The sequence below is a fragment of the Haliotis rubra genome, unplaced genomic scaffold, assembly GCF_003918875.1.
Source record: "Haliotis rubra isolate DU_JTF1 unplaced genomic scaffold, ASM391887v1 Scf42, whole genome shotgun sequence".
NCBI lineage: Eukaryota > Metazoa > Mollusca > Gastropoda > Lepetellida > Haliotidae > Haliotis > Haliotis rubra.
Genome location: NW_025767102.1, coordinates 3249676 through 3393854, shown reverse-complemented (window position 1 = coordinate 3393854; position 144179 = coordinate 3249676). Strand labels below are relative to the sequence as shown.

Here is a 144179-nt window from a genome sequence, read left to right as displayed (position 1 = left end):
GAAAGCAGCTGGAATTCTTTATTCACCATTAATTTAAAAGGAAAATTAAAGCACATTGGAAGTAATAGTTATCTCCCCAATGCAGCATTATATAAATCCCTAGCACTGTCGTGGTTGTCCTGAGAAACAACTATACTGAGGTGAGGTGAGGTGAAATTCGATTTAACGTCGTGCTTGAGAATATTTCGCTCAAATGACGACGTGCATGCGCGTGTGTGTGTATGTGCGGCTGCTTGTACTAGCCCAGTACTTAAGCTGGTTTTATAGTGCTAGCCCACTGAGATACCATGCCGCAGTGAAGCATGAATACCCCACTCAGACACTTTATACTGACTCCGAGCCGACCAGTCTTTGTTGTACCCATTAATGCCGAGCGCCAGGCAGGGACCAACAAGTACCATATTTTAACGTCTTTTGGTATGACGCGGTCGGGGATCGAACCCGCGACCTTCCGCTCTCCGGGCGGACGCTCTAACCACTACACCACGGAAGCGGTCACTATACTGACGTAATTAAAAAAGAGTACACACCTGTTATGTTTGGGGACTTTAATCACTTTTCAAACACAACGTAAATATTTTGAAAAGCGTTTTGCAAGTCACAATCTTTGTGTACATCATGGATCGGTTAGTAAGGCTCGGTGGCTTGGCTGGCAATGTGCCCGGATGGGAGAAGGTGTTCACAATATCGACCACAGGTTTACCTTACCAGTCTCAATTTCCAACATTCTGAAAATTATCTATCATGAACATTGCTGTAACATGAAACGATAAATAATGAAAAGTAATAAAACCATGTTTACCAAGCCAGAGTAGTTTCCCCTGACGGCTGATGCTAGTGTTTACTATTTACCGCAACGTGTTTGCGCCTTTCAGTGATTTCAAAGGCAACAATAATTACTGTCCGTATAACCACTTCAATCAGCTCAGTGAGGGTGAGGAGGCTAGCACCGAGGAAGAACCCCATCTGTCCTCCTAGCTTGCCTGAAATACAACAAAAGTTTGTTGGTTTTTGACAGATAATCTTGTGTTGTTTGTTGTTTATCGGCGGTCTGTAAACAATCAAGTCGGGACCAGACAATCCAGTGACCAACAGCATGAGCATCGATCTGCGCAATTGGGATACGATGACATGTGTCAACCAAGTCAGCGAGCCTGACCACCCGATCCCGTTAGTCGCCTCTTAGGACAAGCATGGGTTGCTGAAGATCTTCACGGGTATAATAGATACATACTCTGAATAATAGTGACAGGCAAGGTTTATGTAACCACACACGCACACGCACATGTAGACTGCTCCACGTCGACCCTCCCTTCAAGCATCATTTCAATAGGGAGAGTTATCGCCCCTCGCAACAAAAAGGTCGCCCATTCATATATAAATTCGTCACTGGAAAAGTTATATATTACCAATGTCGCTTTTAAGTACACCGAGGGGCGGCGGGGTAGCCTTATGGTTAAAGCGTTCGCGCGTCACGCCGAAGACCCGGGTTCGATTCACCACCTGGGTACAATGTGTGAAGCCCATTTTCTAGTGTCCCCCGCCGTAATATTGCTGGAATATTGCTAAAAGCGGCGTAAAACTAAACTCACTCATTCACTTTAAGTACACCGAAACATTGCTTTTAAGCCACGTTATAATCGGGACATACCGAATATGTCGCTGGGTGTTATTTCCGGCACGTGCTCCACGTGGTACTGGATCATTCCGTCAAACATCACCCTCACTTCTACGTAGTCATCTCTGAAATATATCACACGTACTTGAATGAATGCTGTTACACACCGCACTTCATCTAACAGCCTTGTCGAGACATCTAAATTACGAACTGACTTAACGCAGAAATTCCATTTTTGGAGGTTAAACACAAAAATCATTTTATTCATCCATTACAAATAAATAGAATTATTTTTGACTATTAAAGCTAAAAACGCCATACAACAATCCAAATTCCGGGGCATCGTTCACAGCAAGAACGCATCCCGAGGCGCCGCCCACGATAATATCTGCAAGTCAACAAACCGTACTCAACTTGTGTTTTTTTCGGTTTAGGGGACCATGCAGGCAAAACCATTGCTTCCTTAGGTTTGTGGGGCGCTGGGGTATCCTAGTGGCTAGTGCATTCGCCCGTCACGCAGAAGACCCGGGTTCGATTTCAATAGTGGATACAATGTGTGAAGACCACTTCTGGTGTCCCCCGCCGTGAAATTGCTGGAATATTGCTAAAAGCGGCGTAGAAATATACTCACTCACTCACTCTTTGGGTTTGTCATTCAATACCAGCAAAAATGGTGAACATCCGAGACTGGCATCATTTGAGGTTTCATCCCACAAAGTTACTGCCAAGCCGTCATATAACTGAAATACTGTTAAAAGCGGCGTAAGTTTCAACCGTACTCACTCACTCAGTCTGCGAGAGTAAAGTTCAATAACCTGATTTGTTGGTAGGATTCAGCATGACCGTTCCTGAGCAAGGACTCCGATATCATGTGACTGGGAAAGGCGGCGAGAGAGGTTCTCAAGTCATACTTGACAAAATGACAGGGCTGAGGACACTGGCACGCTGACCCGTTCTGAGGTACGCCAGTTTCAACGTCTTAACTGGGAACACGATGCAAGGAAAATATAACTTGGGTCCGGGGTCCGGATCCACAAAGCGTTCTTAATAATACGACCTATCGTAACACTATACTTTATCATAGGCTTACGAATGGCATAGAGCTAAGAACGTTTTAGGGATCGGGCCCCGATCCACAAAACATTCGTAACCCTATGATAAACTTAAGAGTTACGACAGGTCGTAACGTTACGAACGCCTAGTGGATCGAGACCCTGGACAATGGGCTTATTGTCGTGTCGTAACTGTAGATTATTCTATGCCAAAATAGCCTCAGATTTGGTACATGTAGTTTAAGACGTAACACTATAAGAGGTATGCTTGAACGGGTATACAGGGATTGCGCCTATTTCGTACAGAAAAGAGGTAATATTCGTGACACACTCGTGTTATTCCGGGACAAGCCGAACACCGACTCGAGCCACTCTGGAACATAAGTCCGTTTGCTGCAAAATCGTACCGATGACATGGCAAAAAATATACATTCAAAAGCAACACATCGTCTTGAATGTCACGAACAAAACAAAACCGTCACTATAATTTCAGACATTGGCATGAAGAAGAGGGAAAATTGTTTAACAAACGATCATGCAAATTTTGGCGTTTTAGTTACTCTTGTAACAAAGGGTATTATGCAACGTATGTAGAACAGTCCATCATTTGCACGTGAAAATCACACGTGTCTTCCCAACCGTCTACTGCCTTCTCTGCAATAAAACCTGTCAAAAGAAATGCCGACAATATTGATAAGTTGAGACCGAAGCTTCATATTGGAAAAATCATGCAACGGTCCGTCAAATTGTTATTTCAGTCGATTATTGACAGTGACAATGAAAATATTTCCGACTAGAATTTATGAGACTATCCCTGTGTTTGGCGATACCGTTGAGATGTTTTGTTTCTTTGCCCAGTTGTTACAACTATTCCCTTGAAATGAATGAATAAATGAATGAATGAATGAATGAATGAATAACAGCGTGTGTCTTAATTTATTTTCGAGTTTGGTCTTCTCATGGCCTCGGGGGTGGCGGGGTAGCCTACTGGTTAAGGCGTTCACTCCTCACGCCGAAGACCCGGTTCGATTCCCCACATGGGTACAATGTGTGGGCGCTCATTTCTTGTGTCCTCCGCCGTAATATTGCTGGAATATTGCTAAAACCATACTCTCTCACTCACTCTCATGGCCTTATTCATAATCCACCCCAAATAATGTAATGAGACTCATACTCAGTTTGATTACATGTAATAATGTAGTGAGACATGCAAGGCTTTAAAATTATGGACCTACCGGTTTCATGCCAAAAGCAGTAGTGAGCTTCCTCTCTTGAACAGATTCTCAACGTTAACTGGATCTGAGAAACCATGATGAGTTACTAAAACAATATGCCAGGCTGGCTTCCTATACCGTTTGATCCAGTGAGTGAGTAGATGAGATAGGGGCAGGGTGGTGGCGGAGAGCAACATAACAGCTGATTTACATAGATTTATAGAATAACCAAGTGATCAAGAGAAGGGAATCTGGATAGTTTTATAGAATAAATCTAAGTGATGAAGAGAAGGAATCTGGATAGTTTTATAGAATAACTAAGTGATGAAGAGAAGGGAATCTGGACAGTTTTATAGAATAACCAGAAGTGATGAAGAGAAGGGAATCTGGATAGTTTTATAGAATAACTAAGTGATGAAGAGAAGGAATCTGGATAGTTTTATAGAGAATAACTAAAGTGATGAAGGGAATCCGAGGACAGTTTATAGAATAACTAAGTGATGAAGAGAGGAATCTGGATAGAATAATAGAATAACTGAAGTGATGAAAGGGAATCCGGATAGTTTTATAGAATAACTAGAGTGATCAAGAGAAGGGAAACCTGGATAGCTCTTTATAGAATAACCAAGTGATCAAAGAGAGGGAATCTGGATAGTTTTTATAGAATAACTAAATACGATCAAGAGAAGGAAATGAAGTATAGTTGATCTTTATAGTGTTACATGTTCATGATGTTCAAGGTGATGAAGTATAGTTGATCTACATAGTGTTACAGGTTCAAGATGTTCAAAGTGATGAAGTATGTTGATTGATCTATATAGTGTTACATAGTGTTCATGATGTTCAAGGTGATGAAGTATAGTTGATCTACATAGTGTTCTACAGGTTCATGATGTTCAAGGTGATGAAGTATAGTTGATCTACATTGTGTTACATGTTCATGATGTCCAAAGTGATGAAGTGTAGTTGATCTACATAGTGTTACATGTTCATGATGTCCAAAGTGATGAAGTAGAGTTGATCTACATAGTGCTACAGGTTGTGATGAAGTGGTTGATCAAGATGTTCAAGGTGATGAAGTAGAGTTGATCTATATAGTGTTACAAGTTCATGATGTTCAAGGTGATGAAGTATAGTTGATCTATATAGTGTTACAGGTTCATGATGTTCAAGGTGATGAAGTATAGTTGATCTATATAGTGTTACAGGTTCATGATGATTTCAAGGTGATGAAGTATAGTTGATCTATATAGTGTTACATGTTCAAGATGTACAAGGTGATGAAGTATAGTTGATCTATATAGTGTTACAGGTTCATGATGTTCAAGGTGATGAAGTATAGTTGATCTATATAGTGTTACAGGTTCAAGATGTTTAAGTGGTGATGAAGTATAGTTGATCTATATAGTGTTACAGGTTCATGATGTTCAAAGGTGATGAAGTATAGTTGATCTACATAGTGTTACAGGTCCATGATGGTCAAGGTCATGAAGTATAGTTGATCTACATAGTGTTACAGGTTCATGATGTTCAAGGTGATGAAGTATAGTTGATCTATATAGTGTTACAGGTTCATGATGTTCAAGGTGATGAAGTAGAGTTGATCTATATAATGTTACAGGTTCAAGATGTTCAAGGTGATGAAGTATAGTTGATCTATATAGTGTTACAGGTTCATGATGTACAAGGTGATGAAGTATAGTTGATCTATATAGTGTTGCAGGTTCATGATGTTCAAGGTGATGAAGTATAGTTGATCTATATAGTGTTACACGTCCATGATGTTCAAGGTGATGAAGTATAGTTGATCTATATGGTGTTGCAGGTTCATGATGTTCAAGGTGATGAAGTATAGTTGATCTATATAGTGTTGCAGGTTCATGATGTACAAGGTGATGAAGTATAGTTGATCTACATAGTGTTACAGGTTCAAGATGGTCAAGGTGATGAAGTATAGTTGATCTACATAGTGTTACACGTTCAAGATGGTCATGGTCATGAAGTATAGTTGATCTACATAGTGTTACAGGTTCATGATGTACAAGGTGATGAAGTATAGTTGATCTATATAGTGTTGCAGGTTCATGATGTTCAAGGTGCTGAAGTATAGTTGATCTATATAGTGTTGCAGGTTCATGATGTACAAGGTGATGAAGTATAGTTGATCTATATAGTGTTGCAGGTTCATGATGTACAAGGTGATGAAGTATAGTTGATCTATATAGTGTTACAGGTTCATGATGTTCAAGGTGATGAAGTATAGTTGATCTATATAGTGTTGCAGGTTCATGATGTACAAAGGTGATGAAGTATAGTTGATCTACATAGTGTTACAGGTTCAAGATGGTCAAGGTGATGAAGTATAGTTGATCTACATAGTGTTACACGTTCAAGATGGTCATGGTCATGAAGTATAGTTGATCTACATTGTGTTACAGGTTCATGATGTACAAGGTGATGAAGTATAGTTGATCTATATAGTGTTGCAGGTTCATGATGTTCAAGGTGCTGAAGTATAGTTGATCTATATAGTGTTGCAGGTTCATGATGTACAAGGTGATGAAGTATAGTTGATCTATATAGTGTTACAGGTTCATGATGTTCAAGGTGATGAAGTATAGTTGATCTATATAGTGTTGCAGGTTCATGATGTACATGGTGATGAAGTATAGTTGATCTATATAGTGTTGCAGGTTCATGATGTACAAGGTGATGAAGTGTAGTTGATCTATATAGTGTTACAGGTTCATGATGTTCAAGGTGATGAAGTATAGTTGATCTATATAGTGTTACAGGTTCATGATGTTCAAGGTGATGAAGTATAGTTGATCTATATAGTGTTACAGGTTCATGATGTTCAAGGTGATGAAGTATAGTTGATCTATATAGTGTTACAGGTTCAAGATGTACAAGGTGATGAAGTATAGTTGATCTATATAGTGTTACAGGTTCATGATGTTCAAGGTGATGAAGTATAGTTGATCTATATAGTGTTACAGGTTCAAGATGTTCAGGGTGATGAAGTATAGTTGATCTATATAGTGTTACAGGTTGAAGATGTTCAAGGTGATGAAGTAGAGTTGATCTATATATTGTTACATGTTCAAGATGTTCAAGGTGATGAAGTATAGTTGATCTACATAGTGTTACAGGTTCATGATGTACAAGGTGATGAAGTATAGTTGATCTATATAGTGTTACAGGTTCAAGATGGTCAAGGTGATGAAGTATAGTTGATCTACATAGTGTTACAGGTTCAAGATGGTCAAGGTCATGAAGTATAGTTGATCTATATAGTGTTACATGTTCTTTATGGTCAAGGTGATGAAGTATAGTTGATCTACATAGTGTTACAGGTTCATGATGTTCAAGGTGATGAAGTATAGTTGATCTATATAGTGTTGCAGGTTCAAGATGTTCAAGGTGATGAAGTATAGTTGATCTATATAGTGTTACATGTTCAAGATGTACAAGGTGATGAAGTATAGTTGATCTATATAGTGTTACAGGTTCATGATGTTCAAGGTGATGAAGTATAGTTGATCTATATAGTGTTACAGGTTCAAGATGTTCAAGGTGATGAAGTATAGTTGATCTATATAGTGTTACATGTTCATGATGTTCAAGGTGATGAAGTATAGTTGATCTACATAGTGTTACAGGTTCAAGATGTTCAAAGTGATGAAGTATAGTTGATCTATATAGTGTTACATGTTCATGATGTTCAAGGTGATGAAGTATAGTTGATCTACATAGTGTTACAGGTTCATGATGTTCAAGGTGATGAAGTATAGTTGATCTACATTGTGTTACATGTTCATGATGTCCAAAGTGATGAAGTGTAGTTGATCTACATAGTGTTACATGTTCATGATGTCCAAAGTGATGAAGTAGAGTTGATCTACATAGTGTTACAGGTTGAAGATGTTCAAGGTGATGAAGTAGAGTTGATCTATATAGTGTTACAAGTTCATGATGTTCAAGGTGATGAAGTATAGTTGATCTATATAGTGTTACAGGTTCATGATGTTCAAGGTGATGAAGTATAGTTGATCTATATAGTGTTACAGGTTCATGATGTTCAAGGTGATGAAGTATAGTTGATCTATATAGTGTTACATGTTCAAGATGTACAAGGTGATGAAGTATAGTTGATCTATATAGTGTTACAGGTTCATGATGTTCAAGGTGATGAAGTATAGTTGATCTATATAGTGTTACAGGTTCAAGATGTTCAAGGTGATGAAGTATAGTTGATCTATATAGTGTTACAGGTTCATGATGTTCAAGGTGATGAAGTATAGTTGATCTACATAGTGTTACAGGTTCATGATGGTCAAGGTCATGAAGTATAGTTGATCTACATAGTGTTACAGGTTCATGATGTTCAAGGTGATGAAGTATAGTTGATCTATATAGTGTTACAGGTTCATGATGTTCAAGGTGATGAAGTAGAGTTGATCTATATAATGTTACAGGTTCAAGATGTTCAAGGTGATGAAGTATAGTTGATCTATATAGTGTTACAGGTTCATGATGTTCAAGGTGATGAAGTATAGTTGATCTATATAGTGTTGCAGGTTCATGATGTACAAGGTGATGAAGTATAGTTGATCTATATAGTGTTGCAGGTTCAAGATGTTCAAGGTGATGAAGTATAGTTGATCTATATAGTGTTACACGTCCATGATGTTCAAGGTGATGAAGTATAGTTGATCTATATGGTGTTGCAGGTTCATGATGTACAAGGTGATGAAGTATAGTTGATCTATATAGTGTTGCAGGTTCATGATGTTCAAGGTGATGAAGTATAGTTGATCTATATAGTGTTGCAGGTTCATGATGTACAAGGTGATGAAGTATAGTTGATCTACATAGTGTTACAGGTTCAAGATGGTCAAGGTGATGAAGTATAGTTGATCTATATAGTGTTACAGGTTCATGATGTACAAGGTGATAAAGTATACTTGATCTATATAGTGTTACATGTTCATGATGTTCAAGGTGATGAAGTATAGTTGATCTATATAGTGTTGCAGGTTCATGATGGTCAAGGTGATGAAGTATAGTTGATCTATATAGTGTTACAGGTTCATGATGTACAAGGTGATGAAGTATAGTTGATCTATATAGTGTTACAGGTTGAAGATGTTCAAGGTGATGAAGTAGAGTTGATCTATATAGTGTTACAGGTTCATGATGTTCAAGGTGATGAAGTATAGTTGATCTATATAGTGTTACAGGTTCATGATGTTCAAGGTGATGAAGTATAGTTGATCTATATAGTGTTGCAGGTTCATGATGTACAAGGTGATGAAGTATAGTTGATCTATATAGTGTTACAGGTTCATGATGTTCAAGGTGATGAAGTATAGTTGATCTATATAGTGTTACAGGTTCATGATGTTCAAGGTGATGAAGTATAGTTGATCTACATAGTGTTACAGGTTCATGATGGTCAAGGTGATGAAGTATAGTTGATCTACATAGTGTTACAGGTTCATGATGTTCAAGGTGATGAAGTATAGTTGATCTATATAGTGTTACAGGTTCATGATGTACAAGGTGATGAAGTATAGTTGATCTATATAGTGTTACATGTTCATGATGTTCAAGGTGATGAAGTATAGTTGATCTATATAGTGTTGCAGGTTCATGATGTTCAAGGTGATGAAGTATAGTTGATCTATATAGTGTTACAGGTTCATGATGTACAAGGTGATGAAGTATAGTTGATCTATATAGTGTTACAGGTTGAAGATGTTCAAGGTGATGAAGTAGAGTTGATCTATATAGTGTTACAGGTTCATGATGTTCAAGGTGATGAAGTATAGTTGATCTATATAGTGTTACAGGTTCATGATGTTCAAGGTGATGAAGTATAGTTGATCTATATAGTGTTGCAGGTTCATGATGTACAAGGTGATGAAGTATAGTTGATCTATATAGTGTTGCATGTTCAAGATGTTCAAGGTGATGAAGTATAGGTGATCTATATAGTGTTACAGGTCCATGATGTTCAAGGTGATGAAGTATAGTTGATCTATATAGTGTTGCAGGTTCATGATGTACAAGGTGATGAACTATAGTAGATCTATATAGTGTTGCAGGTTCATGATGTTCAAGGTGATGAAGTATAGTTGATCTATATAGTGTTGCAGGTTCATGATGTACAAGGTGATGAAGTATAGTTGATCTACATAGTGTTACAGGTTCAAGATGGTCAAGGTGATGAAGTATAGTTGATCTACTTAGTGTTACAGGTTCAAGATGGTCATGGTCATGAAGTATAGTTGATCTATATAGTGTTACATGTTCATGATGTCCAAAGTGATGAAGTGTAGTTGATCTACATAGTGTTACATGTTCATGATGTCCAAAGTGATGAAGTGTAGTTGATCTACATAGTGTTACATGTTCATGATGTCCAAAGTGATGAAGTAGAGTTGATCTGCATCGTGTTACAGGTTCAAGATGGTCAAGGTCATGAAGTATAGTTGATCTACATTGTGTTACACGTTCAAGATGGTCATGGTCATGAAGTATAGTTGATCTACATAGTGTTACATGTTCATGATGTCCAAAGTGATGAAGTAAAGTTGATCTACATAGTGTTACAGGTTGAAGATGTTCAAGGTGATGAAGTAGAGTTGATCTATATAGTGTTACAGGTTCATGATGTTCAAGGTGATGAAGTATAGTTGATCTATATAGTGTTACAGGTTCATGATGTTCAAGGTGATGAAGTATAGTTGATGTATATAGTGTTGCAGGTTCATGATGTACAAGGTGATGAAGTATAGTTGATCTATATAGTGTTGCAGGTTCAAGATGTTCAAGGTGATGAAGTATAGTTGATCTATATAGTGTTACAGGTCCATGATGTTCAAGGTGATGAAGTATAGTTGATCTATATAGTGTTGCAGGTTCATGATGTACAAGGTGATGAAGTATAGTTGATCTATATAGTGTTGCAGGTTCATGATGTACAAGGTGATGAAGTAGAGTTGATCTATATAGTGTTACAGGTTCATGATGTTCAAGGTGATGAAGTATAGTTGATCTATATAGTGTTACAGGTTCATGATGTTCAAGGTGATGAAGTATAGTTGATCTATATAGTGTTGCAGGTTCATGATGTACAAGGTGATGAAGTATAGTTGATCTATATAGTGTTGCATGTTCAAGATGTTCAAGGTGATGAAGTATAGGTGATCTATATAGTGTTACAGGTCCATGATGTTCAAGGTGATGAAGTATAGTTGATCTATATAGTGTTGCAGGTTCATGATGTACAAGGTGATGAACTATAGTTGATCTATATAGTGTTGCAGGTTCATGATGTTCAAGGTGATGAAGTATAGTTGATCTATATAGTGTTGCAGGTTCATGATGTACAAGGTGATGAAGTATAGTTGATCTACATAGTGTTACAGGTTCAAGATGGTCAAGGTGATGAAGTATAGTTGATCTACTTAGTGTTACAGGTTCAAGATGGTCATGGTCATGAAGTATAGTTGATCTATATAGTGTTACATGTTCATGATGTCCAAAGTGATGAAGTGTAGTTGATCTACATAGTGTTACATGTTCATGATGTCCAAAGTGATGAAGTGTAGTTGATCTACATAGTGTTACATGTTCATGATGTCCAAAGTGATGAAGTAGAGTTGATCTGCATCGTGTTACAGGTTCAAGATGGTCAAGGTCATGAAGTATAGTTGATCTACATTGTGTTACATGTTCATGATGTCCAAAGTGATGAAGTGTAGTTGATCTACATAGTGTTACATGTTCATGATGTCCAAAGTGATGAAGTAAAGTTGATCTACATAGTGTTACAGGTTGAAGATGTTCAAGGTGATGAAGTATAGTTGATCTACATAGTGTTACAGGTCCATGATGTTCAAGGTGATGAAGTATAGTTGATCTATATAGTGTTGCAGGTTCATGATGTACAAGGTGATGAAGTATAGTTGATCTATATAGTGTTACATGTTCAAGATGTTCAAGGTGATGAAGTTAGTTGATCTATATAGTGTTACAGGTTCATGATGTTCAAGGTGATGAAGTATAGTTGATCTATATAGTGTTACATGTTCATGATGTTCAAGGTGATGAAGTATAGTTGATCTACATAGTGTTACAGGTTCATGATGTTCAAGGTGATGAAGTATAGTTGATCTATATAATGTTACAGGTTGAAGATGTTCAAGGTGATGAAGTATAGTTGATCTATATAGTGTTGCAGGTTCATGATGTTCAAGGTGATGAAGTATAGTTGATCTATATAGTGTTGCAGGTTCATGATGTACAAGGTGATGAAGTATAGTTGATCTACATAGTGTTACAGGTTCAAGATGGTCATGGTCATGAAGTATAGTTGATCTATATAGTGTTACAGGTTCATGATGTTCTAGGTGATGAAGTATAGTTGATCTACATAGTGTTGCAGGTTCATGATGTACAAGGTGATGAAGTATAGTTGATCTACATAGTGTTACAGGTTCAAGATGGTCAAGGTGATGAAGTATAGTTGATCTACATAGTGTTACAGGTTCAAGATGGTCAAGGTCATGAAGTATAGTTGATCTACATAGTGTTACAGGTTCAAGATGGTCATGGTCATGAAGTATAGTTGATCTATATAGTGTTACAGGTTCATGATGTTCAAGGTGATGAAGTATAGTTGATCTATATAGTGTTACAGGTTCATGATGTACAAGGTGATGAAGTATAGTTGATCTACATAGTGTAACAGGTTCATGATGTTCAAAGTGATGAAGTTTATTTGATCTATATAGTGTTACAGGTTGAAGATGTTCAAGGTGATGAAGTATAGTTGATCTATATGGTGTTGCAGGTTCATGATGTACAAGGTGATGAAGTATAGTTGATCTATATAGTGTTGCAGGTTCATGATGTACAAGGTCATGAAGTATAGTTGATCTATATAGTGTTACAGGTTCATGATGTACAAGGTGATGAAGTATAGTTGATCTATATAGTGTTACAGGTTCAAGATGTTCAAGGTGATGAAGTATAGTTGATCTATATAGTGTTGCAGGTTCATGATGTACAAGGTGATGAAGTATAGTTGATCTATATAGTGTTACATGTTCAAGATGTTCAAGGTGATGAAGTTAGTTGATCTATATAGTGTTACAGGTTCATGATGTTCAAGGTGATGAAGTATAGTTGATCTATATAGTGTTACATGTTCATGATGTTCAAGGTGATGAAGTATAGTTGATCTACATAGTGTTACAGGTTCAAGATGTTCAAGGTGATGAAGTATAGTTGATCTATATAGTGTTACAGGTTCATGATGTTCAAGGTGATGAAGTATAGTTGATCTATATAATGTTACATGTTCATGATGTTCAAGGTGATGAAGTATAGTTGATCTATATAGTGTTACAGGTTCATGATGTTCAAGGTGATGAAGTATAGTTGATCTATATAGTGTTACAGGTTCATGATGTACAAGGTGATGAAGTATAGTTGATCTACATAGTGTTACAGGTTCATGATGTTCAAGGTGATGAAGTATAGTTGATCTATATAATGTTACAGGTTGAAGATGTTCAAGGTGATGAAGTATAGTTGATCTATATAGTGTTGCAGGTTCATGATGTACAAGGTGATGAAGTATAGTTGATCTATATAGTGTTGCAGGTTCATGATGTACAAGGTCATGAAGTATAGTTGATCTATATAGTGTTGCAGGTTCATGATGTACAAGGTGATGAAGTATAGTTGATCTATATAGTGTTGCAGGTTCATGATGTACAAGGTGATGAAGTATAGTTGATCTATATAGTGTTACATGTTCAAGATGTTCAAGGTGATGAAGTATAGTTGATCTATATAGTGTTACATGTTCATGATGTTCAAGGTGATGAAGTATAGTTGATCTACATAGTGTTACAGGTTCAAGATGTTCAAAGTGATGAAGTATAGTTGATCTATATAGTGTTACATGTTCATGATGTTCAAGGTGATGAAGTATAGTTGATCTACATAGTGTTACAGGTTCATGATGTTCAAGGTGATGAAGTATAGATGATCTACATTGTGTTACATGTTCATGATGTCCAAAGTGATGAAGTGTAGTTGATCTACATAGTGTTACATGTTCATGATGTCCAAATTGATGAAGTAGAGTTGATCTACATAGTGTTACAGGTTGAAGATGTTCAAGGTGATGAAGTAGAGTTGATCTATATAGTGTTACAGGTTCATGATGTTCAAGGTGATGAAGTATAGTTGATCTATATAGTGTTACAGGTTCATGATGTTCAAGGTGATGAAGTATAGTTGATCTACATAGTGTTACATGTTCATGATGTACAAGGTGATGAAGTATAGTTGATCTATATAGTGTTACAGGTTCATGATGTTCAAGGTGATGAAGTATAGTTGATCTATATAGTGTTACAGGTTCAAGATGTTCAAGGTGATGAAGTATAGTTGATCTATATAGTGTTACAGGTTCATGATGTTCAAGGTGATGAAGTATAGTTGATCTTCATAGTGTTACAGGTTCATGATGGTCAAGGTCATGAAGTATAGTTGATCTACATAGTGTTACAGGTTCATGATGTTCAAGGTGATGAAGTATAGTTGATCTATATAGTGTTACAGGTTCATGATGTTCAAGGTGAAGTAGAGTTGATCTATATAGTGTTACAGGTTCAAGATGTTCAAGGTGATGAAGTATAGTTGATCTATATAGTGTTGCAGGTTCATGATGTTCAAGGTGATGAAGTATAGTTGATCTATATAGTGTTGCAGGTTCATGATGTACAAGGTGATGAAGTATAGTTGATCTATATAGTGTTGCAGGTTCAAGATGTTCAAGGTGATGAAGTATAGTTGATCTATATAGTGTTACAGGTCCATGATGTTCAAGGTGATGAAGTATAGTTGATCTATATGGTGTTGCAGGTTCATGATGTACAAGGTGATGAAGTATAGTTGATCTATATAGTGTTGCAGGTTCATGATGTTCAAGGTGATGAAGTATAGTTGATCTATATAGTGTTGCAGGTTCATGATGTACAAGGTGATGAAGTATAGTTGATCTACATAGTGTTACAGGTTCAAGATGGTCAAGGTGATCAAGTATAGTTGATCTACATAGTGTTACAGGTTCAAGATGGTCATGGTCATGAAGTATAGTTGATCTATATAGTGTTACAGGTTCATGATGTACAAGGTGATGAAGTATAGTTGATCTACATAGTGTTACAGGTTCATGATGTACAAGGTGATGAAGTATAGTTGATCTACATAGTGTTACAGGTTCATGATGTACAAGGTGATGAAGTATAGTTGATCTACATAGTGTTACAGGTTCAAGATGTTCAAGGTGATGAAGTATAGTTGATCTATATAGTGTTGCAGGTTCATGATGTACAAGGTGATGAAGTATAGTTGATCTATATAGTGTTACAGGTTCATGATGTACAAGGTGATGAAGTATAGTTGATCTATATAGTGTTACAGGTTCATGATGTTCAAGGTGATGAAGTATAGTTGATCTATATAGTGTTGCAGGTTCATGATGTACAAGGTGATGAAGTATAGTTGATCTATATAGTGTTACAGGTTCATGATGTTCAAGGTGATGAAGTATAGTTGATCTATATAGTGTTGAAGGTTCATGATGTACAAGGTGATGAAGTATAGTTGATCTATATAGTGTTGCAGGTTCATGATGTACAAGGTGATGAAGTATAGTTGATCTATATAGTGTTACAGGTTCATGATGTTCAAGGTGATGAAGTATAGTTGATCTACATAGTGTTACAGGTTCATGATGGTCAAGGTCATGAAGTATAGTTGATCTACATAGTGTTACAGGTTCATGATGTTCAAGGTGATGAAGTATAGTTGATCTATATAGTGTTACAGGTTCATGATGTTCAAGGTGATGAAGTAGAGTTGATCTATATAGTGTTACAGGTTCAAGATGTTCAAGGTGATGAAGTATAGTTGATCTATATAGTGTTGCAGGTTCATGATGTTCAAGGTGATGAAGTATAGTTGATCTATATAGTGTTGCAGGTTCATGATGTACAAGGTGATGAGGTATAGTTGATCTATATAGTGTTGCAGGTTCATGATGTTCAAGGTGATGAAGTATAGTTGATCTATATAGTGTTACAGGTCCATGATGTTCAAGGTGATGAAGTATAGTTGATCTATATGGTGTTGCAGGTTCATGATGTACAAGGTGATGAAGTATAGTTGATCTATATAGTGTTGCAGGTTCATGATGTTCAAGGTGATGAAGTATAGTTGATCTATATAGTGTTGCAGGTTCATGATGTACAAGGTGATGAAGTATAGTTGATCTACATAGTGTTACAGGTTCAAGATGGTCAAGGTGATCAAGTATAGTTGATCTACATAGTGTTACAGGTTCAAGATGGTCATGGTCATGAAGTATAGTTGATCTATATAGTGTTACAGGTTCATGATGTTCAAGGTGATGAAGTATAGTTGATCTACATAGTGTTACAGGTTCATGATGTACAAGGTGATGAAGTATAGTTGATCTACATAGTGTAACAGGTTCATGATGTACAAGGTGATGAAGTATAGTTGATCTACATAGTGTTACAGGTTCAAGATGTTCAAGGTGATGAAGTATAGTTGATCTTTATAGTGTTGCAGGTTCATGATGTACAAGGTGATGAAGTATAGTTGATCTATATAGTGTTGCAGGTTCATGATGTTCAAGGTGATGAAGTATAGTTGATCTATATAGTGTTGCAGGTTCATGATGTTCAAGGTGATGAAGTATAGTTGATCTATATAGTGTTACAGGTTCATGGTGTTCAAGGTGATGAAGTATAGTTGATCTATATAGTGTTACAGGTTCATGATGTACTAGGTGATGAAGTATAGTTGATCTATATAGTGTTACAGGTTCATGATGTTCAAGGTGATGAAGTATAGTTGATCTATATAGTGTTACAGGTTCATGATGTACAAGGTGATGAAGTATAGTTGATCTATATAGTGTTACAGGTTCATGATGTTCAAGGTGATGAAGTATAGTTGATCTATATAGTGTTGCAGGTTCATGATGTTCAAGGTGATGAAGTATAGTTGATCTATATAGTGTTGCAGGTTCATGATGTACAAGGTGATGAAGTATAGTTGATCTATATAGTGTTACAGGTTCATGATGGTCAAGGTCATGAAGTATAGTTGATCTATATAGTGTTGCAGGTTCATGATGTTCAAGGTGATGAAGTATAGTTGATCGATATAGTGTTGCAGGTTCATGATGTACAAGGTGATGAAGTATAGTTGATCTATATAGTGTTACAGGTTCAAGATGGTCAAGGTCATGAAGTATAGTTGATCTACATAGTGTTACAGGTTCATGATGTTCAAGGTGATGAAGTATAGTTGATCTATATAGTGTTGCAGGTTCATGATGTTCAAGGTGATGAAGTATAGTTGATCTATATAGTGTTACAGGTTCATGGTGTTCAAGGTGATGAAGTATAGTTGATCTATATAGTGTTACAGGTTCATGATGTACTAGGTGATGAAGTATAGTTGATCTATATAGTGTTACAGGTTCATGATGTTCAAGGTGATGAAGTATAGTTGATCTATATAGTGTTACAGGTTCATGATGTACAAGGTGATGAAGTATAGTTGATCTATATAGTGTTACAGGTTCATGATGTTCAAGGTGATGAAGTATAGTTGATCTTTATAGTGTTGCAGGTTCATGATGTTCAAGGTGATGAAGTATAGTTGATCTATATAGTGTTGCAGGTTCATGATGTACAAGGTGATGAAGTATAGTTGATCTATATAGTGTTACAGGTTCATGATGTTCAAGGTCATGAAGTATAGTTGATCTATATAGTGTTGCAGGTTCATGATGTTCAAGGTGATGAAGTATAGTTGATCGATATAGTGTTGCAGGTTCATGATGTACAAGGTGATGAAGTATAGTTGATCTATATAGTGTTACAGGTTAATGATGTTCAAGGTGATGAAGTATAGTTGATCTATATAGTGTTGCAGGTTCATGATGTTCAAGGTGATGAAGTATAGTTGATCTATATAGTGTTACAGGTTCATGATGTACAAGGTGATGAAGTATAGTTGATCTATATAGTGTTACAGGTTCATGATGTTCAAGGTGATGAAGTATAGTTGATCTATATAGTGTTACAGGTTGAAGATGTTCAAGGTGATGAAGTATAGTTGATCTACATAGTGTTACAGGTTCATGATGTTCAAGGTGATGAAGTATAGTTGATCTATATAGTGTTACAGGTTCAAGATGGTCAAGGTCATGAAGTATAGTTGATCTACATAGTGTTACAGGTTCATGATGTTCAAGGTGATGAAGTATAGTTGATCTATATAGTGTTACAGGTTGAAGATGTTCAAGGTGATGAAGTATAGTTGATCTACATAGTGTTACAGGTTCATGATGTTCAAGGTGATGAAGTATAGTTGATCTACATAGTGTTACAGGTTCAAGATGGTCAACGTCATGAAGTATAGTTGATCTACATAGTGTTACAGGTTCAAGATGTACAAGGTGATGAAGTATAGTTGATCTACATAGTGTTACAGGTTCAAGATGTACAAGGTGATGAAGTATAGTTGATCTATATAGTGTTACAGGTTCATGATGTTCAAGGTGATGAAGTATAGTTGATCTACATAGTGTTACAGGTTCAAGATGTACAAGGTGACGAAGTATAGTTGATCTACATAGTGTTAGAGGTTCAAGATGTACAAGGTGATGAAGTATAGTTGATCTATATAGTGTTACAGGTTCATGATGTTCAAGGTGATGAAGTATAGTTGATCTATATAGTGTAACATGTTCAAGATGTACAAGGTGATGAAGTATAGTTGATCTATATAGTGTTACAGGTTCAAGATGTTCAAGGTCATGAAGGGAAACTGGGTGGTTTTAAAGATTCACGAAGTGCTGAAGTAAGGTGAACTTCATAGTTTTAGGTTAACTAAGTTATGAAATACAGGTGAGCCCACTACTGCTGACAACTCACGCGGGACGCTAGAGTCTGGCTGACACTTGCAGACGTGAACAGCCTGCAGGAAGATGCACTCCTCCACGCACGACCACCACGTGTACTTCCGGTGCCATCGCAGTTTCTTGAAGGCCAAGATGTCGTGGTCGTCCAAGCAGCTCTCCTCGCCAAACGACTTGTAAGGCTTGGGCAGGAACTTGTACTGGAATGCGAAGAAAACCCGACTACAGTCCGTTTGATTTCATTTGAGACCGATGAATTGCGCACTAACACAAAATCTAATAAATGCAACAAAACCATATTTTGCACAGTCTCATGAAATCGACAGACTAACTCTGTATCATGATTTGTCTCATAATTTTGGACCCCCGAATGCAAAAGTTGTTTAACAAGCGATCACTACTTTGTTGTGTAACCGCTATTTCTTACGATGGGAGGTCACTTGCTGGTGGAACAGCCAGGTAATTAACCAGCGTTTGTAGTGAAATTTCAATTCTACACGTGCAACTCTCACACCTGGCTGTTCTACCTAGCAAGTGACCAAACCCCCACCCCACCCCACCCCAACCCACCCCCACGCCCTGTCTCTCCACGAAGAATACATCATCGCCCTGTCTCTCCACGAAGAATACATCAACGCCCTGTCTCTCCACGAAGAATACATCAACGCCCTGTCTGTCCACGAAGAATACATCAACGCCCTGTCTCTCCACGAAGAATACACCAACGCCCTGCATCAACACAAATAATACATCATCGCCCTGTCTCTCCACGAAGAATACATCAACGCCCTGTCTCTCCACGAAGAATACATCAACGCCCTGTCTGTCCACGAAGAATACATCAACGCCCTGTCTCTCCACGAAGAATACATCAACGCCCTGTCTGTCCACGAAGAATACATCAACGCCCTGTCTCTCCACGAAGAATACATCAACGCCCTGTCTCTCCACGAAGAATACACCAACGCCCTGCATCAACACAAATAATACGTCATCGCCCTGTCTCTCCACGAAGAATACACCAACGCCCTGCATCAACACAAATAATACATCATCGCCCTGTCTCTCCACGAAGAATACATCAACGCCCTGTCTCTCCACGAAGAATACATCAACGCCCTGTCTCTCCACGAAGAATACATCAACGCCCTACCTCTCCACGAAAAATACGTCAACGCCCTGCATCAACACAAATAATACATCATCGCCCTGTCTCTCCACGAAGAATGCATCAACGCCCTTTCTCTCCACGAAGAATACATCAATGCCCTTTCTCTCCACGAAGAATACATCAACATGAACCCCTACCTCTCCACGAAAAATACATCAACACCCTGTCTCTCCACGAAAAATACGTCAACGTCCTGCATCAACACAAAGAATACATCAACGCCCTGTCTCTCCACATCAACTCCCTAATTTATTACATCAACGACCTACATATATATCTCGAATACATCAGCGCCTCTATATGTACTCAACATTACCTGCGTGGGGGTCAGACTGATGGTAGTAGACATCCCAGGGGCCACGACTACAGACTGTGATTGGCTGGAGAGTTTGTCGTTCGGGTCATGGAACATCACCTGTGGAGAGAGAAGAGTCTAGACTTCGCATGGGACATCCATGGTCTCCTTTGTCTCCTGTGTATAGGTGTGTTACTGTGGGGTTAGGTATAGCGGTTTAGATTGGGATTAGGGTGCAGGAAGCCTCCAGTTGGGTTGAGGAGTGGGTATGGGGAAAGTGTTTCAGGTGGGTCTGATGTCGGAATGAAGCCCAAAGTGATGCAAAACTTCTACGTTAACCAATTTGGTGAAACGACGGATATGGTGCTGGGAAACCTACAAACACGTTCACTAGTTTTGGATTCGAACCCACGGGCATGCATATGTTTCAGCCACGATACGGCGATACAGCACCGCAAATTTGTCACCATGCAGTGCCACCATAGAATACCGCGGCGTTATAACCAAAAATAACACGAAATAAAACTTACTCCAAAATAGAATAAAAACTAAGCAGTGGACGTACATTAATTCCTGCTGCTGTGTCTCTTGCGACATACCGCCCCTGGTCAATATTCAAGAACACGTATAAGTTCTCGCCTTGTCCAAGAGTTATCTCCCTTTCAGTGTCGCCATCTTTTATACCGTTAAACACAAAACATGGACCCGACAAGTAATTCTCAGACAGTTCAAACTCAGCTGCAATGTCAATTTCACGAGCGCGGATGTAGGCTTTTAAGATAAAATCTTCCTTCTTTATGCCCGGATTATACGGAGCGTTGACTGCAGCCTTCTCGAAGGCCTCTGAATATCCCATGCCAGAAGCATTGTTGAACAACTTGTAAATTAATGAAGTTATCATGGCGTCCTTCTCAGCGTCCGTGGCGTTGGCCTGAGTGTCGAAGTTCTTACTGCAGACGCTTATCGCTGGCAGCTTCAAGTGCGTCAGTTTTTCCATGTGCGTCCGCGTCTTAAACGGGTGTTCGAAATACGAAGCGTAGAGATTCATTGCGAAGGATACCAGGGTAGCAGCCGAAATCGCCATCATGACTATCCAAATTATTCTGAAACATAGACGATGATGATATTATAAGCAGTACCTATTCAGTGATTGATTATTTGATTGACTGATGATTGTTGCAAATGAATGCCTTTAGCTGAGAAAATTTATTGCAGGTATACATTATGCGAGCAGGTTGGGCATAGGTGGTGATTATTGTTATATGTATATTTTCGTACCTGGCGATGTGTGTACATGATACTAATTAGTACTTGTCTAATGAGTGCCAACAAAAGTTCGACCACACTTTAAACATGACCAACACAGACATCATATCAAAGAAGTCAAATTAATCATGATAATTCATGAACGTTTCTTTTTTTCACCATGAAATGTTCTGAAATACTTCCAGTAAATTGCTTGGATCTCAACGGAAACAACAATGGTCTTTTTGTTTACTATGTTAAAGTATGGGAGTTACGATCACCTTAGCACTAACATAGCTTCATGTAACAGATCCCCAACTGGATTAATTACAGGTCGTTACATTGCGGCGTAAACAAAACAAAGACTAAGAGGTTCCGTAGCTCACTTAATAGTTCCTTGTTTCCGTGAACAGCATTTGTTCACAATGTTACATGTGAGTGAGTGAGTTTAGTTTAACGCCGCATTCAGCAATATTCCAGCTATATGGCGGCGGTCTGTAAATAATCGAGTCTGGACCAGGCAATCCAGTGATCAACAGCATGAGCATCTATCTACGCAAATGGGATACGATGACATTATTTATTATTGATTGCTTCTATAAACAAATAGACTTGCTTCATTTAGATCTTTTGCAAGCAAGAATGGACTGGGTTGAATGGAATATGGGTCAGAGTCTGTGAGACAGACTTCAGTAATTATATTTTTAATGTAAAAAGGGAGATTTTGATTAAACTCGGACAAGTGCCACGATTACCCTTGGAGTGAGTGAGTGAGTGAGTGAGTTTAGTTTTACACCGCACTCGGCAATATTCTACCTATATGGCGGCGGTCCGTGAATAATCGAGTCTGGATCAGACAATCCAGTGATCAACAGCATGAGCATCAATCTACGCAACTGGGAACCGATGACATGTGTCAACCAGGTCAGCGAGCCTGACCACCCGATCCCGTTAGTCACCTCTTACGACAAGAATGGGTTACTCAAGGCTCATTCTAACCCGGACCTTCACGGTTGATACATGTAGATATGCCTGTGTAATGATTTAGACAGACATACAATTTCACCATGTACACACTGGTGAACATACACAACCGGAATAACGTGGGCAAGTTGTGCATTGGGGTCATCTCAAGTGCCATATGTTACCTCGGTCAGTATTGAGAGGAATCCATATTGAAAATATATTTATTTGTAGGCTATCAGATTGCGCAACAAGTGGCAAGCTTAGTCTTCATATATAAATGTCCTCAATCTGTGGGAATGAATGCAAAACTGGATGACCAAATTGACCTGCGGACAATAACCGTCCACGTGAACATTCGTCCTTGACCGTTAGTCTGCGTGACGTAAAAGATGGTAGTTGTTCTTCCCACGCCTGGCGCTCGGGATAAAGAGGATGAAACAATACCTTTCGGCTCGGTTAAACGTGTCCTGGCTGTATAAAACCTGCATTACTCCGAACGTATACAGTGAGTGAGTTTAGTTTTACGCCGCACCCAGCAATATTCAAGCTTTATTGCGGCGATCTGTAAATAATGGAGTCCGGACCAGACAATCCAGTGATTAACAGCATGAGCATCGATCTACGCAATTGGGAAGCATGGGTTACTGAAGATCAATTCTAACCCGGATCTTCACGGGTTCCGACCGTATACAAGCAGTCACTCATCCATGTGCATGCACGTTGCTATTTAAGTGTAAAATCATTAATTCGACTTTTAAGCCCTTTTCATCTTTATAGATCTGAAAGACGACAGTCACCTTTCATTATCAACAGGGTTTGTTTATGAATTTGATTTGTCCTTTCCAACCCTCTCTTCAACCAGGGGCGGAAGGGTAGCCTAGATGTTAAAGCGTTCGCCCGTCACGCCGAAGATCCGGGTTCGATTCCCCACATGGGTACAATGTGTGAAGTCCATTTCTGGTGTTCCCCGCCGTGACATTGTTGAAATAGTGCTAAAAGCGGCGTAAAACCATAATCACTGACTCATAACAGCTGGAACATAAATCTCGACACAATTATATAACTTGGTGTGGCGTCATTGAGGTACATTTTGATGTAGAGTTCACCTAATTAACTCTCTCACACTTTTCAACCAGAACAGCTCCATCCACCAACGTCCGTCCGAACCCTACGTTTTGGCTCGACCAACATACCAGTCTACCTGTCCTCTGTTCTTTAACCAGTCTTCTTACCTTAGCAATCGTTTCTGTGCATTGTAGACAGACTTACAACCATGAAGGGTCGTGTTATTAAAGAAATCACTCCAGATTTTAGTCACTTTCGTCTTCCAGTCCAAATCCTCTTTAACTCGAGACAACATAGCTGATGAGTGACGTCCTGCCTGTCTGCCTTCCACTGACTACACTATCACTAGAAATGATGTCATACAGCGGTACCTCGTGAATACCTCATTAACGTGATGGTTCATAACGGTGTTGACGTTCCACTCCACACCTGAAAGCTGTTTTGATTTGAAACATGTACATCCTTATCTTGTCACTCTAACCAACGTCACTGGTCGTGCGTTTTATAGTTCTGATAAGTTGATGGGGCCTGTGTTCTTTGTGTTGCTAGCTATGGCGACAGTAACTTCCTAATTTCAGGTTTGTTGGTTGGTTGTTGTTTAACGCCGCACTCAGCAATATTCCTTCCACATGACGGCGATCTGTAAATAATAGAGTCTGGACCAGACAATCCAGTGATCACCAGCATGAGCATCTATCTACGCAATTGTGATACGATGACATGTGTCATACAATTGCAAGTCAGCGAGCCTGACCACCCGATCCTGTTAGTCGCCTCTTAGGATACGCATGGTTTACTGAAGACCAATTCTAATCTGGATCTTCACGGGTTTCCTAATTTGAGGTAAGTACAGATATAATACTTCACCATTTCATTAAAGTTCTGTACTGTGTAAGGAAACAATAGTCATGTGTAAACTAAAGAATGCCATTCACAAATAAACACGTATTATATGTGATGTTGGGAAATTGACGTGTGTGATTGGTTTGAACGCTTAAGACTGCAGTACCCTGCCTTTGATTTGCGGTAGCAACACGCCCTTAGTCTCCACAACGTCTTCACCAAAGGGGGCGATCGGGTAGCCTAATGGTTAAAGCGTTGGCTCGTCACGCCGAAGACCCGGGTTCGAATCCCCACATGGGCACAATGTGTGAAGCCCATTTCTGGTGTCCCCCGCCGTGATGTTGCTGGAATATTGCTAGAAGCGGCGTAAAAGCAAACTCAGTCAGTCAGTCAGTCAGTCAGTTCCACGTCATTTCAGGCAAGTAGTATTACCCTTCTGTGACAGAGAAACAGAGAAATTGTTACTTTACGCCAAACAAAGCAGACCGGCATGACCAACTACCATGCTCTTTAGTAGGCTGGGGATTGAGTGAGTGGGGTTTTACGCCGCTTTTAGCAATATTCCAGCAATATCACGGCGGGGGACACAGAAATGGGTTTCACACATTGTACGCGGGGGTTGGAGAATACCCTGTACTTAACAATAGCTGCTGTACACCATAGTTTTATGAACAACTTTTCCCAGTGATGGGTAAAAAAATTCCAAACAGCAGATAATATTCGTTACAGGGTATTTATTGTACCGTATTGACATTTACGAAACTATTCCCGATTTTGAGTTATTTTGCAGTTCATGGTTCTCATTTGGCGTCAGACACTGCAGTCTAGTTACGCATACCAGTAGCCAAGTCCTACCCATGTTATAAAGGAGTAACTTTAGGTCCTGATGCCGAGGTATATACTTGTATGTAACTTAGTTTGTTACAAGACGAATTAATTAACTCGTCCCGGGTGTGACGAGTGTATATGAATTGCTTTCGGAAATAAAATTGAATTACCCATAAAGAGCTTAGTAATTTTCATGAAATCAGCTACATGGTTAACTCAGAATTTCGTGAAAATGCTACGTTCAAACAGCGTAGATATGTAATACCAATAATTCCAGTTCCAGACTGCAGTAAAATGGCAATCACCATGGAAACGGACATGGTTAAGACATCCAGAATACGGTCTGTGTTGTTGGTGGCAAAATGGCCGCCGTGATGTTGCTGGAATATTGCTAAAAGCGGCGTAAAACCAAACTCAGTCAGTCAGACAGTCAGTTGGTGGCAAAATGAGTGACCAACCTTGGAGGCTGATTTGAAACCTGTCAGTTTAACTGGGTAGCTACACGTATCAGAACATGTCGCCATTAGTCTGGTAATGGCGGTCAGTAACTAGATGTTTGACACGATACCCCGTGTGTGCACTACACTCATACACACGCTCGTTGTAGGACAACCACCAATGAGATACCAAACACTCCTCTATATATGTTTTACGGAAATTACGGATTATCTGAATAGTCTATGGACACTGGGAATTGCGGAATATCTGTCTAGAGGCAGGAGCGTAGCAAGCCAGTTTTTTTCGTGCAAGCCCTATAGGTTGATTCACATATAATCAAGACTGTAACAAAACATTCACATACGTGTCGATGGAAAACAATCATGACTGAAAGAGTGAGTGAGTATGGTTTTACGCCGCTTTCAGCAATATTCCAGCAATATCACGGCGGGGGACACCAGAAGGGGGCTTCACACATTGTGCCCTTTTGGGGATTCGAACCCGGGACTTCGGCATGACGAGCGGACGCTTTAACCACCAGGCTACCCCACCGCCCCTCATGACTGAAAGAAAGACACCTTTTAAATTTACGATGTGAAGAATAACATGTTTACTGTACATGGTGACTGTATTGGTAATGCTTTGTTATCAACATGATTTATAGAGGGATATAGAGGGATTGCCATTTTTTAAATTGTTCTGATAAGGTGTTTGTAGGTAGTTTTGGCAAGAATAGAAAAAATGTTTAAGAAAAAATCATGTGTAAGCCCGGGCTTATTTTCACAATGGTAGCTACGAAACATGAGAGGGAAATGATTTTGTTTTTTCTTTGCCATAGCCAAATCTGGATTTCCTCATCTCAGCTGGAGACATCAGAGTAAGTAAAGTAATCCCTCATCCGCGGTCTGCAATGTATGTCAGCTGAAAGGTGAGGTGAGGTGAAATTGGGTTTAACGTCGTGTATGAGAATATTTCACTCATATGACGACGTGCATGCGTGTGTATGTGTATGTGCGGCTGCTTGTACTAGCCCAGACTTAAGCTGGTTTTATAGTGCTAGCCCATTGAGATACCATGCCGCAGTGAAGCATGAATACCCCACTCAGACACATTATACTGACTCCGAGCCGACCAGTCCTTGTTGTACCCATTAATGCCGAGCGCCAGACAGGGACCAACAAGTACCATATTTAAACAACTTTTGGTATAACGCGGTCGGGGATCGAACCCGCGACCTTCCGCTCTCCAGGCGGACGCTCTAACCACTACACCACGGAGGCGGTCCCTCTGCTGAAAGAGCCAACTGAATGAGGAGAAATAGTTACAATTTCTGGTGTATATTATACAATCAGTGTCATGGTAAGCTTCAGTCCATCTCAAAGAGAACTGGGAAGATCGGGTTGGAACAGACCTTCAGCAACCCATGCTTGTCATAAGAGCCTCAGGCACGCTGACTTGGTTGACATATGTCATCGTATCCCAGTTGCATAGATGTTGATGTTCATCACTGGATTGTCTGGTCCAGACTCGATTATTCACAGACTGCTGCCATATAGCTGGAATATTGCTGAGTACCTCGTTAAACAACAAACAAAACAATCTCAAACAGGTCAAATTCTCTTCAGAATGTGTTGACTTCATTAACCTGCAGCAGGCAAATGAACAGGTTCTCTTAGTATTACAAAGTCTTAAAAGGTGAGCTTCTGACCCTAGGTTCTGTTGACTAGATGTCATTCATGTACCTTTGGTTTGAATCCCAGATTCACACTCACAATGTCTGTTGGTAGTTTATCTGTAGTCATGCCTTTCATCGACCTGGTACTCAACAGAAACTTTACTAGGGGCGTGGGGTAGACTTGTGGTTACAACGTTTGCTCGTCATGCCAATGGCCTGGGTTTGATTTCTTACATGGGCAGGGAGTCTTTTTGGTGTCCCCCAGCATGGAATATTGGTACAAGTGGCATAAAACAATACTCACTCAAGGAGGCCTCACTCTTGGCTCTCCTCCCACAAGCTTGGGGGTGGTGGGGTAGCCTAATGGTTAAAGTGTTCGCTTGTCATGCTGAAGACTCAGGTTCGATTCCCGACATGGGAACAATATGTGAAGCCCATTTATGGTGTCCCCCACCGTGATATTGCTGAAACAGTGCCAAAAGCGGCATGAAACCATGATCACCCACTCCCAAAGCTTAAACCCTCCTGATGAATAAATATACTCATGCTATGATTCAAGAGAGAACAAATAAGATGATAAAGTTTTTTTATTGCTGTAAATCTATTTGACATTCTGAGAAATTAAATGATACACCTCATCCTTTCTATAGCTAGTACTGTTAAATGATATGTAATTAGCATAATGATAGCGGTTAGTACTCAACATAACTCTGCCCAATAATTCAATACATGGAAATCAGAGATGCATGTTTAAAAACATTTTCCAACAAACTGACTCATAGAATGACAACTCCAAGCCTTCACACCAACCACAGGCACAAAGAGTCAACATGTGTCTTTCCTATTCATAACTATTAAGCATAAAACCAGTGTCATTTGTTTTAAAAAACATTTCAAATCTATATTTGATAAATAATCACATGTGCTTGTAAGGTTAAAACACACTTTATGCATATTTGATCTTAAAATAATGATAAATGTTTATAATCAGCTTAAAATAAATATATTACATCATAAGATAACAAGCAATATTCAATATAGTTGTCTGTATAATGCAGGTCAAAGTTTAACTTAATCCAACAGTACTAGCCTCTTCATGAAATCAAACATATTTTTTTTATCTATAAGCAAAGATAGAGAGAAGGAAAAGGGTGTGGAAGAGGAATAAAATATGTAAATGAATCTGTTGAAAGTCATCAGATATGCATTGATCATCTTTCCGACCTCTAAGACATATTCATGATAATATGCATTAATCAACAAACTATAGGGGATATATCAACATAAGTAAAAGAGCTGGGAATGTTGCTACAGAAAATGACAAAATCTGTACAGGTATCAACAAGATATTTTAAATGTTTGTTCAAATACAATATTTTGACTTCCATGTTCAATTTCTTTCAGTAATAAAATGTCTATGAAAAGTGTCCAAAGCTAAAAAATCAACAGAATCACTTTGTGGACATTTCCTGTAAACACATGAAAACATGGCCCTGAATAAATAAACAATTTACATGAAGTTAACAAAATTATGCAAACTTTTGAACAGGCTGGATCATAAAATTCATTATTTTTTCATAAAGAGCAATATTAGATTGTGTTCTGTGTTCTGAAAATGTGAGGTAGCTCCAAACCTTTGAATATGCATGCATCCATGCATTAATGCACATTTTTCCAGGTATGCAGTGATTATCGCTCAAGTGCTTCCTTAAGAGACAAAGTAACATTAGAAGTAGTTGTATTGAACTTTGAAAACACCAGTATCTGAAATCAATTTTGATGAAACAACTCCATTATACTGCTAGTCATACGAACATATTGTTAAAAATAATTCCAAATATATGATAAAAAAATAATCTGAACTAATTTTGCACATTCAAATCATAAATAAATCATATAAAACATTTTCAAACAACACTAATAATAAATTCTGAAATGGAAGAACTCCATCCAACTCAGCACAGAGCACGTTAAGCACACATGTCAACTCTGAAGTAAATAAAGGGAGGTAACTGCAAAACAACACGGCCGGTGTTTTTGATCAAGGAAAGAATAACAGTAACTCACTTTCCCGTAAAAACAGCCCGGAGCCTAGACTCAGACCTATCACATTAGCAAAAGCTTCCAAATGAATAATTTCATAATCTGTACAATATTTACAAATACAGATCCAAGCCATTCTGAATGAAACTACAACTAAAGCTGCTAAGCATTTGATTCACTGCTATGACCCAAGGCCTCAGTTTAAAGTGATTCAAAACTACGATTTTACCATTTTGTTTTGAAATTCTCCCAAATATATTTTAAACATCTTTCATATTTCTGTTTCTAACACATAATAGTATTTCTCTCAGATTCTTAGGCCCTTCACCTTTGGTGAGACTCCAGTCTTCCAGACTTCAGATATCCAAAATTAGTTGTGTGGAAAATATTCTTTTCCAAAATCAAGGTTCTGTTTCATTGAACTGACACAGTGTGTAGCTATTTGTTAGAGCTGTCTCCTCCCACTAGCGAGAAGCGGGTGATTCTGAATTAAAAAGTGTACAAAATTGTTCAACATTAGTAAATCATTTACATCTAATCTCACGAATGTAAATTGAAAACACTATTAAAAACAGTTGTGTGGAAAATATTCTTTTTTTCCAAATTCAAGTAGGTTCTGATTTATGATTACAACTGATAACCTATACCTAATAACTATAATGTGAATCTAAATATGTCAACTTGTTCGTCCACACCTTTTTTACAAAAAAATGTATCACAATTTTTAATTTGTTTTACAAAAACAAATCATGTCAAGATACACTATATTCACTAATACCAGTGCTGGAAAAGTTCAAGAAAGTGAAAGTTCAAAGATAATCACAGCAGTATTAATGTGAGATAAACACACCTGGACCGACACGGTTGTATATTCAATAGACAAAGTGGAATGGAGGCCCATGCATACGGTCTTTATCACACAGCTGTTCCCCTTTTGGGCAGTTCACATAGGCAGTATACTGGAACACTCACAACTAAAGGCTTGCAGTATGTACAGTCAGAGTCGTGAACCCTTATCAGTAAGTATCTTTTGATCATTTTTAATGCACAATTTTACAGCAAATCTACCAAGAAATCCATATTAATGTGAGAAAAGGACTAGGTCAATAGAACAAATTTCCCAATATTTTCAGAAAAAAAACTTAATGACAAACAAGAACTGGAGGTTTCACAAAAAAGGTTTTTGTCATTGATCTATTGTGAAGAATAGGCTGGCAGGTACACTCTCTAGTTTTATCAGTAGCAACAAAGGAGATCAAAAATTCATTTTCATGTTCCCTTTGAGTCCCTTCTACTAAGTATAAAAACATCTTTACATCCTATTAAGCATGTGTATTATACCCACTACCTTCATTTCCTTTCCTTTCACACATTCAACATTAAATCTGAAAGTGATCTGGCTTCACACATTAGCACCGCATCCACCAAACACAAGCTCAAGGGAGATAACTCTTAGAACAAGGGGAGGTAACTATGACTTCCCTAAGGTGAATTCACTGGTGTCTTGAAGATTAGTCTCTATATCACACCACCATCTTAATATCGGGTCAAACTGTGTCTGTCAGTTTCCAGTACACTGCAAGACAAGAGTATATACACTACAGTACGTGTACACCTATAATACTGTAAATACACGAAGGTGTACTCACTATCAAGGATATAATGCTCTATGCCTGGTTCTACATAAGGCAGATCTGCATATATCATGCTAACATCACATAGTGAATGACTGGTTCTCACCCATAACATTTGACACATCAATCCCACTTACATTTCTTTATCAAACTTGCCTAAGTTTCATTCAAAGTTTGCCAAGGCAGTTTAGAGAGCTTAGTTAAATCATTAAACACACTGTGATATTACATACACTGCAATTTGGCTGTTTACTTCAATGGCAAGTTACATGAAACCTCAGTGTGACCAATCAGAACAGAGTATTTTAAGAAATTAAAAATGTTTAATATCAAAAGGATGTAGATAGATTAACTAAGAAAACTAAAAAATTCAAAAGACTATATACTTTGATTATCAGCTGTATCGGTTTTTCTGTATTTGAACTTAAGAAGCCATGATTTATTAAAACCCACAAAATCACATAAAAACATAGTTGATGGACACAGCTGATAAGATAAATGCATCAAAGATCCCTTAAGACATAAAACATTGTATGATTCTCTCCAGTTCAAAGACTCAAAGTGCTCTTAAAACATACAGATTGACACGTCCGAGTGATATGCTCATTTTACGATGAGGTCAGTTTCGTGAAACTTAGATAAGATAAATGTGAATGTGTCCTTCTATGAATATGATGTTTTATAAATATCCACCACCTGTCTAAGATGTTACATTCCATGAGTGAGTGAGTGAGTGCTTTTAGCAATAGTCCAGCAATATCACGGGGGCACACCAGAAATGGGTGTCACACATTGTACCCATGTGGGGAATCGGACCCGGGTCTTCAGCATGACGAGCGAACGCTTTATCCACTGGGCTACCCCACTGCCCCTCCACTCCATGAAAAGCTCTAATATGTAAGTGAGTGACATTGGGTTTGATGCCATATCAGACAATATTTCAGCCATAATACAGGGTGTGAGCTTGGAATAAATACATGACGCCTTTACCTGGATACAGAACAAACCATTTAGTGATGCTGGTCTTCAATTTTGAATGTTAAATTACATTCAATGTAACGCTTATCTGGGTTCAAACCCATGTGAACCAACCCAAAATATTAATAGGGTGTGTTAAATCCTGGAATGGGCTTTTACCAATGAGTGAGTGAGTGAATTTAGTTTTCATGCCATTTTTAGCAATATTCCAGCAATATCACGGCAGGGGACTGCAGAAATTTACTTTACACATTGTACCTATGAGGGAATCGAACCCAGGTCTTTTGCATGACAAGCAAACGCTTTAACCACTAGGCCACCCAACCGCCCCTTTTACCAATGAGATAATATTCTTCTTGAAGACATCCAAATAACAAAGTATTAATATTCTTAATAAATCCACTACCTCCATGTTCGACTGAATATCTATTTGTAAGCATAAGATGCCAATATTCAAGAGAGAGCCAATCCATATTTACAAAATTATTTACAAAATGCATAATCACCCAACCTGACTTTCTACACTAGGCCCCAAACATGTATACAGCTAATAATGTAAATGCTTATCAAACACAAGGGGGCAGTAAAAGGTTCAAATGATGATTGACAGGTTTACATATACATTGGCAGCGAAACAAACATCCAATATTACTGTTTCTCCACACATATTTGGCAGATTAAAGAACCAGATTATAGGTAAATTAGGGTCATATAACACCCCATTCATTCCAAATATCCAATAATCAGACATACATGCATTTTTACAATAAAACAAATAGAACATCTATAGAACATCCTTTCCATGCCTTCATTCATTCTCTTCTAAACCACATCTATAATTCTAAAAGCCCTGAATACACACATTGCTTGGAAACATTAGCAGGTTGAAATAAATCTACTTGCATAACAGAAATCCTGTCAGAAAATGGATGAAAATGAAGCTATATATATATAATTTAAAATATTTGAAATTCAAACTGGTTGATATAAAACTGACACAACCTATTGTTTATCGATGTCTCTCACCTGAATAAAGATAATAAAACTGGACGACAGTTCAATAGGTACATTGCCGCACAATACCCTATGAATATCAATGTTTGTGATGGACAGACTGATATGAACATGCGTACATAGCATGTTGATTTCATGCATGACTAGTACTATGAGCTGCACTAAATGTCTCCTTAATGTATTATTACACGTGCCAACTAACATGTACCATATCCTCTCCACTATGTGCATTCTCTTTGGATTTAGCATTAGGGAGCATCCATTTGAATTGTAGGGGTTGGTGGAATTTTTAAAGAAATTTTTAAATTATGATCAACAAACTAATTATTTACTGAGCATCATCAAACAATCTATTTTCAAAACCAACACAGAATTTTGGACATTATGTATTTTCCACAAATTGTAATAATCTTTATTATTTATTTTATTTTAAGAAAATTTAATTATCCAAAATATATTTGATAATTATTAAAAACCTTTTTTCATTAAAAAGCATTCATTGGCAAAGAATACATTTCTCAATAGTATATTCCATTGTCATTTCTGAGGAAAGTTATCAACAACTTCATATTTGTTTACTTTCTTGCCAAGTAAATACATTGTATATATAAATAACATATTAATACAATAGGCATGGCTTTTATATTGTAAAAGGGGAATCAGGCTTTAAGGGAGGAAGCTTGTATAAATTACTGATTTCTTCAAAGATGAAATGTTCAGTGCTTAAAATTTCACTTAAACAATCTACATATCACACACAATCCTTATCACTTGACTGAAACAATCTTAGCAATCCAAACCTTCGAAACTGAAGAACAATCCAAATGTAAAATATCAATCAGGTTGATACAATATTTGAATGGTAAAGGTGAGAGGACTACAAACATACAGTATAGACAAAATGTAGACATCTTAAAATTTGACACTCAAATATAAGCTCACTAAAACTGCATAGAAAGCAGGATACATCTGCACAAATATCTCAAGATATTTACAATAAAAGCATATTTACAACACATTAATATTTACAATAAGATATAGATTTAAAACATTTTGGGTTAGAAGCATGTCTCACTTTTGCTGAGGGAAATTGTTTCATTGAAATCAAATTATTTGACTTCAGTGGTTTCTGCTGTGGGTTAATTAAATGCAAGGATCATACTATGCTATACTGTTAGGAGTATTTTTACAAGATAACTGTTTTGGGCCCATTTGCACAAAGGTATTGCTGCATGACTGTCAATTACTTTACAACTGCCATAAAAAAGTTTGGTCTAGCAATATGATTGGCCCTTGCAGAAATCCATCTTTGCCGTAAGGTGATCGTAACTACCATGCTTACGCTTAGCTTACAATAATCGTAACACTAATATCGCTTTGTGCAAGATGCCTGAAGCAAATTGTATGTTAACTATAAAATGTAATTCTAATTAAACTATTTTTAGGTCTGAAAATAAACGTAACTACCATGCTTACGCTTAGCTTACAATAATCGTAACACTAATATCGCTTTGTGCAAGATGCCTGAAGCAAATTGTATGTTAACTATAAAATGTAATTCTAATTAAACTATTTTTAGGTCTGAAAATAAACCATATGATCTTTTTCCCACTGACATCAGCTGATACGTTTCCTCCGTTCCAAATAACCTTGTGAGTTCATAAATTACTCTCACAGGCTTCCTCTATGATTTCCCATAAAAAGTGTTAAGATTACAACACCATTACATCTGACAACACTCCACAATTCTCATTCATTCCACACACTTCACACAGTTCAGCCATGTTTTGGCAGATTCTGGAAGGAATTACATCGGAAATATTCTGTAGGATGTCACACGTAATAATGTATCGACCCTGTCACAATTTTGGTTTATTCTCTTCACAGGTGCACAGATAGCATTGGCACTTTGATGTTGGCAAAGTCTGTACAATCATAAACTCGTGATGAGGTTTACATTCTCTTCACCATAATTTCATGAAAGACATTTTGGCAAACCCAGGATCCTTCCTCATGTTCCAGTATTTGCCATTGAATTCGTACAGCTCCTTTCCACTCTCATCTTTTTTGCTGTCAACAAAAAATATTTGGTGTTACTAAAATGACACATCTGCTGTTTTCTTGCTGTGAACAGTTAACAAGTTGAAAGCAGTGAATAAGATTAAGCTCCTTTAGCCATATTCCCAGAAAATGACGGAAATGGGCATCACCCATTGTACCCACATGGGGAATTAAACCTGGGTCTTTGGCATGGCTTAACCACTTGGCTACCCCATCCAGTGATCGAGTGATCGAGTGAGTGAGTGAGTGAGTGAGTGAGTGAGTGAGTGAGTGAGTGAGTGAGTGAGTGAGTGAGTGAGTGAGTGAGTGAGTGAGTGAGTGAGTGAGTGAGTGAGTGAGTGAGTGAGTGAGTATGGTTTTACGCCACTTTTAGCAATATTCCAGCAATATCACGGAGGGGGACACCAGAAATGAGCTTCACACATAGTGCCCATGTGGGGAATCGAAACGCCTTAACCACTAAGCTACCCCACCGCCCAGTAGTAGTGAGGTGAGGTGAAATGGGGTTTAACATCATATTTGAGAATATTTCGCTCATATGATGACGTGCAGGGGTGTGTACGTGTGGCTGCTTGTACAAGCCAAGAATTAAGCTGGTTTTATAGTGCGAGCTTACTGAGATACCATGCCGCAGTTAAGCATGAATACCCCACTCAGACACATTATACTGACTCTGAGCCGACCAGTCCTTGTTGTACCCATTAATGCCAAGCGCCAGGCAGGGACCAACAAGTACCATGTTTTAACATCTTTTGGCTCTCCAGGCAGACACTCTAACCACAGTAGTAGTAGTAGTAGTAGTAGTAGTAGTAGTAGTAGTAGTAGTAGTAGTAAAAATTATGTAAAGTATAGGTGTATAGGTATAATGTATAAGTTTGTCAGATGAACCATTTAATACATAGTCTAAGGGAGTAGGCTAAGACATATATTTGTGACAGCTTATTGCAAGGGGCAACAATTCATTATTTTTCTGAATGTCCAACCAAAACATGAATTCATCTGGGAAATGGTAAATGGTAACACAAAAAACATAAGGCCCTCTTCAGTTCTGGTTTGAGAGGAAATTTCCTCGATTCTTCAAATAGCTGTGTCCACAATGGTAACAGAATGAGGATGACCTCTCACCTGAACCACTGACACGTGACATCTGCTTCTTTCTTCCGACGTTCTCGCTGGTTCTGCTCCAGGCGATGTTTATCTGCCTCCGCCTCCTGCACCTTGCCTTCTTCCAACAGTCTGAGGACAGAAAACCACAATTGTGAAGTTTCACATTTCCTGCTGACACTCACAAACACTCTCAAAGTTCTATGACATGGCCAAACTATCTTTACTTCAACTAGAGTCTGATGACGTGGTGCCCTTATAGATACCTTACAGACTGCTTGCAGACATTTTGACAAACAAGAAAGAGTTGTCTCCCTTGAGTACATCAAGCTCCTCACAGTGACAACCATTTGCAGAGCTCCTTGCCCACCCCACCCCCACCCCCTGCCCAACCGTTATGCTTACAAACAAGTTGGAATCAAGTACTCTTTCCTCAGCTAAATTATTTTGTTTGTTTGTCTCCGATCTGTATGTCTGTTTCTTTTTAACTATGTTGTAATTAGCTTAGTGAAATATTTAGCCTGTAGTATGTTTTTTCAGTCTCCTACAATGACATTCCAAAAGAAATACGCAACAATATCAATATCATGATATTTGGAGTGTAGATATTTGGTCTTTGGAGTTTCAAGATTCTTGAGATGGTTGCTTGCTCATGAATGGCATGGTTCTACCAGGAATCTAAGGAAGGTGTCATATGCTAGGAAGGAGCTGGTGACTACTTGCACCTACCGCTGATCTCGACGGAACCTGCTGTCTGTGGGTGGCAGGAAGCGTGCCTGTTCTTCGTCCAGCTCATTCAGTTCAATGGCAAATCTTGAAAAGCCATAGTAAAGCTCATAGTCCTCAGGCATGGCCCCTGGAACAACATCAGTTACAGGTTTCAAAATAATACAGAAATATTCACATGTAGCACAAATACCTAACAAATGCTGAAAGCATACAATCACTTCCTGTCCAAGGCCTGGTGTATATTCATTTCACATTATCAGCTCCTTAATTGATGTATTTATTTTCTGATTATCTTATACAAATAGTTTTATGATTTGTAATGTTATACATAGCTGCTTTAGGAATGTAAGACTGGAGATGTATACATGATGCAAAACAAACTTCCCTTGGGATAAAATAAGAAATTATCTTGTCTTATCTTATTTTATCTTATCTTATATGCATTGATATACAGATATGTTATTGACATAAATGGCTGACATCTCAAACTCAATCGTTTTGAAGAATGCTTAAGGCAATACTTAGTTGTAACACTCTGTGAATACATCTAAAAGAGTCAGTAAAATATGCGAGTCATATTCCCAAGTGCTAAGATGAATGCTCCATATGTCAGTATTTACAGACCACTGTCATCAAGCAGGGCTACTGCCGAGTTCTGGGTTAGAAAACACACTAACTCAGTCAGGAGTAACAACCTTGTCAGGTTGGGTCACAACCAGTGGTTAATAGCATGAGCATCAATCTTCTTCAGTGGGGTATGTTGACACAGGTCATGTATTGCAATGGCATGATTTTCATTTTACTTGGCCCTTCCGATGAGATACACAGGAATACTGTGTTCAGGATCGTCAAAGAACGACCTGATGCAGTTTGCTCACCTGGCCTCCATATACACCTGGCTGACGATGCATGGCCGCAGAAGAAAGCCTCATTCCACTTGCCAAACAGATTATGCACCACATTCCCCTCAGGGTTCAGAATGCTCCCATACACCTCGTACTTGTTGGACGACCAGTGGCTGGCCTGCAACAGAGATATTCAGGATAAATTGTGATTGAGTTTGGTTAAATGAAGTGAACCTCGTAAAGGTGAGTTTACAGGTGATGATTGTGACACTTACCTTAGTGAATGTAAGTTTACAGGTGATGATTGTGACACCTACCTTGGTGAATGTAAGTTTACAGGTGATGATTGTGACACTTACCTTAGTGAATGTAAGTTTACAGGTGATGATTGTGACACTTACCTTGGTGAATGTAAGTTTACAGGTGAAGATTGTGACACCTACCTTGGTGAATGTAAGTTTACAGGTGATGATTGTGACACTTAACTTGGTGAATGTAAGTTTACAAGTGAAGATTGTGACACCTACCTTGGTGAATGTAAGTATACATGTAATGAGTGAATGTGTTTACATGTAATGATTGTGACACTTACCTTGGTGAATGTAAGTATACATGTAATGATTGTGACACTTACCTTGGTGAATGTAAGTTTACAGGTGATGCCACCATTGGTGATGGTCATCTCTCCATACTGGTCCACCCAGCGCTGACCGACCAGCAGGTTGTGACACTTACCAGCAGGTTGTGGACACACGTGGTCACCTTGTTCCATTTGTAGTGGTCTCCATACCTGCAACAAGGTCAAGGTCAGTTGTTTTGATCTCATGAAACTAAGGCAGAGCCAAAAAAAATCAAATGTAAACAATCAAAAATGGATTAGATAAAAAGATACTACTTTCATCATAACAACTATTAACATGATATAATTCCTAAACAGTAATTGCTTAAATGCACTGTATTCCCTTAACAAAATGCCCAAGCATAAAGCTCTTTCAGACACTCGATATCCATAGTGTTTAATCACAAATAAAGAATCTATTAGGGCATCATGTAAAGACAAGTTTGAGTCTGTCACCTACTTTGGAAGATAAACATTGACATATCCGATAGGTTGTATCTCCATGGACTTGCCCCAGAATTTGGTTTTGATCCGAACATCTGAAATAAATAATTGTTGTGTTTATTTTTTATGTCTATAAACAACTGTGGGAGGCAAATGCATGATGAATTGTTGACTGATGTTGACTGATGATCCATAAAGTTTGTTCTATATTGATGTGATACACGTTTTGACAAGTGTCTTCCCAACATGGGGGCAGTGGAGAAGCCTTGAGTAGCCATCTACCCATGTGCCTCACACTCTCCTGCTATAGGCAACATTTGAATTTACAGGGGAAATCCAAAGTGTTATTTTGGGGAGGGATGGGAGGCTGACCCTCATGAGTCAGGATAAGTGGTTTAAGACTCCTATGGGAACTTCATAAAAGGAGCACTGAACTGATAAAACTTATCAGCTGCCATATAAAAAGGTTATTACTTCATGTACTTATTATGATAAAAGTATATATAACATTAATACAATGCTTAAGACTAATAGACTTAAGCTTGTTAATATCTTAGTATAAAACTCCTTGAGTTTGTTAGCTAAAATACTTTAAGATATAACATGGTACTAAGCTTAAGATGTGATTAAACTTAAGCTAATTATGTAATAGAAGCTCTTTTAGAGTTTGTTGGTTAATATACTCTTATATGATATAGATATAATGCTGAGCTTAAGATATGAATAAGCATATATATAATGTAAAAACTCTGTAGGGATTTGTTAGCTAATATATTTTATATATGTAGGATAGTACTGTGCTTTAACATAATTAGCTAAGCTACATAATAATAGCCAAACTCTGTGGAGTTAGGTATGAGTACTGAGCTTAAGATACTGCATTAACTTAAAGTACATATATATAGCAAAACTCTGTGAGGGTTTGTTAGCAAGATATAATTATTAACTTAAGCATTGTGGTTTAAGACCCTGGTTAGATTCCCCACATGGGTACAATGTGTGAAGCCCTTTTCTGGTGTCCCCATCATGATATTGCTGGAATACTACTAAAATTGGCGTAAAACTAAACTCACTCACTCTTCCCTACATGGACACATGTATGGAATTATAAGCACTGTACTGCAAGTAATGTGTGCAAAATGGACAACAAACAAATACATGTACTCTGTAATCTGTCAATGGTTTATTGTTAGCATGCCTGACAACACTATAATAATTTCATTAGGACATTTGTAGAGAAGCATTTGCATGAATTTCGGCAGAATACGAGGAGGTGAGACAGGGTTCTTCACAAGGATGAAGCAGGGATGAAGATGTAACAATAATTTATTGGGGTGTAAATATTTTACTGGCCCAATTAGGAAATTCTTACTAATGAGTGACAAGAAGAAGCTGCTCAACGTACCTTGCCAGAAGGTGAAGTTCCGGGAGTCACAGTAGCAGGCTGATATAGGGGGATGATGGCTGACCTGTATACAACAAAACAACCTTACAGCACACAGTTTCAATATGTCTATTATATGAACATGGAATAATTTGTTTCTAGCTAATGTCAGTGACTCAGTGTTGGTCTAACTCAAATTGTTAACAATCAGAAACATTGGTAAGGTCTCATCAGATTCTGTCTGGGGGGGGGCGGTGGGGTAGCCAGTGTTGGCTCATCACGCCGAAGACCCGGGTTCGATTCCCCACAGGGGTACAATGTGTGAAGCCCATTTCTGGTGTCCCCCACCATGATGTTGCTAAGAGCCCCAACTAAACTCACTCACTCATCACACAGCACACCCCTTTCCAGTCTGCGCACACCCTCTTTCACCCCTTGGTCCAGCCTCTGACCCCTCAGGGTGATCCTCGACTGACAGCTCACCTGTTCAGCTATAAACCTCCATCCTCGGTCCTCCCTGATGCACTCGTAGGTCTCTCCTAGGAGGGGGTTGAAGGGCTTGTGACCTGCGCGGTAGTACGAGCTGGCATAGCAGGACACTGCAAACGCTGCCACGTAGATCTGGAATAAAGGAAAGTGGAGCATGAACATCCAGGGGGCACTGGAGGAATGGTTGGCTCTTGGAGCTGCTTTAGTAGACACTAAAAGATGTTCACAGGTCACGAGGGGGGCATGGGCTGATGTACTCTCGATGTTTGTTTGAACATAAAGAAACATCAAGGGTACATCAACCCATGGGCCCGAGGGATCAGTGAACAACGTATTTATCATACCGAACACCTCAATGGTAATTTTGAACTGTCTGAAGTACGGGTATCGGATCATAGAATGGAGTACCAGACGACAAGAAGAACAAATTTAGAGTTATCTCCCTATCATCGATTTGCATTCGCAAAACATCGGTAATTTCCGTACATCATACGTGATTCAATGTTATTCGAGATAAAGAATTACTACGACGAAGTACCAAATGAGTTCGCCATTCCCAGCGGGGTACATAGAAAATGTTACTCGCTTGTAAGCGGGGTACATTGAAAATAATAGAAGAGCGTTCAGCCAATCAGAAAACAACATTTATGTGTGAGGCAAGATAAAATATAATGGGACTCACCATCCGTTCATACGGGTCGTCGTACTCCACAACCTTGTCCAGCAGCTCGGAGTATTCCAGCTCCTCACACAGACGCTGAAACACACAAACCGGCGGACTAAAACACACAAACACACATCAGCAAAGTAACCAACACATCACACATAGACTCGTAAGTACATGTACTTAGTGAGAGCACTTGCTCATTGGTTGATTTCAGTAATTACATCATACAAAGTATTCCATATGACCTATCTGTGTTAAATAATCACCTGGTTTAATCTAATCAATACCATTTTAGAAATAACCAGCCCATCCAAGTGCGGAACCCAGGGACCATGATAACTCAGAAGGGTTCAGGAATGGTTTAGGAAGGGAGATACTATTAGTATCCCAACTGGTTATGGATATATATGACAGTGAGGAGAACTGTTGAAAGTCAAAAGATTTTAGCAAATGATGACAGGATTTCTGGCACTGATGCAAGAATTTGAAATTCATCATCATCATCATCAATCATCACCATCAATCATCATCATCATCATCATCATCATCATCATCATCATCATCATCATCTGTGTAGGTGTCTGACCTGCAGAGAACTGAGTGGCTCGTTGAGAGTGACAGGCATGGAGATCTTGGTGAGGTCTTTCCCGATGTTCTTGTACAGAAGGTTCCACAGGCTGATGTCCCCCGTGTCTGGTTTGGGGACTGGTAGCTTAGATCTGCGTCCCGTGGGGAACATTGACGGAAGCACCTCCTCAGCAGCTGCAGCAGAAGACATTAATACAAGAAACTGAGAAATTCTAAAACTTTGCTACAAATGAAGTGATAATACCAAATTCTGAAATCTCGATGATTTTACAATTTATCAGATATGAGGCAGTAGCCATAATCATAATGAAAAGAAAGTTATACAAATATATGAAAATAATAATGTAAGCAGGGAGGATGAGGTAAATGTTGTTTGATGCTTGCATAGGGATATTCACATCATGGTGATGGCTGAAATACCTGAGTTCAGATGAGGCAAACCTTTAGCCTTCCGCCAAATTACGGAACACAAATTAGCCAAACATTAGCTACAGACGACCAACTGTACCCCAGAACTCGAATAAGGATCATTATTGGAATATAAATATGGGAGCCCCTGATATATGTGTGATAAATACTAAGATACTATTTTCCTTACTGCTCGTAATAGGTGTTCCATCTGTCTCCCCTTCCTCTGAAACCTCACTCGACACTTCTTCTTCGTCTTCTGATTGCTGCAAATACATATATAAGTGTGAAATCATTTGTTTTTTTCCACAAGAATTTGTCTATCGGTATTCATTCAATGTTTCGTATATCAGTGGATTATCATTCAAAATCCACTGGAATAAACGTACTGCGTTTCAGTCAGAGTATTACATGTGTGGTGCTATGGCCTGAAGACAGACAAGCCAGCAGTAGTACAGCTATCACACATTGCAGCCACAGATCCTCATACAAGTAGCTCTTGCTACAATCATAGCATGGTAGTATGATGATGATATGACTCAGAAGCCTATTATGTATGCAAGCAAAGGAACAGATCCCACTCACTTCCAAGTCATTTCGATGACTTGTATTATTCTATAATGAATAAACCGTAAGCGATTCCACAGCACTATATGGCCATACATACCAACAAACTGCTGTTACCTGTTGCACTGATAATAAATTCACCAGGTATAATGAAACATTATTGCACTGAAAAATGCTACTGATTTGTACTGTTGTCAACAGTTATATTGGGCTGATGCTCAAATAAGTGTTCTGTAAAGTTATTACAGTTGCCCCATTTATTAATAAAAATAACTACAATTATTGTGCACACTTGTGACTGAATGAGTTCAGTTTAAAGTAACATCGGCTGTATTTCAGTCATTTTGTGATGCACACTTTGAGTAAATAAGCTATACTTACTTACAGAATGTACAAATGGTTTTTACATTCATACGTCTATAAATGGAAGTCAATATACATTATACATGATTAAATAATCTAATGCCTTCTAATGTATTCCATATTTTTTAATTCTAATATTATTAATAGTTATGTGATTTGATGAGACTTCAGTTGGCCTGCAGTATGTACCTCTGATGATGAGTCACTGAGAGTCTCAATTATTTCTTCAGCGTCATAGTACTCGGACATTGGAGAAACTGTCCACAGACAGGGACTGGCCCAGCTGGTGAGGGGGAGTGTCCTGGAACAAGGGGGGCAAGTTGTAGCATAGGATTACATACAACACACAAAGAACATGGAAAAGGGAAATTTTGTTCAAATCTATTCTATTGAACAGATAGAAAGCCTTGTTTAACAAATCAATGACATTTTGGTTACAGAACAGTGGAAACAGACACACCAAGGTGAAGGTCATCTAATACAGAACAGAAGTTGGATATTACCCTGTCTAGGTGTGGGGAGGGAAGCGGCGATGTTGTGGTTTGTGGAAAATCAGTCAGATTTGCTTCGTTGTGTATACGAAGAAGCTTTCCTCGTAACTCAGCATTTTGGCGGTGAGCCTGTCAGGGTGAAGGTCGCACATTAACAGGGGAGATCACTCACTAAAGCCCATTGCATAGACATACAGTGCAAATTTGACACACAAAGTTTGAGGAAAGAACAGAATGTCTACAAAGAAGCAGAATGTAAGATCACAATGTCAGGAGAACACATAAACTTGGTACACTGAAACACCATTGTCAGATTTAAGGATAATAATCATAATTTAAGCAATAGGAAAACTTATGAATGATGCAAAAAAATCCAGATCTGGCACAAGTAGTGTCAGAAAGAATTCTCGATTATATAAACATGTTCTCTAACAGCCACAAGTTTGAGGAAACATTAACATTTGATATTTCAGAGGCCCCAAAATGGCCTTATGACACTTTGTCCTCTGAAGTGTTGACAGATTCTGTGATTTTTTAAAATGTGTGCAGAAAATTTTCAATCAGGATTGTGTTCATATTGTGTTCAATGATTGTGTTGTGTTCAATTGAAGGTTTGTCTTAACACAAATATCAGCCAAAATGCTAACGCAGCTTACAATCATATTCCATCACTGGCTCAGAGCTGAGCACAGGTTAGAAGCTACTCTATACAAGTTATCTTCAAGGTACAACAAAGTAGAGTGGGGGTGCTAAATGTCTTACCTCTGCTATCGACTGTTTCAGAGTAGTGATGGTGTTGGAGGACTGGCTGGCGGAACTGGAATCTTTCTCCACGGTCTGCTTCAGTCTCTCCCTCTCGGTGCTCATCATGTGGAGCAGACATTTCAGCTGTTTGTGGACTGAAGGAGAAAACAGGCCATCTTGACTTAAAGGTCAAGGTCACAAACCACAAAGGGAGATCACTCTCAACAGAAAACTAGACAAGATGCTGAGTCGTTGATCTTAACCATCCTTTTAAATATGGTTATAAAATCAACAACAAATTACAATCATATTATATAATCTTAAAGCTTGTGAATACAACTGACATTATGACTGATGCTGACAGAACTAAATCTTCATGATAAGACTACATCTCTTTTCTCTTTGAGTGGAAGAAGCCAGTGGGTTAAGTGTTTGCTCATCTTGCCAAGGTCCCAGGTTTGAATCCCTGCACGTATGTAATGTGTGAAGCCTTTCTTGTGTCCCTTGTCACAAAAGTGGCATAAGACAATATTCTCTCACCTACTCTTAATTTTTGCAATACTTTCCAGTGATTTTATCATATTAGTGACTCTCAACTCTGTTCCCCCAAGCTTGTGCATATCATGTTTGATTAACATTTTAGTGACTCTCAACTCTGTTCCCACAAGCTTGTGCATACCAAGTTTGATTAACATTTTAGTGTGTCTCTGTCCCCAAAGCTTGTGCATACCAAGATTAACATTTTAGTGACTCTTAACTCTGTCCCCCAATGCATACCAAGTTTGATTAACATTTTAGTGACTCTTAACTCTGTCCCCCAAGCTCATACCAAGTTTGATTAACATTTTAGTGTTCCAAAGCCAAGCTTGTGCATACCAAGTTTGATTAACATTTTAGTGACTCTTAACTCTGTCCCCCAAAGCTTGTGCATACCAAGTTTGATTAACATTTTAGTGACTCTTAACTCTGTCCCCCAAGCTTGTGCATACCAAGTTTGATTAACATTTTAGTGACTCTTAACTCTGTCCCCCAAAGCTTGTGCACACCAAGTTTGATGAACGATTAGTCAACAATAGAAGAGTTCTGCAATGGAAATAAAGTCAACCCTTAATATAGACTTCTTTTGTATTGCCCTGTGAAACTTGTAACCGCCAGTTATCAATGTCGTCCATGGTTTTATCAGTATAACTGGCATGCCAGCCTCATATTTTCAGTGAAATGTTCCTTTCAAAATAAGAATGATCTTTTTCACCTGAAATACATGTTTCCTGAAAACAAGCTTTACTTGGCCTCACCTTGTTCTGCTTTTGAGATAAAGTTCTCCCGTAGTTTGATTTCCTGGATACGCTCCTCGTGGGTTGAAGACAGGATGTTATCAGGGAGACTCAGGGGGCGTGCCCCAAAGTGGTTCAGCAGGTTAGGGTTGGATGCACTTGAATGGAGGCGTTCAGGCGGGACATTTAATAAAGTTGGTGTGTTCTGTAAACGACCCAAAGATCGTATTTAACATTGTTTTGACTAAGAAATTATAATTTTTCATTCTTAAAGATTAAATATAACTTATAGATAAAGGTCTAACAGTAAATACAAAAGCACAGAATATTTGCTTGATAATAAAAGGCATTGTGAAATAGATAAAAGCTTTATAGATTTGATCGTAACTATAGATATTATTAATAATAGATATGCAAAAGGCTGAATATAGATACTGTAGTATGCATAAATGAAATAATTTTTGGAAAGAATATATCAGGATAATAAGGTATTTGAAACCACGATTTCACTGAAATAAAAAAATTCAAATCAAAAGATATCTAATGAAAATACCTGAAAGAAAACAGGACAAAGTAAACAAATTTTCAAAATCACTTTGATCATTTTCAGGAGATATTTACATTATAACACCTTACCCATTTTGTTTTAATTTTGGTAACAACTATTTAAAAACTAAGCAAGGAAAATAAACACAACATTAAAACCATAGCCAATAGCACACTCATTAGCCAAATATACCACTGTAAAAGACTTACGGGGTCCATTAAAATGGTTGGACTACCGATTTTTCTATCTTTTTTCTTAGAGCTGCGAATACCAAGACTTCTTCTGGATTTCTTTTTCTCACTAGATTCAAGTTCGGAGAACTATAGACAACAAAGCAAAAGAAAACGGATATATGCTGTGTTAGTAGTGGTGGGTGTTCCAGTGAATTAATTCCTCCTGTTGAAAAGGTCTGGGAGATGTTATTCACTATAAGAAAACGTGTGCGGGATAACACATGTCATGACAAAATGCATGCATGATATTTTAATGATTTTCAGTTATTATTATTATTTCAAATACCATCAACCACTGGAACTAATTCACAATTTGAAGGTCACAATGGAATAATCAAGACCAATTCAAGTCAAATGCAATTTTAATTTTGTGATTTTTAAAAAAGTGAAGTGTCTGAAATAATTGCATGTGACTTGAACATCTCAGCATACAGCATACATGCAAGTGATCACATCACATTTGTGCAATAAAATCACCAATAAATAGTCACTGACCAATGTGATGGCGTAATATCAACAATTGTGAGTGAGTGAGTTTGGTTTTACTCCGCTTTTAGCTATATTCCAGCAACATCACGGCGGGGGACACCAGAAATGGGCTTCACACATTGTACCCAAGTGGGGAATCGAACCCGGGTCTTCGGGTGACGAGCCAACGCTTCACCCACTAGGCTACCCCACCGCCCCCAACAATTGTGATGCAATAATAAGTAACCTTAGAGAATGTACGTTTCCATAACGATGGTCAGATAACCAGTTTCTACCCATGATTCATACAAAAAGTTCAGTCCATATTGAACTTAAACTTTTGTAGGTTATCAATTTCGGCCATTTTTGTGTTTAATATTTGAGATTGTCTTAAGTCATGTCAATTTATAATGCTTGAGAAGACAATACACTTGACATAGCAAGGACCATAATTTGGAAAATCTTGGATTCAAACCACAACCAGAAAATACTGGCACAGCAAGAAACAAAACTGTGTACAAAGTGCTGTAACACCTTAGAGTGAGTGAATATATTTTGACACAGAGGACACAAGAAAAAGGCTTCACACTTTGTAGCCATCTGGAGAATCGAACTGGGTCTTTGGCATGACAAGCAAATGCTTTAACTACAAGGCTACCCCACCACCCCGTGACACCTCACACAACTTGGCCATCCTACAACTTACTATCAACCCACACCATTTCTGACACACAGTCATACTGCTTAAACACGATGACATGAGTGTAAAATAAAATAAAAATCACACTGTCATTTTACCACAAACATTGCATGTTTGCCATACCACAAATACAATCCTAACCCAATAGCCTCATGCATTAATAAGTCATACAAAGTCACACAATATAGCCATAGAAACTAATATGGAAGCCAAACATTTTCATGCCTTTTCTAAAACTTTCAATAACCTCCATGCAAAGAATGTTAATAGTTTGGGGATCATGCATACAGCTAGGCTACAAAATACTCCACTAAAAGACAAAGAAATCACTATTCAAATCCTCAAGATATTGACATTCATATTAAAACTATTTGGACTATTTCAAATTGTGAAATATCTTAAACTCAACTTTCTAAATTTCAGATCTAGTCTAAAAGTTTTTATAACTAATTTTTTCTATAAATGATTTGTGAAGGAATCGAGTGATGGCGAAACAAAAATGTTGTTGTGGTGTAAGTGTTTGCATAGTGAACAACGAATATACAACACCGATATTGAACAACAGTGTTGTTTCAGGTAGCCTGGAGAACAACATTTTAATATAATGAAAATAAAAATATATTACACTTGAATTTATGGTAGCAAAATATGTCCATGCTTGAGCTACATACTTACATATCAGTCTTCAGTAATATTTATATTCTCAACATTAAAAAGGACCTCGGTATCTCCAGGGCTTGTGATTTGGTAAAGTTGTACTAAGCCCTGGATCCATTGTTATAGTTCTCAAAATCTCAAATTATCTGCCCTTCACTTAGCTAACCATGTTACCAACCAATCAAATGTTCAGACAAGGAAAAAGGGAGTTGGTAAAGGAGGTAAATAATACCGCATTGAAACCAAAGCCATCTTTAGTTATGATAGACATATCCATAAAATCAAACAGATTTCTTTGGGCTTTCTTTTTCATGTCAGTCAGCTTTTCATTCTTGAATTTCTTGCAAACTCTATTGTAATCAGTGGTACTGACTTCCATGATATTGATACTGCCAACTCTACATTGAAGCTGGTTGGAAACTTATATTTTGATCAGTCTTTTAGCATAGGTAGCAAAGCAAATCCAACTGGATAATGAAAATCTATAGCTGGAAATTTGAAATTTTTAAACACCTACAAGAATGGATACAGGGGCTAGTGTACACAAACCCTAGACATAAAAATGTTATAAATGGCACTTAAAGAGAACTTTTCTCATCCTTTTTTTCATTAACTAAAGATTTCAAAATATTACAAGAGTCCAAACATTTATTATAACTTTGCATACAAATCTCCCAACTCCCAAACATCAAAATATAAAATGTTTTTATTTAAATAAAAAGCACTGTTGTTTTTCATTCTGTTAACCAGAATTAGGTAAAATGTTGCAATAAATCATCTATCTACTGTCACTATTGACTTCTTTCAAAATTCCTCGAAGCACGTACCTCCCTAGTAAATCATTTACCATCACAGATATGAAATTAATATTAAGATTCACTTTGAAAGGCAACATATTTTTACATCATGTTCCTTTCTCTACAAACAGAACTATACAATTACAGATATATGGGAAAATACCTTGATTAAGATTACTTCAAACAATCAAAATATGAGATTTAATACAGTAATCACAATAACAATGGGAAGAAAACCACATCAAAAGTGCCAGTACTTTTTCATTCAGGAAAAGGTATTAAAGAAGTATTATGCAATTCACAACATATGAAATACACAGCTCACACAAGCAGAACTTCAGGGACATACACATAATGAAATCAACACCCTGAAACTGAAATAGACATACGTCAATAGCTGGATCTGAGGACAGTGGAAGATTCTGGATCTGATCCAGCAGCTCCTGGAGATCAAACAGGTCTTTCTGGGCATCGCTCAGACCTGAAGTGTCCAACATAATGAAAGAAGATAGAAACAGACATTAAAATATGTCCGAAACAGGTCTGCTATAGGTGTGAAAGTACCAAATAATACTTTGTTCAATTTGATAAATGTTCCTGTTTGGATGTTTGTTATACATTTAATTATAAGAGTTCTTTAACAAAATGTACTGAACGTAACAATGGTTGGATATTAGTTAGAAATGTTTGAATATTTACAACAAATAATCATAAAAATAATATACAAAATACTGACAAATTATACATGTTTGTTTGTTATTTTTCCTTCATGCATAAAATGTTTTATCATTTGCCGCACACGACAATTTCTATTGTAAATACATCCTGTTTCATTGAATTGACCCCACCTCAACCAGGATCATATAAAAAGTTTAACTGTGTGTTGAATAGACAGATATCAATAATTTTAATGCCTAGTGGTGCAACAATATCACAAACATTAAAAGAGAACATGATTTTAAATCACTAAGATAGATTTGAATGCAATATTGCAAAGGATATTATCTAGGAGTTATCTCCCTTTGGACACATATAACACTGACGTCAACAACAATCTGTGAGATTTTTTTTCAGGTACCCCCAGACAGGAATTTAAATACAGGAATGAGTGCATGGGGTTTGACACTGTTTAGAATGGTAATTCCGTTATTTCAGTAAGATTCAGGTTGATACCTGAAGAAAGCCTAAATTGATGCAGGTCTTAAACATTTTCATTTTGGTAAAACAGACACGCATAGGTATGTTACTGACAGAAATCGAAAAAATTAGGTTGGATCTAGATTTGAGCCTGGCAATCAGTTTCCAAAGAGCCTAGGAATGTACCCCTGCACAACTAACTGCACTTTATTTGACAACAGGGCCACCTATGAGCACATATCACTTCTGAAACACACTATGTTACATACCTTTATTGCATTGTTCAAAACCTGCAGTGTCCAGCACCCAGGCTGCGACCCGACCTTGACCTGTCCCTGCTAGCCCTTTGTTGAAACTTGTCTGCCGAATAACATCTTTCTTCAAATTCAAGGTCAGTGTCTTCTCTGGTAAATTTGCTGCTATAAATAAAAACAAAAATTTAAAGATAAAAAAAATATCTAAATAAATATTTATTTATTCATAAATATTATCCACTGAAAGTGTTATCCTTGTAAAAGGTTACAGCTATGACACTATGTGTTGCTATAAGCAACTAGCAAATTGCTGCAAAAACTGAATTTGTTGATTTGTCAGTTACGTTTGAATCACCAAGTTAACCAAAAAGATAGTTTCATACTTTCAGAGAAGTTCCATAAATTCTGGTCTTCAGAACTGAAATATAAGTCATTGCTAAAAAGACACCCACTTCTCAGGGAGGCAACTCTTCTGTAGGGGAGGTAATACCAGGATCATATAAAAGTTTAACTGTGTGTTGAATAGACAGATATCAATAATTTTAATGCCTAGTGGTGCAACAATATCACAAACATTAAAAGAGAACATGATTTAAATCACTAAGATAGATTTGAATGCAATATTGCAAAGGATATTATCTAGGAGTTATCTCCCTTTGGACACATATAACACTGACGTCAACAACAATCTGTGAGATTTTTTTTCAGGTACCCCCAGACAGGAATTTAAATACAGGAATGAGTGCATGGGGTTTGACACTGTTTAGAATGGTAATTCCGTTATTTCAGTAAGATTCAGGTTGATACCTGAAGAAAGCCTAAATTGATGCAGGTCTTAAACATTTTCATTTTGGTAAAACAGACACGCATAGGTATGTTACTGACAGAAATCGAAAAAATTAGGTTGGATCTAGATTTGAGCCTGGCAATCAGTTTCCAAAGAGCCTAGGAATGTACCCCTGCACAACTAACTGCACTTTATTTGACAACAGGGCCACCTATGAGCACATATCACTTCTGAAACACACTATGTTACATACCTTTATTGCATTGTTCAAAACCTGCAGTGTCCAGCACCCAGGCTGCGACCCGACCTTGACCTGTCCCTGCTAGCCCTTTGTTGAAACTTGTCTGCCGAATAACATCTTTCTTCAAATTCAAGGTCAGTGTCTTCTCTGGTAAATTTGCTGCTATAAATAAAAACAAAAATTTAAAGATAAAAAAAAATCTAAATAAATATTTATTTATTCATAAATATTATCCACTGAAAGTGTTATCCTTGTAAAGGGGTTACAGCTATGACACTATGTGTTGCTATAAGCAACTAGCAAATTGCTGCAAAAACTGAATTTGTTGATTTGTTAGTTACGTTTGAATCACCAAGTTAACCAAAAAGATAGTTTCATACTTTCAGAGAAGTTCCATAAATTCTGGTCTTCAGAACTGAAATATAAGTCATTGCTAAAAAGACACCCACTTCTCAGGGGAGGCAACTCTTCTGTAGGGGAGGTAATCTCTGTCAGACGAGGTGACTCTTTCGTCCCATAGGATATTTCGTGTTGTCGGTAAAGACGATGGTGTCTCAGTTTGGCTAGCCATTCTTCAAACAATTTGTTGTCTTTCACCTGATGTAACATAAGCAATAAAAACAAATACATTCAAATTTTTTCGCAGGAATAAGATTTCATCATCCAAACATAACTCAAAAGTAATGATTATCAACTTTCATGATCAATCAGTCTAATAACTCAAATTACAAACTATCTTTCTTACAATCTATCAATGATATTGGCCAAATCAAAAACGTTAATTTACAAGAACAGTCTGCTTGAAGCAGGTAAGCTATTAGCCAGGCTCCAGCGTACCTTAATATGGTAGATCTGTTCCTCAGCATCAATGTCGATCCTGTGACCTGGACGCTTGTAGGTCAATACCGCCAGACCGATGTCTATCACACCATGGTATTTGCCTTTCTGGACCTAGGAACACAATGTTGAAAACGGTTTATTCTTGTAGACTTGCATCATGTACAACAGAATTTCCTTCGACCAATTTTTAGTTCAGGCATAAAGCAAACAATCTGTGTTTGTTTCCAAAGACTGGTAAAATAATTTTCCAGTGTGCCTGTCATGAATTTCCATCTAGATTTCTGAAGGATCTCCTCCTCCCTGTCGGTCAATAAATGTAAGACATTGTGAAATAAAATTTGCTTACCAGAATCTCCAAACGCACAACTACAAACCCAAATTGATTTGATAGATAATTCACAGCCCACAGATAAATGTGCCAAACACTCCCTTGTCTTCATGCCCAAAACTGTTTCTTGGCACCATTTCAAGTATACTGTAACTTGTTAATATATGGATTTTAAGGTGTGTTGGACCATACACAATTTTTCTAGACTTTTACCGGACTAAAAGTGGCTAGTGGGAAATTGGACATCACACTAATGGTGGCAAGAGTAACTGGGAACCCAGGAAGGCTTAAAAGAATTACTCCTCAGATGATTAAAACAGTTTGGAGAATTAAATATTTGATGAATCTTATTGACAAATGGGTCAAACGAGCCATTTCAATTTAGATCGTTTCCGACTAAAAATGTGAAAAAGGTCACGTTCCTACTGTATAAGCACTGTTCATTGAATAATCATTCATAATTGATTATTTCTATTATTGATAATGATATATGGTAAAAGTATGCACAGCTATGGTGCAGACATTCAAAGACCATAGTGAAGGCAAATCATGGACACCACTATCAGCAGATCCAGACAACTAAAGGGATGTAACTCAGCAAAGCCAATTGTGGCACTATATACTACCTACGCAAACCAAACTTTAAATCAGCATCCAATTTCTTTATCAAATCATACAAATAATTCTAAACCACATATTTTAGCTAAAACAATATACATTGATACATAGTTAAATCTTGATGATCAAGAAATAATATTTCTGATCCATTGTCTCCATTTCTGAATACCAAAATTCTATCTGGGAGAGATATACTCACTAAACTTGATAAAAGACTAAAAAGACATCATCAACATTCAAAGATAATTAAAAACTGATATTAAAGATGCTTCAAATTGAAAAGGAGGAATCAATTGTCTAACTCATCCTAACAAAAGGTGCTTCAAATTTCAAAAGGAGGAATCAGTGGCTTTATTATATAAGCCTCTACAACTTGAGCAGAGTTGCAGCCCCTGAGCACACCAGGAACATGTGATCATAGGTTCGAATCCAAGTTCATCCAAATTCATTCTAATTTTGTCAATATTGTATTTCAGCTCATGGCTTTCTAAATAAAGCAGTTCACATTAAAGATCTGTATCACTTTGAGCTATCCTTCAACAGGGTGGGGGAGCCCTTATGGAAAGTGGTAAAAGTGTTCAAAGCTCTGCAAATAGCCAAAGACCTGGGTCTGCTTTCCCATCTATGGGTACAATGGGTGAAGCCCATTTCTGGTACCTTTTAAGACTAAGTCCCCGTTTCCATGGATACATTAGAAAATAAAAGCATCTGTAAATAGTAAAAGAAAACCATACTCATTCATATCCTTCAATAAAAAATCAGGCTGAGTTATGCATCGGAATTAAAAGATCTGTTCAAAGAGGCCTACATTATAACTCACTTATCACTAACATACTAAAAAATCAAAGCTGTGATTATCTCTTAATGACAAGGGTGCCATTGTTCAAAGTAACCTTAGCATTATGCCAGTCGTAAGTCTATGTTATGGCATGGGAGTCACGATCACCTTAGCTCTATGCCAGTTGTAAGTCTATGCTATAGTATGGAATAGGAGTTACGATCACCTTAGCACTACATCAGTCATAAGTCTATGTTATGGTATGGGAGTTATGATCACCTTAGCACTATGCCAGTCGTAAGTCTATGTTATGGCATGGGAGTTATGATCACCTTAGCGCTATGCCAGTCGTAAGTCTATGTTATGGCATGGGAGTTATGATCACCTTAGCGCTATGCCAGTCGTAAGTCTATGCTATGGTATAGGAGTTACGATCACCTTAGCACTACATCAGTCATAAGTCTATGTTAAAGTATGGGAGTTACGATCATCTTACTAAGGACTACGCCAGTCATAAGTCTATGTTATTGCATAGGAGTTACGATCACCTTAAGCTATGCCAGTCGTAAGTCTATGTTATGGCATGGGAGTTACGATCACCTTAATACTCGCTATGTCAGTTGAAGTCTAAGTTATGCATATGGTATAGTCGTAAGTCTATGTTATCACCTTAGCACTACATCAATCATAAGTCTAAGTCAATGTTATGCCATGGGTGTTCTGATCATCTTAAGTCGTAAGTCTATGTTATGGCATGGGAGTTACGGTCACCTTAGCACTAAGATCACTTTGTACAGCGGCACCTTGACCTACCAGACACCTGTGGCCTATCAGTGGATTTTCCTTCCACAATAATTAGGCTGACATACCGATATAACTGGAAAACAGCTCAAAGTGGCCTTAAACCCATTTCACTCACTAATGATTATATCTTAATGAGTTGACCACCCAGGCGCCTGTAGCCTATCGGTGTAATACTCAACCACTTGACCACCACAATAACAACCTAATTACAGATGACTCGTCAATCAATGGCATGTATTGGTAATCCGTCCCACCAGTCAACCTGGACAAGGCTCATCAACTTCAGCTGAGGCAGTTTGTCCTGCTTACCAGGAAATTACGAGGAATTATACTCGGATGGAACTTGTAAATCGATACGTAATCAGAGAACAGGAAGCAGATATAACTATCAGGGAAGATTCAGAAATCATGTGGAACTTGAACGAGTAAGACAGGAGCATCAGGAAGTACTTAAAAAACGTCCCTGTAGCTCACCTGGGTAAGAAGCTAAAACGTTCCCAATGTCATGAAAGAAGTACGATGTCAGCATTGGTATATCAAATTATACTGAGAACTAATATAAAAATTCAAATTCTATACATTCATAAAATTTTAAAAATTATAATCATAAGTGCTCAGCTTCATCAGCCTGGGAGGGAGTGGGGTAGCCTAGTGGTCATCGAAGACCAGTTGATTCCCCACATTGGTACAAAGTGTGAAGCCCATTTCTGGTGTCCCCTGCTGTGATATTGCTGGAATAATGCTAAAAGCGGCATAAAACTAAACTCACTCACTCACTCATCAGCCTGGCAGTTTCAAAGGGCAACATGTTGACAGAGATAAGAGTGAACTGCCAGAATTTAAGAACACATTCAAAACACAAGCTAATTATAAAATATCACGAAAAACATGTCAAGACCGATTACTAACTACACACATTTTACTTCATTTTAAAATCAATGTCATCCCTCCTGAGCAAAATTAGGTGTCACTGTAAAGAAGTCTCCAGGATTCTGTTTCATTGGTCAAGTGGTTGCCATGGAGACGGTCATATAACCTGGCAACAATGATGCCACTGATTCAGACAATGGATGAACTGACTGACTGACTGAGTTTGGTTTTACGCCGCATTTAGAAATATTCCAGCAATATCACAGTGCGGGACACCAGAAATGGGTTTGACACATTGTACCCATGTGGGGATTCGAACCCGGGTCTTCGGCGTGACGAGCCAACGCTGGACAATGGATGAAAGCAAACTCGATACAACTTCATCTGAAGTTGATTCAGGTGAGCTAACTAATTTGTGCCTTCTGTTCCTGATGTATTACGTGTTGGTTGTTTTTCAGAAATGTCCGATAAAACTTAACAATCATGAGTCAGACATTGTGAATTCGGTTCTAATCAGATCAAGATATAAAATTCCCATTCTCTGTTGTCGTTACAGAGTTTCTTGTCCACAGAGAGTATTTTGGCTGTTCATGATGTGATTTGTGTGAGCGTGGAAGAATAATTGGAACTGAAATGCTATTACTTGATCCATACCCAAGGTTTGTAACATAATTAAACAGGAGTGATGACACCAGATCTTATCAAGGAAGTGTTACCACTAAAATCAAGAGGAAAAAATCACTGCAAATTTTTATTCGGATATTCAATCATTTTAAAACTTGAACTACCTTGTTTTAGAAACAGTTCCAAGACACAGAAACCAATGATTGGACTCAATGTCAAAACCACACCCTGAACATATTCAGACAAATTTTGATATTTCAAACTTTGTCACTTTCCAATCAAACATGGGCCTTTTTTAGACTACTGGAAATGTTTGACTGGCCGGTTTCTTGTCTTTTACTTTCGGATATTTGTATATTCTGGACAAGATGAAAAACTCTGTGAAGAGGCTGATTTTTTCAATCTTCAAGAAACAATCTAACAATGAGTAAGGCTGTGATCCAAGATGAATATTTCGCCAGAGGACTGTGTTTTTGCCTGCCGAAACATCACCTTGGGTCAAATTTTTGCTTGTTTTAAATTATAAAGAAAAAACTGAATAATCTGATATCATCTTTTAGCCTGATTCATTCATGGAGAAAATCAGCGCCTTGAGCAAGCACTAATTGCGTGGACATGTGCGCTATATAAATATCCTATAATAATAATACAAAAAAATATTATATGCAAAAGTTGAAACAGGTCTAATTAGTATACAGCTGAAAACTTTCATAATGATTTATAAACATTTTTTAAATCATGCATATTCGGTTATTAATGAAGCCTTATACCTTGTATCTTAGGCTGTCTCACAGTCCCTTAACCACATTACTTTCCCTACAGCCTAGCCCTCCCTGGAATGCTAAAGATCTAAATGAAGCAAGTCTAGATTTCCTCAGGTTCAAGATCTCCCATCTCACTGGGGCTCCTTTTCATTTTAAGGATTACTATCAAAATTATTGACAGACAGAGTTTATTTCCAGTAAAATACAAAAATACATTCAAAAAGAAATTCCAGTGCCGCTGACGACGACACCTTCAAAATAATATATATTCAGAGACTAAGCATTAGTCTACTTGCATCTCTGAGAACTGACATACTCAATGACACGAGCAAGTTAGCAAAGACATGCTCGTCTCTGAACCAGAAACAGAATGCCATCTTTTTATGCAAATATTCACACAGAACAACAGATTGGGTCTCAAACTCATGTCAGTCTTACTGGTCAAAACAAATAAAAGTTGATTGGTCTAAATGAAAAACGTCCTATTTTCTCCAAAAGAAAGAACCTTAATTCCTCCAATAAGCGCCCAGGTATCAACGGAGTTCCACCACGGCGCTTATTAGAGGCCTGGCGCTGTTGCGCTTATTCTATCTACTTGTTTGTGAGCTGCTTTACCCCTGGAGCTTATTAGAGGTCCTACGCTTATTAGAGATCCAGCCGTTATTAGAGGAAATACGTAATATAGGGTATGTTTCCTCAGCCAAAGAGCAATACCTCTTTTATGTTTGTTAAATGCATGTTAATAATGTTTACCTTGTTTACACATTAATTTACAGTTAATCCTGCACCACAAATCTCTCTGTAACTCAGTACCGGTACAGAAAAACACTGACGACAGTACACCTGTACTGACAATCTGTTTAATGATTATTACCTGTGCTAAGATATGCATGATTCTGGAATGCACTGCTTGAAGATGCATAATTTAACAGAGAGTAATTACAATTCTATTTTGGGAAGTAAAAACATCCTATTGCCATGTCTATCTTGGAGTTAATGAGTTTGATTTTACATTCCTTCAGCAACAGACAACATCAATGCAGAGACACCAAGTACATTCCATCAAGCTTGGGATTCAAACCAGCACCTTCAGTGTAATGAACTGACACCATAACCACCTGGCTACCCTACTGGAAGAGAATAGAATGTTTGTTGTTTTACGCTGCATTGTCCATGCATGTGACATCAGCCTATATACAACAGTCAGGACCAGAAAACCAATGATTGACGTTATAAGCAAAACTCTTTTCGGCTACGATGACAGGCAATGAGCCAACGTCACCTGTCACCACTTATTATGACCTTGTCGATCAATGGGACCAATGTCACATATTAACTACACACTACTGTCTAACTCTGGTTTAGTAATCTTGGTCAATTGCAATCCTCTTGATAGTTGTTTCATTTTTATGAAGCACATAGAAAACCATTAATACTTACATCATAAGGGGACTTGGCGTAGGTGAGTATTCCTTTCTCCAGGACAAAGAATCTCTGAAATAAAGTTTAGAAATATAAACATCAATGGCTGATAAAGTAATAGCAATGAGCTCTTGTGAAAACAATTGGGATATATCCTATTATCTTACCTCACACATAAATGTCGCTTTCTGATTGGCTGAGCACTCTTCTATTATTTTCAATGTACCCCGCTTACAAGCGAGTAACATTTCAATGTACCCCGCTGTCATTGGCAACTCATTTGGTACTTCGTGGTAGTAATTCTTTATCTCGAATGACTTTGAATCACGTATGATGTACGAAAATTACCGATGTTTTGCAAATGCAAATCGATGGAAGGGAGATAACTCTAAATCTGTTTTTCTTGTCAGCAAAATCTAGCGATGCCTACAAAAAGATTTTAACCATGCTTCAAACAATTCAAAATTAACATTAAGGTGTTCGGGAAATATAAATTGGTCCTCGGGGCCCATGGGTTGATGTACCGTCGAGTTTGTTTATGCCCCAACAAGGGTACATCAACCCATGCCCCCCTCGTGACCAGTGAACAACTTATAATGGAAAATGGCCAAAATGGAACCTCCATGATATACACCCTGTTATAATATGGGGTTGCTGGGGACCACTTCTAACCAGGAGAATAAACCCATTACCTACTGAAGTAGATTCCTCGCAGGGTCAAGAAAACCTCTGAGTCAATCATTTTGAAAGCTAAGTTTTGAAAGCCCTGTTTCAAATCCCAGCTTCAGGCATTAAAACAAGCATTTCAAGGTTTTGAAATGAATATTGTTAAGCCTACTACGTTTTGAAGCAGAGGAATAGACAACCAAAAATCCTTCGAGAACAAGAACATGAACAAGCTCATAATAGTAAGTCCTTCAAACAATGCGATAAAAACGCTCCTCAACAAAGTGAAGCATACTTGATAAGTATAGAACCAGAGAATGGGGGTGGGGTGTTTGGGGAACTGACACTGCCACAGGGGGTGCTATACATATTGTTGATAACGGTATACCAAAAGGACTGTTTAATGTGTCAACAAGGCTGTAGATACAACAATTCCATGCCAAAAACATTGCCGACGTATCCTGAATTATTGATGTCCTCTCCATCAAGTTTTGACGCACACAATATTGACTTGTTCTCGAGGTGAAACAAGCTGCAATATTAACACCAGGGTGATGGTAATGAGATGTTGACTTCAGCTCATCTCACAGAGAAATATAAATATTGCTTCAAGCAGACTGGTTATTTCATGAAGTACATTTTCTTTTTAATGTTTGTGAAACCACCTTTGGCTTCAAAAGGCTTCATATCTGCAAGCGTTTTTCATGAATGATTCAGGATCATGTCATGTCAATCAAGTTTCACGATAGGTTTTACATTTCAACATTGAAACTGGTTTCACATTTCATCACATAAAAACTGGTTTTACAAATTAGTTTTTTACATTGCATCAAGCTCGTTTAATATATTAAATTTGAACTGGTTTACACAATGTGATGAATAATTGATGAAGATGACAAACAATGTTCATTTACATCTTTACACCGCAACTCTTTTCCATTTCTGAAATTGATTCTACATTTTAATATCCAAATGGTTTTATACCTTAACACTGAAACTGATTCCTCTGTTTTACCACCTGAACTTGTTTTACACCTCAGTACCTAAATCAGACTCGAATATCAGAAGCTAAACTGTTTCACATTAAATTATCTTGAATGGTTTTACACTTCAGCACCTGAACTGATTTTACATTAATCATCTTTACTGGTTTTATATTTATTACCTAAACTGGTTTCACAATATCAACACCAAAACTAGCTATATACTTCAGCACCAAAACCAGTCTTACATATTTGAAGCTATAAAGTTTTCGATTAAATTACCTTGAGTTGTTTCACATCTCTAAACCCGAACTGGTTTTACATTTCGGCACCTAAACTAATTTTACATTTAGCACCAAAACTGGTTTCACAATTTCAGCACCAAAATCTTACATATTCAAACTATACTGTTTCCAAATAAAATAACCTAGAATGGTTGTACATTTCATTACCTTAACTGGTTTCACAATTCCAGCACAAACATCAGCATACATATTAGAACCTAAACTAGTTTCACATAAAGTTAAAATTGAATGCTGTTACAGTAAATCCCTCAAAGTGGTTCTACACATAACCAGTGATTTAGTTTGCATGATCAGCTCCTAAACTGGTTTAACATATTAGTGCCGGCCTGATTCAACACATCAGCACTAAACTGGTTTCAGTGGTGTAAATCTTTGAGGATCTTCACCACTCTTCCATAAATTCCTCACCTTGTGCCAGCCCTTCATCGGCCACTTGCGTCTCTTCATCAAGTAGTTGGAGTGCCTCTCCGGTTTGTCTGCACACTTTTGTCCATCTCTCAGTCCCTCTATAATCTCCCATTCTTGCCTGGATTTACGATTTTTGCGTTTTTGCGGACTTGGCTTGGTGACATGTGATGGAGCCGCAGGATTTCCGTCCACATGAGAACTTGATTGAGAGACGCTGTCCTCGTTAGAATCCTGAAATGTCAAGAGTGAAATTATGAAATATTTTTTGGCAGATTTTAATTTCCTGTCCATTATTAGTGCTTCGGGGGAGAGACGCAAATCTCACGTTTGGGATGTGTTTATGAGGCTTTCTTTGCAAGAGATAATCTGGTATCTTGAAGTGGCCATATTTTCTAACTTGTTCGTAATCTGTTTTTATGGTACCTGCTTGAGGTTGAGAGGCATAGAAACATTGCGAGGAGTCACAAACCAAATACAGATGATACACTTCTTAAGATATCTAACATCTGTGAAGATCAGTGTGAGAATTGATCTTCAGCAACCCATGCTTGTCATAAGAGGCTATTAACGGGATCGGGTGGTCAGGCTCGCTGACTTGGTTAACCCATGTCATTGTATTCCAATTGCATTGATCAATTTCATGCTGTTGATCACTGGATTGTCTGTTCCAGACGTGATTATTGCAAGAATTTACAGGACGCATAAATTTGACAATGGACGCAACAAAATTTATTAGAGCGTCCACAGGGACTCAGAAAAAGTCCAAACACTTTTTGTAAAACTTCCAATCAAGTGACAATAAGGTATCACTGAGTTTGCTACTAGCTGGGTTATGGTATCATTTGTAATTTAATTACTGTAACAATGTGATGATCATGATACACAATACCATAACAGTATTAATAATAATATTTAAGTGTCTGGGACCCCCATTTTGTTGTCCAGGACCCCTGAAAATTAAGAGTATGAGTTCCAGTGACACTCAAATACAGGACTCAAGGTAATTCCCTGTTTTTGACAAACTTCCACCATATATCTACAGCTGCATTTTGTCTGTCTGTCTGCATTTGAAACCACGGAATAATGACCAATTTAATGGATGACAACTTCTTTTATTTCTTAAGCGGTTCCTACTTGAGAACAGTACAAGAATCTGTAATGAGACGTCACGTTCCTGAAATAAAAGAAGTTGTTATCCATAAAATTGGTCATTATTTTACAGCTAAACGCATAAAGTAAAATATAGACATCACATTCTACATGATTTAATGTTGTCATCTACTGCAGACAATCACACACAGACCCCCTGGATGTACGAAAATACTAATATAATCAACATCACATGTCTCTGAAACGTGTAGCGTGCATTGTTACATTGATGGCATGATAATCAGTCAATTGTATTTTTCTCTTGCTTGAATACACCACTGTTTAATTTCAAGGTTGTTGTTTTTTCTTTAATTAGAATATTTTTCCTGGTGCTTGCTAATGCTGTCTCATCAATCTTGCAGCGTAACCTATTTTTTAAGAATACTCTAACTGCCATTCAAGTGAATACAAAAAACATTTTGTCCACATTTATTATTCTTTATCTTTAGATTAGAGTTGGTAGATGTTGCAGATCAATATAAATGTCTTGACACAGTTTACAAAAAGTGGTGCAAGACTGGTGAAAAAAGTACCCCTTTAACTCTTGTCAATACTTAACAGACCTCCTCCTTAAAATCATGTCAATTTAAAGTCCTCTATTAATTTTAAGGCTTTAATTTTTGTTTTAATACCACACTCAGCATGGGGCGGTGGGGTAGCCTAGTGGTTAAAGCATTCGGTCGCCACATCAAAGATCCGGGTTTGATTCTCCACATGGGTACAATGTATGAAGCCCATTTCTGGTGTCCCATGCTGTGATATTGCTGGAATATTGCTAAAATCTGTGTAAAACTAAACTCACACATTCACTCACACTCAGCAAAATTCCATATGTATGGCCAATTAAAGATTAATGGAGGTCAAGCAAACCACGCTTTATACTACTTTGTCAAAATTTTAAGAATTCATTTTGTAAAAAAAAAAATTATTAGTTGCTACTCAAAGAAATATTCTGTCTGTATGTCAGCCTGTGAAGTATGAAACAGGTTCTGGTCAGTGATCCAGTTCAAAAACACTAAGCCAGGTCAGTCCTTGACTAATGCTTAGTCTCTAAATATATATAATTTTGATAAAAACAAACAATTCCTTTCAAGTTGAAAAGACCCGTGAAGATCCGGGTAGAATAGGTCTTCAGCAACCCATGCTTGCCACAAAAGGCGACTATGCTTGTCATAAGAGTGACTAACAGAATCGGGTCGCTGGCTTGGTTGACACATGTCATCGGTTCCCAATTGCGTAGATCGATGCTCATGCTGTTAATCACTGGATTGTCTGGTCCAGACTCGATTATTTACAGACTGCCGCCATATAGCTGAAATATTGCTGAGTGCGGAGTAAAACTAACCTCACTCACCCATTCAAATTGAAAAGGAGCCCCAGTGAGATGGTATATTCAGAACCTGAACCCGAGGAAATCTAGACTTGCTTCTTTCAGGGCTTCAGCATTGTAGAAGGGGCTTGGTGGAAGGGTCAATAATGCAGTTCAGGGACTGTGAGATGGACTAGGTCACTCACTGAACTTGACCAGTTGATCCATTTGGTTGCCTCCTATGACCAGCACTAGATACTGGGGACCCACTCTAACCCTGAATCCCTAAGGGCTTTTGGCACAGTTTATCATGAAGGCTTACAAGATTGCTGGACAATGAAATTACCCAAATGCCAGCCTTTTCAGTAATTACAAATTACAGGCCAGCTCACAATCACATCACATCCGTCTCAGCTGAAAATCGTCTTTTGAAGACCAAAGAACGTTTGATTAGGAGATGATGACACTCTTCATGATTTCACACTTTGATGAGTGTCTTTGAAGTGACTTTCGAATATTTTATGAATATAAAAGTGATTATGTTATATAAGTCTAAGATTATTAGACCTGTCCTTGACCTTGAGTTGATGACAGAATTAGTTGATAACCTAATTCTCGTGATCTTATGATCCAATGAGAAAACCGAAACATGACATTTATATAATGTAAATAAGCAGAGGTCAAGTTGACCTGGAGGTCAGTTGAAATGAGGTTTAATGTTGTGTTCAAAACAATTACTCTTATAGTCTGATGTTTAATGCGGCACCCAGCAATATTCCAGCTCCTTGACAGCAGTCTGTAAATAATTAACTCTGGATCAGACAATCCAGTGATTGATATCATGAGTAATCATGTTTGCAACTGGCACATGATGTCAACCAAGTCAGCGAGCCTGACCACCCGATCCCGTTAGTCGCCTCTTACGACAAGCATTGCTTGATGAAGACCAATTCTAACCGGATCTTGACAGGCAATTTCACTTCTAAGTAGAAATGCGTGTATGTGTGTGTGCAGAAGACTTCATAGTGCTAGCCTCTCTCAAAGACCCTTGAGAAAAAAATTAAATATGTGTCCTGTTAAGTTTTGAATGATTTGGAACGTCTAGATTGCTGCAGCTCAAACAGCCTGCTGACATACCAACCCAGTTTGTTTTGGACACCTAAATACCATATTACAGTTTTGAGCTACCAACTATTAGTGAGTGAGTGAGTTTCCTTTTACGCTGCTTTTAGCAACATTCCAGCAATATCATGGCGGGGGGAGACCAGAAATGGGCTTCACACATTGTATCCATATGAGGAATCGAACCCGGGTCTTCGGCATGTGAACAGACGCTTAAACTACTTGGCTACGCCACTGCCCCACTATATCTCATTAATGCTAAATTCATGCAGAATTCATGCCGAAGACCATCTTTGAACTTGATCCCCTGGATCCAACACTCCAGGCGAACACACTATCCACAAGGCCACCTAGGTGTTCCAGAGGTCAAGGTTATCAGATATAAAAAAGCAGCATAACAAATAAATGGCATTATTAAGTTTGTTCTTCATTTTTTTTAATTCATATCTTAAATTTGTTCATGAAAAGACATGAAAGTGAACTGCATGGTTTGATCTGATTATAAAGATTATCTTCAAAGAATCACAACACTGTTATTTCATCTCTTTATACATTCCTTAATGGCGCCCTAGTCTTTGTTATTTACAGAATAACTGCCGATCCGCAGGGAATTACGGTCTTTGCCTTTGGTAAAGGACTGTTCATTTAAGGACAGATAATAAATTTTGTTTGGAAATTCTCATGTCCTAGCTTTTCCTAAACATATAGCAGAAAATATCAGTGTCCTGTGAAGTGACTCAATCGAACCAAATATGATACCAGCCCGTTGATCATTCATCACTTGCATTATGGTGAAATCCATATGTCTTCAGCTTGTTCAGTGTGGCTAGTAATTACAACTATCAAAGTCAGCTGATGAAGTCCATATATGAATCAATTACAGTGATATTTTCCTTATTTCTGTTAGGAAACCCGAGCAAAAGAATGCTTTCATGTGAACACTGAAGGGTAACCCTGGCAACAGAAGGCATTAATGTTAACAGCTGTGGATGGCCCTGTAACAGAATGCATTGTTGTTTATAATTCTGGGAAGCCCCAGCAAGAGAATGCTCTGGTATTTACAGCTATCAACAAAACAACAGAATGTTCTGGTATTTACAGCTATCAGCAACCCAACAACAGAATGCGCTGGTATTAAAGCTATCAACAAAACAACAACAAAATGCTCTGGTATTTAAAGCTATCAGCAACCCAACAACAGAATGCTCTGGTATTTAAAGCTATCAACAAAACAACAACACAATGCTCTGGTATTTACAGCTATTAACAACCCAACAACAGAATGCTCTGGTATTTACAGCTATCAACAAAACAACAACACAATGCTCTGGTATTTACAGCTATCAACAACCCAACAACAGAATGCTTTGGTATTTACAGCTATCAACAAAACAACAAGAGAATACTCTGGTATTTACAGCTATCAACAACCCAACAACAGAATGCTCTGGTATTTAAAGCTATCAACAAAACAACAACATAATGCTCTGGTATTTACAGCTATCAACAACCCAACAACAGAATGCTCTGGTATTTACAGCTATCAACAAAACAACAAGAGAATACTCTGGTATTTAAAGCTATCAACAACCCAAGAACAGAATGCTCTGGTATTAAAGCTATCAACAAAACAACAAGAGAATACTCTGGTATTTACAGCTATCAACAACCCAAGAACAGAATGCTCTGGTATTTACAGCTATCAACAAAACAACAACATAATGCTCTGGTATTTACAGCTATCAACAACCAAATAACAGAATGCTCTGGTATTAAAGCTATCAACAAAACAACAAGAGAATACTCTGGTATTTACAGCTATCAACAACCCAAGAACAGAAAATGCTCTGGTATTTACAGCTTTCAACAAAACAACAACATAATGCTCTGGTATTTACAGCTATCAGCAACCCAACAACAGAATGCTCTGGTATTTACAGCTATCAGTAACCTCAGCTACAGAATGCTCTTGCATTTACGGTTATCAGTAGCCCTAGCTACAGAATGCTCTTGCATTTAGTTATCAGTAGCCCATTTTGCAACAGAATACTCTTGCATTTGCAGCTATAAACGACCCAACAACAGAATGCCTTGGTATTTACAGCTATCAGTAGCCCTACTAACAGAATGCTTTTGCATTTACAGCTATCAGTTGCCCTAGTTACAGAATGCTTTAGCATTTACAGCCATCGTAGCCCTATTAACACAATGCTCTTGTATTTACAGCCATCGTAGCCCTATTAACACAATGCTCTTGTATTTGCAGCTATCATAGCCCTATTAACACAATGCTCTTGTATTTACAGCCATTGTAGCCCTATTAACACAATGCTCTTGTATTTACAGCCATCGTAGCCCTATTAACACAATGCTCTTGTATTTGCAGCTATCAGTAGCCCTATTAACACAATGCTCTTGTATTTACAGCCATCGTAGCCCTATTAACACAATGCTCTTGTATTTGCAGCCATCGTAGCCCTATTAACACAATGCTCTTGTATTTGCAGCTATCATAGCCCTATTAACACAATGCTCTTGTATTTACAGCCATCGTAGCCCTATTAACACAATGCTCTTGTATTTACAGCCATCGTAGCCCTATTAACACAATGCTCTTGTATTTACAGCCATCGTAGCCCTATTAACACAATGCTCTTGTATTTGCAGCCATCGTAGCCCTATTAACACAATGCTCTTGTATTTGCAGCCATCGTAGCCCTATTAACACAATGCTCTTGTATTTACAGCCATCGTAGCCCTATTAACACAATGCTCTTGTATTTGCAGCCATCGTAGCCCTATTAACACAATGCTCTTGTATTTGCAGCTATCACCTAAGCTTGGGACACGCATGAGCAATACATACAAGAACAGCTCAGCCTCTGCCAGAACATTTCACTCTCACCCCTTTCTGAGCTCTAGCAGCTTGCTGAAATTTCAGCAATTCAAACAAAGGGCTCAAAAACATATTTAACTTATTTAACTTCAAACATAATACAGTAGAATATGTCAAATCTGAACTCTGTGCAATCCGGTTTTCTCCATAACCTGGACTACTCTCTGAGTCCCAGCAAAATTGTTCTTAATTTTTCCCTAAAGCATGCTTTATATTCCGGACTCTCTCAATTACAGATTACAGACTAAAATAACAGTCCACGACAATCAACTTGCTATGAGAACAATGCTTTGTAATCCGGTCACAGCTGACTAAAATAATAGTCCGTTGAATAAACATCTCTGTTACTTCTGTTCACTATGGTTAATGACATTGTATTACGTGGAAATTTACAGAGGCAGAAGCAATTCATGTTAACAGGCTTTTTCCAATGAAAGTATAAATAATATATTGTGTATAAATAAATAACAAAAAAGAACGATTCAAGTTGTTGGTTGTCCTTAACAGAGGAGGCGACTCATCGTGGCAGTGAACACGGTAACGGACAAAACTTGTCTAATCCGGACTGCTTTACAATCCGGACAAATGAGTCGGTCCCAGGCAAGTCCGTAATAGACAGATTCCACTGTACATAACTTACTTCAGGGATTAATGTTACTCTAGGGGACACCAAAACTAGGCATACCATTTCACAGATCTGAAATGGTAAAGTCATACAGAGTTACATCCCTTACTTTAGGAGTCCACAAGTAAAAACATATCTGCTGTAAAATCTTGCCAGGAATAAAACTCAAAATCAATGGTGTGTCACAAGTGACTGACTGTCTAATGTGGTAGAGGACACCTAGACACATCACTGCCTGGCCGACTAGAAAGATATGGGACATGTTCACTTGAGTGGGAAACAGATGGAGAGACTTATTGATGTCCTAATCTACTGGAATCACATTGATTCTTGGACAACAAACGAGAAAGGTCATGCAAGGTGCATTATAGGGCAGTGGTTTCCCAATCTTGGTCGGTTAACGTTAGGGATATTCTTGAAGTAATATTATTAGTTTGTGGTTTACTGCCAACTCAGCAATATGTGTCAGTCTGTAAATGATTAAATCTGGACCAGACAATCCTGTGATTGATATCATGATCAATATTGATCAGTTTGTTGTTTAATTCAACTCAGCAATATTCCAGCTATGTGTTGTCAGTCTGTAAATGATCAAATCTGGACCAAACAATCCGGTTAGAGCGTCCGCCAGGAGAGTGGAAGGTTGCTGGAACGATCCCCGGCCACGTCATACCAAAAGACCTTAAAATATGGTACTTGTTGGTCCCTGCCTGGCGCTCGGCATTGATGGGTACAACAAGGACTGGTCGGCTCGGAGTCAGTATAATGTGTCTGAGTGGGGTATTGAAGACCTGCTTCACTGCGGCAAGGTATCTCAGTGGGCTAGCACTATAAAACCAGCTTCAGTTTGGGCTAGTACAAGCAGCCGCACATACACATATACACGCATGCACGTTGTCATATGAGCGAAATATTCTCAAGTACGACATTAAACCCCATGTCACCTCACCTCATTCTTAATTCAAGAATTGGTTGCAAATCCAAAATACTAACAACCCGAAATCATCTAAGAAGGTCACAGTGACCCAGTCATTTTCAGAAACACAATTTCTTCCCCCACTAAAACTAATATCTGTATCGTATACTGCAAAAGAAATGAATTTTCAAATTTCAAGTTTTACAAGAATTTTTAAAATTCTGGTTCCAGATGCTGAGTGGGAATCAAAATGAACAACCATGTTGATCAACTAAAAGTATATTAATGTAAGTTCAGTCTCAACATCTTGAAGGCTGGGTTCTGGCAATGTAAAATGTGGTACTGTGGCACATGGGATAACCAGGTTATTCAGGACTGAATGTGCAGAGTTATTCCATGATGGAATTCAGACGAAGATGCTCCTATATCCATGATCAGAACACCAATATCTGTATTCCGTTAGGAAGCTCTTGAAAGTGCAGTTCTGGCAATTAAGACATGAAGCTGTTGGCTACAAGCAAGATCGGAATTCTCATTGGCAAAAACATTGTTCAAGATTGCATTCTGCATCGCATTTAATTAAATTTCTGTATCCCTTGATACTATGGCTACAGCATCTTATTTTATTCGAAACACTGAACAGAATAACATTATATACTGCTGTCTTCAATTTCTCCATGTTGTTTGTTGCCATTTTGTGTATTGTTGTTTTGTTTACTTGTTTTTCAACTCAGCAGTAATCCAGGAAAATGACTGCATATCTGTAAATAGTGAGTGAGTGAGTATGGTTTTACGCTGCTTTTAGCAATATTCCAGCAATATCACGGCGGGGGACACCAGAAATGGGCTTCACAAATTGTACCTATGTGTGGAATTGAACCCGGGTCTTCGGCGTGACGAGCGAACGCTTTAACCACTAGGCTACCCCACCGCCCCCAATCTGTAAATAAGAGAGTATGGATCAGACAATCCAATGATTGACATCATTAGAATTGACCACATCAACAACACTTTTCAGTTAGTCATGTCTTACAACAAGCTAGGCTGCATAAGACCAATAGTTATATAAACCACTTCATGGACCCATTAATTGAACAGATATGTTCTTTTGGTTAAAAACATTGACTTTTGATGTATGTGATATAGGTGCCTGAACATCGTTTGTTTTCCCTTGGCAATAAGACAACAGAGAAACAAACTGCCTCTCATTATCACTGTATGTTCTCCCATTAAGGTAAATGAACACGACAGTAAGATAAATACTAGTCACATCGGTAAATGAAACTGTACTTTCCTATGATAAGCCTCCTCCTTAGAGGATCCATGATTTGTACAAACACTGATTCTGATAATCTCACTCTTAAAAAACCTGTGAAGATCTGGGTTAGAATTGGTCTTCAGTAACCCATGTTTGTCGTAAGAGGTGACTTACGGGATCGGGTGGTATTAGGCTCGCTGACTTGGTTGACAGATGTCATTGCATCCCAGTTGTGTAGATCGATGTTCATGCTATTGATCACTGGATTGTCCCTTGATCCAGACTCAATTAATTACAGACCATATAGCTGGAATATTACTGAGTGTGGCGTAAAACTTAAAGGTCACATGCAACGTAAAACACAACTTTGCAGATTCTGATACCTTTCGGTATGGACTTACCGAAACAAATCGTCAAAAATGCAAATTCAACTTATAAAGTTGAAAAATAAAGCGATGAAAAAACGCGCGAAATCGGAGTTCAAACGTTTCACTAATTTTCCCCAGACTTTTCTGGGGAAAACGGGTTTCAAAAGCTGGGCTGCGCTCATAGCACGTGCGCAGTGAAATGGGTTCGCGCAACTTGGAAGCGGGTTGTCCGGTGAATACTCAGTGAAGGCTTTGGTGTGAGCTATTTTTCTAATGTTTTGTTGATATCTCACAGGCGCGAGCTTTTTATATGTTATGACAGTAAATTAACTGTTTATATAATTTCACCACACGTTCTTCTTACCGAGTCACTTTCTCAGTTCGATACTTAAAAGCAACGTCATTATTTAGCGTTGACAGAATTTCTAACTGTGATATAGATATGTCGTTGTCACAGACAAAACTCAATGTCTTGTTTTATTGACATCTGTGTGTCTGCCTGCCTGTCTGCTAATGACAATATTCAATATACATCTGCTATCACTGACCACATGCAATTTGAACTTAACACCAATCAGGCTATACACCATAAACAAAATGCATTGATTTATGGCCCGAGTTCGGTCTCAGTCACATTATGTAATTACACAGACAGGCAGGTGTGATACTTGAACACATGACATGTTATGATGTCTGTTGATTGCAAAATGTTATACACAACACATGAGCATGTATTTACAAAACCCAACATCTCTACATATACACACACAATAAGCCGTGAGGGCATATACAAATGAACCAGCCGTTACACTTAAGTGCACACCCACCCGCTCTGACTGGGTTCGGTATCCCGGCTGCTTCGTTTCTTGGGAATCTTAGTAAACCCAAGTACACAATATTGCACTTTTGATTTGCGATTGTACGCTTATAATTTTGTTTATATGTTTTTTCATAACCAGCAATGTATATTATATGTCATGAATAAGTGATAATTGTGTTTTAATTATGTTTGATTTTTTGGTTGCATGTGACCTTTAACTCACTCACTCCTTCTTAAAAAATACTGATTGTTTTACTGCTTGTCACATGAAAGGATCCACGCTCACCAACCCATACATGTTAGCTTGAAGCAAGTAGTATTTGTCATACTAATCACAGACTTGTCAGTGCTAGAAACTCAGGTAGCCATGTGTGGCTTAGTTTCAATGTAATCTCTGTTTAAAAAAAAATCTTTTACAGTTAATAAAAACTGAAATGAAAAGCAAAGAAAATGAAATTACATTTTTTCTGTATGCACTAAACCCTCAAACAAATACAATTAAAATGAAATGGCCAATTTAAGTTTCAGTGAATTTTTTTTTTCAACCGCAAAGTTTCAGTTTAACTTTTTCTCAACTGAAATGGCAATGAGCGAGGACAAGATGTATTTTACCTACCTACTTTGCAGGCATCTTCAGAGATTATCCATAATGCATTTGGAGAACGCCTGATATCTACCTTAAAGATGCTCAGTAGCACTGCCATATAGCTGGAGTATTGCTGAGTGTGGCGTAAAACTAAACTCACTCACTCACTCACTCAATGGCACTGAGGACAATTTATGCACAAAGCACAGACTATATTACCCTGGTTAACCCAAGTTGCACGTGAGACTGACTGAGTTTGCTTTTACTCCACTTTTAACAGTATTCGAACAACATCACAGCGGGGGACACCAGAAATGGGCTTCACACATTGTACCCATGTGGGGATTCGAACCCGGGTCTTCGGCGTGACGAGAGGCACTAGAAGGTTAACAGTCATTTGACCATCTTATCCCACCGGGTACCCATTTACTGCTGGATGAACATGGATGATTTTAACAATTTCACTTGCCAAAGGTGAAATCACATGTGTCACATGTGCTTCATTGAAAAGCAACTCACAGGATTCAAGCTGCCAAACACTGTCACCAATCAAACAAGTCTCTGTGACAGGTGTTGCTAAACTTCAACTGATCTGTGACCTGGGCTCTATGCACAAGACCACCACAAAGTTACATTGTACATGACAATATTATTGCTCATCATTGTATATTCCACTAGTGGGTAGCATGAATAATAAGATAAAATAGTGAATACTAATTGCACCTGTTACATAATTCCAAAAGAGTAGACTGACTGACTGAGTTTGGTTTTACGCCACTTTTAGCAATATTCCAGCTACATCACGGCAGGGGAACACCAGAAATGGGCTTCACACATTGTACCCATGTGGGGATTCGAACCCGGGTCTTCGGCGTGACGAGCCAATGCTTTAACCACTAGGCTACCCCACCACCCCCCAAAAGAGTAGAGAGAAAGGAGCGTTGTGGTTATCCTTCACACCAAACACATTCTGATGATTAATGGGTACAAATTTTACACCAACGAAGTTTCTACAGGGTAGAAATATATTTAGTTACTTTTATAAAGTATGCCAGGGGTCACCGATAATGTTTATATGCTCCTTTGGAATGATGTGTGGCATTAAGATGACTACTCTTGGTGATGGTCTTGCTCTAAATTAAAGATGTAACTTAAAGGGTTTGACTCATTGCTTTTAATTGAGCTTGATGTTGACATAACCCCCCCTTGGTAGATTTTGTAAATTTTACTGAACCTTAAGAGTGCTCAATTGGTCATATCTTTCCTTTTTCTGTCCAACTTCGTTTTGAAAATAATAATGAACATTTAGTGTTTTCAGTTGGTCATATCTTAACTCATTCAGTCCAACCTGGTTTTGTAAATAATACTGAACATTTAGTGTCTTCAATTGGTCATATCTTAACTCATTCAGTCCAACCTGGTTTTGTAAATAATACTGAACATTAAGTGTTTTCAATTGGTCATATCTTAACTCATTCAGTCCAATCTGGTTTTGTAAATAATACTGAACATTAAGTGTTTTCAATTGGTCATATCTTAATTCATTCAGTCCAACCTGGTTTTGTACATAATACTGAACATTTAAGTTGGTCATTCATTTAGTCCAACCTGGTTTTGTAAATAATACTGAACATTAAGTGTTTTCAATTGGTCATATCTTAACTCATTCAGTCCAACCTGGTTTTGTAAATAATACTGAACATTAAGTGTTTTCAATTGGTCATATCTTAACTTGTTTAGTCCAATCTGGTGTTGTAAATGATACTGAACATTAAAGCTTAGATGCAACCAAAACAATAAACATAATTAAAACACAATTATCATTTATTCATGACATGTAATATACATTGCTGATTATGTAAAAACATATAAACAAAATTATAAGCGTACAATCGCAAATCAAAAGTGCAATATTTTGTACTTGGGTTTACTTCCCTCGAAACGAAGCACCCGGGATACTGAACCCAGTCAGAGCGGGTGGGCATGCACTTAAGTGTAATGAAGCCTTTCATTGGCTGGTTCCTTTACCGATACACTCCAGGCTCTTTGTGTGTATAGAGTTGTTGGGTATAGTAAATACATGCTCATTTTTTGTGCATAACATTTTGCAATCAACAGACATCATAACATGTCAAGTGTACAAGTATCACACCTGCCTGTCTGCGTAATTACATAATGTGACAGAGACAGAATTCGGTGGACCAGCCATAAATCAATGCATTTTGTTTATGGTGTATGGCCTGATAGGTGTTAAGTTCAAATTGCATGTGGTCAGTCATCGAAGTTGTGTATTGAATATTGTCATTAGCAGACAGGCAGGCAGACACATAGGTGTCAATAAAACAGACATTGAGTTTTGTCTGAGACAGAGGTATTTCACAGTTAGAAATTCTGACAAAGCTACATAATGATGTTGCTTTTAAGTATCGAACTGAGAAAAGGACTCGGTAAGAAAAACGTGTGGTGAAACAGTCAAATGAAATTATATAAACAGTTAATCTACTGTCATAACATATAAAAAGCTCGCGCCTGTGAAATATCAACAAAACATTAGAAAAATAGCTCACATCAAATCCTACTCAGAGTACTCATCCCTGGTTTCCCATCATGAAATGTAAAATGCCTCACTGGTTGACACATAGCTGAGTAGATCTAGATCCTTAACAAGGTTCTTTTAAGTAATGAGTAGATTATTTACTATTTGATGTTTGTGTACACAACCAAGATTAGACTACTCTTGCTCACGACCTTATAATCCGGGCATCCCACTTCAAGCTGCGCAAACCTATTTACTGCACATGTGCTATGAGCCCAGTGCAGCACAGCTGTTGAAACCACTTTTCACCCCAGCTGGGGTTATTTGAGTGAATTGTTTGAACTCCGATTTCGTGGGAGTTCCATTTTTGATAATGTGTTACTGTAAGTCCATACCAAAGGGTGTCAGAATCTGCAAAGTTGTGTTTGGCGTTGCATGTAAGCTTCAAGTGTTTTCAATTGGTCATATCTTAACTTCTTCAGTCCAACCCGGTTTTGTAAATAATACTGAACATTAAGAGTGCTTATTTGGTCATAACCTTCCTTGTTTAATCCCACTAAGTTTCAAAAATACTTCCGCACAATTTTGTACGATAAATAACATCACCAGCGATATTTGATAAATATATTATTTTTAACTGTGCTCCTTAACTCTTTCAACACCAGTCAACCAGAGGCATTTAGTGCCATGACACCGAGTTCCCAGAGACTCCGAGGTCACAGATGAAGCCTATGTTTATGAAGGAAATTATAAGCTTGTAAAACGTTATTGCCACTACATCCCATACACCATTTAAAAGGTCTAATCCTACTGTTGATAAATATGACGTTTATTTTTATATTATTATTCAAATAATACAACTACAACTTAAATAAAATTATTTATGAATGAAAATGCAAGCTTACATTTATAACCTCCAGATAAACCACGAAGGAAGCAAAAACTATGGCGATTATTTTCCCTTTGTGACATGTCATAACATGTCCGTGCCTTTTTCTTTCATATATTCATTTTTACGTAATCAGAAAATTATTATGAAAAGATTTCTTAAATAACATGTATGGTCGCCTATTTCCCGATATCTGTGGCTTTCTGCTCGGTAACATGACATAACAACAGAAAATACCTCCGTTTTGAAGCTTTCAGATGAAAACATGGAGGCGAATCGTTTGATGTCGGGTATCGCTCAAAGCTCTGAACATCAACAACATCACTGAACCCTTGCCGAGTATTTTCACAGTTGTAAGAAGCGATTTTATTGGATAAAAATTGGTTTCTAATGACGCTTTTTCGCTACAGTCTGCTATAAGGGTCGTGATTGGTCAAAATCGGACACGTGACATGAGGCAGCCAATCATATTACGGCAATGGATACCCGCCTCGTAAACGAAAACCTCCAGATTTAGACGAAAGTTTTGGGTAAAATAAAGCTATTTTGAACATATTAAGCAAGAAATCGCTACCTATACGTAAATTATGGAACTTATTGGACGTATCGTGCTAGGTTATGACCTGTGACAAAATGCTTCATGTACATATTTTCGCATTAAACATCGCGGTCCGAAAGCGTGAAGATTGAGGCGCGAGAGCCGAGATGTCAGTTGTCAGTGACTTGACTTACGTTACATGATCGCACAAAAAGATGGAAATCGTAATTTTATATTTACGTTTGACAACTTTTATGAATGCTATTGTTGATTTTATTCATTAGTTTATTCAATTTATTTAATGAATTCTCGAAACATCGTTATTTTGCTCTTTGATTAACGTTATTGTGGACCCGCTGCCGAAGCATGTGTCCGAGAATCGTTGTTTTCAATAACATTGCGAAAAATAGTTTATAATTTTAATTCTGCTGATAATATATGATAAATTGAAATTTAATAAGTGTTTTCAGACATTGTGAAATGTGATAGATATAATATATGAATCATAAGTCAGGTAGGTTCCTGAAATTATGTCTGATTTTGACGTGACTACTGCCTGGCCGCTTAAGCGGCCTCCGGTGTCTGGGGACTCATAACGTTGTGGCCGCTAAAGCGGCCTGCGGTGTTGAAAGGGTTAAACACCAGGAACTTGAAACTCTAATAATAGCAAGTAAGAGCATTGTCTCATATATACAACTAAAAAAATGTCAAATAACAGATAAGTTTTCACATGACTAAAGATAATCTGTCGTGTGATTCTAATTATTCGATATTCTGACATTTGAAATAGAAAACATGGACTTTTGCTGGTATTAAAGCTGATATCATGACAAAACGTACAAAAACATCTTACCCGGTCTACATAGAGTAACATCCCTGCATAAACAGCAAACATGGACTTTTTGCTGGTATTAAATCTGATATTGTGGCAAAATACATCTTACCCGGTCTACCTAGAGAAACATCCCTCGGTAAACAGCAAACATGGACTTTTGCTTGTATTAAACCTGATATTGTGGCAAAATCAACAAAAACATCCTACCCGGACTACCTAGAGAAACATCCCTCGGTAAACAGCAAACATGGACTTTTTGATGGCATTAAACCTGATATTGTGGCAAAATAAAAAAGTGATCTTACCAGGTCTACATAGAGTAACATCCCGTTCCTGAAGACCGATACAGAATGTGTGAAACTACAGGACAATCACAAGTCTCTGTTCGGTCGTACAAAAGCCATAATATGTTGTCAAAGTAATGGCCTTAGCTCTGATCACAACAGTCAGCGATTACTGAATTGATATATCGCCTATTGGATGATACGACAGTACATCAGCAGCTGACATGCACGCAGGAATCATGTCCTTTGACTTGGCAATCATAGCACAGAATTATGGAACAGATCTATATGTATCTGTATTTAGCCAAACACTGTTGTCCTTGTCAGTCTTTGAACCAAAATATTTTCCATTGCACAGATCCTTCAGCAATGCAACAGCTCTAACTGACCGAAGTTTAGATTCCACCAGGATCTGAAACGCCTCTGATCTGAATCTTCCATCTCACTTGGGCTCCTTTTGAATTTAAACGCAGTTGTTGGTTTCTTCTAAAATTGTACATTTTCAGGAATTAAGTGTTAGTCTGTCACAGCTCCAGCATACCTTCATAACACAAACTCCCAGAGAAGCACCAGGTGCATAGTGAAAAGTAATTGAAAGTGTACAACTGTTGGAACTATGGACGCCTCAAAATGTGATTTGGTTTTAAATAAGCCACCTGGTTATTTTCTGGGATCTTATTCCACATGGCCATCTTATTAGCGCTAAGATGATCAGGACACACAGATTAAATTACACAAGTCGAAGTGGTAAGATTGTTATTTGGCACATGCCCCTGAGACCTTGCAAAATTTTAGAAGCCGATATATTTTTCAGCGTAAAAAAAATATGAATATGAATTGTGTTGGTTAGTTTGTTGTTTAACTCCACTCATCAATATTCCAGCTATATGGTGGCGGTCTGTAAATAATCAAGTCTGGTTTAGGCAATCCAGTGGTCAACAGCATGAGCATTCATCTACGCAATTGTGATACAATGACATGTGTCAACCAAGTTAGAGAGCCTGACCACCCAATCCCGTTAGTTGCTTCTTACGACAAGCATGGGTTACTGAACAATCTTAATCCGGAAGCTCATGATGTTGATCACTGGAATGTCTTGTCAAGACTTCATTATTTACAGACCGCCTCCATTTTGCTGAGTGCAGTATTAAACACCAAATAAACAAATAACATTTAACATTTAATACCATGCATCTTTTCTTAATTTGAAAATAAAAAAAAAAAAAAAAGATTCTGAAAGAAACAAAAACATATTTCATATGCAGTGAATAGGCAAAAATATTTCCTTCATCCCATCCCGTTTATCGTTTTTAACCTTTCAGCACGCAGCCACTACACAACATATAAAACCAATATTAATGGCTCATGTGAAGACCTTCTAGGCGCCTATCTCTTCAATAAAAGTTACATTATATATATCATGTTGACATATATATCGCATTTTAAGTCAACATCTAAATAATGAAACTGACCCTTGTCCGAGTGTTGCCCAGACTGTCATATTTACTATGTACATTATGATACACTAGAGACAGTGCTCAATAATAATAACTACTACCATCTCAGACAATCTCTCATATTCACAATCCTATTGCAATTGATTGACATAAATCCCTCGTATATCACAGATGTGCTGAATATAGACCTCTTCTGACAGATCGAGACTGTTGTCTGAGAATGCCTATTATTTGCTTGTCCATATTTTTCATGAATCAAGGTCTTCATATTTAGTAGGGCTGGGTACTGGTGAAAAGAATTTACTTAAAAAGTTATGGGAGCTCTTGCATATACAGTCAAGCACTGATTGTGTCAAACTCTGATATAACTCGATATCTCGGTTGTCTCGATATAACATCTCGGCCCTGGCAAAATCCTTCATAATTTATCAGTATTCAAGCTCTTTTAACTCGATACGGATGTCTCAATATTTCGGATATCTCGATATAATTTCATGGCCCAACAAGCAAAATTACCCTTTTAACTCAATATTTGCAGAGAAACTCGATATTCACCTACCTTTCATGGGCAAGTTATAAAATCCCTCCCACTGGGGTTGTTAACACACGTTTGCACACGGTGCGGCATGAATCGTAGTGTAAACTAATTAGGGCTAATTGAGTTGAAGGTGTCACTTTTTGTTATCTAATTAGGATTAATTAAGAAGGAATTAATTAGGAAGTACTCACTGTTACGACTAAACACTACCGATAACAGATTATAGTTTCAAATCAAAACATACTGAGAATCCAATGAGGGTTTTGTGCAATCACATGACTAGCATGTGATAGTTGAGTTGTTTCGTTTGTTGAATAAATCCAACTTTTGTATCATTCAAAATGTAACATGAGCTGTATCGTGTGTGATTGTGATCCCTGTGAGTAAAACTGTTTATACAAATAAATATATATGATATCTATTTTTTATATTGTTATCTTTCCTAGTGATATGCTCTGGTCGGATGTCTCGAAGTTCGGATAGCTCGATATTTTTTCTTGGTCCCATGAATATCGAGACAACAGTGCTCGACTGTATACATCGCAGTACCTACTTGTGTTGGCATATGAAGTGAGTGAGTTTAGTTTTACGCAGTGAATTTAGTTTTTACTCAGTAGTATTCCGGTTCTTTGACCGCAGTCCATAAATAATCAAGTCTGGACCAGACAATCCAGTGATCAACATCATGAGCATTGTTCTAAACAATTGGGATGTGATGACATGTGTCAACCAAGTCTGCAAGCCTGATTTACCCACATCTTCCATGATCTACCGTTTTCAATTTTTACAAACTAAAGTAAATATAAGTATGGTCAGTTACTGTCATTTCATAGAGATCCATATTTGGGGATAACAGCCTTTGAATAAATCACTTCACATTTTGCAACATGCAACATCACTAGTGAATGAATTTTTGTGTTGATTGTTGATTGATCTTTTTTAGCCAATATCCTAGAACACATGTATATAGACTGACTGACTGAGTTTAGTTTTATGCCGCTTTTAGCAATATTCCAGCAATATCACGGGCAGGGGACACCAGAAATGGGCTTAACACATTGTGCCCATGTGGGGAATCGAACCCGGGTCTTCAGCGTGACGAGCCAACGCTTTAACCACTAGGCTACCCCACCGCCCCACATGTATATAGAATGCCTATTATGTTTTAACATTCATTTCATATGAAGACATGAATGCTAATTCTCAAAGGTATTCTTCAAAGGGAACTTGAAGATCACAGGTCATGACTCTTGATAAAATATCAACATCTGCCAAAAATCCTATCAGATGTTTTTCCACATACCAATTACTTGCTGCACATCAAATTTCATAATAATATATGCAGCAATGGCTGAGTAATGGACAAAAATGATATTTTTCAATATGGCCGCAATGCCAACCATATTGAATATCAGATAGAAATTCTGTGAGCACTTATTATAGACAGCATAGCTTGGATCATTCATACAGTTTCAGTTCCAGGGCCCCGTTTCACAAAGCTATCATAGCGCTACTACTGTCGTAACTCCTATACTGTAACACAGACTTACGACAGTCGTAGTGCTACGATAGCTTTGCATGTCAGAGGAGATTTTGATACATGACAGATGGGTGGGTGGACAACTGGACAGATGACCGACAAAATATGCTCACTTGACTTCCCATCTGCTTACAAAAACATGACACGGATAAAACAGAGAATGTAAGATTGACCTTATCAGAGCAGACGTGAGAGTTTGCTTCTCACATAATTATAGGTGTGAGATAGAGAAGGATGTTCGCGGACTTTTATTCAAAACACATCTGAGTGGACTGATACTGGATTGTCTCGGCCTGACTCTATTATTTGAAGACAAATGTCTTAAAGGTGGAATATTGCTGAGGTCCAGGGCCTAGATTTTCAAAGCTTTCTTAGCGCTAAGATTGTCGAAAGTGCCATACATTAACATTAACTTACGACTATGTTAGCGTTAAGAGAGCTTCGAAAATCTAAGCCCAGCACAAAACAACAAGAGAAGATATCATTGCACCTTAATGATGGTTTTCAGTCTTAAGGATGGTTTTCCATCTCACTCACTCACTCATTCACTATCACTTCATTCCTTGGATGGGTGATAAATCCACGTTGGTTTAAAATATCCCTCACTAAATAACAAAATAACATTCCTGCCTTCTGATCACATAAAATGGGATCTACTGATAATGACCTTTACCTTCTAATCACAATTCCAAGACACACAAAACAGATTTTATTCCCACTTGGATTTTAATTGAAAGTGAAAAGGGAAAGAAATTTCAGAATTTAACAAGCTATCCGCAAAAACAAGATAATAGAGGGTGACATTCAAGTTCTCAAACACTTGAAATGCACACTTTTAAAATTGGCTGTCGGCTTCGATTACAAATATTTCCAGAAACTTAAATTAGCAGGATGAAAAAGTTGCAATTCTTTGCAGAAAAAACAACCAAGGTCGTCTGGCAGTCGGAAACCAGAAGTGAAGAAAAGTGATGGACAATCATCTGTTGAATTCCATGAGATCAGGGAGACGTGTAACATAAAGTTGGATGTCTTTGTACATAGGGGATATAATTATGTCAAAACAGCTTTAATGAAATCAAAACAGATCTGTTGTTATTATTGAAATGTTCAAAGCAGAATCTCTGATTGCATCACAGAAATCAACAAGGTAAGACTCTATGGGTTTCAGGACGGTTCTGCTACCGAACACTGAAAAAAATGATATCATCCTCCATGATCTGAATGTATCAACGATCAGATTCATCACAGATATTATCTTAAGACATGATCTAGCTCTTAAAGAACAGATGCATCACTGGTCACTAGATGTTCTCATAAGAAATGACTTTTCCCTCAAAGAACCGACCAATCATTGGCCACCAAATGTTATTATAAACATGAACTATAAACTGACACATCACTGGTCATCAGATATCACTATAACATATGACATATTCTTCCAAAACTATGAGACTTATGTTGAAGAGTGAAACCTAACTTAAGGTCCCACAAAAGACCAAAAATCCCCCAATCTTACCAACAAACCTTATAATAGTGGACCAAACAAACCAGTGATTGATATCATGAGTGTCAGTCTATGCAACTGGGATATGATGCCATGCCCCAACCAAGTCAGTGAGCCTGACCATTCCAGCTTGGTTGACTACTTCACAAGACATTGATTCTGATCCCGATCTTGAAAGGACTGTTATTACCGAACAGAAACAGGTATGAGTGAGTATTTTAAGGTTGTTAAAGATTTTTTGTATTCAACATCTCCCACAAAAGCAATGTTCAGATTTTCCTTTTATTGAAAATGGCCAGCTTCCCACTTCACATACTGGACAGGCAGTGATGCCAAATATATCAGTCAGAATAAAGGCTGTCACAGAATGAGAAAACCGCAAGATTCATGAGTTGGCTTTTATAATTCTGTTAACTGACTGACTGAGTATGGTTTTACGCCGTTTTTAGCAATAATCCAGCAATATCACGGCGGGAGACACCAGAAATGGGCTTCACAAATTGTACCCATGTGGGGAATTGAACCCGGGCATTCGGCATGACGAGCGAAGGCAATAACCACTAGACTACCCCACTGCCCCTTTCTGTGAACAAGAGACGACCAACTCTTAGCTGTAGCATGTTAGTAAGGGAATACAAGAATAAACTGCCTCAGGATGAGGATGATTTTCACTTTAAGGAAATCAAGAAGGATGACTGTGGAGAAGTGAAACCCAAGGTCATAATCTGGATCACTCTGGGACTTGAACCCAATAACCCGGACCCACTTTGGGAAATAACATAACCTGGCCCACTGGACCTCCTGAATCATTCTGAATCCCATGGTCATGATCCGAGCCCATTTGGGATTTGAACCCAATGATCCGGCCCACTAAGGGAAACGGCATTACCTGGCCCACTCAACCAACTGAATCATACTGAAACCCACGGTCATGATCCATTAGCATTGCCAGGACCACTGGACCACCTGATTCATAGTAAAACGCATGGCCATATTCCCAGTCCATCTGGGATTTGACCCCAATGATGTGGGAAACAGCATTACCTCGACCATTGGACCACCTGGGTCATCCTGAAATGTTCTTGATCATTAAATATAAAGTATATTCTTTCACAAGTGTGAGACATCTGACCAACAGGCAACTTTTCTTCCACTCCAAACAGCATTATCTGTCACATGACAATACAAAGTCAGAACCCATTGCACCTGTGGCCCAGGACACGTACCAGAGTCACCTCCCAGCTTCCCCACTCAACCATCACCTCTCCCACACGCACAGCTAAAACAATCATTATCCACGTCCAAGGGGGATAACTCTATGATCCCATTATTTGATAAGGCCTCTGCTAATGTCATTTCCCGACATTAATGCTTCCTCTGACAGGATAATGTGATTTTCAACACATCTAGTGGTTCAATTATTCTCAAAGGCAGGGCATTATTCTGTTTGGAGAGTCTTAGAAGTTATTTATCGCGACAACAAATATCATTTTTATCTAAATACTCCAGTGTATCCTGCCAGATGAATCTATTCACTCAGGAAAAAGAAACCCCCTGCAAAGTCTACTATTTGATCATAAATCCATATACAACTAACTGCAGGCATCGGCTTTAAGATGGAGGAAGGTTATATATAGAATTGCAAATATCAAAATAATTCATCTGTCTAGAAAACGACCAAATACACATTTTGACGTTTTTGTACATTAAATGTGAGTGAATATTACTTAACGTCCTTGTCAGCAATATGGAACTACGCCTCACATCAGTATCTGAATAATCAAGGATGGATCAGATCAGCAAGATAACATCGCTATGATCAGCCCCATCCGATGTGAAGTCGCAAATAGCTTTCCGATCGTGACTTCCGTCTAGTCTTATGAGGAACAGAGGACAATTTGTCCTACACTCCCAAAGAATAAAATAATTAATCTGGACTGATTTATAGATATCCGCATGGCGGAAAGCAGTTTCATCAAGCTTCCTTTTTCAATGTACAAATTATTTCCTGTCTGATAAAGTAAATGGGGCTTTCATAAATAGTCTCAAAATTGGTGAGTTATATAACTAGACTTAGCTTAGTCCTTGAAAATGTTAAATATTGTCAGAAAGAAAAAAATCCATTTAAACTGAAACAGAGACTCAGTGAAATGGGAAATTCAGAACCTGAGGAAAATCTAGACTTGCTTCATAAACAGCTTTCACATTGCTGTCAGAAGTGAGTATTTATGGTTTTATGTCGCTTTTAGCAATATTTCAGCAATATCACTGTGGGGGACACCAGAAATGGGCTTCACACATTGTATTCATGTGGGGAATCGAACCCATGACTTCAGCGTGACGAGCCAACGCTTTAACCATTAGGCTACCCCACAGCCACAGAAAGGACTGGGTGGAAGGGAAAGTACGTTTTTTCAGGGACTGTGAGACAGACTATTTTAACACCTGCATTGGTGAAGAACAACTGTCCAGGGAAAAGAGGATCACGGTATCAAAACATAATCATCAAACATTGAACAACACACGAAAAAATATTCATGCAAAGGAAGAACCAGCAATTTTATCTTAAATTTGATTTCACTTTCGAACATGCACTGAGGTGTCGACAAAAGTTTTTACAAGACACAAGAACACAGCATCAGCCTTCCAGGACAGCCTCCAAAACACTGAGTTAGAAACGACCGACATGATATTCGCTGGAACCCCTGTCATATGTTAGCAATATTCATCCTATTTTGAGGCCAACATCCAGCCTGTTGTCTATGCCTGTACTCCATAGCAGTTCACTAACTAATCACTGTCCCTGTAACCATAATTGAAGACTGAATTAATCAATAACGATCAAGACAGGCACCCAACCAAACACTTACCGATTCCATGTCTGGGACAGGCTGTCAGGAATCCAGCCCTCAGACAGGTATTTAGGCTCGCATATTGCACCCCACCCCCTCCAAGCTGCTGTTGCTAATATTAGCCCCCTCTGGTAAGTTTCACATCCTCAGTGGCATCATGTTGATTTCACAGTATGAGTGGCATTTGCAGGTGTCGATTGCAGGTGAAGGTGATTCAGCCTGTGTTGTCCCCTAATACTCATTTCAAAGTCTATTCTACAGACAAAGTTTAAATAGTGAATGAAAATGTGCAATCCAGTATATTCTTTCATTGTATCAAGGTTATTGTCTTTCAGATAGTCCTTGAAATGTGTGTCACCGTTTGACGTTGATTGATTAGCTTTCTGTTGTGGCATACTTATAAGCTTTAAGTCATACTTGTCTAGTATTTCATGATTAATGGTAAACAATCCTGTCAATCTGTCAATTTCAAAATCACGAAATGAAACTAATCATTATGTGTAAGTTATGTAAACAAACAATTATATTTTTGTAAATGACCTATCAAAGGTGTTTTTTACTTATATGCTGTCCAAAAGAGCAATTTAAGCCAGACTGCAATTGTTGTATATTCTACATAGACGTGAGTGAGTGAGTGAGTGAGTGAGTGAGTGAGTGAGTGAGTGAGTATGGTTTTAGCAATATTCCAGCAATATCACGGTGGGGGACCCCAGAAATGGGCTTCACACATTGTACCCATGTTGGGAATCGAACCTGGGTCTTCGGTGTGACAAGCGAACCCCACCACCCCCCTTCATTCGAAAACAGCAACCATAATTCATGTAGTAACAAGTCTTATTCCCGGGTTTGCAAACATGTATATCTTACAGCTGTTGTGATGAAGTGCAAATGTCAAAACATCAGAGTTATTTAATTTATTTAACTTCAAAATGTTTTCCATTCATAAATGATTAACTCCAATCACAATCATTAAACATTGTTTGTCAGTAAAATAAATGCCACAGGTTTACTTCAAAATTAATTCACATTATCATAAAGTTGTAGTTGTTCAATTGAGCAAAGGGAACATCCAAGTGATTTCTTTTGGGGATAAAAAGATTTCATAAACGAACAGTTTCATTTACGAATGAATTGTTTTGAGGACAATACCCAAATGTCAATTGCATGTGTTTGAAGTGAAAATGAATAGGAGTGACAAGTGTTTATGGATGATCAACTTCTTTATTGTACAACGTTTCGGTATAAATACTTATACCATTTATACCATTCCTCATGCCTGAAAACGGTATAAGTATCTATACCAAGTGAGTGAGTGAGTATGGTTTTACGCCGCTTTTAGCAATATTCCAGCAATATCACGGCAGGGGACACCAGAAATGGGCTACACATATCTCTACCGAAACGTCGCTATCATAATATAAAGAAATTGATCATCCCTAAAGACTTGTCATTCCTATTACTTGTAACTTCTAGACTGACTGACTGACTGAGTTTGGTTTTTCGCCGCTTTTAGCAATATTCCAGCAACATCACGGCGGGGGACACCAGAAATGGGCTTCACACATTGTGCCCATGTGGGGATTCGAACCCGGGTCTTCGGCGTGACGAGCCAACGCTTTAACCACTAGGCTACCCCACTGCCCCCTGTAACTTCTAGAATGCCTCTCTAACAGTTGAAAGTGAATAGTCATTTGTTGGTGTTCAGTAAATATACTGTTTGTTGGATATCAGGGATATTGTTCCCCTATAAAATCCCAGCCTACCCCTATACAAATGAAATCTACCCACCCTCATGGTCACTCAAACAGACCCTCAACAAAAAATTAATAATTTCCCACACAATTCTACAATTCTTTGGCAAGTCTAAATTTCTTCAGTATCAAAATCTTCAACAATACAGAGATTCTGCTGGGTGTTTCTCATTGTACAATGCAACCTAAAAAAATAAAAATCGCTATATATTTTCATGGCAGATACTAAGTGAGAGTCTATGATGTTAAGGAACTTAGTAAACAGAAATTATTAATGACAACGAAAAAATCTTCTTGTACGCACTACAGTCAAGGGGAGACCACTCCTATCTCACCACATGTCTGTATAGATCAAAGTAAAGGGGCTCAATTGGCAGCCTTCAAAGCATTCTGGAGATACTGCTCGAATTTAACTTAACAACACTTAAGACACTTTTCTAATAGCTTCTGTAAAGGCATTACAAATCCCAAAAGCTCCAAGGCTCAGGAGAAGTTTTTACAAAATTCCCTCCTCGATGTGAGAGTTCTGACAGACTCCTGATAATATACAGCTTTGCTAATGGGTTCACCAACACCCGGTAACGCTTCCATGTGTCCACAAATGTGAGTGGTGCTGTGCTCAACCGGGTGGAATGTTTCCAGACATTTAATTAAACAGGACAACATTTTTAACAAGCTCATTAAAATAAGATCTTTTTCTCCTATACCACTCTGTGTGGAAATGATCTAAAACAGACATTCAAGTCTCCGAAAAATATAAAAAGTATAGATTTACCTGCAAAAATCTTTAATTTCTAACTTTTCTAGACTTGATTAGGACTCCTATTTAATTCATTACCCGTGAAGGTCCAGGTTAGAATAATGGAATTCAGTAATCCATGCTTGTCGTAGGAGGTGACTAACGGGATCGGGTGGTCATCGGTTCCCAATTGCGCAGATCGATGCTTATACGTAAAACTCAACTCACAGTCACTCACTATTTGATTCATTTCCTAGGGTCTGGGACAAACCTAGTCTGTCGCACAGACCCTGAAACATATCAAAGAAATCTGCACGTCTAGATTATGTGGCAAGTCTAGATTTCCACAGTTTCAGTTTCTGAAAATGAAGAAAGTCTCAGGGCTCCTTTTCAGTATATTTTATTTTTTTCATTATGAACTGTTTTTTTGTTTTGTAAAATATGTTCATTTCAGAGACTAGTTGTTAGTCTAGGACAAACCCTGTATCAGAAGATGCATTAGGTGATGTTCTGATGTCAGCAATCCAAGCTGGCACTTTGAAACTGACAACATTCATAGCAGTTGATTTCAGTTTCTTAAGAATGAACATAAAAGGTAAGTTTCAGATGGAAATAATAAAATCTTCACTATTGGTATTATGTACAATCTGTCACCTGCAACCATGTACTTTCCTGCAATGTTTGTCCATGATTACACAATGCCATTTAGAGAGTGGTCAAATGTAACATATGTTATATTTGGGATTGCACTTTCCTAGTTAAGCACAGATTCTTGTACTTTTGTTGGGCTGAGTCCCCTCTGGGATTCGAACCCACACCCTCAGAGTCAGGTACCTAATTGCCTAATTTGTACATTAATAGGAAAGTAATCCCAAATACAACACGTTATAAATGTTTGTCCAGTAACACCCTATTACTCGTGCACCTGGTGGGAAGTCAACAGCCTGTTAGTTCTGAGCATGTTTGTCCAGCCAGAAACAATTCCCTCTTTCTGGATGGAACACTTAATGCCATTTACATATCTACAAAGGCCATCATTTCATCAATGAGGATAACATCTCTGGTAAGGTACCGGGTTCCACTCCACAATGACATTTACTGTTAAAGCCCCTCCCTCTCCCTATCATCTTTGTGAACCCTTCTCACATCCATCATAATTTCAAGATTAATAAAACACAAATGTTCCAACTTTACCGTTTCTGACGCAGTATCACTGTGCCTGAACTGATGGTGGTGATCGTCAGCCATCATGGTGTCTAAATCCGTACTTTCCTTTCAACATTCAAAAACGGTATCCATTTATTCATACTGTTCTGTATCTAAGCATCAGCTTATGGAAGCCCTGTGGTAGTTTCTGCAAACAAAAAAGAACATTATTTATTTTAGAACAAATATTTTTAAAAAAATATTCTTTTCAGGCAAGAAACTTTCAAAATAATCAATTAAATACGTTTCATAAATCTCCTGTTCCCATTCAACATCAAATCATATATTACCAATCTATTCTTTTCATTTACCATGCTTGCTGATGTGAATAAACTCCTAATGGCCCTATTGGTCCCTGTTTCCACACCACACATCTGATGACCTTTCCATAATCATTGCTTCCACAGCAAACATCTATCTGACATTGTCTTAAATGTCATCACAGGTTAAATATGCTTGAAGAAAACCAATGCTGAATTTCACACAATGTTTGAACTAGCTATGAATGAATATTTTTGCTATATATACACCGGGAAATGAATTAAGCACCAGAATATATTTATAAATAAAATAGCTATTTTTAAAAGAACATTTAACAAAGTGTATCCTTTGTTCTATTAAACATTTATCTTTACAAAATACCAAATATGGAATATGTACCAAATATGGAATATGTATGGAACAGAAACACAGAACAATTCTTTTCATGGTAAATGTGAGTTAGAAATTTGTCCAGACCATTTTTAAATTAACATTTTCAAATACTTTCTTCATCAATGAACTAATAGGTCATTAATGTCTAACATATATAAACTCCAATGTTAATGACAAACACAAATTTCAATCATCCCTTTTAAACTGGAGTTTTTGCATGTGACACACTTTCAAATGTATTTGGACTTGGTGATCAATGGGTTTCATTAATATTCCATTATGAAGCCAAGAACCTGTTTGCAGACTTTCTCATAAAAGTTTAACGTTAAACACAAGACAAGTCTGAATAGGTCATTGTCGAGTTCAAGGGTGGAGTACTTAACTGTTGTAAGCAATCAGAACAGTGGGTGAGTGAGTGAATGGCCTGTGAAGTAGGAGTCAGCAATATACTAGCTTTATCAATCCTGTTAATAATATAATTTTGACTCCACAAACCAGTGAAAATGTTTTTGTTTGTGTAATGCTGCATTCTGCAATTTTCCAGCTATATGACAGCAATCCGTCAATAATCGAGTGTGAACCAGACGATCTAGTGATTGATGTCATGAGCATCCATCCATGTAATGTGGAACCGATGACATGTGTCAACAAGGCTGTGAGTCTGACCACCCGATCAAGTTAGTCACCTCTTACAACAAACATGGGTTGCTGAAGATCAATTCTAACCTAGATCTTCACATGTGACTAAAACAATGTACAACCATCCACAACATATGAGACCGCCTCCGTAGTGTAGTGGTTAGAGCGTCCGCCCAGAGAGCGGAAGGTCGCGGGTTCGATCCCCGACCGCGTCATACCAAAAGACGTTAAAATATGGTACTTGTTGGTCCCTGCCTGGCGCTCGGCATTAATGGGTACAACAAGAACTGGTTGGCTCGGAGTCAGTATAATGTGTCTGAGTGGGGTATCCATGCTTCACTGAGGCATGGTATCTCAGTGGGCTAGCACTATAAAACCAGCTTAAGTCTGGGCTAGTACAAGCAGCCGCACATACACACACACACCCATGTACGTCGTCATATGAGCGAAATATTCTCAAGCACGACGTTAAATCAAAATTCACCTCACCTCACCTCACAACATATGATACACAGCTTGAACAACCAATCCTCTTTCATGATATTTCTTTGACTACTTGGGACCTGTAATTATCCAGAACCAACTAAAGAATATATAGAGCATTAATAATAAACATAAAAAAATTTAACTTCTTACACCAAAAATTCATATCTGCATCGCTGGAGCCCTGGGTAGCACATTCTGCACAAGCATTTAAAAATGTGAAAATCCCTTCCAGCATCCATGTCTTCAATTGTTCTCCTTTCACGCAGAAATCTCGATTATTAAACTCAAAACTCTGCGGCACACTTCCACATAAGCCCAAACACAATCAGATTACAGTTTACCGGTCATTCCCAGACACGAGATGATGAAAGAACTCTTGTTTCAGACTCCATTACGCAAGACAAGAACACATCCACTCTAATATGTTCCACTATCCACGAGCCGTTCTACAAATTATCACAGCCATAACACATCAGCATTTACTTGTCCACAAACCCAGCAAGCCTGACTGACGGACTTTATTTGTTTCTATCCAGTATTACTAACATCCAAACACGCTTCATCCCATACACCCACACTGCCCACCAGAGGAAAAAAATCAATTTGCTGTTTTGGACAGGATTCGTTAAGTGTGGTGAATTATTTCCTTCATGATCGATTACCTCCAAAAACTGGCGGTCTCTACTGCCATGATCATGCGACACTTGCTCATGTGTGCTATTTTCAGTCCCCAACACAAGACAGAGATGATCTCTCACCATGACGCATTGTGATGCTGGTCTACTAGAATACAGCTGTAATATAGTCATGTAAGTCAAGCGCCAAGCACCGCAGTCAATATCTGGTACTTTACACTGTGGTATAATTAGCAGTGGGAATTTCCCAGAGTGGTGAGATTTCTGCATTCGCTTCATGAAAGCTGGCTTGTCGTGTTTGAGAGGTTAGAAAGCATAAATATTTCATCGCAGCGACTACTAAAACAAACTAACCCTCTCCTTAGAGTACAATGTGTGAAGCCAATTGTGGTGTCCCCTGTCGTGATATTGCTGGAATATTGCTGAAAGCGATATAAAACCATACTCACTTACTCACTGTCCATAGACATTTCTTTTACACAATCTATTCATTTGGATGATAATGATTCATTCTGATGACTGTGGTATGACAATCTGATGGCAATGTATTCAGATTTACCACAACATACTCATGTTGCCATGGTGATGTGACGTTTTGTAACGTGAACTTATATTTGCCATAAGGACAGGAAAGGTGCTGACAAAGCTAGAAATTTAATCAGGGTAAATGATCAAAGGTTTCTAGCTCTACAAAGGGATGACATTTTGTACTGAAAAGAATGGCATTGTAGACAACTGGGTCAATCATGTTCCAAACAAGGAATGGCTACAAGACCGCTTTTCAAAGAAATTCTATGGAACTGAACTCCTAAATACTAGAGAATACAATTTAAAATGATTACAACTCGTATACAGACTGATTAGGAAAGTCTTTTAAGGATGCATACCTACTTACCAACCTACTGAATATGACCGTAGATGAGGCAAATTTTGAGGACCAAAGAAGAGCAACATATGTTATATTAAGGGGTACACTTTCTTAGTAAAGTACAGATTCTAGTACTTTTGTTGGTTTGAGTCCCCTCTGGGATTCGAAGCCACACCCTCAGAGTCAGGTAGTAACATGGAAGCGCGGCAGCTGAGCGGGTTAGGCGTCTGATTTTGGCACCTAATCGCCAGAATGCAAATTCAGCCACCTAACCCGCTCAGCCATTGTGACTTACACACCCATGAGGGTGTGGGTTCGAATTCAGCATGGGACTCAACCCAACAAAAGTCCTAGAATTTGTACTTTACTAAGAAAGTGTAATCCCAAATATAACATATGTTACATTTGACCACTTTCTAAATGGCATTGTGTATCACAAAAAGAGCAATCTGTAGAAGAGGGTTAGCTTATCTACAGGTTACACTTTCGTCAAACTTTTTTTCTGGTGGTAAGAAAACAACTATGTATTGCTTCACGTGAATGAACAAGAGAATTTGACTTCGTCATTGAAGATGTCAAATTTGCAATTAAAAATCAGTAGTCAAGATTATTTATCCTTTCAGTTCTAATTTGTTTTGCTAGGCATTGTATTATATGCAGGGATTAAGATTACTGTGTGTATTTATCTCGTATACAAAGCCGGAATTAGCAATCAGCTGTAAACACATTTACCCACGATCTACTGGAGATCTATGAGATCGGCTTAACTACGGTAATATACCTACCTACCTACCTGACATACCTACCAGAGTGCCAGAGTGCCAGGACTTAGACACACCTTCCTGGGAATAATATTGAAAGGTCACTACAAGCTAATTTCACAAAGGTCTATATAAAACTCTACATAATGATAAAGAATAAAGAAATAATTCATAAATGTCACTGAATCAGAAACAATTCACACACAGAAGGAAGATAAACCCTGGTTGGGTATGCATGCATGTCGGACCATGATCTTTTACAAATAATGATAAAACCCTTTTTTGAGTGAGTGAGTGAGTGAGTGAGTGAGTGAGTGAGTGAGTGAGTGAGTGAGTGAGTGAGTGAGTGAGTGAGTGAGTGAGTGAGTGAGTGAGTGAGTGAGTGAGTGAGTGAGTGAGTGAGTGAGTGAGTGAGTGAGTGAGTGAGTGAGTGAGTGAGTATGGTTTTAGCAATATTCCAGCAATATCATGGCGGGGACCCCAGAAATTAGCTTCACACATTGTACCTATGTGGGGAATCGAACCTGGGTCTTCGGAGTGACAAGCGAACCCCACGGCCCCCCTTCATTCGAAAACAGCAACCATAAATTCATGTAGTAACAAGTCTTATTCCCAGGTTTGCAAACATGGATATCTTACAGCATTGGTATAGTTTTACGCCACTTTTAGCAATATTCCAGCAATATCACAGCAGGGGACACCAGAAATGGGCTTCACACATTGTACCACTGTGGGGAATCGAACCCAGGCCATCGGCATGATGAGCAAATGCTTTAAGTATTAGGCTACCCCAACAACTGATTGTGCACGGTTGTAATGTGCAACCGCTTTTGTCAAGTTTCTTAGAGCCCAGGGTGCTTATCTAAAGCAAATACTGTTGGTCAAAAGATGATTTCTAAAACTGTTACCAAAATGTTTCTCTGATGACTTCAACCTTCTCAAAGCCTGTGCCAAACCAGGAATTCTACAGGTCTGTGTAAAATGGTGGAACTGCACTCCACTAATGTCTACAATCTTTACTAGCAAATGTATACAAGATTTCCAAATGACCTCAAATGTGACCTTGACCTTTGACATAAATGCATGAATATTAATTCTAAACGGTAAGTGAATGAGTGAGTATGGTTTTACGTCACTTTTAACGATATTCCAGCAATATCACGGCGATGGACACCAGAAATGGATTCACAGAGGTAAGCATACCTGAGACAATAATGATACTTAATGGATATATTGCCATGACCTTTTATTTGATAAGAATGAACAGTTAATCCTAAAGAAAACACAAGTCAAGAAACTTGTCTTCTTAAAAGAATTAAGAATTCTAATCGAGGGTTGAGGATGTTGCCTAATGATTCATGACCCCAAGCACAACACGTAAGAAGAACCCAGCAGTTTGAAAACTCCAAACTTCTCTTCAAACATCCTCACCCTCAACTTGCGTGTAGAACGGACCCACTCCGATGCCAGTGTAATAAAGCACGCAGGGCACTGAAGAATGCCACAAAAACTATTGATTAAAACTTTCCACCAATTTTACAACAGACAAATAAACCTAGCTCCAATTATTTCTCAATCAAATTTGCGAGCTTCCCTCTCAAAAGCTTGGCACTCAGCTCCTGAAGGTCGGCAAATGTCAAGGACAGATGATTAACAAGGTTACAATGAGGAGAGTCACCATCACTACAAATATAAGAGGTCTTGCACTTACACTTCAAAGAGGATCTTCCTACAATATAATCAGATCTCTTTTTTAACATTCTTGAACTCCAGACCAATCTGTTTCTTGTGTGTTTTCGAAAAAACATCATGGTGAGAGGCCTTACTATAAGTCTACCCAGGGTTGTTTGTATGAAGAGACATGGCTAACAATATAATTGACCAAGAACCAAAGATATTTATTGTCCAAAGAAGTATATCTAGGGAATAATGAATGTGGGACTTGTTTGTAAAATTGCAATGATGCTATACTTTTTTTTTCTTTTTTTTTTCAAACTAAAACAAAACTAATCTATTCATGAGATTTTAAAAATCTTAGACCACCTCCGTGGTGTAGTGGTTAGAGCGTCCGCCCAGAGAGCAGAAGGTCGCGGGTTTGATCCCCGACCGCGTCATACCAAAAGATGTAAAAATATGGTACTTGTTGGTCCCTGCCTGGCGTTCGGCATTAATGGGTACAACAAGGACTGGTCGGCTCGGAGTCAGTATAATGTGTCTGAGTTGGGTATTCATGCTTCACTGCGGCATGGTATCTCAGTGGGCTAGCACTATAAAACCAGCTTCAGTCTGGGCTAGTACAAGCAGCCGCACATACACATACACACGCATGCACGTTGTCATATGAGCGAAATATTCTCAAGCACGACATTAAACCCAATTTCACCTCACCTCACCTCACCTTTAAATCTTACATGCCAATGATGATGAGAAATATTATAATGTTGTTACAATAGTAACATGTATTTTTATAAGAAAATTGAATTAATTAATTAGGTGACAGATTTCATTATCAAGTTCATGCTCATTGCTCAACTGCAAGATTTGCGGTTTCAAATTATAAGTGAGTGAGTGAGTTGGGTTTGCATTGCTTTTAGCAATATTCCAGGAATATCACGGTTAGGGACACCAGAAAAGGGCTTTACACATTGTACACATAAAGGGAATCGAACCAGGGTCTTTGGCGTGGCGAGCGAATGCTTAAACCACTGAGCTACCCCACCACGCCCCTTCAGATTATGGGAGTTATATACTGAATGATTGTTACAGAGACATGACAGGGCCGTCTCAAGAGATGAGACGATAAGATGTACGGAAAGAGTGAGTGAATTTGGTTTTACACCGCCTATAGCAATATTCCAGCAACATAACGGCCGGGGACACCAGGAATCGGCTTCACACATTGTACCCATGTGGGGAATCAACCCCGCTCTAACCAGAAGGCTACCCCATGGCCCCTGCACAGTAAGATGACACCTGGTGTCGTGGCAAACTGTGATATGCACGATCTCTGTCCAATTGGAATTACAGAATATTCAGGTTTTCACATTCCGGGTCAACTTACACAAAACAGTGTCAGCGCCATGACGTTCGGCTAAGAGTGTCATTATGCTAAGAGTGTCATGTACAAGCGTACTCAAAACAAAGTGGCCTTGAATGGTCTTACTGCCACAGCTTTGTAACAGAATGTATAATGTAGGTCCTTTCTATAGGTATAGTATAGTCTTGGATCACATTTCGCGGTTTTGTTTGTTTGTTTGAACACTACATTCAGCAATATTCCAGCTATATGGCGGTCATATTTTGTGCCTTGGGTAAATGAATCCAGATTTGTTTACATAGTAATCAGGTAATGTGACGAATATTACAACTGTATTATGAGATCCTCACAACAAATACTTTGGAACATGAGATCGACAGCATGAGCAAAGGTTTTGTTCATAATCTGTGATGTCATTGCCAGTGGGCTTCCACAAGAAGGGATTTGTTCATAAACTGTGATTTCGCTGCCAGTGGGCCTCCACAAGAAGGATTTGTTCATAAACTGTGATTTCGCTGCCAGTGGGCCTCCACAAGAAAGATTTGTTCATAATCTGTGATTTCGCTGCCAGTGGGCCTCCACAAGAAAGATTTGTTCATAATCTGTGATTTCGCTGCCAGTGGGCCTCCACAAGAAGGATTTGTTCATAATCTGTTATTTCGCTGCCAGTGGGCCTCCACAAGAAGGATTTGTTCATAATCTGTTATTTGGCTGCCAGTGGGCCTCCACAAGAAGGATTTGTTCATAATCTGTTATTTCTCGCTGCCAGTGGGCCTCCACAAGAAGGATTTGTTCATAATCTGTTATTTCGCTGCCAGTGGGCCTCCACAAGAAGGATTTGTTCATAATCTGTTATTTCGCTGCCAGTGGGCCTCCACAAGAAGGATTTGTTCATAATCTGTTATTTCGCTGCCAGTGGGCCTCCACAAGAAGGATTTGTTCATAATCTGTTATTTCGCTGCCAGTGGGCCTCCACAAGAAGGATTTGTTCATAATCTGTTATTTCGCTGCCAGTGGGCCTCCACAAGAAGGATTTGTTCCAGTGGGCCTCCACAAGAAGGATTTGTTCATAATCTGTTATTTCGCTGCCAGTGGGCCTCCACAAGAAGGATTTGTTCATAATCTGTTATTTAAGCTGCCAGTGGGCCTCCACAAGAAGGATTTGTTCATAATCTGTTATTTCGCTGCCAGTGGGCCTCCACAAGAAGGATTTGTTCATAATCTGTTATTTAAGCTGCCAGTGGGCCTCCACAAGAAGGATTTGTTCATAATCTGTTATTTCGCTGCCAGTGGGCCTCCAAGAAGAAGGATTTGTTCATAATCTGTTATTTCGCTGCCAGTGGGCCTCCACAAGAAGGATTTGTTCATAATCTGTGATTTCGCTGCCAGTGGGCCTCCACAAGAAGGATTTGTTCATAATCTGTGATTTCGCTGCCAGTGGGCCTCCACAAGAAGGATTTGTTCATAATCTGTGATTTCGCTGCCAGTGGGCCTCCACAAGAAGGATTTGTTCATAATCTGTGATTTCAAGTGGGCCTCCACAAGAAAGGATTTGTTCATAATCTGTGATTTCAGCTGCCAGTGGGCCTCCACAAGAAGGATTTGTTCATAATCTGTGATTTCATTGCCAGTGGGCCTCCACAAGAAAGATTTGTTCATAATCTGTGATTTCGCTGCCAGTGGGCCTCCACAAGAAGGATTTGTTCATAATCTGTTATTCATAATCTGGCTGCCAGTGGGCCTCCACAAGAAGGATTTGTTCATAATCTGTGATTTCGCTGCCAGTGGGCCTCCACAAGAAGGATTTGTTCATAATCTGTGATTTCATTGCCAGTGGGCCTCCACAAGAAGGATTTGTTCATAATCTGTTATTTCATTGCCAGTGGGCCTCCACAAGAAGGATTTGTTCATAATCTGTGATTTCATTGCCAGTGGGCCTCCACAAGAAAGATTTGTTCATAATCTGTGATTTCGCTGCCAGTGGGCCTCCACAAGAAGGATTTGTTAGGCGCTGTAGCACCTGATGTTTGAATCTGATTCCGACAACTCAGGTTTCATTTATGGATATCAGCATTTAATCATGATTTGTAAGAAATATCAGATGCATGTAAGAAATGCAATTGCCTCGGAGACATTCATGATTAAATCTACAATCAAACTGCTTCAGATTCATAGAGCAGATGTGGATTTAATCCTCACAAATCACAAGATAAGAACTATCAGTGTGGAGATTCTGTTTTCACTCATGGAACATCCCTGCGTGTATTGATCGACCTCCAAACAGCTGGCGACATTACCATGTGTCTCGACACCTTATGATCTGTGATTAGGAGCTGTCATGTTCACAGACACCTTTACAACAGAACATCAAGCACATTTACCAAGGAAAACAATGTCCAATGGATAGTCAACTTTTTTATTGCAATGAGTGCGACGTTTCGGTGCTGGTATCACTTGCTTGATAATGGTGTTAGTATCTACACCGAAATGTCGCACTCATTGCAATATAGAAGTTGACTATCCATAGAACTTGATTTTCCTTCATCTTTACAACATCTAAAATGCCTCTCAAAGAAGACACATTTACCTAGCTTAAACATGCAACATTAGATCTACATTTCTCTTGTTGACTGGTTACAGGCTGTAATTGCCATGCATCATCTTTCATTGTCACTATTTGTGAAAATGAATCTACTTTTTAAGCAAACAGTCATGTTGAATTGATTGATTGAGTTTAGTTTTACACCGCACTCAGCAATATTACAGCTACATCGCGGCGGTCTGTAAATAATCGGGTCTGGACTAGACGATCCAGTGATCAACAGCATGAGCATCGATCGCAATTGAGATACGATGACATGTGTCAACCAAGTCAGTGAGCATGACCATCCGATCCCGTTAGTCGCCTCTTACGACAAGCATGGGTTACTGAAGACCGATTCTAACCCGGATCTTCACTCTTAGTCATGTTGAAATGATAATTTTGTTTGACATAAAAATGTGTCATGTCTGGACTGGACATCACAAGCACAGATCTATGATTTTAGGCAATGACATGCATGAACGAAGTCTGCAAGTCTAACTTCTGATTCCCATCAGTTGAGTCTCCAGGCACAAGTATTCTAAGGTTGCTGAAAATCAGTACTAACCTGTATGTCATTGAGGTCAACAGTCTAGCAGGGGTTACTATGGTCACCTGTCCATACCATGGACTAGCAGTGGTTACTATGGTCACCTGTCCATACCATGGACTAGCAAGGGTTACTATGGTCACCTGTCCATACCATGGACTAGCAGGGGTTACTATGGTCGCCTGTCCATACCATGGACTAGCAGGGGTTACTATGGTCACCTGTCCATACCATGGACTCAGGGGTTACTATGGTCACCTGTCCATACCATGGACTAGCAGGGGTTACTATGGTCACCTGTCCATACCATGGACTAGCAGGGGTTACTATGGTCACCTGTCCATACCATGGACTAGCAGGGGTTACTATGGTCACCTGTCCATACCATGGACTAGCAGGGGTTACTATGGTCACCTGTCCATACCATGGACTAGCAGGGGTTACTATGGTCACCTGTCCATACCATGGACTAGCAGGGGTTACTATGGTCACCTGTCCATACCATGGACTAGCAGGGGTTACTATGGTCACCTGTCCATACCATGGACTAGCAGGGGTTACTATGGTCACCTGTCCATACCATGGACTAGCAGGGGTTACTATGGTCACCTGTCCATACCATGGACTAGCAGGGGTTACTATGGTCACCTGTCCATACCATGGACTAGCAGGGGTTACTATGGTCACCTGTCCATACCATGGACTAGCAGGGGTTACTATGGTCACCTGTCCATACCATGGACTAGCAGGGGTTACTATGGTCACCTGTCCATACCATGGACTAGCAGGGGTTACTATGGTCACCTGTACATACCATGAACTAGCAGGGGTTACTATGGTTACCTGTGCAAAGACTCTTTGCCACCAAGCTGGACACAGACAGCCAGGCAAGTCATGGCTGCCATTCTCATTCAAACCTGGCCAAATAATGGAGGATGAGGACCCTCCATGGAGCTACATACTGAACAGAAACTTGCTAAGTACATAGCGAGCATTCATGGCATACAGTCCAGTGTCAGATACAGCCAGGTGTGTGACTGGGCATCAGGGACGGGTCACCATCAGACATGTCACTGTCACAGGAGGGTTTAAAACATCATACACGTATGTGTGGAAGGTCATAAAACACTGGACATTTAACATAAAATTTAACATAAGGCCAGACCAATTTTATTTCTTGTTTTACGGATCCGCCAGTCCTATTTTTTCAAGAATAAGAAAAAACCCAAACAATTTCCCCGCTCAAAAAATAAAATCCTAGTGTTTATACTGGCAAATGTAAACTTACAATAAAAAAAATTTCAGATTGTTTTTTTTGCCTCATATACAGTTCACAAATTGCCAAAAGTAAAATACTTTTAGCATTTAAAAGGAATATTACTTTGACTGGTGATTTTTTCTTTCCCCTCCTGCCTTTAGGTTTTCTGAGAACAACAATCTGTAAAACAAAAATAAAATTGGTCTGGCCTGAAGAGTAATTTGTCTTCACAGGTATGGTCATGGAAGAAATGTACAAGGACATACAGAAGACCATAACAAATTACAAGTGTTGTATAAGGGTAATTATTTTCGTAACGTAAGTCGAGACTAAATGTCTGACCCATCCACAGCTTTTATATATAAATGACTGTTCCTCTACGTGACATGTTCGTCACAACAATAGTAACAGATACTGAAACTGAAACATCGAATTTTAGTTTCAGGATAATAAAATCAATTCTTGAAATTGCTGCATCAGCACAAGTGATCCCATGTCTTGTCCCATGTGTCAAAAACATTCACTCAGAAAACGATGTGGTTTTTAGTTTGGCTTCAGGCAGAGCCTTTCAGTTTTCATGCACATGCCAACGAAATCAATCAAATTCATACAAGAAGACAAAGTCATCAATGTCCCCCGCAATGGCAAAATATTCTTCATGAATATGTCTACTAGTTATGATTATGTCAAATGTTTTGGTGTGTATATAGCAAAGTAGAAGGAGAGTATTGAAAGGTTTTTAAGTTCTGCTCCAGGAAGGAGCACTACCACCAAATCAGTCGAAGCCAAACTTGTTGCCATGGAAACACAGAAAATATTTTATTCAGAATTCCAAAAAATACCAAAAGGCACCAGTACACCACCAGGCCTATCTATGTGCCTCATTGGGTGAAGAAATAGTGAACAGTTTTAAAGTTCTGCTCCAGAAAAGAGCACTACCACCAAATTCAGTCTAAGTCAAACTTGTTGCCATGGAAACAAAAAATATTTCATTCAATATTCCAAAACTACCAAAAGGCACCAGTACACCACCAGACCAATCTAGGTGCCAAGCTTGGTGAAGAAACATTGAACGGTTTTAAAGTTCTGCTCCGGAAAAGAGCACAAACACCAATTTCAGTCTAAGTCAAACTTGTTGTCATGGAAATGCAAAAAATACTTTTTTCAGAATACCAAAACTAGCAAAAGGCACCAGTACACCACCAGATGTATGTATGTGCCAAGTTTGGTGAAGAAACATTGAACGGTTTTAAAGTTCTGCTCCGGAAAAGAGCACTACCACCAAATTCAGTCTAAGTCAAACTTGTTGCCATGGAAACAAAAAATATTTTATTCAGAATTCCAAAACTACCAAAAGGCACCAGTACACCACCAGACCAATCTATGTGTCAAGTTTGGTGAAGAAATATTGAATGGTTTTAAGTTCTGCTGCGGAAAAGTGCACTAACATCAATTTCAGTCAAAATCAAACTTGTTGCCATGGAAAACGCAAAAATATTTTATTTACAAATCCAAAACTACCAAAAGGCACCAGTTCACCACCAGACCTATCCATGTGAGACGTTTGGTAAAGAAATATTTAACGGTTTTAAAGTTCTGCTCCAGAAAAGAGCACCAACTCCAATTTCAGTCAAAGTCAAACTTGTTGCCATGGAAACGCAAAAATTGTAATAATCAGAAATCCAAAACTACCAAAAGGCACCAGTACACCACCAGACCTATCTATGTGCCAAGTTTGGTGAAGAAATATTGAACAGTTTAAAAGTTCTGCTCTGGAAAAGACAAATGTGCATGGATGCACGCACGGACGGACGGAGTGCATTTTAATACTCCCCGCAAACGTGTTGCAGGGGGATAAAAAAGCATTAAGTTCCTATTCTCCCTTATGTATATGATAAAAAGCATTCTATCTCTGGCTTATATGACCTCACCTGGAACAAATACGTGATCCAAGCACAAGACATACCAGGACATAAGGCTCAGTTGACTAAGGCACTACAACCTACCATGTAGAGTTGTCTCCCTTGGGCATGCAGGATCACTGGCAGTGGGTTTGAAGCTGATCGTCCTGAATATATTTCTAGGTTTGTTTGTACCATATGCACGCTCATGAGACACACAAGAGTGGTAAAGGTTAAGGCCTTCTTGATGTCCTTCTACCTCAAGCTGACACACCATGATATGACTGAATTATTGTTTGAAACAGATTTACAGTGATGGACCTAGATATAATTATAATTTCCTTGAGTGAAACTGAAACATTACGTAGGCAGATCATATTGATTATTAACTGCCATATTGAATTTTTAAAAAAAGATGGTTTTGATTTAGAGTGTGTCCTGAAGACTGACTGACTGAGTTTGGTTTTACGCGGCTTTTAGCAATATTCCAACAATATCACATCGGGGACAACAGAAATGGGCTTAACACATTGTACCCATGTGGGGAATCAAACCTTGGCCTTCAGCGTGACGAGCGAACGCTTTAACCACTAGGCTACCCCACCGCCCGTGTCCTAAAGAACAATTGCTTGGACTCTTCAGAGAAAAACCAATGTATCTGTTTGAGATACATTTTACCTGAATACAGTAATATAAAAATGAACATGCTTTGACAAAAAAATTTCAAGAGTGTGTTTCCCTCATCAATGATTAAGAAAGGAGTTTTCTTTCTTATGCATCTCCCTGGGGAGTATATTCACTGTACTCCATTCACATAAACCTACTCATCCCACCGGGTACCCATAAAAAGCAAAAACATGTACACCTTAAGTCTAGGCCCAAAAAACCTCATTCTCTACTCTACAATCAATGATCAGTATTCAAAACCAATATTTATCATCTATTTAATAGGCAATAGTGTTTCCCCCAGGATAATGAAAGGGCAGGGTAGACTCAGAGAAAAAAGGGCACTTTAAAACTCAAAAGGGCATTCAGAAAACAAAAAAGGCACAACAATTAAGGGTTCAGTAATTTACTGTGGCTGACATCAGTTGATGCAAGTTCATAAATTATTTGTTCATATTCTTCCTCTTCTTTCGTGCCAAGAACTTGGCCACACACTTCCTCAAGTCAATGTCAGTAGATGACATAGCATTCATGCTGACCATAAGTAGCTTGGAGCAGTTATTCACTTTCAGCCTGTTCCTATGGTCTGTCACAATGAGTTTTACCCTGGAGAAGACTCTCTCAACCTCTGATGTCGAAAGGATCACTGTAGCATGGATACTCAGGAGCTTCACAATGTTTGGGTAGAGGTCTCCCAGTTGGGGCTTGAGGCTTGTCAGAGTCTTCAAGATGGTGGATGGTGAACATGTGTCAACTTCCTCAGCAAAGAGTTCCTTGACCTGACTCCACTCAAGCTGTGTTTTATCAACATCCAGGTCAAAGTGCTCAGCCAGTTCTGTAATCTGCAAAATTTGAATATTATGTCAATATATGAATGTGCAAAAAGCCAGTTTTGAATAGTACAAGTTGGTTTTCATTTCTTACATTTACCTTTATCAATATCAAAGTTGTTATATTTTACAAAATCAGTTTGAGTGAATTTATTTCCAATACCTCAGCATCACCATGGAATGTCAGGAATGAAGAGTCTCCAGCCTTCCTCAGATCCAGTGCAGATAGGCTTGTCAGGATGGGGGTGACCTTCATTCTCTCCTCCAGGTTCTCTATCAGTTTATCCAAGAACAGAGTCTTTGACCTTGAGACATCTGTTCTCCTGCTATCACTTTTCTCCAGGTTATACTGCTCTCCAAGTTGATCCACGCGGGAGAGGTATGGACCAGGTTTGTCCTTCATCTTTTTCAAAGATGCCAAGCAACTTCTCATCTGAGGCTCAACAACACTTAAGTCTAGATCTCTCCTCTCAAACATCTTTGTCAATCCTGACAGGAGTGAACAGACGTCACACAGAAGCAAGATGAAATAGAACTTGTGGTAGGACATGAGCTGTTTGTACAGACCTTCGGCAGTCACACTCTGTTTGTCACCAGCCCGCTTGTCATTCCCCATACCAACTACATTCTCAAGGTCAGCAAGGATTGCAGGATAGCTTCTCCTGACAGCATGAACAGCTTTTCATGACTCAGCCATCGAGTGTGGACAGCCTTTTTGATTGTCACATTACATGTGTCTGTGTCATCTGCAGTGTTTTCCATTTCTCTGGTCAATGTCTGCATCTGCTCAAGGCTCTTGGATCTTACAGTACTGTAATGATAGTACTTAAAAAGTCCCATTAGCATTTCATCAACTGATTCGATTTCAGTCACTGATTTGAAGGCTGAACTAACAGCCAGTTGCAGTCTATGGTTCACACAGTGGACATCAACCAAAGCAGGATTGTCTCTCTTCAGTTGAGCAACTACTCCATTCCTTTTGCCTGTCATAACAGCTGGACCATCACTTGCAAAACAGGTCATTTTATTCTGGTCCAAGTCAGTCTCGTGTAGATAGTCCTTCACATTCTCTACAATAGTGTCTGCCGTTCCATTAGGAATTTCAGCATCCTGAGAAATGCAAGTTTCACTCCATTTTCCAGATAACGGCCCACTTAATGCAAGGTGTTTTCTGGTTGACACATCTGTGTATTCGCTCAAGCATCAAGCCAAATGAATTGCTCTCTCATCTTCTGTAGGACTTGTTCTTCTACCACCTCAGCCTGACATTCAAGAAATTCCTGAACTGTTTTATGTCCAGTGTAATGGCATTCTTTCCATGGTTCAGTTTGGCTATATTGGGAGCACCAAGTTCAGCACACAAGTCTATGAGAGGTCCAAACAATGTCAGATGTGGCAAATTGTGCTTGATCAAAAAGAACAAAACTTTCTGTGCATCTACCAGTGATGACGTTTCCTGCTCAGAATAACTATGAAATATGTCATGAATGGACACAGCATCATCCTTTTCAAGTTTGACTGCTTCCTGGTGCATTTGAGAGTTCTCATGCAAAGTAATTTTGTCCAGTCTTCACGGTTTGACATCCAACTTGTGTCCAAACCATGGATCCATTTCGCCCTTTCACATTCCACTTAGTGCAAACAGAACAAAACATCATGCAGCTTGTTTCACCCTCCTCGCTCAAGATCCTCAACGATTTTAGCCATGGGCTTAATCTTGTTTCCACTTGGTATCGAAGACAAGCTTGTGACCTGCATCTTTCTTCTTCTGAGGAGCTGGGTCACTGGATGACAACCGCTTGTCGATGTCATAGCTAACAAGCTCGGAATCTTCTACATCGGGCCTGAAATACACATACAAGTCAGTTTATTTCCAGACAAAATTTATTGTATTTTGTAAATTGGTAATAAGAAAACATCCTTTGAATATTAAGAAAATAAGAATAGTAAAAATACCCAATGAAAGTAATTTTTCACACACAGAAAAAACATTTCAGTTGAGGATAAATTAGTTTAAAATATCAGATAAATATACACAAAAGTTTGGAACAATTATTTTTAGTATTGAAAATCTTTAAGACTAGATATGGAGACAGGTAAAAATTGCCTTTGTTTATTGTAGACACCTTATCCACCACAAAATCTACGAACTTCAAAGAAAAAAATTAATTTAGTATCTCTACCGATATTTTAGAATATGAAAAACTACATGTATGCAGTGCAAAAAATACACTTAGATACGCTCAGAAATAGACATGTTTGAAGTGGCTTCGATTCCTGTATCTATTTTTCGTGGAATTATTACTCGTAATAATGCACATTTACAAAGAGTAAATAAAATTTCAACAGATATACCCAGCTAAATATTTACTATAGCAAACGAGAGGGTTTTGTGTATATCTAGAAAATCGAAATAAAAATACGCAGCTTCCCAAAGATTTCTTTTCAGAGCGAGGTCGACTAAACAAGAAGAATTAAAAGTACAAAACATATTAGAATCTATTCACAATCGTAATATTAGAGAGGAAAACAATCACCGTGTGTTTTAAATACTTGAGACAAGCATTGAAATGGAAAAGGGAAAGAAAAAACTTCGAATAATCTGAAGTGATCATGTCCGATATGGCTTCCTTTGTTTCATTTGCCATGGAAAAGCAAAAATATTTTCTTAAAATTCCAAAACTACCAAAAGCGCCAACTCACCACCAGACCTATCTATGTGCTAAGTTTGGTGAAGAAATATTGAACGGTTTTAAAGTTCTGCTCCGGAAAGTGCACTGACACCAATTTCAGTCAAAATCAAACTTGTTGCCATGGAAACGCAAAAAATATTTTCTTTACAAATCCAGAACTACCAAAAGGCACCAGTTCACCACTAGACCTATCTATGTGAGAAGTTTGGTAAAGAAATATTGAATGGTTTTAAAGTTCTGCTCCGGAAAAGAGCAACTCCAATTTCAGTCAAAGTCAAACTTGTTGCCATGGAAACGCAAAAACTATAATAATCAGAAATCCAAAACTACCAAAAGGCACCAGTACACTACCAGACCTATTTATGTGCCAAGTTTGGTGAACAAATATTGAACGGTTAAAAAGTTCTGCTCTGGAAAGACAAATGTGAATGGACGCACGGATGGACGGACAGAGTGCATTTTAATACCCCCCGATAAAAGCGTCACTCTGGCAGTGGGTTTGAAGCTGTTCGTCCTGAATATATTTCTAGGTTTGTTTGTACCATATGCACGTTCATGAGACACACAAGAGTGGTAAAGGTTAAGGCCTTCTTGATGTCCTTCCACCTCAAGCTGACACACCATGATATGACTGAATTATTGTTTGAAACAGATTTACGCTGATCGACCTAGATATAACTATAATTTCCTTGAGTGAAACTGGAACATTACGTAGGCAGATCATATTGATTATTAACTGCCATATTGAATTCTTAAAAAAAGATGGTTTTGATTTAGAGTGTGTCCTGAAGGCTGACTGACTGAGTTTGGTTTTACGCCGCTTTTAGCAATATTTTAGCAATATCACATCGGGGACAACAGAAATGGGCTTCACACATTGTACCCATGTGGGGAATCAAACCTGGGCCTTCAGCGTGACGAGCAAACGCTTTAACCACTAGGCTACCCCACCGCCCGTGTCCTGAAGAACAATTGCTTGGACTCTTGGAAAAACCAATGTATCTGTTTGAGATGCATTTTACCTGAATACAGTAATATAAAAATAAACATGCTTTGACAGAATTTTTCAAGAGTGGGTTTCCCTTCAATTCCCTCATCAATGATTGTTTTCGTTCTTATGCATCTCCCTGGGGAGAATATTCACTGTACTCCATTCACATAAACTTACTCATCCCACCGGGTACCCATAAAAAGCAAAAACATGTACACCTTAAGTCTAGGCCAAAAAAACCTCATTCTCTATTCTACAATCAATGATCAATATTCAAAACCAATATTTATCATCTATTTAATAGGCAAGGAGGAACTCAAAATAACTGGACCAATTTACCCACAAAACTGGAGCTTATTTGTAGGAAGGATTATCGATATCATACTTGTATGCCCAAAAATAGCCAGACATCATAAAATCCTTCAAGGGAGACTGATGAAGCTCGGAGTCAAGTTTATCCATCACTATTAGTATTGACCGATTCTATTTCGACCGGCTAACGAACGAAGTCGACAAATTGTTCTCACATGAAAAGTCCATATGAACAATTGATCTACATGGAGATGGTTGTGTATCTGAATGACTAATGCTGTGCTAAGTAAACCTGTTGGACATGTAAATGTCACTGGTTGTATAGCCTGTATGGCTTGACTGAGGCAGGTTGGGCATTTACTGTCAGAATGGTGAAGGAGATTGAGATTCTCATGGAAATATAGTTTGGGAGAAAATGGCATTTAAAAAGTTCTGTTGAAGGGAGAACGTTTTGGTATCGCTTCTTCTTTGAGAGGGTGGCACGGACAAATTGATCTGTTGATATTAATGATCGTGGATGCTCACTGCTCAACCCCTTCCACTCAGACCATCATGAATGCTATCTCTTCCCACTACAGCCAAACCATTCACCATCTCCCACTCCAGCAATGTCACCTGGACCATCCCGCTATTCCTCCCTACCATTCCGCCTGTCACCCACAGCTCACCAACTTCACATCCCAGCAGTCTTATCACTGAATCCTCCCATACCAGCCACCACACCAGTCAACCCTTCACCACAGTCAAATCCTCACCACACCAGTCAAACCCTCACCACACCAGTCAAACCCTCACCACATCAGTCAAACACTCACCACATCAGTCAAACCCTCACCAGTCAGCCCTTCAGCCACACCAGTCAGCCCTTCACCACACCAGTCAAGCCTCACCACACCGGTCAAACACTCACCACATCAGTCAACCCCTCACCACACCACAGTCAGCCCTTTCACCACATCAGTCAGCCCTTTCCCACATCAGTCAAACCCTCACCACACCAGTCAAACCTCACCACACCAGTCAAACCTCACCACACCGGTCAAACACTCACCGCATCAGTCAAACCACACCACACCAGTCAACCCTTTCCCACATCAGTCAACCCTGTCCCACATCAGTCAAACCCTCACCACACCAGTCAACCCTTCACCACACCAATCAAACCCTCACCACACCAGTCAAACCCTCACATACACCAGTCAAACCCTCCCACCACACCAGTCAACCCTCACCACACCAGTCAACCCCTCACCCACATCCAGTCAAAGCCCTCACCACACCAGTCAAACCCTCACCACACCAGTCAAACTCACCCCGTCAAACCCAAACCCTCACCACACCAGTCAACCCCTCACCACACCAGTCAACCCCTCACCACATCAGTCAAACCCTCACCACACCAGTCAAACCCTCACCACACCAGTCAACCCCTCACAACACCAGTCAAACCCTCACCACACCAGTCAAACCCTCCCCCAAGATATCCTCAACCATTCTTCATAAATGTCACCCAAAGAATCCTAACAGTTGGGCTGCCATTCTCAGTAGGGAATGTACACTGGTTTAAGAGAAAATTTCCATTATCTTTTTAAACCAACTCCATTTCAAAATCTCAAGCCTATTATCTTTAAAAGTTCAATTTGTGTACCTGGGAACCCCATTAAGGTATCTGCGACTAAACTACGACCATAGTTAATCAACTCTGCGTCAGTGACATATCTCTTGACATGAAACTCGAGCTATGCTTTTCATTTCCTTGAAATGCAACAAAACACTGGCGACAGATAAAGATCACAGCTATTCCCTTGTGACCTATCACCTTTCCAAGCTCCATGCAGTGTCAACAGTCCCATTTGTATTCAAGACAACAGATACTGACACTGCACAGAATTAATTCCCCATCAAGACTGCATGTGGGCGGAAGGAGGTGACAGGTGAGAACTTCAAATATAATCAATAAACTTTCCCAGAAACACATCGTGTTTGCATCAAAAAGTGAAAATTATACAAGTTCTGAATTTCTGCATGCTTCTGGAACCAACATACATAGATATTTCCCATGGTGCTAATACAATATGTCTGCCATGACAATATAGCCAACTTCAATGTAAAACTGCTGACACATATTCAAAAGTTTCAATTTGGCCATTTCAACTATTTACTTTTTCAACAAAAACTCTATTCTATTTCAACATTTTCAGTTCTACAAAAAACACTGAATAAAGAAATCAAAGAGGATAGATCTGCACTTCGTCTTTCTTCATGAAATTCTAATGCACATCTTCCAAAGTTGGCGGAAGTGTTGTGGTTCTTGAAGCCAGAGCTGGCCAGACATTTATTGAGACCATCATAATGCAATCAGCGTTCCCAAACCAGACATCAACATTCATGCTTGTTTCCCCCGCGGTGCCAATTCCCTAAACAAAAGGTCCTGTGTTGAAAGTAAGTGTACCCAATTAATTTCCCTTGGTTGTAATTTGATGTGCTGGAGTATTGCATTAGGGCCAACACAACATCCTTTGAGATGTGAAATACAAATTAATATTGTGTCTTGCAGCGCATCACCTGAGTTGTGTGGGTGTATGTTAGTGTACAAGTTGGTGTAGCCGTGGTGGAGTGGGCGTTTTAGTGATGCTGTCAGTGTCAGTAGGTGAGTAATTGTGTCATTGTTTCTGTGTCAGAGCGTGCTTCAAACATTGTGTCAGTTTGTGTCATGTCAGTGTCAGTAGGTGAGTAATTGGGTCATTGTTTGTGTGTCAGAGCGTGCTTCAAACATTGTGTCAGTTTGTGTCATGTCAGTGTCAGTAGGTGGGTAATTGTGTCATTGTTTATGTGTCAGAGCGTGCTTCAAACATTGTGTCAGTTTGTGTCATGTCAGTAGGTGGGTAATTGTGTCATTGTTACTGTGTCAGAGCGTGCTTCAAACATTGTGTCAGTTTGTGTCATGTCAGTGTCAGTAGGTGGGTAATTGTGTCATTGTTTCTGTGTCAGAGCGTGCTTCAAACATTGTGTCAGTTTGTGTCATGTCAGTGTCAGTAGGTGGGTAATTGTGTCATTGTTACTGTGTCAGAGCGTGCTTCAAACATTGTGTCATTGTTACTGTGTCAGAGCGTGCTTCAAACATTGTGTCAGTTTGTGTCATGTCAGTGTCAGTAGGTGGGTAATTGTGTCATTGTTTCTGTGTCAGAGCGTGCTTCAAACATTGTGTCAGTTTGTGTCATGTCAGTGTCAGTAGGTGGGTAATTGTGTCATTGTTACTGTGTCAGAGCGTGCTTCAAACATTGTGTCATGTCAGTGTCAGTAGGTGGGTAATTGTGTCATTGTTTCTGTGTCAGAGCGTGCTTCAAACATTGTGTCAGTTTGTGTCAGTAGGTGGGTAATTGTGTCATTGTTACTGTGTCAGAGCGTGCTTCAAACATTGTGTCAGTTTGTGTCATGTCAGCATGTGGGTAATTGTGTCATTGTAACTGTGTCAGAGTGTGCTTCAAATGTTGTGTCAGTTTGTGTCATGTCAGTGTCAGTAGGTGGGTAATTGTGTCATCGTAACTGTGTCAGAGTGTGCTTCAAATGTTGTGTCAGTTTGTGTCATGTCAGCATGTGGGTAATTGTGTCATTGTAACTGTGTCAGAGTGTGCTTCAAATGTTGTGTCAGTTTGTGTCATGACAGTGTCAGTAGGTGGGTAATTGTGTCATTGTTACTGTATCAGAGTGTGCTTCAAACATTGTGTCAGTTTGTGTCATGTCAGCGTCACAGTGTAGGACAAATGACATACATTGCAGTTCCACATCCCTCATTGTCACAGACCTTTATGAATAGTTTGACTTGTACGTGATCTACTGCCATAAACATTTGTAATCCTGCTGCTGCAGTCAAATTTAATATTCAATCACTCACTTGATACTTGATACAGTAGAATTTAGAATCACCTTTAGGCAAATAAAGATAATTCCTTATCTCAGATTTTACCCAGATCAATACTGCTTGCCTGTGTGACTTTCAGATCAATTTTTCATGACTACTGTTTCAAACCAGGTGAACGAAATATACAAGCCGTGTTTCTCATAGCCATTTTTGAATACAACACAGTTATAGATTACCTGTCAATAAAACCATTACACATCAAGTCCTTGAATTTAGAAATGCCATGTGAAACTACCTTTGGCTTTAGAGAAGGCAGATGCCCAGTATTCATAAATATGAATAGATAAGCCATCTTTGAAGCTGAAATCCAGATATTCTAGACACAAAATGTCACATCGCTGTCTTCTACTTCTAAGATTTTTTTTTATCAAATATTATTTTATAAAATTGTCAGCAACATTCAAACTATATCACAGATGTTAATAACAAATATTTAAGATTTTTGCAACAACTCAACACACAGGATTAAGATATATTTCTGTGCCAATCCTAACAACCAGATAAATTTGTAAATTTGGAGAAATAATGAAAGATTTATGACTTTTACACTACAATCAAACCCTTCGCACACTTGTACAGCATATAACCTTGGAACTATAAAAAATGCTGAAAAAGTAATTGACAGCAAACGCACAAGTTGATTGCCTTATCAGTATTTGCTGTGTGTAAATATGAAGTTTCAGAGATTGGTTTTTAATGGCCGTGAGTCATGGTTTAGCAACAAACCAGGAAGATGGATGGATGGATGGAAGGGTGAATGAAAGGAACGAAGGATGGAAAGATGGAAGGAAGGAAGGATGGAAGAATGAAAAGATTAAGCCCAGTTCCATCAAGAACACTTAATCAATGGGCACTGGAACACAATCATCCAGCTGAGAACATAATGGCATTGATGTTAGAGCCAGTGTGCAAAATAGCTAGTAAAAATAGCTAGTGAATTTTCATGGGGTCATTTTGTAAATATATCACTCTCTCCGACTTGTTAAGTTACAATACACTTTTAAATCATGCAAGATTATGAATTATTTTGTGGGCTAGTAACTTTCAGGCATACTTAGCCTGACTGGCTAGCAAAATTTGGAAACTATTTTGCACACTGATTAGAGCCACAGGTTTTCTTTGTTTTACTTCAAATCCTTTGTAGTAATGATACATAAATAATTAACAATACAATATCCAAAAAGAAGTAAGCTTTCATCCGCTTAAAAACAACTTCAAATGTCCTGTTGGGGTGATATAACATGGCAGACCTATTTCCTGTAACCTTGACCTCTAGACCTTGAACTTGGCACTGTCATATTTAGCATTCATTCATCATAGTATTAGGACTCCTTATCACCATGACGGTAACACAACGGTAACACAACGCATCCTGTTAGACAAAGGCCCTATGGCTATTCCTCTGCACTGTGTCACATAACCTCAACTTGATGTCCTTGTAGCTCCGGATCACATGGGATTGCCACAACACCTCTGTATAACACCCCCAATATTTACCTTACAACTTCAAGGGCGGGTTCAGTTGTCAGTGGACAGAGAAACAATGCTCTCTGTAGTATGACAATACAGTAAACCTATTTTGCTACAATCCTTGAAGCTTTGAATGTATGGATTGAACTTGTTGGATCGAAAATCAATTACTTACAAGGAACAAAATGTATATTGATCTGTGAATATTGTGGAAATGGTATTAACAGATGGGTATTTCACATTACCTCAGTTGATTTTGTTCAGTAAGAAATATATCTCTTGTTGTTCAACATCATACAGTTTGCTTGTGGTTCAATGGCTGGCTGCAAATAATCAAGTCTTGACCAGACAATCAAGTGATTGATGTTGTGAGGAACACCCCTGGGTACATAATGACCTACTATCAACCAAGTCACCAAACCCAACCGCATCATCCATTTGGTCAGCTTCAGGGACCAACATAGTATTCCTAGTGACCAATTCTAACCAAGAAAATCCTCAGATGAAATACAGTGAGTGAGTGATTATGTTTTTAATATTCCAGTAACATCACGGCGGGGGTCACCAGAAATGGGTTTCACACATTGTACCCATGTGGGGAATCGAACCCAGTCTTCAGTGTGATGAGCGAACGCTTTAACCACTAGGCTACCCCACAGCCCTCAGATGAAAAACTCCAAGAAACATTAATTTTAGTTTGTCATAAACATAGTCCACTGTACATATTTCGGCTAAAATAAGTACATCTAGTGGCTGAGATAAAGAATATAGTTCGTTAAAGTGAGTATGGTTTTACGCTGCTTTTAGTAATATTCTAGACTCTTGCTTAGTCTCTGAATATGTAAAATTTGGACAGAAATAAATAAACCCATTTAAATTGAAAAGGAAACCCAATAAGATGTGAGATTCAGAAACTGAGGAAATCTAGACTTGCTTCATTAGGGTTTAGCATTGCAGGAGGGCTTGGCAGTATACTTTGAACAGTATTTTCGCATTATAACGATGAACAGTAATTACATGTACAGATTGATGTTGGCAAGATGTAGACATTTTTAGTTCCACACCTCAGGCATCTGAGGTAGAATAGCAGGTTACCTAGAAACATATACTTGCATTAAGCGACAGTTAAATAGATCTGGTTTAACCACTAGGATACCCCACCGCCCCGAGGTAGAATAGAAGGTTACCTAGAAACATATACTTGCATTAAGCGACAGCTAAATAGATCTGGTTTAACCACTAGGATACCCCACCACCCCGAGGTGGAATAGAAGGTTACCTAGAAACATATACTTGCATTAAGCGACAGCTAAATAGATCTGGTTTAACCACTAGGATACCCCATCGCCCTGAGGTGGAATAGAAGGTTACCTAGAAACATATACTTGCATTAAGCGACAGCTAAATAGATCTGGTTTAACCACTAGGATACCCCATCGCCCCTCATCTGAGGTAGAATAGCAGGTTACCTAGAAACATATACTTGCATTAATCGACAGCTAAATAGATCTGGTTTCACCACTAGGATACCCCACCGCCCCGAGGTAGAATAGAAGGTTACCTAGAAACATATACTTGCATTAAGCGACAGCTAAATAGATCTGGTTTAACCACTAGGATACCCCACCGCCCCGAGGTGGAATAGAAGGTTACCTAGAAACATATACTTGCATTAAGCGACAGCTAAATAGATCTGGTTTAACCACTAGGATACCCCACCGCCCTGAGGTAGAATAGAAGGTTACCTAGAAACATATACTTGCATTAAGCGACAGCTAAATAGATCTGGTTTAACCACTAGGATACCCCATCGCCCCTCATCTGAGGTAGAATAGCAGGTTACCTAGAAACATATACTTGCATTAATCGACAGCTAAATAGATCTGGTTTCACCACTAGGATACCCCACCGACCCGAGGTAGAATAGGTTACCTAGAAACATATACTTGCATTAAGCGACAGCTAAATAGATCTGGTTTAACCACTAGGATACCCCACCGCCCCGAGGTAGAATAGAAGGTTACCTAGAAACATATACTTGCATTAAGCGACAGCTAAATAGATCTGGTTTAACCACTAGGATACCCCACCGCCCCGAGGTGGAATAGAAGGTTACCTAGAAACATATACTTGCATTAAGCGACAGCTAAATAGATCTGGTTTAACCACTAGGATACCCCACTGCCCCGAGGTGGAATAGAAGGTTACCTAGAAACATATACTTGCATTATAATAAGTGGCAGCTAAATAGATCTGGTTTAACCACTAGGCTACCCCATCGCCCCACACCGTCAATGGCCTCACTACTGACCATTACAGCACGAACTGACCATGTGGAATATTAAATTGAATTGTAAATTTTATAACAAACACAGAGACAGGTGTTCTGGCCTAGATTCCCACCGACTTTCTACTGGCTCTACTGGTGCTTTTCTATCCATCAGTGAGTTTTTCTTAGTCCGAGCCACTTTCATTACTTGACTTACAGATTGCTATCTGAAAAACATGTGCGGGCAGGAGTGTAAAAATATGAAAATATAAATCTCTTTTAGTGATAACATAGTCAGTGGCTCCTTCAAAAGGGGCCCTATTGCCCTAATTCCATGTGCATAACACAGATAGTTTGAGGGTTCAATCACCCCAGCAATATTTTCGTCTGGACCAACAAAGTTAAAGTAGGTCGTTTACAATGTTCTTTAGACATACATGACACTTGGCGAACAATAAAATTGGCAAACCAAAAAATTGGCAAACAAGAAATTTCAGTAATAACTATACAACATATGTTATATTTGGGATTACACTTTCTTAGTAAAATACAAATTCTAGTACTTTTTTTAGTTGAGCCCCATCCGGGATTTGAACAGTTCGAATCCCGGATGGGGTTCAACTAAAAAAAGTACTAGAATTTGTACTTTACTAAGAAAGTGTAATCCCAAATATAACATATTGTAGTGTTGTTCCGTGCCAGTGCACTGCAACAATATGTTACATTTGACCACTTTCTAAATGGCATTGTGTAATACTAACTAAACACTATAGATGTATAGCTGATCAGTGTTTAATGACCTAATATCTATACAGATAACTGATGCAGCTCATGACAGCTCATTAAAATACAAAGCGATCAAACTTTCTTCTGCAAACTTGTATTCTGTTGCCATAGAAACTGTACCATGAACTGCAAACATTTGATTGTACACATTGTAACAACCATGTCTTGATTTTGAAGTGTCTGTTTTAAAATTATCTAATTGTTGCAAAGGTTGAAATTCAGTCATTGAGTGAGTGTGCTTAGTTTTTATTTGAATAGGATTCCAGTCAAATGTAAGCATGACAACTTGATGAAGGAAGAAACCCTGACTGAGTGAGTATAGTTTTACGCCGATTTTAGCAATATTCCAGCAACATCATGGTGGAGTACACCAGAAATAGGTGTCACACATTCTAGCCATGCAGGAAATCAAAGCCAGATCTTTGGCGTGCTGAGAAACTGCTTTAACCACTGGACTACCCACAGCCCCTAGAAAGGCTGAAGTGATGCAGGCCCCTGTTTCACAAAGCTATCGTAGCGCTACGACTGTCCTACCTCCTATACTGTAACATAAACTTACGGCAGTCGTAGCGCTACGACTGTGTTACCTCCTATACTGTAACATAAACTTACGGCAGTCATAGCGCTACGATAGCTTTGTGAAACGGGGGCCTGGTCCTAAATGTTTATCACATTAGGTTGTGGTGCAGACAGACCTGCAGATATTATCTAGGCAAATCAGGATTTAAACCCATAACCATGGACACATCCAATTTGTGGGGACTTAAATGACTGGGCCACCAATGCTTCATTACACATGAATGACAATGTTTTGCAACATGCTTTGCAACATGCCAGTGCAATCAATCCAGGTTTCAATCCTGGATCAGGCAAACCACTGGTCAATTGTCCAGATGAGCGATGATTACTACCAGGATACAACAAAAGACAAACAGGTCTCAATTTTATCCCTACTGCATAGATCTATGCTCATGTTTTAAATCACTGGATTGTCTGGTCCAAACTTGATTATTTACAGACTGCTGCCATATAGCTGGAATATTGCTGAGTGAGTGAGTGAGTATGGTTTTACGCTGCTTTTTAGCAATACTCCAGCAATATCACGGAGGGGGACACCAGAAATTGGCTTCACACATTGTACCCATGTGGGGAATCGAACCCGGGTCTTCGGCGTGACGAGCGAACGCTTTAACCACTAGGCTACCCCACCGACCGGAATATTGCTGAGTGCAGAGTAAAACAACAAACCAACCAATCATCTCCTTGGAAGAGAGACCATGGAGAGGCTGTAGTAGCTTCAGGAACAGCATTCCTTACATCGCTGAAATAAACCTTCAAATTCATATCTAATTCCTTCTTAATCAGATCCACTTCTAGCCACAGCTCAGTTCCAAACTCAAGACGAAAACCTGAATCAGTTGGTATAAACACAATCAAACACAAACTATGTTTTGAAATGGTCACGTTCAACACTCCCTATTTATCTAAGCAATCCTTACATTCTGCTTTCTCTTTATTGTATTTTTCTTTTAAAATGATGCTACTTATAAAGCTAAGATGATTCACTTTCCAAACAAATAATCCGGTCTCTATATTGACTTAAACTTAATAACTCGGAAGTTCGCAATTCGGCCTAATCTTCCTCAACAGCAATTCCACTTAGAAGAAAAACCCACCAGAGTTACAAATATAGATTTCCCAGGAACTAATGCTCTTACACAATGACTCTACTTCTTCCACAATATCCAATCACATTAATACTTTCTTTTCAATTTTCATCAAATTCTCATATATTTGTTCTCATGACAATACCCAATCATTTCCTTTTCAGTTTCGGAACAAATCTCCGACATTATTATTCTTAATATCAGTGGGATATTCATGATTATCAGTACCTCACAAGTCTTCCTGAATGACTGCAATAGAGGCCAGCCACAATGAAATCTATTGGTGTACATTGCACTAATCACCATTACAGTCAATGGAACACAGTGAAATAGACCAATGCTTGAATGCAAGCAGTTACTTCATTGTCAGCAGTGGTTATGTCAGCTTGCCATTAACTATTCATGGCTTGACAAATGTAGAAATTGCTGCACACTTTATGGGAATACAAGCGTGGCATTGCTTTCGAATAAGAAGTTTGTTCTCATAAATCATATATTGTGGCACAGAGAACATGCAGATAACTTACGAGTGAGTGAGTGATTGAGTGAGGATGGTTTTAGCAATATTCCAGCAATATCACAGCAGGGGACACCAGAAATGGGCTTCACACATTGTACCCATGTGGGGAATTGAACCGGGTCTTCAGCTTGACAACAAATGCTTTAACCACTAGGTGACCCCACCGCCCCATTTACACTGTGAACAGTATGAGCTTATACATGCCAAAAGTGAGGTGAAGGTGAAATTAGGTTTAATGTCGTGCTTGAGAATATTTCGCTCATATGACGACGTGCATGCTTGCATGTGCGGCTGCTTGTACTAGCCCAGACTTAAGCTGGTTTTATAGTGCTAGCCCACTGAGATACCATGCTGCAGTGAAGCATGAATACCCCACTCAGACACATTATACTGACTCCGAGCCAACCAGTCCTTGTTGTACCCATTAATGCCGAACACCAGGCAGGGACCAACAAGTACCATATTTTAACGTCTTTTGGTATGACGCGGTCAACATGGCAAAATTAAAAAGTTACTGTAATGTACATGATAGAGTTCATTTGTACAAACATAAACCTTCCTTGATATATTTGGCTAATTTCAAAGTAAGTGGTTTATAAATTGGTTTCATAATTGAGGTGAACTTATCTATTGAGGGATGATTAGAAAACAAGTAAGGTAGATATTTTTTCGTAGGGTTGCTAGACCAGGTTGCATGTTAAAAGGAAGTGGTATTCGTCACCCAATACTTCATTACATAATGTACATTGTCAGTCAGATCTAACAATGCTAGTCCATCTTCCAGTTTCTATGGGTAATCTATGATTAATTGTTCTTAAGCGTGGTATTACTTTCTAACCCATGGATCTGGTTAGAATTGACCTTCAGTAACCCATGCTTGTTGTAAAAGGCGACTAATGGGATCGGGTGGTCAGACTCGCTGACTTGGTTGACACATGTCATCGTATACCAATTGCATAGATCGATGCTCATGCTGTTGATCACTGGATTGTTTGGTCCAGAATCAATTATTTACAGACCGCTGCCATATAGCTAGAATATTACTGAGTGCAATCAGAGGACAACCCATTACATATCATGCAAAAAAAAAAAGAAACTTTGATCGACCGACCATTAGCCAATCAGGAAGCAGCCATGTAGCTGTAATATTACTGAGTGCGGTGTTAAACAACAAATAAAAATACTTTCTGATGGCAGTGTAACACTGAAGCTCACCTGTTCTATTTTAACGGTTTATTATATCAGTAAAACAGCCATTCATAATTTCTATTTCAGCATCCACATAGAGTAACATGTCCATTGTTGTTCTTTTAATTTTGATTGCAATACATTGTGCAATATTCCATTTATGTGCCTGTAAATAATCCCGTCTGGTCTGAGCAAACTAATGATTGATATCATGAGCATGTCTCATCCTGTCATGGCACAGACACATTCACTCAACAAACACACAGAGCCTGACCACACAATCCTTACAGTATGACCATATCTGGCTGATGACCCTGATCTCATGACTGGTTCCTTATTCCAGGACCACAATCAACCAAATGGTTCCTTTCTCCAGGACCACGATCCCCTGAATGGTTCCTTTCTACAAGACCCCAGTCCCCTGAATATTCTTTTCTCCAAGATCCCGATCGCCTGAATGGTTCCTCTCTCCAGGTCCCTGTGCCTGGAATGGTTCCTGTCTACGGAACAGCTCTCTCCTCCTTGAAGGAGAGGACAGGTGTACGCAAGTCAAAGCAGCCAATGTGATCGTATGTGTTTTTCACAATAGGTGACACGGTGTGGGTGGTGTAGAAGTTAAATAAATTGCTCGTCACATCAAAGTCTTTTTTCAATTCCTAGGTGCTGGAGTACAATTCTTTGTGTTCCTCATCATGATCGATTCCTGTAAGTTCAAAGGGGCAGAGAACTTCCTCACAAGTGCATAAAAACAACTTTGCGGAAGAAATTAAGAATATGTCATACAGCAGTGGCATATGTTATGGATGGTTGACCAAACAGATATACAACCACAACTCTGTTACAAGGAATCTGAAGAGAACATCTTGACAGATGAGTGTTGACGGACAGCTTACAAGTGAGTGAGTGAGTTTACTTTTACACCGCTTTTTTCTTTTGTTCAATTTTCAAAGTTTGAATCAGTTTTAAAAGTGCATCCCCGAATTAAAGTTGCCAATTGAAACATGCACAGCAAAGCTTGATTAAGCTGCTTCCTGATTGGCTAATGGTCGGTCGATCAAAGTTTCATTTTTTTTTACATGATATGTAATGGGTTGTCTTCAGATTGCACTCAACAATATTCTAGCTATATAGCGGCGGTCTGTAAATAATCGACTCTGGACAAGACAATCCAGTGATCAACAGCATGAGCATCGACCTATGCAATTGGTATACGATGACATGTGTCAACCAAGTCAGCGAGCCTGACCACCCGATCCTGTTATTCACCTCTTATGATAGGCATGGGTTATTGAAGATCAATTCTAACCTGGATCTTCATGAGTGACTGAGCACGGTGGGGGATAAAAATGCTTTAGCAAGGTGGTGGTTAAAAAACAGACATCAGGCCAATGACCGATGTCCTGTATAGTGACCTGTCCACAGATAACCTTCATTCACAAACCTTGATTCAGACGACGAACAAACACTACAGACTATTCATGTATCCTCTCACAATGGGAAATCAAACATTAAGGAGCACAACACCAGAGCTGGGCGTACGACGTTCTGTGCTCGAGAACACAAGAAATATGACGAAACACATTCCTAATAAGATGAAATCCGCAAAACATCACTGCATACTCACAACAGAAATTGACAACTGAAATTGACAACAGAAATTGACAACTGAAATTGACAACAGAAGAAATTGACAACAGAAATTGACAACTGAAATTAACTCCAGTCTCCAGTGTTTATTCTGCACTTTAAATGAAGTTATCATCCAACAAAACGTACATCGTATGATATATAATTGGTACCACATCATGATACAAGAGTTGAAACAAAAAAAGAGGAAATATTTTAAAATGGCCAAAGTCAACAAAATGTCTGTGTAATTAATGTGTCCGTGAATAACATCTGTGCTCCACAGCTTGTTTAATCCATGGAGGTAATTGTCAGAGATTGAGTGTGAGAGCGCTAGATGGAAACTCATCAATATAACAAATAACGAGGGACCGAGACGGACAGTCAGTCTTACCTCCAAGCACAACCGTACATATTGCTGCTAATGAAATATATAAGGCTGGGCTTGTCACTTGTGTAAACAGCATACTCATACACATGAAAGGAGGTGATTAATCTATTTCGCAATTAACTAGTGGTACATGTTTACCAGATGACCCCCACCAGGCTTGTGTTGCCGTTAGCATGAAAGAAATTAATACATTGTGTTGAGTTGCTTGTATTGTTGTGCTTGATGCTTGGCATGTTGAATTGTGTAGTCTCAGTTTTCATGTGTGTGTGTGTGTGCGTTACGTCTGTTTGTGATGCAGCTATATGACTGCTGGCTGTATACAGGGAAATCAGGACTAAACAATCCAGTGATTGATATCATAACCATCATTTTGGAGACGATGACAACCACCAAGTCAGCGAGTCAGTTAGTCACCTCTTCTGATGAGCACGACCCGGGTTAGATTGAACCTTCAGTAACCCATGCCGGTCATAAGAGGCGACTAAAGGGTTTGGGTGGTCAGGCTCGCTGACTTGGTTGACACATTTCATTGGTTCCCAATTGCACAGATCGATGCTCATGCTGTTGATCACTGGATTGTCTGGTCCAGACTCGATTATTTACAAACCGCCGCCATATAGCTGGAATATTGCTGAGTGCAGCATAAAACTAAAACTCACTCACTCACTCACTGAGGTTGCTGAATACCAGCTCCAAAGGCTCCTTCACACTTATTTTGAATTGACAGGAATCAAGGAGAATCAGCCATACAATTTTTTCTCCAAAATTTGAACCGCATTCGGGAGTGAATGTCAAAATAAACATTTTTTTCAAGTTTTGTAAGAATGCGACTCCCAAATGCTATCTGACGTTTCAGTTACAGGTGGCCACATGTTTATGTGATTCGGTGGTGTTCTGATGATGTCAGAGCTCATTTAAAGAGCATTCGGGACGTTCTGACTGTATTTGAGGTGTATTCAAGGTACATTCGAGTTGTATTCCAACTGCAATCGAAATATTCCAATACATTGGAAGAATATTCCACCTGAATTCCAGCAGCAACTGAGATACATTCCGATTCATTCGAGGAGCATTCGGGACATTCTGAAGATTTGAAGTGGCTTGCCTTTTCCATTCTCCCTCAAATACGTTCAGAATACTTAGAATGCAGTAAAAACACTTAGAATGCCGTTAGAATGCAGTAAGAATACTTAGAATGCACGTAGAATGCACTTCAAATGCTGTTCGAATTATTCCACTTCGAATGTACCTGGAAGGTTTTGAACATGTTCAAAACATTCGGGCACATCACAAGAATTGACCCGAATAGTTGGAATGCATTCGGAATGCAGTAAGAAGTTTTAGAATGCAGTTTGATTTTCCAGGAATCTCCAGGAATTTTCATTCCAACAGCATTCTGGCTCATTCTGCCTCAAGTGTAAAGGGGGTATAAGCCGGATCTTCTAAGGTCCATACATGTAGCACAATCCCACTTTCTCAATTGAGCAATTTGGATCATTATTGTATATGTCAGTAACAAAATGTCCACAATGTGACAGAAATGACAGGATATTACTTTCTCAACACTGTCAATAATTAGATAGCAATAAGTTAATGTAAGGGAAAAACAGCAAGGTGCCACCTGTGTCAACAAATTCCCTATTCCAGTAAATGGGGAGTAATGGCAGCAATATATCGATCTCTAAAAAAAGCAACGTCACCAATTTGATGGCAATGTTGCAGAAATAGCATTGTCATATTTCAGCAAGAAACACAACATTTCAGCAATGGAACACCAATATTTTAGCAACAACACAGCCGCGGTCCTTCATCCGAAGTGGCCCATCAATATACGAATACAGTCTCCAATGTTAGTAAGCCTTGAATCACCCAAATGTATTTACACATTCACAGCCATGTGATCAATTGAGTCATCGTATGAAGCTGTATTTTACTCCAGCAAAGTTTGGTATGAATACCATTAAATGCACGCTTTTTTCAGTGGGTCAATACATTGGCAGATCTCTACATCAGACACTCCAGAGACAGGGGGCAGGTGGGGCCAGGAGGCAGGGTGGGGGTGGGGAAGCAGGGGGTCAGTAGAGCAGGAGTGCAAGGGGTAGGGGCAGGAAAGCAAGGACACAAGGGATTAGGAAAGTACCAGAACATGGGGCAAGGGGCAAGGAGGCAAGGGGAACAGTAGAGCAGAAGTGCAAGGGGCAGGGGCAGGAAAGCAAGGACACAAGGGATTAGAGGAAAGTACCAGAACAAGGGGCAAGGGGCAAGGAGGCAAGGGGAACAGTAGAGCAGGAGTGCAAGGACACAAGGGATTAGGAGAGTACCAGAACAAGGGGCAAGGGGGCAAGGGGAACAGTAGAACAGACAGGAGGGGGGAGGAATAGGGGAGCAATGGCATGGGGACAGAGGGACAGTGTGGAAAGGGGCAAGGTTGCAAGGAGCAAGTTTCTTTCAAACAAGAGAAACATCCGCTCACTTGATATGAAAATTAGCCTGTGGCAGTGTTTTATGCTTTTTAAATCCTTGCTGCTCCAAACCAGATTTTCACTCAATGGTTCTAATTGTTTGATTGCTTCATACGACATCCAGCAATATTCCAGCTAATGGCATCAGCAAGCCGACACCAAATCCGACCAAGACAATCAAATCCGAGCAAATCTGATGAAGTCAAAGCACAATGACACACAAACAACCAAATCGCTAAGCCTCCTGACCAGCCAAGCCATTTGGTCTCTTCTGTGGCAATAAGAAATACATACTGTAACAATTACAATCTCATTAAACTTAGATCCTAGTCCATGCTACTACTAAACAAAGTATCTGTGAAGATCTGGGATAGAATTGATCTTCAGCAACCCATGCTTGTCATAAGAGGCGATCTACAGGATTGGGGGGTCAGACTCACTGACTTGGTTGACACATGTCATCTTATACCAATTGCGCAGATTGATGCTCATGCTGTTGATCACTGGATTGTCTGGTCCAGACTCCAATATTTACAGATCCCTGCCATTATGCTGGAATGTTACTGAGTGCGATCTGAGGACAACCCTTTACAGAACATGTAAAAAATAAAGAAACTTTCACAAAATTTGACCGACCAGGGCTGAGTGAACTGGCTGACAAGAAGTCAGCATTATCCAATCAGAAAGCAGCTTCATCAAGCTTTGTTGTGTATGTTTCAATCCATGAATTTAATTCGGGGATACACTTGGAAAAATGGATTTAAACTTTGAAAACTGAACAAATAAACATTCTAGAATATCTGACTGATGGCTGAAATTGTATGACAGTGCTTACCATGGCCTATCGAAAACCTGCCGCTTGAATATTTATCCCATTGAAGCAAGTGATAGATGTACAGCCAATAACTGCCGTTCAGAATATCCCATGCTGAGCTTCTCTTGATCAGAAAACACATTCTGACTGTCACTTGCAAGGGAAGACATCATTGGCTGGACAAAAGGTCGTTCTGACATGACACATAAAGGGATGTCCTGATATCAGTGTTTAGCAGTGGCGAGAACGAAGATCTGATTTAAATGAGATTGTAGGAACTACAGCAAAAACAACATTGGTTCATTGCACAAAGCTGTTACCACGTCCGATAAGATGACTAGTCCACTTAACTGCAGATATAGAATACACATTGTATCTCTTTCTGTGTAATTATCTGTGTACAACCCCTTTGTAATCAGTTAAACACCAAATGTAAATCATTCGATTTCTGGGGTCGATTTACCCTAACGTCACTACACACACATAGATCACAGCTCCAGACTCAGATTTGCATATAATATGCAAAACAAATCACTACTACCTAATTATTTTTTAGTTGAATTCAAATACACCTAATGATGACCTGTACTTAAGTCCTAAATGAAACCTTTACAGATCATCGGGAATACCCGAGTTTCTTAACAGATGTTTATTCAGAGGTTAAAAAAAAATAAAAGAAGAAAATTGCTTTGTTGAAAGCATATATTGGGAGCCTAAGTATTTGACTGGCTGACTGACTGACTGAGTTTGGTTTCACGCCGCTTTTAGCAATATTCCAGCAACATCACGGCGGGGGACACCAGAAATGTACCCATTGCTTCACACATTGTACCCATGTGGGGATTCGAACCCGGGTCTTTGGCATGACGAGCGAACGCTTTAACCACTAGGCTACCCCAACACCGCCCCTCTCTCATGAAGGACAACACTTGGGGGACTGACTATCTCTGAGCTGGAACTGATCACAAATGGCCTTGAACCAGAAACGTGTGGATCAATACATTCACGATCCAGGGAATGCCAGGCCAATTCAGATAGTGCAATCACTCAAACAAGTAGAATCACCCGTCAAAAACTGGGATGCTCACTTCATTGCCCACTGGTCACTCCAGGCCCGACCACACCTGCCCAGTAGCTTTAAAACAGATCATATCTAACCTCATTCAATCCTTCTTCGAAGACAGCCTGTGAAGATCCGGGTTAGAATTGATCTTCAGTCACCCATGCTTATCAAGAGGCGACTAACGGGATCGGCTTGTCCGGCACGCTAACTAGGCTACCCCACCGCCCATTGTGACAGTATTTGACAATGAGTGACATCGACTGTACATGCAGAGCCTATTTTCTATGTACTAAAGCCATAAAAATAAACTTAATTGTTGTGATAACAAAAATTTCGAACTTCAGATTTGATTTTGAGGGATTGTATTTTCCTTTTTTATAAAATGTATTGTATGTAAAGTATGCTGTTTTGTCAATCAGTTACAATGGAAAACATCGGTGTGAATGAAAGTCTGTGTAGATTTGAACTTAAACCATAAAGATAATCACAAAACTTGATACATATTTTATTACCCAATATATCAGATCTGAGAAAAAAACATTGCAATACGTATCGTTTGAAAGGCGTATTGCAATACACTGGTAATACTGTTCAAAGGTACATAATAAGGCGTGTAGTTCTTTGACCCTTATTAAAGCATTGAAGTACAGTACAACTTTTCTGACATAATATATGATTAAGTATACAAATGTTAAACGAGGGCATTAACTCAACAGCACAATTACCCTGATTGCAATTACTGCTACTGTTTAATCAGCGGGATTTCAGGATGAATGTAATTAAACCTTGCATTGTGTAGGGTCATCAGCCTGTGTTCTACTGGGAAGTTATTACAAATCCTACAAAGCCAGAAAATATTTATACATATCCACCAAGAAATTTATACATTTGCACCTCATCTCGAACCTCACTGGAATCATCTGGAATCAACTAGAATCCACCTGTTCATTTCAAATCAATAGCATCTATACTGAAATTGACAAGTGATTAAGCTATATATATCCCTTTGTACATTTCAAGTCATATATAGTCTAGACTACACCCACAATGGCCATCATCCCATCATCATCAGTCCTTTACACTTTTCTTTGCTAAACAAGAATGTACGTGATGAAATATATGTATAAATCATTCAACAAGTTATCTGTAATGAAACATATCTATCGATGAACCCTGTAAAAAATTCATACAAGTCAGACATATATCTGCACAGAGGCCATTTGTGCTGAAGAAGCACCATCCATTCAAGTTCATATATTACCATTCTCGGTGCCATTACCATAAATTGGTGGAACATCAAATTCCATGAAGAAGTACTGCAGCAGGATATACTCAAGGGATTCGCACGGCAACAATCCAGCATAAAACTTTCCTAACAAGCACATGGTGTTAATGGAGAATATAAACGCGGAGGCTACAATTGTTCGGAATTCAATTCCACAGATAAGGATGTCCAATGAAATGACAGCCAGAACCCTAGGGAATGAGATCGGACAAAGGGCAGATAGATCATCGGTGAACTTGAAGTGATCATTAATTGTTGATGGTATTGAAACAGGCAAATCAATATCAGGTATTGATGGTATTGTTGCTGGTATTGTTGCTATTGTCCAACACTTCAAGACCTCTGTTTCCATACCATTGTGCAGCTTCACATGCACATGAAACAATTACAAAAATCCCTGTGGTTATTCTTATTGATGGACCTATAAATATTCCGATATAAGTATTCTTTTGACAAAACAGTTTGGCTTACGCAATAATGAATATTAAATCATCGCCTGGTCAATGAGTACTGACTGACTGAGTTTGGTTTTTACGCCGCTTTTAGCAATATTCCAGCAACATCATGGCGGGGGGCACCACAAATGGGCTTCACATTTTGTACCCATATGGGGATTCGAACCCGGGTCTTCGGTGTGACGAGACAACGCTTTTACCACAAGACCACCGCACCGCCCCTGTTAATGAGTAAGATGTAGTAGTTAAGAATATACTCCTAAACATTGTGTTCCTAAAAATGAAGAAGCTGACATCCATAATGTTTTCTTTATTTGTATCCCTTCTAAAAGCTGTTCAATATTAATATTATTAGCCACACATTTCGTAAGTTTGTCTTTTGCATCTGAAAGTGATAAAGAATCCTAATCTCTCCAATAAAAATATTTTTAGAAAAATACTATTTTAGAAAACAACATTAAAACAATCATATCCAATACACCTGAAATGTCTTAAAAAATATTTGAAATGAAAAACAACGTATTTCTCTTAAAAGAGATATGTTTACAATTTCCCATCAGAAAGTCATTTACATGCTGAATTATTTGACAGTCATTTAGAACTTAAAGATGTGACAGTTCTTGTGTAACTCAGCCTATTAAAGAAAGAATCCAAACATGAAAATTCTACTGTTTCTAAGGGCAGGAGTAAAACGTCGTATTTGACTACATTTTAAAGTTTGACATGCATCCAACAATCCTTGGTATCGGCAGACAATCTGTCTGTGAAAATAAATAATTCACAACAATTGTGAGTCACGCCAAGCATCAGAATCCAGGAGGAGATAGCGTTGGCACATTTACATAGCTCTTGATATAATTACTGGTCTGCGTGTATAAAGTACTGAGGTAGCCTGTTTGTTAAAGTGTTCACTCATCACGACGAAGACCAGGTTTGATTCCCCATTTGAGTAGTGTTCTAGTGTTCCGCTGCCAAGATATTGCTGTAATATTGCTGTAATATTGCTAAAAGTAGCGTAAAATAATACTCGTTCCCTAAGGGAAATTGAGAAAGGCAAAATATTCCCTGGTGTATTTGTTGGCAAATATGATAATAAAAGATGATAAGCGCTGAACTATACGGCACATGGGCACGCTCCAAGCACAGACAACAAAATGGGCATTATTGACTCCGATAACCCAAGCTGCCTGTGAGGCGCTAGAAGGTTAATAGACATATGACTTATCCCACCGGGTACCCATTTTCTCCTGGGTGAACAGCTGACTGACTGAGTTTGGTTTTACGCCACTTTTAGCAATATTCCAGCAACATCACGGCGGGGGACACCAGAAATGGGCTTCACACATTCTGGGTGAACAGAAACAATTTTGAACTAACTCACTTGCTGAAGAAGAGATGACTTGTGTCACGTGTGCTTCATTGTAGGGCAGGACAAGTCCTAAAACTCTCAGGAGTCAAGCTGTCTTGATTCTCTGTGGCCAACATTGCTGAACTGATTTGTGACCTGGGTCTAGATTTTCGAAGCCTTCTTAGCGCTAAGATTGTCGTAAGTTAACATTAACTTAACATTACCTTAGCGCTAAGAGAGCTTCGAAAATCTAGGCCCTGGGCTCTGAGCACATAATGCACAAGACCACATCATACTAGTACCTGTTTTAGGATTGCTGTCTCGATGGTAGTTACAAACGACAGGCAAACACATATCATGAGGCAGTATCCTAGATGATGCTGTGTGTTGCATATGGACTATTGTTGACAGTGCCACAGTGATGTCCGTGAAGATCTGGGTTAGAATTGATCATCAGCAACCCATGCAGGGCAGATACAGCTTTTTGAGAAAGGGGGGTCACACTATTGAGAAAGGGGGGTGCACACTTCATTTTCACCAGAGTTTCAATGGTCATTTAATAAACTTTCAAGACAAAGGGGGTGTGCACCCCTGCACACACACCCACCCACTTCTGGATCCACCTATGCCATGCTTGTGGTAAGGCAACTAACAGGGTTGGGTGGTCAAGCTCGCTGACTTGGTTGACACATGTCACCGTATCCCAACTGTGTAGAACAATGCTCATGATGTTGATGACTGGATAGTCTGGTCCAGACTCAATTATTTACAGCTTGCCACCATATGGCTGGAATATTGCTGAGTGCAGCATTAAACAACAAACCAATAGGCACACTGTGGGATTCAATGTTCACATCACAAAATTTGTGATCACAGCATGGGATTCAATAGTCACAACATAGGATTCAATGGTCACACTTTGGGATTCGATGGACACACCATGACATTCAGTGGTTACATCTAAGGGATTCAATTGTCACACCATGGGATTCAATAAGCACAACATGAGATTCAATGGTCACACTTGGGAATTCAATGGACATAGCATGGACATTCATTGGTTACACCAAGGGATTCAATTATCACACCATCTAATTCAAAAGTTGCAACATGAGATTCAGTACACAATGTTTTGGTTACACTATGTATTTTCTGTGGCTGTTAAATGCAGTATTTGAAGATTCTTGTACGGATATGAGTCTGAAAGCATCAGTACCAGCAATCACAACAACGTTCTCAAAGATACATCCAACAGGTGTGTTTTAAGAGATGAGGTATTGGGTGAGTACAATGGTCTCTCATGAAGTGAATGAGTTTAGTTTTACGCCGCTTTTAGCAATATTACAGCATTATCACGGCGGGGGACCCAGAAATGGGCTTCATACATTGTACCAATGTGGGGAGTCAAACCTTGGTCTTTGGCATGACGAGCGAACGCTTTAACCACTAGGCTACCCCACCACCCCTCTCTCATGAAGGACAACACTTGGGGGACTGACTATCTCTGAGCTGGAACTGATCACAAATGGCCTTGAACCAGAAACGTGTGGATCAATACATTCACGATCCAGGGAATGCCAGGCCAATTCAGACAGTGCAATCACTCAAACAAGTAGAATCACCCGTCAACAACTGGGATGCTCACTTCATTGCCCACTGGTCACTCCAGGCCCGAACACACCTGCCCAGTAGCTTTAAAACAGATCATATCTAACCTCATTCAATCCTTCTTCAAAGACAACCTGTGAAGATCCGGGTTAGAATTGATCTTCAGTCACCCATGCTTATCAAGAGGCGACTAACGGGATCGGCTTGTCAGGTCGCTAACTTGGTTGACGCATGTCATAGTATTCCAACTGTGTATATGGATGCTCATACTATTGACCACTGGATTCTTTGGTCCAGACTTGATTCTTTACAGACTGCTGCCCTATAGCTGGAATGTTGCTAAATGTGGAGTAAAACTAAACTCACTCACTCACAGAAGACATAATGAACCAAAACTATGAGAGTATGTATACATCATTTCACGGAATCGGTAATAATCCATTCACTGATATTAAAGCAGTATCTGGAAAATGATACATTTTCTTATAACACCTCCCTGACAAATGCCAGCCCGTATTACACAATCAATACTTCTTATCACAATCCCAATGCAAAATAATTTCCCAAGCCATTCTGTTGATAGAAGACATTTAAACCTCTGAAGGAAACAGTACTATAACGTCTTAACGACCACAAAGGTTCAGTACAGGATGAATTTGCAATCATCAAACATCTGGCCACATTCCAAGCTGCTCAAAGTCTTAAGTTTTCACACAGAAGCCACCAGGGATAAACTTGTTAACTAGATCGTAGAGAATATAAATTGTCGAGCAGTTTCAAGAATAACACAATCATGAAAGAACTTCCTTATGTAAGCATTATCCAGCTTGAAATATCACGTCCACATAATAATTGTCTTTCACGGAGCCAATCATAGGCTTGTTAAGAAAGCAAAGCAGATCATACTAGTTCTTGATGTTTTGTTGTTGCTTCTTTGGTTAAAAATAAATGCCTGTCTCTAGTTACAAGACTCTAATTTGAAGCCCAAAACTTAAATATTTGAATTATTGTTTCTTGTTCCACACTTTTGCCATCATCCTGATGCTGTTCAAAGTAAAATCACCAGCACGAATTTGTTACTCTGAGAGCTAAACCAGAGATTATTCTCACTTCTTAAGAAATGAGTCTTTTACTGACATACAGGTAATTAGTTTGTAATTAGTCAAAGTAATTGGCTATCATGGTGATTTAATGTAATTGTTACTGCAGTAAAGTTTATGTCCATGATATAATTCATTTTCTTTGTTATTAAAATGTGAAACAAACATATTTGTTCACATATCTTCAGGACGAAATTATTCTTGGCACAACAAATGTCAGGCCCCTCATAGACATGGTGTCCAAAACATTAATTATAAAAGGTCACATTTCACAAAGTGATAGTTGCTATTTTGACTAGGTTAACTCCTACCTTTATCATTAGCTTACAACAATCACTAACTGACTGAATTTGGTTTTACGCCGCTTTTGGCAATATTCCAGCAACATCACGGCGGGGGACACCAGAAATGGGCTTCACAAATTGTACCCATGTGGGGATTCGAACCCGGGTCTTCGGCGTGACTAGTCAACGCTTTAACCACTGGGCTACCCCACTGCCCCTACAACAATCACAACATGGACATATGATCACTTTGTGAAAAGAGTCTCAGTTTGGGATATTCATAAGTTTTCTACCCCTGAATATCTGGGATAGAACTGGTCTTCAGCAACCCATGTTTGTTGTAAGAGGCGACTGAAGGGGTGGGGAGTTGGGCTCACTGACTTGGTTGACGCAAGTTCTTGTATCCCAATACCGTAGATCGATGCTCATGATATTGATCACTGGGTTGTCTGTTTCAGACTGGATTATTTACAGACCGCTGCCGTATTGCTGAGTGTGGCATTAAACAACAACCAAACAAAGGGATAGTTACAATGATTCTGTTAACTCCAACTGTAACCATTTGCTTACAACAATCATAGTGCTGTGATCCCATTGTAAACAAAAATAATCTCAGTTTGGATTATTCTTCAGAAACCCATGTTTGTCATAAGAAGCAACTGACGGGATCAGGTGTAAGTTTCCCTGACTTGGTTGACCCACGTCATCATATCCAAACTGTAAGTTAATCCTCACGTTGCCAATCACAGGATTGTATAATCCATTCTAGTAGTTATATAATGATGGTTCTATTACAGGGTACCTTATAGGCTTATTTCTACGTAATTCCACTCCCAGCGCCTAGTGATTTTCGAGCAGAGACATCATTCAATGTACAGCCGAGTTCGCCAGCCTAGACCTGTTAAACGCACAAAGTGTCTATCATTTTTTCAGCAACTACTGACTAGACCTCGACATGCCGAGTGGAGTTTCCTTTATTGGGGGTCTCGGAAACTCCCAACGCGTCGAGGTCTAATCAGTGGTTTATGCGCGTGTGTCGCGACGCCGTCCTATTCCACAGAAATAGTTTCTACCTAGTTTGCCTAGGTTCTGCCTAGTTCGCACCTAGTTTGTACCTAGTTACCTAGTTTGCCTAGTCCGCCTAGGTTCTGCCTAGTTCGCACCTAGTTTGTACCTAGTTTGCCTAGGTTCTGCCTAGTTTTTCTATATAGACAATTGTGCGAGTGCAGATATCTAGTACAAACAAAATGCCTCCGAAAATACAACTATCGCAAGACCAAGTGGAGGAGATTCACAAGATGCATGGAAAAATCTCTGCACAAGAAACGAAACAACGATTTGGAATCGGTTATTTCAAAACCTGTCACATTGCTGGAAATTTGCTGAGTGCAGCGTAAAACAAGAAACAACTTCTTTGTAATAAAATGACTTGACAGAGTGACCTGCTGATGCCTGTTAGATATTTCGTCTTTGATCCAAGGTATACCCAACATACAGTAACGTCCCATTCGTAGTCTCTGTTTCAGTCTTTCCTCCAAAAAATCAATAAACTTGGCCAAACAAATCCTTTTTCCTCACTCCCAGTTGGTTTCCATTTTCTGATTGCACAATATACTTCATGAATGGGTTCCTCGAACACATGATACAGTTCATGTAGAGGGCAGCATTTCAAAGTCAGTTACAGAGCGGTAAATGAAACACCACAGCAAGCAGATCCTGAAATGGAGCCAGACTCACGGAAACATGTAGTCATGTACTTCATTGTTCTAACAGTTTATGAACTGCATGCAAAGGCTTAAGGAGTTCAATTTATAGACATGTTCTGAAGTTACTAACAGAGCTCCAGATAAGATATACCGGTAGCTCATGTGGGTACAGTACCCACTGTAATTTTTTGGAGTGGGCATTTTGAATGTTGAGTGGGTATTTCATTTTCCGTTACCCACTGGTTTCAAATATGTGCGTATTTCAGTCATTTTACTCACCTAAGTATTATGTCATTGAGTAAGTTTACTAAGCAGGTATGTTCTGCCTTATGTCATACCTAATCAAAACCAACTTAAATATAATGGAAATGATTTCATAAAAAAATCACTCATCCTATACTGACAGTACAACACTTGTCCTATACTAACAGTACAACTTGATAGCAATCGATGTCTTTTTCATTACGCAACAACTATTTTTCAATGCGTAATTTGAAATTTTATATTAGTATTTTACCCGGATATGCAGCTTATCTGGGCCTCTGGTTACTAAAACAGAAATCAGTGTGATTTTTTAAAATAAACTGGAATGTGACACTGTGCCACACTGCTATAACCTCTGAGGGTGTTAAAATTTGATTTTGATTAAAAATTTTGTTTGCAAATAAGTGATCGTGCTAGCTCAGGTACTAACATGGCACCATGACTTAAACAAATATTTCCCGCCCATGAAGATCCAGGTTAGAATTTGTCTTCAGCAAATCACGCTTGTCTCAGGTATCAACTCACAGGATCAAGTGGTCAGTCTCGCTGACTTGGTTGACACATGTCATCGTATCCCAGTTGCGTAGATCGATGCTCATGATGTTGATCACTGGATTATTTACAGACTTCCACCATATAGCTGAATATTGCTGAGTGTAGCGTTAAAGAACAAAGAAAACCAACATTTCACCAATTGTTATTTTGGTTTACCACAGCTACCAAGTCTTGTCTAATTTGTTTGTTTGGGTGAGTGAGTGAGTTTAGTTTTACGCCACACTCCGCAATGTCCCAGCTATATGGCGGCGGTCTGTAAATAATCGAGTCTGGACCAGACAATCCAGTGATCAACAGCATGAGCATCGATCTGCGCAATTGGGAACCGATGACATGTGTCAACCAAGTCAGCAAAACTGACCACCCGATCCCGTTAGTCACCTCTTACGACAAGCATAGTCGCCTTTTATGGCAAGCACATGGGTTGCTGAAGACCTATTCTACACCGGATCTTCACGGGTTTGTTTGTTTGGTGTTTGATGGTGCACTCACAATGTTTATCAGCATAAGTTGATAAGAAATGATACAAGTCTTTAGGGGTGGGTATTGCAGAGAATTTTCATATTGCGATATACTGCGATGCAAAACCATATATTGCGATATGTATAGCAATATATTGTAAGTAGTATTTCTAAACAAAAGAATACTTACAATTGAGTTAATGCTTGATTTATAAAGCATGAACACAACAAAATCACTATGCTTGATTAAGCTTTAATGAAAACTTTTAATCATGACAAAATATATATGTAAATAATATTTGGCACAAATGAAACAAGGAAATATCCGAAGACTGCCGAGTGTTAGGAAGTTTTCCGAATGCATGTCAAAATACTGGTTTTCAATGAGCGTATTGCAATACGTATCGTTTTCATGTCTGAACCAGTAAATACCAGTAAACCGGTTATATTGCGCAGCCCTATAAGTCTTCAACCAGCACCACAAATGACTGGGATAAATGCCCCATTCCACAAACAATCGGAATCATAAAAGCTATGACTATGAGAGTCTGTGACTTCCGATTGGACTGTGCACACACCACTATAGCTTGCCTACATTTAACTCAGAAATTCCAGACGAGTGGAAACTGGACTTCAGAAGTAAGAGTTAATGCCCTTGCCTTGGGAAGAAGATATCTATGACCCTATCACCCTACAAGGTATATTACTTGTTGTCAACCAGTCTTACAGGTGTATGTGTGATGTACACTGACTCCGAGGCCAAGAACCCAAGACTGTAGGCAGTAGTCAAGCTGCTCACACCCTCGTATATACCCAGGGTATATCTCACTAAATACCCGGAGGGACTGGAGTTTAAGTGAATTTATCATACCAGCACATTTATCACTAGTTTATGTCTGAAACCTTCATGGCCAACAACCGTTTCAACAATAAATAATGAATATAATATTCATAATGCATACCTTCCATTATACAGGAAGCATTTGGTGATATTCCTGCGAATTTACTTCAACTGACAACACAAATGACTATAGTACTGTCGAAAATACAAAAAAACTGTTTTTAGGCTGTTACTCTGTATCCCTAAAATTGACACAATTGCAAATAGCATATGTCGAAATAACCCACTTCGGCCTAACTGGGCGTTCATTGGGATGCGTAATACGATATCCAGATAAACTTGTTTACTCATAAAATCGGGCAAAACTTAGAAAAAATACGAATAGCTGCTGAAAACAATAGATCAGACTATAGATGGCAATTAGGTTGCTCAGCCAGGTATGACGACGGACCGTCGACTCACCTGGCATGAAATGCACGTGCTGCCTACAGGCACAAGGGGTCATCTCAAAGATATTTTGTGCTTTTTCATGTGTGTTGACTATGTCTCATCTATTGATTAACATCTTACGTGTCTTTCTTTCATAAAGTTTATGTTGAGATATGTAAGAGAGTATGATAACCGAAAACCATAGAAACGCATCGTAGTATATAGGTGGCATGACCACCCGAAGATCGACAGGACTGGATATTATTTGTAAATTGTTATGACGTGCCGTGTACCTCCCCAGTATAATTGCCCTAAAGGATTATCTTATCTTAGCTGATATCTCTATCCCCAAGCCTGACCCCAGGTTTTGCTTTTGAGGCGACCCCTCCTATCTGTTTCTTTTTATAGTGACAGTGAGACTGCATGGTAGCTACATCCTTAATAGTTTTGGCATAAAAGTTATTATTTTTTACGTCTGCTATCGTTTATAATGAATCTACGTCTAATTTCAAATTGGGCATTTAAAAAGTGTCCTTTGTAATACAATATCGTCGCACACTAATTTGCATAAAGCCATGGTCTGTTCCAAATAAGCCTTTTTGACTTAGAAAAAAACTGCATTGCTCATTTCTGCACTAATTTCCCCTCAGTAAAGTCCTTTTTCTCTGTTTCCTATCTCTCTACCACTGAGACTGTAGTTAGGCCGAACTTAGTTTAACAGATATTTCACACTTTCACATATCAACTACATAAATTGTAGAGATAAATGAGAAAATACAGTTTTTTTCTATTTCCCACAGTACTTGAATGTCCATCCATTCCATCTAATGGAGATGCATTGATCAAATTTCCTTGCATCTGCAAACCTGCAGGAATTACTCAGCAATTTCCCACCCATCTGTCTAAAATGGCAGCAATTGTCACAACACTGCAACATATAAACTACAAGGGGGAACTTATGGATGTCAACTTCTGTACTATGAGGATGACAACACTACAGGGGTTATTCTTACTCGTCAGTCCTTGTATACTACCAAATGACATTCAAAGACTTCCAACATTCTAACAGTCTCTATTGTCTACCAGACCTCTGAAGATCTGGGTTAGAACTGATCTCAAGCCCATGCCTGTTGTAAGAGGTGACTAACGGGATCGGGTAGACAGGCTCGCTGACTTGATCGACACAAGTCATCAGATCCCATTTGCTTATATCAATGCTTATGATGTTGATCACTTGATTGTCTGGTCCAGTCTTGATTGTTTAGGCGGCTGCCCCATCACTGAAATATTGCTGAATGCGACGTAAAACAAGTAAACAATTAAATCTATCACCAGGCTGCAAACACCATGATCACAAATACCGTACTACAAAAACATTATACTAAGGCTTGCTGTAACTAGTGTAAGGCTGAAAAAAACTCTATAATTTCTCAGATTATCTCATGGTAAATTATTCAGTCTCGACAACCCACCAGCAGAAGAAGCTAGTCTTTCAAAGGACAAAACCAAGCTGTGATCTTTTCTCATCAATTAATAATAAATTTGTATTTTGTATTCAAAAATAACTGCAGTACACAGTTATATGTCTGAAGAATTTACTTAATGTCATGATTCCATGTTAATATTTGTTGTCTACCCGTGAAGATCCCTGTTGGAATTGATCTTCAGTAACCCATGCTTGTCGTAAGAGGCGACTAACGGTTTCAGGTGGTCAGGCTAGCTGACTTGGTTGACACATGTCATCGGTTCCCAATGCGTAGATCAATGCTCATGCTGTTGATCACCGGATTGTTTGGTCCAGACTCGAATATGTACAGACCGCCGCCATATAGCTGGAATATTGCTGAGTGCAGCTTTAAACAACAAACCAAATAATAATTCTTAACAATCTTGTACATTTTCAGGCTTCAGTTTAACAGTGCAAATCAAATACAGGAATTCCCAGACAACAGCACAGACTGTCGACACAGATGTTTCAAAGCATACACAACAACAACACATTCAAATTTCATTGTCGTTAGGAGACACATTTGACAGGTGTTCCTGCCATGAATATGATGATAGGTTGACATAAGCAACCACACGTTTAATGTACAACAGTAAGTGAACAGAACAAAGTTTATACATGCAGCATCAGGTATTGAATCATCCTGCAGCACATCATATGCAGAAAGAATTGATTTATCACAAATGTCAAAATATGACAGGATTACGACAATGTGGAATTATGGCCGAAGGTAGGGAAGCATGTCACATGCCGTGATACATCAGAGTGAATAATTGCCATGTTTTTGTGTTTTCTTGTTTTACCAAGATCACGATGAACTTGAATGGCGTTAACATTATACACCAGACATAGCAATGATAATAGAGGCTGAAGGTAATCATAAAACATTCATACATGCAGATATGTAATATGGGGTGGTGGGGTAGCCTAGTGGTTAAAGCATTTGCTCATCATGCCGAAAACCTGTGTTCGATTCCACAATGTGAAGTCCATTTCTGGTGTCCCCCGCCATGATGTTGCTGGAATATTGCTAAGAGCGGAGTAAAACTAAACTCCCTCACTTACTCTTTTATATATAGGTTGGAAATGTACACGTGGATCTTCCTTCACAACAAATATACCATCATAAATGAACATTATAATACATTTATTTATACTGTTGTATATTTCAATTTCCTACTCAAATAACATAACATATTATAACTTCAAAAGGCTTTGACACCAATATGCACACACTGCACAGATGCATATACTGGCTTCTATCACCTACTATAATATTATGTACTTTTAAGAAACTGTCACACATTCAAACAAACTTGTTGTACATTGCGACTGCACAGTTGCATATATTGGCTTTTAACACCCACTATGGTGGTAATGTACTGCTAGAAACTGTCACACATTCAAACAAACTTGTTGTACATTGCGACTGCACAGTTGCATATATTGGCTTTTATCACCCACTATGGTGGTAATGTACTGCTAGAAACTGTCACACATTCAAACAAACTTGTTGTACATTGCGACTGCACAGTTGCATATATTGGCTTTTATCACCCACTATGGTGGTAATGTACTGCTAGAAACTGTCACACATTCAAACAAACTTGTTGTACATTGCGACTGCACAGTTGCATATATTGGCTTTTATCACCCACTATGGTAGTAATGTACTGTTAGAAGCTATCATACATTTAAAAACAAAAACACTTGTACATTGCAAGATACTGGTGTAATTTCTTCATACATACCTCCACAAAAACATGTCAATAAAATATCATAATTTTCATATTGTTGTCTATTTCAACACACTGCGTAAATATATCCATGTACATAAACATATCCATTTCGGTTGACTTGTCAGTCAGCTGGGCAATGGTTCCGTGTCAGCGATTCTGATCATCGTGTGTTGCTGCGAGCTAATCCTCTACAGGGTGTAATACATTTATACATATATGGCTGGCTATATTGTCAATAGCTGTCACACCCCGAAGGCAATACCTGCACTAACTGTGTTGATTGACTGCAATATACAACCCTGCATGGGTCACATGTATACAAGTTGATCAATCAGGTTAATGTTATCACACTGTTACTGATTGCAAATTATTTAGCGAAAGGTCAGACATTCAGAGAAGCAGCAGTCCATAGTTATGTACTAAAAGGGACATAATATGAGCTATCTCGTAAAATTTGACAATGGGAAAATCGTAATGTACGAAATTAATGGCAAACATTGACGTTTTTATTACTCCACAACATGAATTAAAGTGTATATGATTAGAAGAAACAGTGAAGGTCGTTTAACAAATGAAATATACCTCACACTCAAAGAGACGATTTGTTATGTAATCTTAACTCAAAATCTTGACTGGTATCGGGGGCAAATTGTAAGTCTCACTTCGTCAGAACGGCAACTTGATTGACAGTGTACAATGTGGCACTTGGTGTAACACAGGCGTTTATACTATTGCTGTAAATGAGCCATCAAGATCCTTCTGTCGTGAACCTTGTCAGGAAATATAGTACTACATCATGAACATAAGCCTTGATTTTGATGAAACGATCACAGCAACAAATTTTAACGGTGAGGTTTGAGGAAGCCCGTAAGAGAAGAGTCATAACAGGTGCAATTTTCATCGCAGACAACGATTATCCTCTCGGGGTTAGAAGATCTGTGGCACAAAAATTGACTTACCAGATATGAAATTAACGACCTCATGCGTCAGTCATCACGGAATGGCGTACATTAGACGAGACTGACAGTAATACATGCTGGTAATCCATACGATTAAACTTTAACCAGATGCGGGCACCGCTAGACTGCCATGTTGACGGTGCGAGATATTTTGATCCCCGTGACAGAATATCCGGCTCATTGCGACATCGTTGCTGGGAAATTAAACTTTCGCCCTGACACACTTATGGCCACAGTAGCGATCCTGCAAGGAATTGATCGAATTGGTGCTCCAGACTCAACAAACAGGAACAAGTCTAGCTTGGTGCCGCTGCCATCCGGTGTGGACAATTAGTAGACATTTTTTTAAGGAACACCTTTAAATCATGCATGTGAAGATAGTGAGAAGTTCCCGTCGGTCAGATCTTGTATTAGGCTTTTCATGCCTTAGGATTTTTACTATAAAAAGTTTTCTTGATATTTCGACACTGAATTATTTTTACAAACAGAAAGCCGTTAATAGTTGGGTCATGTTTCACGATGACTGGCTGAAACGTCAATTACAACTGCTTATCGAAATTTCCTCCTGTAATTCTAGTTTAAAGTTCACACTTCATTTCCCTAACAGTCACGTCTCACGATGACTGGCTGAAATGTCAATTACATCTGCTTATAGAAATTTAGTCAGTTGATTTTTGCATTTCATTTACATTAAACAGTAAACTGGATCAAATATATCCTTGAAATATTCATGAAAAATAGTTAGTAAAATTCAAGTTGTATATCTAGTACAATTACAACTCACTCTCAAAATGCCTTATATATTGTCTTTCATTGGCATTTAGAAGTTGTACATAGATGTCCAAGATATTTTTATGGATTAAACTTCTTTTTTATTTCCCTCACGACGTTTCGGGACCATTCCGGATCCCTTCATCAGGTGAACTGAAGGGACCCTATGAAGGGACCTGGAATGGTCCCGAAACGTCGTTAGAGGAATAAAAAAGAAGTTTAATCCATAAAATATCTTGGACTATATATATTGTACTCAACATTATACAATTTATTTATGTATTCCATTATTCTACCCCGGTCCAAATCTGGCTTGTACATAGTCTTTAAAACATGTTTCGGAAAACAAGTTGAAAAACTCATTTTCCCCCGAAACATATTTTGAAAACTCATTTTTCCCCGAAACATATTTTAAACAATTATTTCCCCCAAACATATTTTGAAAACTCATTTTCCCCGAAACACGTTTTAATAACTCATTTTCCCCGAAACATGTTTCAAAGTCTATGTACAAGCCAGATTTGAAGTTTACAACAACAACAAAAAATTCTTTTGCGCAATGTCTCAGTATTATGCCAGACCGGCATATCTTGTTCAACCAGCCGGCTCAGCGATAAAGACATGTTGGCCAAAGCAAATCACTTGCCTCCAGCTATTTGTCGTAAGCGTCTCCGTATCCGGTCCAACAAGTCTTATACGTTGTAAGTAAGTAGTATTTAAACAACTGAAATGTGTGTATTGCTTTAACTATTTTATACTATAACACAGCTAAAAAAATCTAGAATTATTCATACATATATCACTGGTATGCAATTACATATTACATACATACGTAATTCCGAACTCTCATTCATGCTGATTGCAAGTGAACCTGTCATTCGTGACCCACTCGTGTTATTCCGGGACAAGCCGAATACCGATTACGGAATGGGGCGAGTGGTGACGAATGGTGAACCTGTGTCTTTACGTGCTCGGGTTTTTACGTCATTAACCGGTTGTCGACGGAAAGTATCGAAGTAACGTTATCTGCCGGAAGAAGGTTTTACCTCCCGGATATATGCCATTCAGATGTATACTGCCGGTCGAAAAAGGTATACGCTTAAAAATTGGATGTGTCAACTTAAATGTTTTTACAAAAAGGGTATATTTTTTTACTGGGCTGACTTAGTAACGCCAATGAAAACCGTATCAAATGCCTCCCCATCGAATAACCGGTTCTTGTTGGTTTATTTTTCTCATAAACCTCGGTGTGTACTCAATTTTGTCCGGTAGTTTACTCCTACTGAAGGCTACTGGAAACCTTAACCGGCGCTTCCTTTCGGTGTATAACTTCACACATGGGTTTAACCATAGCAACGTGACTATTCATTTAACGGAATCGTCGCAACATTTTGTTTAATGAAGCCTCACCTGTGATACAAAAAGAGCCCAACTAAAACAGCTTGTTAGAAAAGGCTCTGACAAGAAAAGATAAAGAAAAGTTGAACTGTAAAATGTTTATTATTCATTGGCTGCGCGTTGAGGAATTTAGTTTGGGGAAAAACGTTCATGTTGCATATTGTTTGTTCAACGCCGCACTCAGCTGTATTGCAGCTATTTGGTGACAGCGGTCTGTATACAGATGTGTCTGGACCAGACGATACGGTGATTGATATAATGAGTGACAACTCACTTCTTATGTTTGGACAACTCGGACAAACGAATTATCCATTCCTGTAATTTGATGATCAAGTTTCATATTACAGATGTTCATATAACACTTCGGTTGGTATACGGATATTAGGATGACTAAGCTCCCTTCGATCTCAGGTTGACCTGGCCCTATATAGCTCCCCTTTAAGTAGGTTTGACCTCAGCCTATGGTGCTCCCTTTTGAATCAGGTTTGATCTGAGCCCGTAGAGCACCTTTAAATCAGATTTGATCTGAGCCCGTAGAGCACCTTTAAATCAGGTTTGATCTGAGACCGTAGAGCACCTTTAAATCAGGTTTGATCTGAGACCGTAGAGCACCTTTAAATCAGGCTTGACCTAAGCCTGTAGAGTACCTTTAAATCAGGTGTGACCTACGCATGTAGGACTCCCTTTAAATCAGGTTTGACCTAAGCCTGTAGCCTCCCTGTAATCGGGTTTGATCTCCTTTTAAATCAGGTTTGATCTTAGCCTATAGGTTTGAGTACTCCTTATTAGTCAGGTTTGATCTTAGCCTATATTGTTCCCTTATTATCTGGTTTGATCTTAGCCTATAGTGTTCCCATATTATCTGGTTTGATCTTAGCCTATAGGTTGAGGTTTGATCTTAGCCTATAGTGTTCCCATATTATCAGGTTTGATCTTAGCCTATAATGTTCAATATTATCTGGTTTGATCTTAGCCTATTGGGTTCCCTTATTATCAGGTTTGATCTTAGCCTATAATGTTCCCATATTATCAGGTTTGATCTTAGCCTATAATGTTCCCATATTATCAGGTTTGATCTTAGCCTATAATGTTAGCCTATAATGTTTCCCATATTATCAGGTTTGATCTTAGCCTATAGTGTTCCCATATTATCTGGTTTGATCTTAGCCTATTATTGATCTTAACCTATCTATTATCAGGTTTGATCTTAGCCTATATTGGGTTCCATATTATTATCAGGTTTGATCTTAGCCTATAATGTTCCCATATATTATCAGGTTTGATCTTAGCCTATAATGTTCCCATATTTATCTGGTTTGATCTTAGCCTATAATGTTCCCATATTATCAGGTTTGATCTTAGCCTATAATGTTCCCATATTATCTGGTTTGATCTTAGCCTATAGTGTTCCCATATTATCAGGTTTGATCTTAGCCTATAATGTTCCCATATTATCAGGTTTGATCTTAGCCTATAATGGTTTGATCTTAGCCTATAATGTTATATTATGGTTTGATCTTAGCCCATATTATCAGGTTTGATCTTAGCCTATAATGTTGTTCCCATATTATCAGG

General features: G+C 38.7%; 3 protein-coding genes across 3 annotated transcripts; 1 reads left to right on the top strand and 2 right to left on the bottom strand.

The window, feature by feature from the left end:
* Positions 1–28028: 28028 nt before the first annotated feature.
* Positions 28029–140577, bottom strand: LOC124288509 (oxysterol-binding protein-related protein 6-like). Its single transcript, XM_046725030.1, is given in 26 exon segments — positions 28029–35198; positions 36315–36425; positions 37023–37149; positions 37901–38045; positions 38502–38612; positions 38615–38657; positions 38947–39025; positions 40336–40399; positions 40798–40935; positions 41486–41560; positions 42057–42232; positions 42657–42732; positions 43586–43645; positions 43647–43697; positions 43900–44016; positions 44650–44786; positions 45927–46110; positions 46662–46772; positions 49697–49788; positions 51739–51888; positions 52176–52323; positions 52564–52677; positions 58793–58846; positions 61137–61367; positions 88843–89002; positions 140436–140577. Coding segments are annotated over 25 exon segments (2757 nt in total). The 5' UTR covers positions 88900–89002; positions 140436–140577; the 3' UTR covers positions 28029–35092.
* On the bottom strand, positions 103188–104336 carry LOC124288528. Its single transcript, XM_046725048.1, has 2 exons — positions 103884–104336; positions 103188–103732 (listed from the first exon to the last, which is right to left on the bottom strand). Exons 1-2 carry the CDS (start codon positions 104334–104336, stop codon positions 103334–103336), a joined length of 852 nt encoding a protein of 283 aa, XP_046581004.1. The 3' UTR covers positions 103188–103333.
* LOC124288525 (extensin-like) lies at positions 108325–120105 on the top strand. Its single transcript, XM_046725047.1, has 3 exons — positions 108325–109260; positions 109623–109650; positions 119882–120105. Exons 1-3 carry the CDS (start codon positions 108325–108327, stop codon positions 120103–120105), a joined length of 1188 nt encoding a protein of 395 aa, XP_046581003.1.
* Positions 140578–144179: the final 3602 nt, after the last annotated feature.

What these genes read in the sequence shown, in the direction of transcription:
- LOC124288525 (XM_046725047.1), top strand. Translation starts at nt 108,325, where the DNA reads ATGTCACCTGGACCATCCCGCTATTCCTCCCTACCATTCCGCCTGTCA. An exon ending in CAGTTGGGCTGCCATTCTCA is followed by an intron (nt 109,261 to 109,622) that starts GTAGGGAATGTA and finishes TTCCCCATCAAG; the next exon opens with ACTGCATGTGGGCGGAAGGA. An exon ending in TGGGCGGAAGGAGGTGACAG is followed by an intron (nt 109,651 to 119,881) that starts GTGAGAACTTCA and finishes TCCTTATTCCAG; the next exon opens with GACCACAATCAACCAAATGG.
- LOC124288528 (XM_046725048.1), bottom strand. Translation starts at nt 104,336, where the DNA reads ATGGGGAATGACAAGCGGGCTGGTGACAAACAGAGTGTGACTGCCGAA. An exon ending in CATTCCATGGTGATGCTGAG is followed by an intron (nt 103,733 to 103,883) that starts GTATTGGAAATA and finishes CAAATTTTGCAG; the next exon opens with ATTACAGAACTGGCTGAGCA.